The sequence below is a fragment of the Bos indicus x Bos taurus genome, chromosome 24 (genome assembly GCF_003369695.1).
Source record: "Bos indicus x Bos taurus breed Angus x Brahman F1 hybrid chromosome 24, Bos_hybrid_MaternalHap_v2.0, whole genome shotgun sequence".
NCBI classification, from domain to species: Eukaryota; Metazoa; Chordata; class Mammalia; order Artiodactyla; family Bovidae; genus Bos; species Bos indicus x Bos taurus.
The window spans coordinates 53,663,438-53,785,333 of NC_040099.1; the positions used below are offsets into that span (position 1 = coordinate 53,663,438).

The 121,896-nt window shown below is 43.1% G+C and overlaps 1 protein-coding gene across 2 annotated transcripts; it reads right to left on the reverse strand.

Moving 5' to 3' along the window:
* Window positions 1–53,355: 53,355 nt before the first annotated feature.
* MBD2 (methyl-CpG binding domain protein 2) lies at window positions 53,356–121,170 on the reverse strand. 2 transcript variants are annotated; one of them, XM_027526389.1, is made up of 7 exons: window positions 120,498–121,114; window positions 104,972–105,131; window positions 86,938–87,075; window positions 62,923–63,013; window positions 61,474–61,651; window positions 56,549–56,687; window positions 53,356–53,828 (listed from the first exon to the last, which is right to left on the reverse strand). In XM_027526389.1, exons 1-6 carry the CDS (start codon window positions 121,046–121,048, stop codon window positions 56,561–56,563), a joined length of 1,245 nt encoding a protein of 414 aa, XP_027382190.1. In that variant the 5' UTR covers window positions 121,049–121,114; the 3' UTR covers window positions 53,356–53,828; window positions 56,549–56,560. The 2 variants fall into 2 exon arrangements, with proteins under 2 accessions (XP_027382190.1, XP_027382191.1); XM_027526390.1 differs by lacking the exons at window positions 53,356–53,828; window positions 56,549–56,687; window positions 61,474–61,651; window positions 62,923–63,013; window positions 86,938–87,075 and adding an exon at window positions 102,728–103,006 and having other exon boundaries at window positions 120,498–121,170.
* Window positions 121,171–121,896: the final 726 nt, after the last annotated feature.

Below are 121,896 nucleotides of genomic sequence, written 5' to 3' on the forward strand. Positions count from 1 at the left end.
AGGGTAATCTCATAGACTGAACACAGTGTTAGTCACTCAGTCGTGTCCGACCCTGCGACCCGTGGACTGTAGCCCATCAGGCTCCTCTGCCCATGAGATTCTCTAGGCAAGAATACTGGTGGGAAAACCTTGGGATGCACACAGGGAGCAATGATGCTGGGGTGGGAACTAGGGACCCGTTGCCCATGAAGGGTCAGAGGTGCAAGATGAGACCTCTGAACCTGACTTTTTGGCCTTGGAGAAAACACTGCAGAATGTCAGCAGAGTGGGGCTGTACGATCAGAGTCATCTTTCAGGAAGATTACCCCAGGGATGGTATAGGGGGTTGTGTGGAGAGAGCAAGAACGCCAGCAGATGGCTTCCCTGGTGGCTCAGCAGTAAAGAACCACCCCCCCCCCCACCAGTGCAGGAGACATGGGTTCGATCCCTGGGTCAGGAAGATCCCACATGCCCAGGAGCAACTAAGCCCGGGCACCGCGAGTATTGAGCTGCGCTCTAGAGCCGGAGACTGCAACAGCTGAGCCACAACTCCTGAAGCCCGTGCTCTGAGAGCCTGTGCTAAGCAACAACAGAAGCCACCACAGCTAGAGAGTAGCCCCCACTCACCACAACCAGATAAAAAAGCCCGCACGGCAACAAAGACCCAGCAGAGCCAAAAATAAAGAAAGAAAAATAAAATTGCTTTATTTTAAAGTTTCCTCTCTTTAAAAAAAATGAGAATAGTTACAAGTTTTACCTTGTAAGGTTGTGAATACTAAATGCATGAAATGTTAAGAAACTGTGCAGCCTGTATTGTTACTGTTGTTTAGCTGCTAAGCCATGTCTGACTCTTTGCAGCCCCATGGACTGTAGCCCACCAGGCTCCCCTGTCCATGGGATTTCCCAGGCAAGAATACGGTCTTTACCACTGAGCCACCCGGGAAGTCCATGGTTGCAAAGAGCCGACTCACTGGAAAAGGCCCTGATGGGAAAAATTGAAGGCAGAAGGAGAGGGGACAACAGAGGATGAGATGGTTCGATGGAATCACTGGACATGAGTTTGAGCAAACTCCAGGAGATGGTGAAGGACAGGGAAGCCTGGAGTGATGCAGTCCATGGGATTGCAAAGAGTCGACACGACTGAGCGACTGAAAAATAACCGCAACATATACACACACACACACAATCACACTGTGTGTATGAGTCACAAGGCTTTTTGTGCACACGTGTGAGAAATGAGAGACAGGGAATAAGACCAGTGCCATTCTGTGCTCGCCTGGGCACTGGTGTTGACCCACCCTTCTCTGCCCAGCTGACGTCATGCAGGTCTGTCCTTAAACATGGCTTCCTCAGAAAGACCTCCAGCCTGCTCACATCCGGATGAATTTGTTTTCTTGTCACGGCACTGACTTGTCCAAACACTCCACAGGACTGAAAGCCCCAGGAGGCCAGGGAGCAAATCCAAGGTGTGCACACCACGTTCCCAGCACCTCACATAGCGCTGGCACTTAATATATTTATGAAGAGTATACGAGCGAGGCGTTGGTTAGTCCAGAAGAAGGGGAGAAGATGATGAAGTCGGGTTCAAGCATGTCCAGCTTGAGGTGGCCATAGGATATTCTACTAAAGTTACCTCATCAAAAGTGAAAGAGACACAGGTATACCTGTGGCGGATTCATTTCGATATTTGGCAAAACTAATACAATATTGTAAAGTTTAAAAATAAAATTAAAACAAACAAACAAACAAAAAAGTGAAAGAGAAAGTCGCTCAGTCGTGTCCGACTCTTCGCAACCCCATGGACTATATGGTCCACGGAATTCTCCAGGTCAGAATACTGGAGGGGGTAGCCTTTCCCTTCTCCAGGGGATCTTCCCAACCCAGGGATCGAACCCTTGTCTCCCGTACTGCAGGTGGATTCTTTACCAGCTGAGCCACCAGGGAAGCCCAAGTTACCTCAGAGACAGTTGGATATGGCTGGATGAGGCTCAAGGGCACGTGTCTAGACTGCAAAGAGACAGTCTCTACAAGGTAGGAAGACGGAGTCCACGTGTCAGAAGAGACTGAGTTGCAGTGGGTTGGTCTGACATCTTTGCCCTCCAAAGTGTTGCCCTGACATTTGACAAAACTGACAGTCAGTCGCTTAGGGATGATGGGGGTTGCCACTAATTCTTTTTGTAGGTGGAACTCTCTTGGTGCCACTCAAACGATGCCATGCGCACAGCCATGTATCTACATATACATCAGCTATCTCTACTCGCTAACACTGACTGAGTGCTGCCTGTGCATCGGGGACTAGTCCAAACCATGAACTAACTATCTCACTGAATCCTCACAACAAGGTCAGGAGGCGTGTCTAATCATCAGTCCCATTTAACAGATGTGGAAACTGAGGCACTGAGATCCAGTCTGTGTCTTCCTCTTAAATCATAGCAGTAACTCGCTAGATACATCAAAAAACCAATTTAGTTGCTAAAGCCAATTGTCCAGTGCATGAAGAGAATCTCCAAGTTGATGAAACCCAAATGGTTTGTATAAAAGGTCTGACGGTTTTATCTTATAAGAGCAAGACCGTATCCTCCCTTAATAGAAATGCCCCTTTCTGACTCTGTTCACCATCAATGCTTCTCTGGCAGTCTTTCCCGGCAGCTGATTGAACACATTAAATCAGCCTACAAGAGTAAGTCAAACTCGATTAGTCACTCTGTAAAAATGCTGTCTATTTATTTATTATGAGTTATTCATAAACATCAAGACTAGACTCTATAATTTAATACCACCTGCAATGATTCCTGAAAGTGGCAATATTTTACCACTACCATCTGATTAATTGACCTGTTCAAACAGAACTCCGAATCAGGAAAAACTTCCCTTTGACAGAAGTGTATTCATCTTCATCTAAAGGCAGACTTCTTGAATCATCAGAGGAGAACAAAACACCTCATAATATGGAACCAATTAACATCATCTGAGATAACACATATGTTCCTCTAAAGAAATATTTGTAAGCTCCTAATATTCCCTTAATATATGTTTGTGTATATATATACATATCTACCTATATATATGCACACATACACAAGGAAATACATACTTTATGATTTCAGCTACATAATGTCTGAAAACACACGCGTGTAAGTACATGATATCAAAGGACAGGACAGTGGCTTTTCTTGGTGGCCGAGGTAGGGAGGGTCCAGACCTGGGATGAGGAGTGAGGGCGTCCGCTGAGGGACTGGGTGGGTTCCGGTGCTGACTTCATGACTGTGGTCACTTTGTGAAAACTCTTTGTATCAACACTGTATTTATATATGTTATCCTCTGCTAAAATGTTTGCCAAAAATTAGGCGGACAAAAAAAAAGAAATTCATACTTAAGTAGCAACATCAAGCAGGCATTTAACTACAAATGACACTATCCCAACTCTTCCACATTTGAGATGCATTTGGATGGGCAAGTCATATTAAACGAGCCTTAACGTGAACGATCTAGAACCGGAAAAGAACCGCTGGCATTTCAGAGACTGAAGGGATATTTAATTCATAAAACAAAAAGAGGATTCCACAAACAAAGGAATATCAGGGGACATGAAAGAACATTCAGTAAACAAAATACGATCGTCAAACAAAAGGCAGGCTATACGCAGATGCATAGTTGAATCACTTGGCCGCACACCTGAAACTAACACAATTTTGTAAATCAGTTATAGTCCAAACAAAATTTTTAAAGAGCCTTGATTTACTTACTCACAAGAATAACATGTACATGTATATGATAGATGGGTTAAATATGGCTAAGTATATAAGCAATATATGTATATATATATTTACATATATAATCAATGTATACACACAGTCTGTCAATTTGTAACTTGCTACGCAAATTAAGCATTGTTACTACTATTATTCATTGGAAGGACTGATGCTGAAGCTCCAATACTTGGGCCACCTGCTGTGAAGAGCCAACTTGTTGGAAAAGACCCTGGTGCTGGGAAAGACTGCAGGCAAATGAGAAGTGGGTGGGAGGATCAGATGGTTAGATAGCAGCAGTGACATGAATTTGAGCAAACTCCAGGAGATGGTGAAGGACAGGGAAGCCTGGCATGCTGCGTTCCATGGGGTCGCAAAGAGTCGAGCGTGACTTAGCGACTGAAAAACAGCAACTAAACAACTTTTATTGTAATCACTGCACAATCCTCTCTGTCACTCTCCCTGACACAGTCTGAGCAGAGTACCCAATATGTTGATTTTTTAAGAATTTTGTATTTGGTTCATCCAAATAGTAGTAATAGCAAGAGGGTAAAGCTAATTAGTTACCGCAGTTCTGTTCCTGTCTATGAATCCCGAAATCCCATTGTCCGTGAAATTTCCAGGCAGGGCCAGCCTTTTTCCTGGATGACTTAGCAGCCTCTTATGCAAACTCTTCCAGATCTTTGTCTCAAGCCCAGAACTAAAATTCAAAATGAGTCATTTCCTTGATTGACAATAGGGAACAACACTACTTGCAAGGCAAATCTTTGGAAGAGAGAACTTAAGAGACCATTCTCAGTCATTAACACCCTAAAAGACCACCAGGAAACTAATCCCATCACCATAAAACCCGAGACTGCGAGCCACATGGCAGAGCAGCTTTCCCGGGTTCCCTTACCCTACTGCTCTCCACCCGGGTGCCCTTTCCCAATAAAATCTCTTGCTTTGTCAGCACATGTGTCTCCTCGGACAATTTATTTCCGAGTGTTAGACAAGAGCCCAGTTTCGGGCCCTGGAAGGGGTCTGCCTTCCTGCAACAAATGGCGACTCTGGTGGGATTCTTCTTCGCTGAGACTGACATCCTGACCACTCGGGGTACTCAGGGGCCAGCTTGCCTGCCAATGGACCAGACCCAGCGGCCTCAACTGGGACCCTCTTGTCCCTGGTCTCCACCTGACGCAGACAACTGGCCAGAGTGCCCCGACCGGTAAGGAACAAGAGACTTTATTGACCTCTCTCCCCTTCCCTCTCTCTTTCCTCTCCTTAACCCTTCCTATCCTTCGCCGTTTTTCTAGTCCCTCGGTCCTGGATGCAGGAATCTGGTCGAAGGGCCCTCACCCTGAGCTGAGGATTGGAGACTGATCACCTCCTCTTGGCAGAGAACTCGAATTCTGATTCTGGTCTGGTCTGATTTCTGGTAGGGCCGAGTTCCAGTCCTCCCTTCTCTAGAGGCCCGGGGAAAAGCCCCATAACGCCTGGGTATCTGTAGGTGGCAGGAGACGTCTGTAAGGCCACCCCTTTTGCCCCCCTCTCCCGCCTCCTCCCCCTTCTTCTTTCAACCTGGCTTCCTTTCCTCCCTTGAAATCTTTGATGTTAGTACTTGGATCTGAAGTTCTGTGTCTCTATAGGAGGTTTTGTGAGAGACTGTATTCTTGTATTTAAGGGCTTCCCTGGTGGTGCAGAGGTTAAAAGGTCTGCCTGCAATGTGGGAGACCTAGGTTCGATCCCTGGGTCAGGAAGATCCCCTGGAGAAGGAAATGGTAACCCACTCCAGTATTCTTGCCTGGAGAATCCCATGGACGGAGGAGCTTGGTGGGCCACAGTCCACGGGTCGCAAAGAGTCGGACACAACTGAACGACTTCACTTTCACTTTCACTTTACATTACCCACTTTTCCAGCCTCTCGCCAGGGGATCAGAGTCCTGGGGGAAAGAAAACAGGAAAAGAGGGTTTACAGCTTTAGAAGATCAGCCGTTCCATCTTCGTATACTGGATGCATAGGGACAAGGACCTTGTTCTTTTAGTTTCTAGGTCACCAGTATCTAGGGAGCCATAAACAGCTCTGAGGGTGAATATTATCAACTTCTAGGATATTTTCTCCCAGTAGGGAAAAAAAGTAACATTTTATGTGACTTCGTTTCCGAAGAATCTCCAAGAGTTCCCAGGTGACACTAATGCAAATAAATGCAAGGCCATTTGTGAAACACCTGCTTACTTTATTGTTGCTCAGTTGCTAAGTCACGTCCAACTCTTTGCAACCCCTATGGATCACAGCGTGCCAGGCTCCCCGGTCCTTTACTCTTCACATCAGGTGGCCAAAGTACTGGAGCTTCAGCTTCAGCATCCATTCTTCCAGGGAATATTCAGGGTTGATTTCCTGTAGGATGGACTGGTTTGATCTCCTCGAAGTCCAAGGAACTCTCAAATTCTTCCTCCAGCATCACAGTTCAAAGGCATCAGTTCTTCAGCGCTCAGCCTTTTTTATTGTCCAGCTCTCACATCCGTACGGAGAAGGCAATGACATCCCACTCCAGTACTCTTGCCTGGAGAGTCCCAGGGACGGGGGAGCCTGGTGGGCTGCCGTCTCTGGGGTTGCACAGAGTCGGACACGACTAAAGTGACTTAGCAGCACATCCGTACAAGACTACTGGAAAAACCACAGATTTGACTATACGGAAGTATAGTATAGTATCATATAGTATAGTAGGCAAAGTAATGTCTCTACTTTCTAATTACGCTGTCTAGGTTTGTCATTGCTTTTCTTCCAAGGAGGAGACTGTAAAAGGGTTTCATGATCAGGTAAGTATGGTAAATACTGCATCCAAGATCCCCTTATCAGAGATTCACAATGTTCCTTAGCAGTAAACAAACCTGTTCTCTCTTATCACTGTGGTTCAAACTCATGAGATATTTTTTTGCATGGCAGACACAAGAACTCTTCTGGAACCCTGAGAAACAGTGATGTGGATTAAAATAGCTCCAAGAATTATTAGCCAACAGTAAAGATGGTGACAGAAAGGCTTACACAGAGAAAATGAGACATGCCTAAGTAACTTGGTAAACTTCAGTCTGTGTTCTACCAAATCCTTTGATGTAAAAAAGATGGAACCTAATTGGCTTCCCAAGGACATGCTTGCCCCAAAGTGAAAGTGAAGTTGCTCAGTCATGTCTGACTCTTTCCAACTCCATGGACTGTAGCCTGGTAGGCTACTCCATCTATGGGATTCTCCAGGGAAGAATACTGGAATGAGTTGCCATTTCCTTCTCCAGGGGAATCTTCCCAACACAGGGATCGAACCCAGGTCTCCCACACTGAAGGCAGACTCTTCACCGCCTGAACCACCAGGGGCTCCAAGCTCCCCTGCAATATACAGGGACCATGTCTGTCTCTTGGACCTTCTAGAATGAAGCAGGAATCTGGAGGAGATTCTGAAGCAGGAATCTGGAGGTAGAGGAGAAGATTCTGCAAATGAATGTGTCCCATTTCAGGATTTCAACTAAAGCAGGCCTGGTGGCCAGTGAGCAGCCACTAACATCCAGGCTTCCAGGAGCTAACACACCTCCCATCAAAGAGAAGATGCAGAAATTCACGTTCTCATCTGGCAAAATCTAGTTGATGACTTCAAATGTGCTGCCAAGCCTCACAGAAGGAAAAGAGCTATTCATTCACTGCAAAGAGGTATTTTCTTACTTACGAGCAATTCCATGATCCCTCATTAGTCTACTTTGGTGTTTTTCTACCTAAAAATAGACCTTAATCACTCTCTCCAGCCCAGTGTTGAGGAAACTTGATTGCAGCCAACTATGAGTGAAATGAATTCAGTGAGTCTCAACCAGCATTTTGCTCTAAATGAGATAGAATGGAATGAAATGAATTAGATGATATCAGAGCATCAGACACAGCCAGAGTGATTATTATTTTTTCCACAAAATTTTAATTTACATTTGTACATCTATTCATATATATGTATATGCACATTGTGTTATAACATAAAATATATCTCTTACTTCAAGCTGTAACCAGAAACATCTACCAGTGATGCAACCTAATGCCCCCATTTTATGAGTATACTGAACCCCAGAGAAGTTTAGCAACTTGCCCAAATACACACAGCTAACATGAGCTATACTTAGAGTCTAGCAACTCTGACTCCTTGTTCAATGTTCTTGGCATTCTGCCCAATAATCCTGTTCAAAAACAAAAATTACACCTCCTTTCTGCCTTTTAAGATTCCTACCTATAAGGCTTGTTTGAAGAAATTTTTTCAATAACCCTCAGCTCATTGCCTTAAACAAAACTCTACATAAAATTCAGTAATATTGACCTCTGCTGAGATCTGTGCCAGAGAGACATGAAGCCTGAGGCTAAACCTAAAGGAGTTTAATGCTTGGCTTATAAACTTCCTGACTAAATATGACAGGAGAGAACACAGCCAGAAGTGCTGTAAAATTCCTATTAAATAATGTTTCTCCTAAGTAGGTACTGCTTACAAAATAAACCATACTGTCCCATTTTGTGCTTTATGATCTAATTCTCCTGTCAACAGAGCTAAGATATTTTTTCCCCCAAAGAAGGAGGAAAAGATGACTTCAGCAGCAGTAGGAAACTTATCCCCCAACTAATGAGAGCTTGTTATAAATAATAACAACAGGATCCTAAGGGTTTATAATAGCCTTGAAATTGCACAGAACCCTCTCAAGGGCAGGGCTTCCCAGGGAGTGCAGAGGAAAAGAATCCGCCTGCCAATGCAGGGGATGCAGGAGACCCAGGTTCAATCCCTGGGTCAGGAAGATCCCCTGGAGAAGGAAATGGCAACCCACTCCAGTGTTCTTCACTGGAAAATTCCATGGACAGAGGAGCCTGGTGGGCTACAGTCCATGGGGTCACAAAGCATCAGATGTGGCGGAGCACAGAACACATGACTCTCAAAGGCTTTGAGTCAGAAATGAAAATCTAAAAGCATAGCATTTTCAGTGAAGCTGCAGACTGGCAAATTTGGTGGAGAAGGGGAAGAAAGTGGATGAGGGGGTTGGTTTTATTCTTTTTTAAATAATTTTATTTTATAAAAATAAAGGACAGAAATGGCAGGGACCTAACAGAAGCAGAATAGATTAAGAGGTGGCAAGAATACGTAGAAGAACTGTACAAGAAAGGTCTTAATGACCCAGATAACCCTGATGGTATGGTCACTCACCTAGTGCCAGACATCCTGGAATGCAAAGTCAAGTGGGCCTTAGGAAGCTTTACTATGAACATAGTGGAGCTGATGGAATTCCAGCTGACCTAGTTCAAATCCAAAAAGTTGATGCTATGAAAATGCTGCACTCAATATGCCAGCAAATTGGAAAATTCAGCAGTGGCCACAGGACTGGAAAAAGCCAGTTTTCATTCCAATCCCAAAGAAGAGAAATGCCAAAAAATATTCAAACTAAAGCACAATTGCACTCATCTCACACGCTAGCAAAGTAGTGCTCAAAATCCTTCAAGCGAGGCTTCAACAGTACATGAAACAAGAAATTCCCGACACACAAGCTGGATTTAGAAAAGGCAGAGGAACCAAAGATCAAATTGCCAACATGCACTGGATCATAAAAAAGCAAGGGAATTCCAGGAAAACATCTACTTCTTCTTCATTGACTGTGTGTATCACAACAAACTGGAAAATTCTGAAGGAGATGGGAAGACCAGACCACCTGACTTGTCTCCTGAGAAATCTGTATGCAGGTCAAGAAGCAACAGTTAGAACTGGACATGGAACAACAGACTGGTTCCAAATAGGAAAAGGAGTACATCAAGGCTGTATATTGTCACCCTGCTTATTTAACTTATATGCAGAGTACATCATGAGAAATGCTGGGTTTTGGATGAATCACAAGGTAGAATCAAGATTGCCAGGAGAAATATCAACAACTTCAGATATGCAGATGATACTACTCTAAATGGCAGAAAGTGAAGAGGAACTAAAGAACCTCTTGATGAGGGTGAAAAAGGAGAGTGAAAAACCTGGCTTAAAACACAACATTCAAAAAACGAAGATCATGGCATCTGGTCCCATCACTTCATGGCAAATAGATGGGGAAACAATGGAAACAGTAACATACTTTATTTTCTTCGGCTTCAAAATCACTGTGGATGCTGATTGCAGCCACAAAATTAAAAGACAGTTGCTCCTTGGAAAGAAAGCTATGACAAACGTAGATAGCATATTAAAAACTAGAGCCATCACTTTGCCAGCAAAGGTCCATCTAGTCAAAGCTATGGCTTTTTTCAGTAGTCATGTACATATGTGAGAGTTGGACCATAAAGAAGACTGAGCACCAAAGAATTGATGCTTTCAAACTGTGGTGCTGGAGAAGACTCTTGAGAGTCCCTTGGACTGCAAGGTGATCAAACTAGTCAATTCTAAATGAAATCAACCTTGAATATTCAGTGGAAGGACTGATGCTAAAGCTGAAGCTCCAATACTTTGGCCACCTGATGCAAACAGCCAACTCATTGGAAAAGACCCTGATGCTGGGAAAGATTGAAGGCAGGAGAAGAGGACGACAGAGGATGAGATGGTTGGATGGTGTCACCAACTCAACAGACACAAGTCTGAGCAAATTCTGGGAGACAGTGAAGGACAGGCGAGCCTGGCTTGCTGCAGTCCACCAGGTCACAAAGAGTTGGACACGACTGAGCAACTGAACTACCATATTTTTATTTTATATTTTTCCCATGCAGCGTGTAGATCTTAGTTCCCCAACCAGGTATCAAACCCACACCCCTTGCTGTGGAAGCGCAGAGTCTTAATCAATGACCACCAGGGAAGTCCCTCATTTTCTTTTTTAAATCTTTTACAAACAATTATGCAAGGAACTTGGGGCTGCTAAAATGGAACTCTGAGATGGCAAAAAAGAAAAATTTTTTTTTCTCATGGTTTTGAAAACAATTCTCTAAAACAATAACTGGCACATAGGAAAATGCACGCTGACAGGCATTTGCAAAGACCACTTTTACTTTTTGTTTTGTTTTTTCCCCCAGGGCAACTTTGCCAGCCATCATTTTTCTTGAAAGATTTCTCTCCCCCTGAGGAGCTCCACATATATGCCGTAATAAGACAATGAAACAGATGCAATTCAAAATGTACGGAAGGGAGAATGTGGACAGCATAGATTGTGTAGTGTCCCTTGGTACTAACTTGAGTGATGGGAGACTTCCACTGAAATGCCCCAGTCCTCTGAGTTTATGTTATATTCAGACGAATAAGAAGCTCTCAAGATCCATCCTGTACCTCGTCTGTGGGCCCCCAGAGCAATCGGGTTAATCAGTATGACAGGACGATTTCATCTGAGTCACTCATTAGGCCCTGACACAGCTCCATCATATCAAGTCCTGGCTTCCCAACTTTCATCAACACGCCCCTTTCTTTTTTTAATTCAGCTATTTGCTCTAAAGCTCTCATTTTCCCATTACAAAACAGTGCAGTGCTCATAACAACAATTGTAGCTATAATATTTATTAAATGCTTTCTTGCGTCAGTTTTCAGTTTCAGTTCAGTCGCTCAGTCATGTCTGACTCTGCAACCCCATGGACTGCGGCACGCCAGGCCTCCCTGTCCATCACCAGCTCCCGGAGTTCACTCAAACTCATGTCCATTGAGTTGGTGATGCCATCCAACCATCTCATCCTCTATCGCCACTATCCTATTTGCTTTACATGTTTTAACTCAAATTTCACAAGTTGATAAAGTAGACAAGGGTAAGATCTAAGAAGTCTGTTTTGTTCACTGCTTTATCACTGTAGATGGTTTCTGGCATACAGTACGTGGTCAGTAAATGTCCCCACTATACAGTTCAGAAAAGTGAGGCATAGACAGTCTCTCGTCCAAGGTCAAAAAGGTATGAAGTAGCAAAGCCCAGATGTAAAATAAGTGTACCTAATGGCTCGTAGTGTTATTCATGGTGACTTCTATTTAGTTATTCTTTGCACGATGCTTTTCAAAACATCCATTTAATTAGGTTTTTCTAACTTAAAATTTCTTTTCATTGAAAAGTTTTAAGATTCTGAAGATATACACAGACAACAACAATAAAAAGATATCCCACTAACTCAATGCTAACCACTGTGAGTGTTTTGGAGGGTTTCAAAATCTCTGATAAATTTCTATGAATGTACTTACTGGATTAAAGGACATGGCCTCCAATGGGACTTCCCTGGTGGTCCAGTGGCTAAGAATCTGCCGTACAATGCAGGGGACGTGGGTTCCATCCCGGATCAGGGAACTAAGATCCCAAATATCTCAGAGCAGCTAAGTCCGAGAGCCACACTACTGAAGCCCATGCTCTGGAGCCTGCAAGTCCATGCACTACAATGAAAGATCCTGCAGGATGCAACAAAGATCTCGCATCTTGCAACTCAAACCTGACGCAAGGCAAATAAATAAATGAATACTTTAAAAAAAGAATATGATCTCCATAATACACATTCTGAGTTTGGAAATTACATGACTCACCAATTTTTATTCAAACATTAAAAAGCAGGGTTACTCTTACCCAGTGATGAAGGAAAAGGTGTGTAGTTGCCAATAATTTGCTAAAAGTGCATTATATAAAATGTTATAACAAGATATTACCATTATATAACAATATTACATTGGAGAAGGAAATGGCAACCCACTCCAGTGTTCATGCCTGGAGAATCCCAGGGACGGGGGAGCCTGGTGGGCTGCCGTCTATGGGGTCGCACAGAGTCTGACACGACTGAAGCGACTTAGCAGCAGTAGCAGCAGCAACAATATTACAACTTGTTCTGCCTCACACAAACAAAACTACCTTCCCCTATAGTCAGGACTCAGAGTCTCCCAACAACCATTCATTTATAGGAGCCAGAAAGTTCAGCTGTCAACAGTGACCCACGTAACGAAAAAGACGTGAACTTGGATGGCCAAGTAATTGGGTTCAAGTTACACGGAAATTAAATGGAGATGTGCCCCCAAATCAAGGAAATACATGAGAATGGCCAAATGAGATAGCCTAAAACAAAATCAGACCAGTGGCCTCCAATTTTTTTTATTTTCACCACAATCAAGAAAGTATTTTAGCATAAGCTTTTAACATAGGGATTTTTATTATAACATATATACATGTATCAATGCATTGACATATTCTAAACCATATGAAAAAATATTTTTAACCAGGTGAAATTAGTTTAAAAAATAAATGTCAATGTTATTTTTCCACACACCAATGGATCACTGCACATCCTGGAATACTTTCACTCTCTTATTTGAAAGCCACTCACGAGTTGACTGAGCAGCCTATGTTTTTAAGGATTGTGCCTGCTTCTTTTCAATTCAAGCCATATCTGTCTTATGATGGTTTTGCTCACCACAGTAAGTAAAGTCTAATCTTTTCTCTGTCCATAATTTTGCCTGACCTAGATCGTTCTTCACACAACAGTAAATAAAAGATGCATAATGCCCACAGTGCTATGCTGAGTCCCACACCACAAACTCATTTCATGTCTTTCTCCAAAATCAAGAGAGATTAAGAAATTTCTATTTTCAGATGAATGAGTAAAGAAGATGTGGTGTATGTGTACACTGCCCCCCCCCCACACACACACACAATGGAATGCTACTTGGCCATAAAAAAGAATGAAATAACGCCATTTGCAGCAACATACATGAATCTAGAGATTGTCATACTCAATGAAGTCAAAAAGAGAGAGACAAACACTGTATGATATCACTTATATGTGGAATCTAAAATATGACACAGACGAACTTATATACGAAACAGAAACAGGGTCACACAATCATCCTTTCAAAAAAACTGATAAGAATGCAAAGTTGTATATGTGAAGATGCCCATCTGAGCATTGTAAGGAAAAAGAAAATCAGAAGTAATGTAAATGTCCATCAGTTAGGGCATTGTTTTTGGTTAAAACATGTATCCAGAAGAATAATAAGCAGCCATTAAAATTGTTGATGAATACCTATATTTTATTGAAATGGAAAGATGGAGACAATTTATCATTAAGGTTTAAAATAAGGTAGGCATCGCCAGGCCAGATGGGGAACATAAAAAAGGGAAATAAACACCCCAGGAGACTACGCAAGGTGCTCAAGTTGATCTTTGTGCTCCTCTCTGCTTTTTTCATGAGTCAGACCTGGCTGTATACACCTTCCAATATGCTAAAGCTTGATTTTTCTTTTATCAATATTTCCAGGAAGTACATCATGTACTCCAAATAGCTTCCTAGCTGGAAACAATTTGAACATTGAGACCAACAATTATAGACAAATGTAATAATCCCAGATTGGCTGGCAGATTGCCGAAGAACTTGGATGCATGATCAGACAGCTCTTCCAATTATTCTAGCCAATGGCAAGAGGTTCTGTTGTTTGGATAATGGAGATTGATGACCCTAAATTACTGGATAATCCCAAAGATTCTAAATCTGTTTTAGCAAAGGAAATAGTAACAGCCAACATTCTCAACTAAGTGGTGGCAATCCTTTGTGGTATAAAACACAAAAGTCTGAGGAATATTTCCATGTTGGCTCTTAATTAGAACCCTCTAGAGAAAGGGCCTGTCAGATCCAAAGATGTGTTTATTCCTGCTGACAAGTTCCCATGGGAAAAGTATCTGTCAATACAAGTCCAGCCTCACCTCCCCCAGATGGTGCAAAAATCAATACCTCTGCTTCCTACCTCCTTCAAGAGAGTGCTGAGAGTATTCAAACAGCCCCTGAAAGATTAGAGATCAACTGTGTTATCGCCAGTCAGCTGCCTGAGCTACATTTCGTAACAATTTGGGTCATCCTCTGACAGCCACCAAAAAAGTTCCCTACAGGCACAAGCTTATTCTAAAGTCATGGAATCAAGCAGCTTGGAAGGACCAGAGTAAGAAGATGCTGAGGACCCAGCTGCCCATCTCAGACGCACCCCCTCCCTCCCAAGTCTTAGCCTAGAGCACATGGGCTCATCCTTTACCCACGCATCACCCAAGCAAAAAGGAGACTGACATTCAGGGAATCTATCAAATGTATGTTTAGTTTCACTTCTGAAATGCTCAGTTAAAGGTGGCTTAAAAGTTCTTAAAATCAAAAAAAGAAAAAAGAAACCCAGACCTGAGTAAGGTGAATATTCCCAGTGTCACGTCTTCAAGCGTCAGATTTCCCAAGGGGGAGGGAAAGGACTGCATGTCACATAATTCCAAGAATCACTAATGAAGAAGCCTTACCTTATTATTCTGCTTATTTATTTACTTCTATTATATTTTATCTTGTTCTGTATTCCGTCATTCCTAATTCTTCTTGCCACCAACTCCATTTCGAAACCCTATGGGATATTGCTTGTTTGCTTGCTCAGTCGCTCAGTTGTGTCCGACCTTTTGTGACCCCATGGACTGTAGACCACCAAGATCCTCAGTCCATAGTATAGAAGAGGCCCCAAAAACCCCAGGCAAGAGTACTGGAGTCGGTTGCCATTTCCCCTTCTAGGGGATCTTCCAGACCCAGGCATCAAATCCTGCGTCTCCTGCCCTGCAGGTGGATTCTTTACTGATTAGGTATGGTATTCACTACTTAGCTGCCACCTTGGGGAGAGGAAGGTATTCACGCTGCCTGGGAAGTACTTGGGGGCCCTATTTCTACCCAATAGGAGATTCACTTTCAGCTCTACTTATGATCAGAAAGCTAATTTTTCTATCAACAGTAATGAAATATTCTTCCTAGAGCTACAGTGAAGATCATAGAAAACACAAGAGCAAATGGCCAAAGCCTTGAGAACACCTGGAGTAGAGGATGAGAAAACTATAGGAACAGACAGCTATTATCTCATTCTTGGGATAATAATAATCAGTAACCAACAGTTTTCTGAAAGTAATATTCATTAGGAATATAGTAGATAAATACTGTAAGTAAAATAATTTGGGACCTCTTCTCAAAAACAGAAACAGTATTTTCTACCAGCAAGGGTCATGATAAAACAAAAGCTCTGGATATACCAATATGGAAAAAGTACAGTATAAAAAATACATTAGAGGATGACCACAGTTGATGTCATAGTGGGAGAGATGTCCAGATTAGACCAGAGCAGGGCCACTTCTCTTCACACTCACTCATCATTTCCTTTAGAGAAAGAATTAGACCACGGCCCTACTATATACATACAGGCTTCCCAAGTACCACTAGCAGTAAAGAACCTACCTGTCAATGCAGGAGATGCAAGAGACACGGGTTCAATCCCTGGGTCAGGAAGATACCCCGGAAGAGGGCATGCAACCCACTCCAGTATTCTTGCCTGGAGAATCCCCTGGAGAGAGGAGTCTGGAGGGCTACAGTCCGTAGCGTCATACAGAATCAGACAAAACTGAAGTGACTTAGCATGCCAGATACAACTATATGTATATATATACACTTTTGATTTGCTATATATATAATTGTTTTAAGTCTAGAAAACTTGCATAGCTTTCATCCAAAAGTATAAGTTCAGTAATTATTAATTAATATACCTTCACATATTTATGAATTAATACTACCTCCAGATGGCATGAACAGATATCTTGAATATGGTGGACCCAAATGACTACAGAAGTCAGGATTCTAGTACCTGGTGGGAAAGGTACCAACTACATAAAGAATAATGTTCTAGAATGTCAATGCTTTCTAAAATGTTACCTTGAAAGTGAAAGTGAGAGTCGCTCAGTTGTGTCTGACTCTTTGCGATCCCATGGACTGTAGCTCGCCAGGCTCTTCTGTCCATGGAATTCTTCGGGCCAGAATACTGGAATGGGTAGCAGTTCCCTTCTCTAAGGGATCTTCCCAACTCAGAAATCGAACCCAGGTCTCCCGTATTGCAGGAGGATTCTTTACTGCCTGAGCCACCAGGGTAGCCAAAAAACAGTGGAGTGGGTAGACTAGTCCTTCTCCAGGGGATCTTCCAGACCCAGGTATTGAACTGGGGTTTCCTGCATTGCAGGCAGATTCTTTACCAATTGAGTTATCAGGGAAGCCCATATGTTTCCTTAGCAGGAGTTTAATCCAAGAATCCTCTATACATTTAGTGAGTTTAATCTAAGAATCCTCTCTGCATTTAGTTTGGTACTTAGATGACAAAGATGAGGTTCTGATTCTTCTTTCTGAGCAAGGCCTAGAAAAAAAGAAGTCCTATATTTTAATACCTGATCTGCCTATATGAACAGGTTTTCAGCAAGTGAAGTTCTGTGTACTGGACTAAGAAGTGACTCAGTTCACAAAGGGGATCAGCCCCTGAGATAAACACAGTCTCCAAGAGTAACTGAACAGGCAAAGCTTTTCAATGAAAGAGCCAAAGTTTTCTTCTTCCTCTTCTTCCCCTTCCTCCTCCTCCTCCTTCTTGCCTTTAGTGTCTCCAGTGCTTCACAGTTAGTAATATTCAAATACAGTCACGATTTCTAAGCCAAATACTAATGTTTGTTATCTGATATTTTAGAGGAACCATGTTACTGCTGCCTGTCTGAAAAGAAAGAACCTATCATTGTTTCACTCCCTGGTGTAGAGGCTCTCTCAGATGTCGAATCCCAGCTCCTTTCTAAAGGTATCAATAACTGCAGTTGATTCCCAAATCCTTCATCCAACAAGCTTGTGCCAACTATTACCATGTGCTAGGCACTGGGTGCATAAAGATGAGAAAAATAAAGTTCCCATTGCTCAAAACTTTTAGGGAAAAGCATCAAAACCACAGAATGCACTAAAGAAGCGTAAGTACCATAATAGGGGTTTCCCTGGTGGTTCAGATAGTAAAGAATCTCCCTGCAGCCCAGGAGACCCAGGTTCAATTCCTGGGTCAGGAAGATCCCCTGGAGAAGGAAATGCAACCCACTCCAGTCTTCTTGCCTGGAAAATTCCATGGACAGAGGATCCTGGCAGGCTACAGTCCATGGGGTCACAAGGAGTCAGACATGACTGAGTGACTAACACCATAATAGAGATCTGAACAAAGACATGAGTACACGGAGAAGCTGGTGATCTGAGCAGCTATTCCAATGTGGTTTCCCAATTATAGATAACATTTTTGGGTCTGATAAACAGTTCTGGGCTGTTGCTCATTGTTTTGCAGGAACATATCCACTTTCCCTGTGCAGGATTTTACTACCAGAGAGGATTACAGGCTCAGACCAAGCATAACACCACTATTACTACTCATGGGTATAAAGGGTCATTTTTCTTGGAGTCATCTTTTAGGTGTCTTCTCTGCTAATTCAATCTCAGTGAAGTCTTTGACTTCATAGGGATGTGAAGTGATAGATTTATATGAGTTGGGAGATGAATAAAAAGAAGTCATTCCATACTGTAGACTTAGAGAAATTAAAATAAAATGGTGAAAAGAAATGAGAAGGGTGGTCAAGAGCTCTTTCAGAAATGTATTAATAAGATATCCCCAAACTACTATCTGTGCAATCATGCCTTAATTTATGTATTACATGCCATCTAAGAAATTGGACTGCGAATCAATGTTTGAGTCAAATTCTATTTCAGATGTACCCCCGGGCAATTTAAAGAAATAATTTAGTAAATCTCCTCCTAAAGCAGAGACTGTTTTACAGTGTGAATAATCACTTCCTCATTTTCTGTCTTGTAAGTTGGAGTTCTGTCAAGTCTACCTAATGCAAGGCAATCCACACCTTCTAGTTTATGAGAAAAAAATAATTACTATGAAGGAAATGGTAGCACACTGGCTGACTTTATCTCCAGATGCATTTTAGTCATTAAGTTGGTGAGATCAGCTGTTCTAGTTTTAAATAACTTGCACAAGGTAGACCAGTATTTCAGGACAGAGGCAGACAAGGAAGGGGAAAACTGGGATGCAGACAACCCTGGAAAGAGAGAGAGAGAAGGAAGGAAGAAGATGCAGACAACCCTAGAAAGAGAGAGAGAGAAGGAAGGAAGAAGAGAAGGAGAGAGGGAGGGAGAGAGGAAGGGAGGGAAGAAAGAAAGGCAGAGAAAGAGGAGCAGAGGAAGGAAAAGGGATGATCTAGCTCATCACTTAAAATGTAATGCATACATGAGTCACCTCACTTCACTTCAGTTCAGTCGCTTAGTCGTGTCCAACTCTTTGCAACCCCACAGACTGCAGCATGCCAGGTCTCCCTGTCCATCACCAACTCCCAGAGGTTCTCAAACTCATGTCCATTGAGTCGGTGATGCCATCCAACCATCTTATCCTCTGTTGTCCCCTTCTCCTCCCACCTTCAATCTTTCACAGCATCAGGGTCTTTTCCAATGAGTCAATTCTTCGCATGAGGTGGCTAAGGTATTGGAATTTCAGCTTCAGCATCAGTTCTACCAATGAATATTCAGAGCTGATTTCCTTTAGGATGGACTGGTTGGATCTCCTTAGAGTCCAAGGGACTCTCAAGAGTCTTCTCCAACACCACAGTTCAAAAGCATTCTTCAGCATTCAGCTTTCTTTTATAGTCCAACTCTCACATCCATACATGACTACTGGAAAAACCATAGCTTTGACTAGACAGACCTTTGTTGGCAAAGTAATTTCTCTGCTTTTTAATATGCTGTCTATGCTTTTAAATATGAGTTACCTGAATTTTGTTAAAACGTAGATTCTGATTTGGGGGCCTGGGGTGAGACCCAGAGGTTCTGCTTTCTAACAAGTTGCTGGTGATGCCAAGGCTGCTGCTGCCATGAACCACAAGTCAAGCAGCTAGGATGTAAGCGAAGTCTCTAAAATAGATGGTTAGAAGCATGCCTTGGAGAAGGCAATGTCACCCCACTCCAGTATTCTTGCCTGGAAAATCCCATGGGTGTAGGAGCCTGGTAGGCTGCAATCCATGGGGTCACTAAGAGTCAGACATGACTGAGAGACTTCACTTTCACTTTTCATTTTCTTGCACTGGAGAAGAAAATGGCAACCCACTCCAGTGTTCTTGCCTGGAGAATCCCAGGGACGGCGGAGCCTGGCGGGCTGCCGTCTCTGGAGTCACACAGAGTCGGAGACGACTGAAGCAACTTAGCAACAGCAGCAGCAGCATGCCTGATGCTATGCAGTTTATCAGAAACTTGAACCTCCAGGCAAAATGACTTTGAGGTCTTCAAACCATATTAGTGAAGGAAAAAGATCAAGAGAAGAAAGGAACTCACTGCGACAGTATTTCCTGTTCCTCAGGGTTTGTTTTTTCTCTACTGCACTCCCATCCCCACCCTCACTTTGGCTGGGGATGGCTTTATTTGGAGCAGGGAATCTGCTACCATCACATTCTTCTGCAGCATCTTCATGGCTTTTCATAGCAGCCACAAAAAGGCAGGGCACACTGGAGGTGGTCAAAGGTTTTAGCTTTGATCTCACACGATATCATTTCTCTAAGACATCCAATGCTCATCTTTTGAGCAAAATTAATGCAGTGTCTTTCACTCTGGCTCTCTCCCTCTCCTGAGATGTCTCTGGAACAGTAGTGCTGTACATGGAAAGTTTTTCCTTTGAACTAAGGCAAAGGGAGCACGTAAGCCCCAGAACACCTCTGGGCTCTAAGCACAGCATCAACTTTGAAAGGAACGATGAGACTAGAGCTCTATATTTTTTAGAAACACATATTTACTGAAAAAAATTGCAGGTATGCTACTGCACAAGTTTTTTAAAAGCCCGGGCCCAGAACTTCACTGATGGTGCAGTGGTAAGAATCCGTGTGCCAATGCAGGGGACATGGGTTCGATCCTTGGTTGGGGAAGATCCCACATGGGCCACAATTACTGAGCTCGCATGTCACAACTACTGAAGCCTCTGCACCTAGAGCCGGCACTCTGGAAAAAGAGAAGCCCGTGCACCGCAGTGAAGAGTAGCACCCGCTCACCAGGACTAGAGAAAACTGGAGCACAGCAAGGCAGATACCAGTGAGCCAACGAACAAACAAACAGAGCCCTGGCCCAAACAAAGGCTTAAAAAGACCCTCCCCTTTCTGGGCCTCAGGATAATTTCTACCCCTTGGTTTCCTCAACTGAGTAAGAGAATTAAACAATTAGATGTGCTTCACATTGCCATTGTAAGGTTTCCATGTGTGCATGGTTTAGAGAATTTCCTAAAGCCACAAAATCAGCCATAACGTTCACCAGGATTTAACGTCCCAGATGGTAGAAGTAAGTTAGCATAAAGGACACTCAAAATCAAAATACTCCCACGTAGAAATGGCACACAAAAATCTTGAGGCAGAAATAAATCAGTATATCAGAACTGTTGCCTCAAATATATATTAAGCAAAAGTATGGATAGGACAGTTGATATTCTTGCAAAATGGCATGCCATACCAGTTAGTTCTACATTCACATCTTAAAATCTCCTGTGGGATATATGTTCTATGCTTCAAAGGAAATCTGGGTAACGCAAATCATTATCTATTCCTAAATGCTATTTCCAGATCCATAAAGCCTCTATCAGTGAAAGTACAAGTAAAATCGCCATAAGACTACACACATTCGCTTAGGATAGATATCAGTTTTATATGTATTAATATGCCCTGTGCATGCATGTGCACTAAGCTGCTTCAGTCCTGTCTGACTCTTTCCAATCCTATGGACTATAGCCCGCCAGGCTCCTCTGTCCATGGGATTCTCCAGGCAAGAATATTGGAGTGGGTTGCCAAGCCCTTCTCCAGGGGATCTTCCCAACCCAGGGATTAAACCCGAGTCTCCTGCATTGCAAGAGGCTTCTTTACCGCTGAGCCTCCCGGGAAGCCCAAGAAAGACACAGGAACATAATTTTTATGGTACATTTTGTATTTACCTGGTCTTTCTTTATTGGAAAACATCACCTGAGAGTTTCAATAGCTATGACATACCTGCCATCTGGTGGAAAGGTGGGTTTAGCACGTCAGGCACCACTCTTCCAGATCCCGCCGCAGAAATCTGCCTGCAACAAGAGGGACATCTTTATGGAGCCAGTGGAAGAGTGTGATTCCATCCTGAGTTGATGTCAAAGACACAGCTGGGGATGTCTTTCAGAATAATCGAGTCAGCTCTGCGGAGACAGAGTTAAACAAGAAATGGAAAAATCCTGCATGAGAAACAGCAAATGCTGTGGGAAGCCCACAGGCCCTACACTTGGTCACATGGGGGTGTCCCAATCCGACAGGAGGAAGAACTTTGAGTTCAGCAGAGATCCTTCACTCAGATGGTCTTATGGACCAGGGAGCTCTGGGCTTAGAAAGCGACGTGTTGCTTACAAAAACTGAAGGATCTATTTTCCATATTGTGTGGTGCCGGGAGCTGGCATATTGCATATTGAGTGCATATTGCATATTGAGTGCAGCACTTTCCACAGCATCATCTTTCAGGATCTGGAATAGCTCACCTGGAATTCTATCACTGCTGGGAGCCAGCGTGAGGAACTCCGCCCATGACAAAGGCCATGAGGAAGGAGACTCAGCATACGCAAAGGCGGGATCAAGCCTCAGGAGTCCCCCTGGAAATTCTCAAGCATCTACCCCCAAAACCAGAGTCTGCCTACTTTCTGCTTTGTGCTTTCACCTACACCTCTGACTTTACGGGGGGCTGTCCCCCACTACCTCTCTCTGAAAAAAAGAGTTAGCTTACAGCTCCAGTTAATAATTCCTGGGTGTGACAGTGTTTCAACCTACAAACTCCTTTGGAAATCCTCTAGCCTGCCTGAATAGGTTTTTCTGGCCACATGTGATTGTTCAGAGCCTCCCAACTGTGAGAGGCAGGAGATGTTCTAAACTGTCTAAACACAGATTCCTTTGAGTAGTTAAAAGATTGATTAGAAATTGTATTGGTGAAGGGTTTTTTACTTATTGGGCCAATGTTTGCTGCTAAGTCTCCATACTCCTTACCTACTGTGTCCTTGGCAGTGTATTGATTGATATAATGGGTGTATAGAAATGTAAGTAGTAGCCTCAATGTTTGTAACCTTGGACCCTTGAGTTAATTCTTTTCTTGATTGAGCCCACCTCACCTTTGCCCTATAGGAATGCAACTCTATCCAATGCTTTTTGGAGGCTGGTGCCTGACTTTAGAATAATCGCCTGACTTTAGAATAATCACCTTTAGAGAAAAATAAGTTTCTTAAAATGTTAACAGGCCTCCGGGCCAGAAGATGATGTAAATCACCTGAACTTTTGCATATGATAAGTTTGAAAGCCTGGCTTCGATTAGGACCAGGAACTGCTGTCCTTGCATGACTCCACTCCTTCCCCCATTATCCTCTATGCACAACTTAAGGTATAAAAACTACTTTGGAAAATAAAGTGCGGGCCTTGTTCACTGAAACTTGATCTCCCCATGTCGCTCTCTCTCTCAAATTCTGGCTGAGTCTCCATCTGGAGCGCGAAACCCGCCATGCTTGCTAATTATGCCTGGGCTTCTAAGATCTGACCGGGGAGGCCTCAGTGTCTCCTCTCCTTCGGTAGAACGGAAGGACGCCTGCGGCCTACGTGAGTGGTGCAAGCTTCTTGTCTTGAAGTTTTATTGGTCTCCCGCGTAAACCAAGCAACTCAGCCTCTTTTCTCCACTGAATTTTCCTACTGAGCTATCCTCATCCTATTACTCTTTATATCTTTGATAAATATTTAAATAAATAGGTCGCCTATGCCGTCTCTCTTTCGAATACCCTGGATCAGCCAGGGCTGGACCCCGGCAGTGTGGGAAGCAGAAGGTAGCACTGCCTCGGAACCAAGAGGATGTGGCAGGGCGCTAGAGGAAGGTCCTCTCACTTCACCTGTCCAGGCAGCATGGCACTGTCATGTCGAGGGGGCTGGGCATCAAATGGCTTCAGTAGCGTCCGTGCTTTAGCAGAAGGCAACGCTGCAGGGCCCTTTGAAGCTGGCAGAGCACAACTCCAGTCATCAGCAGGTGTTGGTGCCCAGAGCAGCCCTGCCAGCAGCAACACTAGAAACTAGAGCAACACCCGAAGCCTGGGCAGAAAACGTCTGGGTGTGTGTTCAGAGAAGAGACGTGAGGGTGTCTGCAGGGGCTGAAAGGATTCTGCTGCTGTGCTGTGTTTAGCCGCTCTGTTGTGTCTGACTTTTTGCAACCCTCTGGACTATAGCCAGGCTCCTCTGTCCATGGAATTCTCTAGGCCAGAATACTACAGTGGGTTACCATGCCCTCCTCCAGGGGATCTTCCCAACCCAGGTCTCCCGCATTGCAGGCGGATTCTTTACATCTGAGCCACAAGGGAAGCCCAAGAATACTGGAGTGAGTAGACTATCCCTTCTCCAGGGGACTTTCCTGACCCAGGAATTGAACCAGGGTCTCCTGCATTGCAGGTGGATTCTTTACCAGCTGAGCCACCAGAAAAGCCCAAAAAGGATTCTACTCATGAGCAACATGAGAGTCTCAGAAGACCCCTTGGAATAACTGGCTGTGGGAGATTTTTAAATTGGAGGCTAGGAAAGAGCCAGACGAGTAGTATTTACTACTATCGTCGGCATCTGTTTAAGCTCCAACTGATGTTACATGATAAAGTGACACCAGTCGTGTGCACAGTTGAGAACCTTTAGATGATGTCATGGAATTCAGCCTTGTCACGACTCACTGGTGGCCAGCACAAATATTGTTGCTGATAAAACAGAAACAGTTTTGATGAGCGAACCTAGATCAAGAGTGAAGAAGACGGGGACTTCCCTGGTGGTCCAGCAGTTAAGAATTTGCCTGCCAATGCAGAGAAGTGAAGTGAAGTCACTCAGTAGTGTCCGACTCTTTGTGACCCCATGGACTGTAGCCTACCAGGCTCCTCTGTCCATGGAATTCTCCAGGCAAGAATACTGGAGTGGGTTGCCATGTCCTTCTCCAGGAGATCTTCCCGACCCAGGGATTGAACCCAGGTCTCCCGCATTGCAGGCAGACGCTTTACTGTCTGAGCCACCAGGGAAGTCTTAATGCAGAGAACATGAGTTCAAATCCCTGGTCTGGGAACCGATATTCCACACGCCTCAGGGCACCTGAGCCCATGTACCATGACTCCTGAAGCTGAACGCCCTAGAGCCCACGCTCTGCAACAAGAAAAGTCCCTGCAACTAGCAAAAGCCCATGAGCAGCAACAGAGAGCCCGTGCACTGCAACAGTGACCCAACACAGCCAAAAATAAATAAATAAGATAAATAAACATCTGCTTTAAAAAAATGAAGGAAACAGAGGCTGGAAGAAACAAGTTTGGTTAAGGATGGAACAACTCAGGCTTCACAGAGGCTAAACCCTAGAGAAACTCCTGTTGCCTAAATCTCAAATACACAAGCAGCCTGTCAGCATCTTCCTTGTATTTAATTGTTCCCACCCCTGGGATTCACGTCTGGTGAGCACATTTCAATAGGACTCTCGGCTCCGGTACCTGATTCTGTAAACTCGATCACCATTCCTGCCTTGCCGGCCCCCACGTTTCCACCTGTAAATCTTCCCATGCTACTTTTAAATGCTGTTTCCTCCGCAGTACCTGGTGCGGAGTCAGGGACCAATACATTTTAAAGAAGCCTATTTTTATGAGTGAAATATTTTTTAAGGCACAGAACGCAAACCATTTGAAAAACTCCCACAGAAATAGGCTTCACCTTCACCCCCACCTCCAGCTGTCCCATCTGTTTCTTTAGAATAAAGAGGCCATCAGGAATATTCCAGGAGTGGGAGCATCAGAATCTCAAAATGCTGACATTTGCCTCCATAACTCCTGCACTATCCAAGTTTTCAAAAGTAAGCATGCAGCTACTATGAACAATGAAAGCAAAAATATTCCAGTTCTCCCAGCTTAATTGTTTTCCCCCAAACCATTTCCATCTCCTTTTTTATTCTCTGTTAACTTGGTGCCACCACCCTCCCAGTCACTTACTGTGGAAACCTTGACTTTGGGTACCTAACGGTTCAGTGGCTAAGACTGCCTGCTCCCAGTGCAGGAGGCCCAGGTTCGATTCAGGGTTGGGGAACTAGATCCCACATGCAGCAGCTAAAGATCCCTCAGGCCACAGCAAACATCAAAAGGTCCAGCATGCCACAACTGAGACCCAGCGCCATCAAAAAACAACACGAAAAAACACTCCTTCCCAAACCTTGACCTTTCCTGGATTCTCCCCATTGCTTGCCTCCCCTATGCAGACAGTCTTCAGATTTCATCTTTTTTTCTCCTCACAAAGTCTGTTGCAAACATCTCTTTCCATTCCTCTGCCTTGTAACACCCTTATGACCTTAGTCTAGACAGTTGCAACTTTGTTTCACCTCTAGCTTAACCCTGCTATATCCTTAAAAAACCACAAAGTTAACCTTAATTTAAATATATACATTTGCTTTGAGCAAATCACTCCACTCAAAACTGTCACCACCTTGAGTAAGTAATCCAGATGTTCTAGTCTGATAGCCCAAGTCCTCCCTCCAACCCGGTTTTCACCTTCCCCTCTGGTTTCTCTGCAGCCCCACTCCACTCCATGCATCACCACCTCCTGGGGACCCTCTGATCCAGACAAATGCACATGCTCCTGGTTCTCTTACACAAACCCCTGGATATTGCACCATCATATTCACACTCACTCCCTCTTCCACACTTCAACATCGTCTCCCACTTCCTCTCCCCTCAGCAAAGCCTCCTCCTGCTTCAAGACCTAAACAAACGGACCCTTTCCAGAGAATCCAAGACCCCCAACCTCCTTATGATTACATCTTCCTCTGAAACTATGACATTTACAGGCCGCATTAAATATCTGACAGGCTTTCTGAGTGTGACCCGACGTGTGGGGGATGCTCGTGTTTTGCATCTATATTCCTGGTAAAATATTCAATATTTCACTTAATAGTTCTGCCCCCTTTCACGCTCAAAAAAAGTCTCCAACTAGATGATGAAATGTGATCATCCTACTTATCGAACCCACCTTCACAAGAATCTTGCCGAGCAGGACTGTCAGTGACTCAGAGATGAGAATTTTATCACATGCCTCTGAAGTTCAGATGGTAAAGTGTCTGTCTTGTAATGCAGGAGACCTGGGTTCAATCCCTGGGTCAAGAAGATCCCCCTGGAGAAGGAAATAGCAACCACTCCAGTATTCTTGCCTGGAGAATCCCATGGACAGAGGAGCCTGGTAGGCTACAGTCCGTGGGGTCGCAAAGAGTCAGACACGCCTGAGCGATTTCACTTTCACTTTCACCTGACCCCTCTGCAAGTAGGTGCTATCAGATCAGATCAGATCAGATCAGTCGCTCAGTCGTGTCCGACTCTTTGTGACCCCATGAATCTCAGCACGCCAGGCCTCCCTGTCCATCACCAACTCCCAGAGTTCACTCAGACTCACGTCCATCGAGTCAGTGATGCCATCCAGCCATCTCATCCTCTGTCGTCCCCTTCTCCTCCTGCCCTCAATCCCTTCCAGCATCAGAGTCTTTTCCAACGAGTCAACTCTTCTCATGAGGTGGCCAAAGTACTGGAGTTTCAGCTTTAGCATCATTCCTTCCAAAGAAATCCCAGGGCTGATCTCCTTCAGAATGGACTGGTTGGATCTCCTTGCAGTCCAAGGGACTCTCAAGAGTCTTCTCCAACACCACAGTTCAAAAGCATCAATTCTTCGGCGCTCAGCCTTCTTCACAGTCCAACTCTCACATCCATACATGACCACAGGAAAAACCATAGCCTTGACTAGACGAACCTTTGGTGGCAAAGTAATGTCTCTGCTTTTCAATATGCTATCTAGGTTGGTCATAACTTTTCTTCCAAGAAGTAAGCGTCTTTTAATTTCATGGCTGCAGTCACCATCTCTAGTGATTTTGGAGCCCAGAAAAATAAAGTCTGACACTGTTTCCACTGTTTCCCCATCTATTTCCCATGAAGAGGTGGGACTGGATGCCATGATCTTCGTTTTCTGAATGTTGAGCTTTAAGCCAACTTTTTCACTCTCCACTTTCACTTTCATCAAGAGGCTTTTGAGTTCCTCTTCACTTTCTGCCATAAGGGTGGTGTCATCTGCATATCTGAGGTTATTGATATTTCTCCTGGCAATCTTGATTCCAGCTTGTGTTTCTTCCAGTCCAGCGTTTGTCATAATGTACTCTGCATATAAGTTAAATAAACAGGGTGACAATATACAGCCTTGATGAACTCTTTTTCCTATTTGGAACCAGTCTGTTGTTCCATGTCCAGTTCTAACTGTTGCTTCCTGACCTGCATACAAATTTCTCAAGAGGCAGATCAGGTGGTCTGGTATTCCCATCTCTTGAAGAATGTTCCACAGTTTATTGTGATGCACACAGTCAAAGGCTTTGGCATAGTCAATAAAGCAGAAATAGATGTTTTTCTGGAACTCTCTTGCTTTTTCTATGATCCAGTGGATGTTGGCAATTTGATCTCTGATTCCTCTGCCTTTTCTAAAACCAGCTTGAACACCAGGAAGTTCACGGTTCACATATTGCTGAAGCCTGGCTTGGAGAATTTTGAGCATTACTTTACTAGTGTGTGAGATAAATGCAATTGTGCAGTAGTTTGAGCATTCTTTGGCATTGCCTTTCTTTGGGATTGGAATGAAAACTGACCTTTTCCAGTCCTGTGGCCACTGCTGAGTTTCCCCAATTTGCTGGCATATTGAGTGCAGCACTTTCTCAGCATCATCTTTCATTTGCCCCAAGTGGCAGCTCAAACAGCCCTTGAAAATCAGGGTCTAATTGGACAAAGGGCAAACCAGGAATGCCTATTTTGTCACAGACGGTCTGCCCAACAGATCACTCTGTGGGGAATTACCTACTCTACTCACTTCCATACACACACACTCACAGGGACACACACTCACGGTGCGGCCGGAGTACACGTTCCAGCTTCATCCGCAGACCCGTGTTAACGGCACGCCTCCATCCACGTGGGCGGGGCCAGGGGAGGGGCTCCTATGCGTCCAGGAAAACCTAGGTTTCGATTTTAAATGTCTGTACTAGGGATTGGTCTGAAACCAAATCCTAGCAGTTTGTCACTGATGACGTGTAGTTTCTCTTTTTTAGCACATCCACGGCCTCCTTTGGGCTTCTGTGGTGGCGCTAAGTGGTAAAGAACCCGCCTGACAGTGCATGAGACAAGAGATGCGGGTTCCATCCCTGGGTCGGGAAGATCCCCTGGAGGAGGGCATGGCAACCCACTCCAGTATTCTTGCCTGGAGAATCCCATGGACAGAGGAGCCTGAGTGGCTACGGTCCATAGGGTCACAAAAAGTCAGACAGGACTGAAGCGACTGAGCACACACTGCGTCCTTCATTCGCGAAACAATGGATGAGCATCAGCTCTGTGCAAGGTACCATGCAAGGTGCTATGGACTCAAGAAAAGAAGCAGACCTCCTTCCCTGTAGGAACTTAGAATTCTGGTGGCAGAAAAGACACCCACTCAGGATTCTGTGTGGCGTGTGCTATTGAGAAATGTATTGTGTGCTGGGGGACACAGAGCAGAGAATACCTAATTCTGATTTTGGTCTGCTGGGCTGAGTTGGAGAAGGTTTCACAGAAGTGACATTTGAGCTGAGTAACCAAACAGAGGATTAGGAAGAAAAGCTACACCAGCAGATACTGCAAGAACAATGTCCTGGAAACAGGAACTAACTGAGTGTATAATAAATACTCCAGGCATGAGGGCTGGATATGGAAAGGGGAAGGGCAGAAAACAGGGCTGAAAAAGTGGACTGGAGCCAGGAAAACATGTTCAGAATTTTGGGATTTATCTTATGGGCAAAGAGAAACCAGTAAAGGTTTATTAAGTTGGGGAAAGATGTGATTAGATTTAGGCTTTCCTGTAGAAAACTCAGAAATTCATATACAAGGGGGGCTAAGGGCTGCTTTCCTGTAAGGAGAGGTTGGATATTAAGTATACCAGTAAGTACACTTAGAGTGTATGTTACATGGGGATGGCAGGATGGGAGTGATGGTTTAAGGAGGACTGTGGAGAAGTTAAAGCCCTTCCCCACCACATAATTATCCATGAGGTAATTATCCACTTGATAATTACCCAAATACCCATTTGCTATTTATCACACATACAGTCTGTGTTACTGGGTGGATTTTGAGAGGACAGCAGTAGGGAACGGGGCAGAGGGCGGGGGGTGAGGATTGAAAAAAACAGAGAAGATTCCAGCTTGGGCTTCCAGGTGGATTATGCTGCTTTTAACAAAGCTGGAGAAGGTAGTAGGCCCAGGTTTGGGGAGGTGTGATGATGCGTTTGGCTTGGGACACGCTGGATGAGAAGTACTTGTAGCATTCCAGATGGGACTATTTAATAGGTTATAGAAATATCAGTGTTAGTGATGGGGGAAGATGTGTTCCAGAGATAGAGTCTGGGGTGTTTTCAGCATCGTGGGAACTGTGGGAAGAGACGGCGTCACCCAGGGAAAGGATGGCTATCAAAATGGAATCAAAGACTGTAGGAGAGGCAGGACTCAGGCAGGCTGGACGGGAGGTATCACTCATTCTGTCAACTTTGATCAACAGCTGTGGCAGCTGCGAGCCCCACGGGAGGGTGCCAGGACCACAGACAGGAGCTGGCGTGGATTCACGAGGCCACCATCCCAGGTTTAGGAGGCTGTGAGACACAGCGGTGCAGAAATCCAATGAGAAAGCCCTTCCGAAAGAAATGTTTGACAGAAGCAAGTCCCCCAGGGAGAGCTCATAGGATCAAGGGCTGAAAAGAGAGCACTAATAGAATCAAGGGCTGAAAAGGGGATGCTGGAGTTCGGACACCTGTGACTTGAGAGCTCTCGGTGATGCAGTGGAGGCAGAACTGAGGAAGGCTGAGGAGGAAATGGAAGGAGTCGTAACTATCTCAGTAAGCAGGGACCACGGCTCAAGATATTCCCAGAATCCTTTGCATGCTGCAGGTTTCCAGGGCTCTCAGCTATCCATCCCCACCTGCCATTCCAGGATGTCCTGTGCATTTCTACCATTCTCTCCCCCATATCCCACACTGCCCCCAGCAGGCCTGAAGACTGAAATATCCTTCAATAAAAAGACAAAAGAAATCAGGACTTTTCAACTTGGAAAGACAAGGGCCCAATTGACAAATGTATACAAAAGAACAGGGCTTCCCTGGTAGCTCAGCTGGTAAACAATCCTCCTGCAAAGCAGGAGACCCTGGTTCAATCCTTGGGTCAGGAAGATCACCTGGAGAAGGGATAGGCTACCCACTCCAGTATTCGTGGGCTTCCCTGGTAGCTCAGACGGTAAAGGGTTCACCTGCAGTGCGAGAGACATGGGTTCCATCCCTGGGTTGGGAAGATCCCCTGGAGGAGGGCATGGCAACCCACTCCAGTATTCTTGCCTGGGGAATCCATGGACAGAGGAGTCCATGGAGTAGCAAGGAGCTGGACACGACTGAGAGACTAAGCACAGCACAGGATACAAAAGGACAGGCTCGCATGCACACACGCACACACACAAGTTATTTTACTACAAGGTAAAAAGGGGAGTTAAAGTGAGGTGAGAGGACAGCAGGCTTCTGCCCATCCTGGGATGAGGCTTGGAAAGGACAGTGGGCGCAGAGAACCTTCCAGGTCCAAACGGAACAGCTGAAAAGCTACGACGTCTTTAAAAACAGCACAAATAGTCCTGAAATACAAATCAGAGCTGCTTTTGATTGCAGATGTTTAAAGTTACATTAAAGGAAAGTGGTCATCAGGAGGACTGTTCTGGAGCCAGGTTAGGCAGGAAGGAATAGGACTTCATTAGGATGGAATAGGGATAAAGCTGTGACTGAAACCTCCAGGTTCAGCTCAGTTGCCAGGCTTGGCCATTTTTTACGCTGCACTGACCCCTAGAGGTTCTTCATTTGCTTCAGAACGCGCTGGGCATTTGGCCCCAGGGGAAAGAAAGAAAGAAAATAAGAGGGAAAGGTTGCTTTACTTTCTTAAAATCAAAAAGGGAGGAGAGAGGAGCGGTAAAGCAGAGAGCCGAACCTCACTGCTAAGAGCCATCAATTCAAATCGCCTTAATAGGAGCAAACTTTGTCAGCGTATTTCTCCTGCCTGGAGCACCAGCAGTTCGGCTTGCTGCTGTATGTGTCAGACAGATTGGAAACCAGCGCTTGCATTTTAAAAGTGCATCCTTGATTTCCTGCCCCGAGTGGCAGCTGAGACCCCAGGCCGGCTGCTCACCGCGCCAGTCCCTCCCCGCCCAGGGAGGGCGGCGGGGAGCTGCGAACCCGGGAGGGGGCCCCGGGCGGGGTTGGGGGTGACGCAAGCTGCGGCATCGCCACGGGGTGGAGGGAGGCCTGGGGCGTGTCAGGGTCTCCTAAGAATCTTAATGACACACTCTGGCAACTGAAGTTTTAGAATTTTTATTAACACGCAAATCGGCTTCCCCGGTGGCTCAGCAGTGAAGAATATGCCTGCCCGATGCAGGAGACACAGGTTCGATCCCGGAGTCGGGAAGATCCCCTGGAGAAGGGAATGGCAACACACTCCAGTATTTTTGCCTGAGAAATCCTCTGGACAGAGGAGCCTGGTGGTCTACCGTCCATGAGGTCGTAAAGAGGTGGACGCGCTGAGCGACTAACACACGTATGGGGAGAAGGACGGAAAGTAAGCACATGGAATATCGAGGGAGCTGAGCCCCCAAGTCTGCAGCTCTGAGGGACAGGAGAGCTGGGGGTGGATTGGAAGGTCGCAGAAAGGAATGAACCCCTCTATGGGCAGACAGCCCACACCCATCTTTCCAGAAGGGGATGGGACCGTATGCTAACATTCAAATAATCCTCCGCCAGGGTCAGGACATTTACATAGCATCGCAAATAGGAGCAAAGGAAAAATATAAGGAAGTTTGGAAACAAACAGTTCTGAAACAGTAGTTCCATCACTCTCTAAACATCCTGTACAGCCTCTTAGTCCTTGAAGCAGCGCTGCTGCTGCTGCTGCTGCTACTAAGTCACTTCAGTCGTGTCTGACTCTGTGCGACCCCAGAGATGGCAGCCCACCAGTGTCCCCCGTCCCTGGGATTCTCCAGGCAAGAACACTGGAGTGGGTTGCCATTTCCTTCTCCAATGCATGAAAGTGAAAAGTGAAAGTGAAGTCGCTCAGTCGTGTCCAACTCTTAGCGACCCCATGGACTGCAGCCCACCAGGCTCCTCCGTCCATGGGATTTTCCAGGCAAGAGTACTGGGGTGGGTTGCCGTTGCCTCCTCCATGAAGCAGCGCAGACCCACCTAAAGGGGCCTTCCCCTTCCAGAACATCCGGGGTTTTTCAAGCAGCTTTGTTTGCACCTGGGCATACTTGGGGGTGCTCAGGGCCCCCTGATAGGAAGCGGAGGATGCTCCCCAAAGGGCTTGCCAACTAACCTGGATAGGTCATGGCGGTCAGTGAGAGACGCAGCATAGTGTCCACGCCTCGGTCCTCAATTGTCTGGGTCTGAGAAGGCAAGAGTTGGGATGAGGCTTCTAATCGATTTTCTGCTGGGCATAATAGCCTCATCTACAGTATCACTACCCTGAGACTCCTTTCCTCAGCGGTGGTAATCGTTAGCATCTCAAGGAAAGCCAGCCTCTCCAGAGCACACACCGGGGAAGAGGCTGAATTTATTGAAAAACGGTGGGCCTGAGAAATATAATCTCAGATAAATCTCTTTATCGCTATGAATTGTGGAAGAAGGAATTTTAAGCCTGCAAATTACCTGGGTGACTTTTTTCTCTCTTTGAAGAATGAAATACCTGTATAGTATAGCTGAATCACTTTACTGTACAGTAGAAACTAACACATCATCATAAAGCAACTATACTCCAATACATTTTTAAAATGAGTACCTATGAAGGGGAAGGGGTGACTTCTCTTCTAGACACTTGATTTGACACCAAAAATAGAAACATGGCATGTAATTAAACAATTCATGTTTTCTGGCTAAACCAACTGCCCGTTTCCTGAAAATGACAACTGTTAGAATCACTGTCCTTGACACTAGCCATTTGGAATTTCAGGCTTTACTACCAATAGTGTAGTAATTGACCAGGCAGTGATCTGATTTGATGGGTGACTAGCTGAAATAACTGGACTGACAGTTTCCACAGATGACACACCATCTTTTGCACACGAGGATCTCATGCATTTCCTTCAATAGAGTCATACAGCACCGTAATTATTCACAAAATCTTCCAGTGCCCCACCGCAGTTGTCACTCAGAAAGTTATGTCAAGAAGCCAAGCCAAAGAAATACGTAAGTATGTGAGCCTTTGTCAAATGTATCCACCTTCCTGCCAGTCTGAGTTTCTGCCAGTCCCATTTTCATTTACAAGGAGACCTGACACGGTCAGTCCTAAGGTTGATAGCACTAACTGTGCCTTCAGATACATCCCTTTTCCCCATGTGTATTTTGAGTTTTTAAAAAGCATCAGAGCAAGCACCTGCTACCAACTCGTAAGGCTTCATCGCTACATCTATAATTTCTTTAAAAAACTGGGAGAATACCAGTCTTCCCAAGTTATAAGAAGAGGTGATTTATACTTACTTTCCTTTTCCGTTCTTTTTTTTTTTTATTAGTTAAGCGCCTTTTGTCCAAGGGAATAAGGCATTTCTAGTTGTTCCCTGGGTTTGGAAGTTTGAGGAAAGTAGAAAATAAAGCTGCCAACAGCGAGGGAAAGCAAGTGTTGGCTGGCTAACTCCTATTCCCATCCCAGCCCAAGGATCCAATTGCTCCTTTAATTTCATCTTTCGCCTAGAAGTGATAGAATGTCATTTGTCTGCACCTCCTGGAGGTGCCCTGGTGAAATTCACAACCAGCCCCTGAATGCAGAGCACAAGGAGGGGCCACAGCCAGGTGACTCCGGATTGGTAGGTGGCAGGCGTAATAAGCAAGGAAATTTACCTACGAGGCTTATCTCGGCATTGCCCACCAGACTCTTAAAAGGTTTGATAGAGCCCTTAATGCAGTTCAGTCACATACAAACTCCAGGTGATCTCAACAAGACGTTATTCTCTCAAGACTTACTTTTTTTTTTTTTTTGCAATGGCTGTTAGTATGAGAACAGTGGGTGGAACATATACCTTCAAGGACAGGGGACAGATGAGGAGCCTCTGCTTATGTTGGTCAACTGGCCCTCACACCCTCTCTCTGACCTCCTCCAATTGTATTTAAAGAAGCCTAATGACAAAACTTGGAGAAGGCAATGGCACCCCACTCCAGTACTCTTGCCTGGAAAATCCCATGGGCGGAGGAGCCTGGTAGGCTGCAGTCCATGGGATTGCTAAGAGTTGGACACGACTGAGTGACTTCCATTTCACTTTTCACTTTCATGCATTGGAGAAGGAAATGGCAACCCACTCCAGTGTTCTTGCCTGGAGAATCCCAAGGACGGGGGAGCCTGGTGGGCTGCCGTCTATGGGGTCACACAGAGTCGGACATGCCTGGAGCGACTTAGCAGCAGCAGCAGCAGCAGCAGCAGCAGCAATAACAAAACTATTGTTCTTCCACAGCCTATGGGAAAGTAAGAATTCTATTGCAAATGTCTTTCTTTCCCTTCACAAAGTTGGGTGAATACCAAATGATTATGAAACAGTAAAAAGCCTGGTAGAGTTTTCAAGATTATTATTTGTATTATTAACACGATCGCTGACTATTGGTCCATTTAGAAGCAATTATCACTGTCTATACATCCTAGTCCAACCAAAGAGTTTAATTTAAAAGATACGAGAATTGCTTGAATACATAATTTCAAAACACACACAGAACTATTGACTAAATGGTATTAATGCTAAAGGTTGTCCAGAGTGACAGGCATACACTGCAACGCCTTTTATATCACATTCAATTTCCTTCCTACTGTATGTTCTGGGTAGAAATGTAAGTTACCCAGAGGATTGCGAAGATCTCTGGTTTTATGAGTGCAAATAACATGGCTTGGAACTCGCAATGCACAAATGAGACCGGAGGATCAGTGGAGTGTAGCAGTTAGTACTCTCAAACCAGATCACCTGGGTTTGAATCCTGGCCCTGCTGTTTGCTAGATTTATGACCCAAGTTACTTAACCTTTGTGTGCCTTGATTTCTTCATCTATAAATATTACCTTTCTCATAGAGTGCCTGTGAGGATTAACTGAGTTCATAGTGTAAAGTGTTTTATCATTATCAGGGCTGTACAATGTTCTCTGTCTGCATGTTGAATGTGGAGACAGAACATACCAAGCCTGTTACTTAAAGGAAAGGTATTCTGCTGGCAACATTATAGCAGCAAAAACAAACAGCCTTTGGCACATACCAGCCAAACAGGCTCCCAAGGATTATACAATCTTGGTTATTCTTTAGCTGTTACTACTAACAAACACTTGCAGCTGGACTTGTCCTTCACAAAGCCACTTACTCTCTGGCTCCATGTAGATTATACTTTGCAATCGGCATTCTCCACCTACACGCCCTGGTAGGATTCTGCATCTCAAAGCAAAGAAGTTCACAGCAAATAATTTCAGGGATACCAGACCGGGTTGCTGAGCCACATGATCCCAGCTTTTGGCTGTAAACTTGCAGAAAAAAAATATACAACACCTTCCTGAGGCTATATTAATAAACCTCTCCCTAGTCCCCAGGGGAGGGAGACAGTTCTAGCCTGCTGCATACTGCCCCTTGACAGGCAAAGATAAAGCCATTTTTCTATTTCCTCTAAGCTCTGTCTCTGTATTTTTTTTTAATTCAGCTTTGGGGGACAGGGGGTCAAGATTCTGGCAACAACACCCATATGTTAGCCATTAGATCGTAACATTTGTCACGCTACAAATGCGTTAAGAGTCTGATGGAAGTATGCTCATAATATAGGACACAAGTTCTGGCCTAAGATTTCAGCTTGTTTATGAGCCCCACGTAGTTCATGGACTCTAGATAAGAAGCCTTGCCTTAAACTTGAACCAGGTTTACAGTGAAAACATACTGGCACAGTGAACATTAACCTATTTTTTTTAATTTCAAAATCTAAGATGTGTTACTCTTGCCTGGAAAATCCCATGGATGGAGGAGCCTGGTGGGCTGCAGTCCATGGGGTTGCAAAGAGTCAGACATGACTGAGCGTCTTCACTTTCACTTTTCACTTTCATGCATTGGAGAAGGAAATGGCAACCCACTCCAGTGTTCTTGCCTGGAGAATCCCAGAGTCAGGGGAGCCTGGTGGGCTGCCGTCAGTGGGGTCGCACAGAGTTGGACACGACTGAAGCGACTTAGCAGCAGTAGCAGCAGCAAGATGTGTTACCAAGGATTTAGGAAGTCATGGACTCTGTCCCTTTCCCCTAAAATTCACCGGTCCGTATGTCTAGACGCAACCCCCTAGTAACCTCAGAATGAACTCATTTGGAGGTAGAGTTTTCAAGAAGTAAATTACTTAAAATGAGGTCATTTGAGCAGACCCTAATCTGATGTGAACTGGTGTCATTATAAGAAGAAATTGGAACTCAGCCATGTCGAGAGGGAAGATTATCGGAAGACACAGGGAGACAGTGGCCATGTGCAGTCAAGGAGGCGAGCCTGAGGAGAGATCAGACCTGCTGACGGCTTGATCTTGGATATCTAGCCTCCAGGACTGGGGGAAAAACAACATTCTGTTGCTTAACCACCCTCCCCACAACCTGTCTGGAGTGCAGCCCTGGCAAACTGACACATGGGGTAACAGGAACAGGGAGAGCACTGGGGCGTGCCAAACTGGCACACTCCAAAGCGTGCCAAACTGGCAAGCTGGAGGGGTTGCAAAGAAAGAGGAAGGATTCTTATTCTCCTACATTTTTTTCTAAAGATTTTGTTTTGATGTGGCTTCCCAGGTGGCGCAGAGTGGTAAAGAATCTGCCCACCAATGCAGAAGACGCAGGTTCAATCCCTGGATGGGGAAGACCCCCTGGAGAAGGACATGGCAACCCACTCCAGTGTTCTTGCCTGGGAAATCCCATGGATAGAGCAGCGTGTATCCATGTACTGGATAGACACAGTCCATAGGGTTGCAAAGAGTCAGACACGACTGAGCACACACACACAGAACTTTTTAAAGTCTTTCTTGTATTTGTTACAATATTGCTTCTGTTTTATGTTTGGGTTTTTTGGCCCCAAGGCACGTGGGGTCTTAGCTCCCTGACCAGGGATCCAACCTGTACACCCTGCGTTCTTAACCACTGGACCACCAGGGAAGTCCCCCCTCACATTTTGATGTGTGGATATTGAAAAAAGGTAAAGAAAAACAGTTGCTCTTATGAATTCTGCTGAGATCCTGTTTTGAAGCACATCCTTTGGAATTCCTAATCTATCATATCATGTGAGACCCTATGAGACCCTATGTCCAGATAAGCCAGCAGTTAAGTCAGAGCTTTCATATCCAGGTGAATTTAATTATGTAGTAAGAGGAAAATATTCCATAGGCAGGCAAGTGCATGTAAACATGAATGATGTAGAAATAGGTATTCCTGGTTGGGGGACACTGTAGCTGTCCTTTGTCAAAACACTCTTCTTCATGTTTGACCAGAGAGCAGAAATGGAGTCTCCCTGCAGGATAGTTGAACTCTGGCCACACATACTTGAGGGTCACGGGAGAGCTGCTCCCACAGGCAGACAGGACGTGAAGTCACCCCAGACGCTGCTTCTGAGAAAATAACAGCCCAATTCTGTGAGCCAACGCTGGCCATTTTTGTCTCTTTTAGCGCAGGCCCTGAAATGAAACTTTGCATGTTGTGGTGATGACTGATGAGAAGGAAGAGAAAGAGACAGAAAACAAGAGAAAAAGCAAAGAAGGATGAGCAGCCCCATCATGGAATTGCTTCCCTTCGATCCAGCCCGGGCAAGAATTGCTACCAGCTCCGGAGAGGACTCAGGACAAAATTCAGAAAGAATCTGGTCCATAGCACCTCAGAAGAGGTCTCTTGGAAATTCAGCACTTGTCAACACCTGCCTCTTGGACCACATTTGATTGTAAATGTTTTTTTTTAATTAATTTATTTATTATAATTGGAGACTACAATATCATGGTGGTTCTCGGATGTTGATACATACACAGGCAATGCTGCTCTTCAGTTTTCTTGAATAAAAACAATTCAGGACCTAGCTTGCATAGATTTTATATATCATTTTTAGGAAGAATGTAGCATTCAGGAAATGTTTTAAATTGAGGACTTATTGCCGAGAGTACAAAAAGCTTCCCATTTACCCTGCCTGGGTCATTACCTCGGCTTGGTCCAACTGAACCTGAGCTATCTCGACAGCCAGTAAAAAATGAAGGTAATGACGCTGCCTCTCCAACCAAAGGCTAGGAAAAGTGAAGCATTAAAGAAATAAAGCAGGCCATTTGAGCGAAGATGCAAAATGCTGAAGAAGCAACATTTTCTACATGGAAACTCTTCTTTCAACATGGAACTCTTCTATTTTTTTTCCAGATTTTGACACGGGCTTTTTTCTTTACAATTTTCTTTACCATTCCCTGTTTTAAAACATATACATAAAGTCAGACAGGGAAGGAGAAATATCATAAGACATCCCTTACGTGTGGAATCTAAAAAGAAATGCTACAAATGAACTTATTTATGAAACAGACTTACAGACTCAGAGAATGAACTTACAGTTGCTGGAGGGGAGATATGGGGGAGGAGATAGTTTGGGATGAACATGTCCACACTGCTGTATTTAAAATGGATAACCAACAAGGACCTACGGTATAGTGCCCGGAACGCTGCTCAGTGTTTTGTGGCAGCCTGGATGGGACGGGAGTTTGGGGGAGAAAGAATACTCGTATGTGTATGGTTGAGTCCCTCTGCTGTCCACCTGAGTCTATCACAACATCGCTAATCTGCTATACTCCCATTTAAAATTTAAAAATTTACAAAAAATTAACACAGAAAAAGATAAAGCAAAATATAAGCCTATTTTAATTTCAAGTCATATTTTCTCAACTTTCTCATTCTTTCTTTTCTCATTCCCAGGTCCGCTACTCCACCGAAATCTCCCTGCTTTCAATCGCGTGAGTTCACGCCATTGCTCTCGGTTCAGGGATTTTCACAGGAATGTTGCCGAAAAGAATGTCCTCCCACTTTAACATAATCCATCCCTCTCTAGTATAGGGGCGCTGCCTCATGCTTCTTTCTGTGAATAGGCTAACCAGACCCGCAGAGACAGAGTGGAGGGGTGAAGGTGGTGACCTCATGGACTCTGGCTCCAGGCTGCCCCCATCTGAGCTCTGGTTGGGATGCTCACCAGCTGGGTGACCTTCATGACTCCTCTAGGACTCCATTTCCCCGTCTGCAGAATGAGGACAGTATCGTCTCTCTCACAGTGGGTACTGTGAGTCTAAAATGAGTATATGAATAGTGACTGAAAGTTGCTCAGTCGTGTCCGACTCCCTGCGACCCCATAGACTATACAGTCCATGGAATTCTCCAGGCCAAAATACTGGAGTGGGAGACCTTTCCCTTCTCCGGGGGATCTTCCCAACCCAGGAATCGAACCCAGGTCTCCCACACTGCAGGCAGATTCTTTACGAGCTGAGCCACAAGGGAAGGCCGAATATATATATACATCTGTCGTAATGTTTTTGTTTTTATCTTTTGGCCGCCCCGTGGGGCATGCAGCTTACCAGTTCTCCCACCAGGGATGGAACCCTGGCATTGGCAGCGTGGCATCTTAACCACTGGACTGCCAGGGAGGTCCCTACATCTGTCATTATTGTGTGTTGTTTCATAAGCTGTTTTCTGAGAGTTCTCCAGCTCAGTAAGAACTGATAAGCCTTTTTCATGGAAATAAAAATGGATTGTAACATGAAAGAAAGTAATGCTTCTCCTGGAAGTGTTTGATCTGTTACTTCCCTCTGTGCCAGCGCAACCACATGGAAAAAGGTCCAGTCTCTGCAAAGCTCATCTCCCTGCTCTCTGCGGCCAGCGAAATTCCCACAGTACGTCGGGTTAGGCCAGAGAACAAAGGGGATATCTAACTCACGCGTTGCATTTGGAGAGTATTTCATATTTTCATTATTGTATCCAGCACAATCCTGAGCATACAAAGTGCAACTCTCTGAAACAAAACCCCAAATGATTAAAAACAAAGGAATTGTCTCCTGTTGTATTTGACTTACAATGAATTTGGAACCTCACTATATATGCAGAGTAGGAGGCTGCTCTCTTGTGGACTTGTCTCAACCATAAGATGTGTTAAGATGATCAAGTTTTGATACTAAAACATAGTATCAAAAGGAAAGTCCTTCAACAGATGAATGGATAACCAAGGATAAATAGGCATCCATAACAGTAAAAGAATGAACTTTCAATATTTATTCTCAAATGCATTATACTAGGTGGAGGGAGCCAGTCCCGTAAGCTTACGCACTGTATGATTCCATTCATGAGACGTTCTGGGAAAGGCAAAAGATTGTGGAGACGGGGAACAGATCAGCGGTTGACAGGTTTGGGGTAGGGACGTGGCTGAGATCAAAGGGACAGCACAAGGAATTCGGAAGGGTGAAGATGACAGCACGTTTCTGCGTCAGCTCTGGTGGTAGGCCTGGGACTTTAGTCCTTTGCCAATTCTTATAGGTCTGCACATCAAAAGGACTGAATATTGGTGTATATAATTTTTAACATAAATAATTTTTTTTAAAAGCAGTGATAATGTAATCTTCCAGGCAAGCAGGAGCACTTTAGAATTCTCTACACACCCACCCATCCACCCACCCCCTTTCACGTCTAGAGAGAGACATTTACCTGAAAGGCAAATTAAAATGCTCAGATATCTCCACATTCTGATGCTCTCTCTTTCCCTCCCTCCCGCTCACCTCGCCATCTCTCTCTTTCTCTCTATAAGGGGAAAACCAAAGACTCTGAGGGGTCTTTGATCTTTGTTACGTCGCGTAAGATCTTTCGTTGCAGCTTGTGTGATCATGTTCCCTGACCAGGGATGGAACCTGTGCCCCCTTCATTGGGAGCATGGAGTCTTAGCCACTGGCTCAGGGAAGTCCCTTGACACTTTATATTTTGGAACCTCAGGACCCCCCAGAGATCGTGACTCTACGGTAGAAATAATATGTGTCAACAGTTGTTCTCCTTTCCTGTACCCTCACTTATTTGGTTTATCTCTTTTACTAGATTTTTATGACCAGCATATAAGATTAGCATCAAGAAAGCACTAATGTGATATAGATAATAGGATAGATTTTGTAAAAGGTCTAAAAATATTAAGGTAGAGGCAGGAAATACCGATGACTTGGTAATTGCTCCAATAATTAAGCATTATTGTTAAAGTTTAATGGAGATTACTGCTTTTTCTTTCCAGGAGGTAAAGTGTTTGCAAGATTACTCAGTCTGTGGCCTTGTTGTTTATTCTTGTGCCATTTATTTGCTCCAGATTAAGAAAAAAGGAAGCAATTACGTCTTAATTACCTTATAACTTGTGAAGAAAAACAACAGAGATACTCCTGCTTATTTTGCATTTGGAGTTCAAGGAAGTATTCCTGTGTCATAAAAGTGGGTGGTGCAGTGGTAAGGAATCCGCCTGCCAATGCAGGAGACTTGGGTCCAATCCCTGGATCAGACAGATTCCCTGGAGGAGGAAATGGCAACCCACTCCAGTATTCTTGCCAGGGAAATCCCATGGATAGAGGAGCCTGGTAGGCGATGGTCCATAGGATAGCAAAGAGTCAGACACGACTGAAGTGACTTAGCACGTGGATCCTTGTATCAAATTATCAAAACTGAGCATGGTTTCAGGAGCCCCTGAACTTGCAGTTGGTATCAGAAGTGCAGGTGGACTTATGTGGACTGCACCCTCAAACTTTGTAATTAATGCCAGGTACGAAATTGACGAAAGTGAAAGTGAAGTCACTCAGTTGTGTCCGACTCTTTGAGACCCCATGGACTGCAGCCTACCAGGCTCCTCCCTCCATGGGATTCTCCAGGCAAGAGTACTGGAGTGGGTTGCCATTTCCTTCTCCAGGGGATCTTCCTGGATTGAATCTTCCTGGATTGAATCCATGTCTCCCACATTCCAGGCAGACGCTTTAACCTCTGAGCCACCAGGGAAGCCCCAGATTGATGAAACTGACGAACTCACCCCCAAATTCAGTTTGTGAAACTCACTGGTTACATCCAGGAGAAACATCACTTAGTTAAGATGAGAAACACTGGAGGAACACGCCATATGGAGTCACCTACAATGTGTCAGACAGAGTCATGCTACCCAGAAGGGATACATTGGAGCGAGGGAAGTGTTTGGCAAGCATTCTGAAAAGAAATGTGATGTTCTTGGGCTAAAGGAAATACAGGACTTGGACTGACTGTGAAAAAGACAAGCTAGTTTTTACAAAAAAAAAAAAAAAAAAGTAAAAATGAAAGCATAAAAGTGGGGAAAGCATGACACAGAAGAATAGCGAGCCATTTGAAGCAGATATTGTGGTTGACCCCTAAGAGCCACATTAGTCCCATATGATTAATCTAAGCCATTTGGGGTAATTCCAACCCCTTTTCTCAGTGACTGGGCTTCCCTTGTGGCTCAGCTAGTAAAGAATCCGCCTGCAATGTGGGAGACCTGAGTTTGATCCCTGGGTTGAGAAGATCCCTGGAGAAGGCAAAGGCTACCCACTCCAGTATTCTGGTCTGGAGAATTCCAGGGACTGTATCATCCATGGGGTCGCAAAAAGTCGGACATGACTGAGCAACTTTCACTTTCTCAGTGACTGGTCTAGAAAAGGGCATATACCCAAATCTAGCCAATGAGGCGTGGAGAAAAGTGTTTGGGGGGCTTTTAAAGTGTAGACATATGGGACTTCCCTGGTGGTCCAGCGGCTGAGACTCCATGCTCTCAGTGCAGGAGGCCGGAGTTCAATCCCTGGTCAGGGGACTGGATTCCACATGCTGCAACCAAGAACCTGCACGCCACAGCAAAGACCTGGTGTAGTCAAATAAATAAATAAACATTAAAGAAAAAGAACACACACATAGGAAGCAATAATCTACCTCCTTCCTCTGCCCAGTGTCACATCCAAACAGGTCATCTGGAACAATCCTGCTGCTGAGGGTGAAGATGAAGATGAGGATGAAGCTGACATGTGGACAGGAGACCTGAGTGAGAAGACTACACAGAAGCAGAGCTGGAGCCCTGACGGTCTGCCCTGGGTATCTGTCCTCCACGAGGATTGTCTTTTAGATACCTTTAATGTAATATTTTGTTATTCAAACCACTTAAGACTGACTTTTCTGTTCCTTGCAGCTAACAGTGTGTGACAGACAGAATGACCCCTCCAAAATGTCCATGCTGTCATTGTTAGTAACACCAGTAGATTAGGTTCCATGGTGAATGGGACTTAGCAGATGCAATTAAAGTCGCAGACCTTAAAACAGAAAAAAATTCATCCTCGATTATCTGGGTGGACTCACTCGAATCAAATCATGAAAGCAGAGAACTTTCTCTGGCTGGAGTTGGAGACATGGGGTAAAAAGGGAAATGAGAGAGATCACAGCATAGAATGAATCTGACCTGCTTTTGTTGGCTTTTAAAGAATAGTTATTCATAAACTTTTGGCTGCGCTGGGTCTTCATTGCTGCGCACAGGCTTTCTCCGGTTGCCGCAAGCAGGGGCTCCTCTCTATGCGGTGCCTGGCTGCTCACTGCGGCAGTGTCTCTGGATGTGGAGCCCGGCCTGTACGGCTTACAGGCTCGGTAGTTGTGGGTTTATTTGTCCCACGGCATGTGGAATCTTCCTGGACCAGGGATCAAACCCACGTCCCCTGCGTTGGCAGGTGGATTATTAGCCACTGTACCACCAGGGAAGTCCCTTTTGCTAGCTTTAAAGATGAAGGGAGCCATGAGCCAGGGAATGTGGACAGCCTCTGGAAGTTGAAGATAATCCCTGGCTAACAGTCATCAAGGAAAGAGGGACCTCAAGTCCTGTACTCCATGTACCTGAATTCTGTTGACAACCCAAGGGCACCTAGGAGCAAGTCTCTCCTAGAGCTTCCAGACAAAATCCCAGACCAGCCAGCACCTCCATTTCAACCGGTAAGACTCTGAGCAAAGAACCAGCTTGTCACACTGTCCCAGGATTCCTGACCCACAGAACCATGATGTCTGAGCTCATGAAGGGTTTTAGTTGGGAGTATCCTCAGGTAGGGTGTGTAGACTGAGGGCCAGAGGTCATCTGAGGAGTCAGACCTGGTCCAAAAGAATAGAAGCCCACTGTAAACGTGACCAAGAACATCAGATCATCTAAGAGGGACAACCAGTCCATCCTAAAGGAGATCAGTCCTGGGTGTTCATGGGAAGGACTGATGCTGAACCTGAAACTCCAATACTTTGGCCACCTGATGCGAAGAGCTGACTCACTGGAAAAGCCCCCATGCTGGGAAAGGTTGAAGGTGGGAGGAGAAGGGGACGGCAGAGGATGAGATGGTTGGATGGCATCACTGACTCGCTGGGCATGAGTTTGAGTAAACTCCGGGAGTTGCTGATGGACAGGGAGGCCTGGCATGCTGCAGTCCATGAGGTCACAAAGAGTCGGACATGACTGAGCGACTGAACTGAACTGAACTGAAGAGGTATATAAGATCTGGCAGCAACAGCAAAATGGAACAGAACTAGAAAGACAAGAGGCCTACAGAGCAGATAGATGTCACTGTAGGAAACCAGACAGGGCTTCACAAAAGCCTACATATGATTGGCAGCATATGAAACCACGAGAATGAGAAAGAAAACTGGCTGGGGCTTCCAGCGATTAGCTGAATATTAGTGCTCAAAGCTGAGTCTAAAGTCTGGGTGTGCCATGGCTGATTCATGTGCATGTATGGCAAAACCACCACAATACTGAAGCACAAAGGTGGTACCAATACATCTGTTAATGGCCACTGGATTAGCCGAACTTCTCTGTCTGCCCTACAGCACATGTTTAAATAAACAAAAGAGGTTTTCCCTTTTCATTTGAGGATATGAGCCAAGACTGCTATAGACATTTGAATTAATAAACGAGTACTAAGTGGACGTGTTTGTGAGAGGGTACATTTCTTTGTTGTCACATTTATTTCTTCCCCAAATGTCCTCTGAGATATCTCTGTGCCAGGCAGGAATCTCCTCAAGTGTTTCCAGTTATTCTCCATTGTTTAACCCTCACTCATATTTCCTCTTTTCTCTCTATTGGTCTTTCAGGATATGGTGAGGGAGCCTACCAGACCTCACTTTTTAAAATTAATCTTTATTGGAGTACAATTGCTTTACAACGTTGTGTTAGTTTCTACCGTACAGCAAAGTGAAGATATACGTACACATATTTCCCCTCCTTTCTGAATTTCCTTCCCATTTAGGTCACCACGGAGCACTGAATCGAGTTCCCTGTGCTGCACAGCAGATTCTCATTCATTGCCTACTTTATACACAGTATCAGTAATGTAAATATGCCAATCCCTATCTTTCATCCCACCCCTCCTGTCCCCGCTTATTAATAGTCCATATGTTTGTTCTCTACATCTGTGGGATTTCATTAAAAGAAAAAAAAATTAGAAGAACAAAGATAGTGACTATTCCCTGAATGAATTTAAAGTTCCAGGAAAGTTGAGTATGTTTTTGACTCTCTGAGTAATACTGCACTTCCCCTCTGCAGTGTCAAGTATTTTTAGGGTTAGGTGACTAATCCATCCTACAGCAGCTTCTGATAAACTAAAATCTGGCCTGTTCCAAAGAGTCACAGTGTTATTTTTTAAAAATAACAGTCATAGCTGTAAGCTTGTGGTTTTCTCATTTACAGCATTTTATCAAGTGACTCTACATTTTGCCAGGAGACAGAGGAAAGAAAGGCTTTAAAATAAGGCATTCAGTCTCATCATAAATAGAATTTCTACCAAGTTGCTATTCATATCTTTAAGTTTCCAAATGTTTCTATTTTCACACAACTGGCTATTGTTGAGTCCAAGGCCCTTGAGTATAAGTCATGCTGTGAGCAACAAGGCACTGACGGCTGGCCCCCAACCTCCCCCGCTCACACACACAAGTCCTCACCTTGGTTCTCTCTAGGTTCAAGAGGTATCTGGTCACCAAAATTCAAGATAACTACCCCCCAGAGCAGATTCCAATCTCAAAAAAAATCCCCAGGGTGTGTTTAGAGGAAAGGGATTGTTACCATCTATGAAATACAGGCCACATACCAGGCATGTGAAATGTATTTCCCTACTGAGAACTGTTTTACAGAAGCTGTGGATACTAACCCAGGAGAAGAGTACATTGTCACAAAGCTTTGTATTTGATGGCAAGAGATTCCCAGGCTCCTCAACTCCAGGGTACGTGAACCCCAGATGAGGAGTCCTGAACTGGAGTACTGGTCTCAAACCTCTTTTAATAAGAAGAATTTAATAATAAACCCTTTTAATAAGCCTGAAATAGTGCAACTCGGACTGGGACTTGAACTCATGGGCTGGGACTCGAACCCATGGGCCGGGACTCGAACCCACGGGCCGGGACTCGAACCCACGGGCCAGGACTCGAACCCAGCCAAAATCCAGACTGGGATTTGAAGCCACTGTCTTCTGAATGAGATCACACCCCTGATCTCAGGACTTAAGTTCAGGTTCGTTAAGTCTCCTGGCAGAAAGAATTCAGTGTGAGACAAAGTGTAAGAAGTGTAATTTGTAGAGAGATCCACATTCCATAGACAGTGCGGTTTGTCTCAACAGGTGAGAATGGCCTTGGGAGAAACACACTCCATCCACAGACAGAGTGCAGGCCATCTCAGAAGGCAAGAGTTCCAGAACATGGGCTGGTTAGTTTTTCTGAGCTGGGTAACTTCACAGGCTAATGAGCAGGAGGACTGTTCCAACTATTCCGGGGGACGGGCAGGGATTTTTAGGAATTGGGCCACGGTCCACTTTTTGGCCTTTTATGATCAGCCTCAGAATGGTCAAGGCGCAGGTGGGTGTGTCATTTAGACACTGACGTATTACAATAAGCGTATAATGAGGTTCAAGGTCCTCTGGAAGTCACATCTTCTGTCATCTTGGACCTAGTTGGTTCTAACCAGTTTATGTGGTATCCTCAAGGGCTATATGTCATTCTTTCAGAGGTTGTGGCCTGCCCCCTTCCCTCCTGTTTCAAGCCCTTTAAAAAGCATAAGCTCTCAATTTATAGATGTTTACTCACAAATTATATACATGTACTACTCTGATAATATTCAGTTCTTCACTCAGTCGTGTCCGACTCTGCGACCACATGAACTGCTGCACGCCAGGCTTCCCTGTCCATCACCAACTCGTGGAGCTTGCTCAAACTCATGTCTATACTCTGATAATATGTCTTTAATTACTCAAAAATTAAAATCTCAAAAAGATCAGATGGAAACAGCCATGCGGGACCCTATGGAGCCTTCCTGGAAGAGACCCCTCCCCCGTATCCCCTGCTGCAGCTCCTCTCTGAAGGATCTAGATAATAGTATCTGATGCATATTTCCTGAGTTTTTCAGATGCTAAAGCCACCACCCAGTGGAAGAAATTAACTACTTAATGATCATGAGCACATAGAGCCCAGATCTACCGGAGCCTAAGGACTGATAACGCTAACCCCTGTGACACAGTCCTGTTAGCTCTGCCAACCAGTCAGAGAACTGTGCACAAGCTGATCACGCGCCCTGGGACATTGCCTTTGAAAATGCTTTGCTGAAACCCACGAGGCATTTGGGTGTTCTGAACACCAGCTCTTCTGGACGACTTGCTTGGCGCCTGCAATAAACGCTGCACTTTGCTTCACCACAACCCAATGTCAACAGATTGGCTTTACTGCCCATGGGTGTGAACGTTGGTTCGGTAACATGCCCACCCCCAGTGAACGCTTATACACAAGCCCTAGAGGCGAGCGCCCCACTTTGCAGCCCCTTCCCCGGGCCCTGCAGTCCAGCTGCATCTCGACGCTGGACTTTTCACAGCAGCAAGCTCAGGAAGCAAAACACTGAAAGTGCTACAGCAGAAGGGAAATGCTAATCCCCTCAGATAAAAATAACTCCCAACATTGTGAGACCGAGAAGCTGCACCCTTTCCACCTCTTATAGAAGATAAATAATAAGTCAAGATTTCTCAGCCGAAGAATTCAATGGAAAAGCTTTGACTGTTCGTGTGAAAAGAACCAAGCTTCCCCTGAAGAGCCACTCTGCCCTGTTTAAGTTTTCAGGCCACAGTCGTGCTGTACTTGATAAACCAGGCTGTTCTGTTCTCTGTCAGAGAGAGAAAGGCACCTTCAGATGTGAGTGGGGAAGAGTGTTGAAAGGCTGCGTAGCGTTCTAAAAGCAGATCTCTTTCTTCATCTGCTCCCTCTCTGCACCTCACCGGCTTGCGTAAGTCGTTTAACCAGTCTGCTTCTTAAGACTGCTTGACTCTTAAACTGGGGATAGTAGCATGTGTATATGACGTGGTTTATTTGTGCTTTGCAATTCAAACGTGACATTAATGGAGGTAAACCTGTTCCGAACATCATAAATACTGCTCTATAAATGAAAGGAAACAAAAACTTGTGTCCTCCTGCCATAAAAACCAAAGCCAAGTAATTAAGAGAGTCACTTATATGGACTCTTCTGGAATGGCTCAGCTGGGAAAGAATCTGCCTGCAATGTAGGAGACCTGGGTTCAGTCTCCGGGTCGGGAAGATCCCCTGGAGAAGGAAATGACTACCCACTCCAGTATTCTTGCCTGGAGAATTCCATGGACAGCGGAGCCTGGCGGGCTACAGTCCATGGGATTTGCAGAGTCAGACACAGAGCAACTAACACTTTCACTTTTATGGGCCCTTCTGGAAAAATCAGTATGCAACTTGAAATTTTCAAGTCCACCCCAGGGACTTCCCTGGTGGGTCCGGTGGTGGACAGTCTGCCTACCAATGCAGGGGACACGGGTTCGATCCCTGGCCCTGGAGGATTCCACTGCCTCAGGCAGCTGAGCCCACGTGCCACAACTCCTGAAGGGAAGGCCAGGCTCCGGAACGAGGGGAGTCACTGCAGCGAGAAGGCTGAGCACCGCAACACAGAGTAGCCCCTACTCACCACAGTTAAGAGAAAGCCCACACACAGCAGTGAAGACCCAGGACAGCCAAATAAAAAAATAAATAGAAAAACAAACAAAAAAACACCTCCTTAAAAAAAATAAAGTCCACCCCAGACCTTTCAGATAGGCAGGTTTGATAAGTCATTGCTGCAATTCGCAATCCCGTAGCTAATCCCGTTCTGACGGATGTGACGGCTCCACCTGTGTAGCCACTGAGGCAGATTTCACACTGGGGTCATATATGCAACCCAGCCGTGAAGGCGGGCAGGACAAGGGAGTTGTGACAGTCCCAGTGGAGGACCAGAGGCTATGGCCTCACAAGGTCCAGCGTGGCCACCACCTGATTCTGAGAACCCTTCCAGCTCTTTCTGCTCGCTAGACACGCCGGCCGAATGCTGAGCCAGCGTCTCAGTAACGACGGCAAGCAGGGTCACTGGATAAGCTTGAAAGCTTTGGGACCCTAACCCCAGTCCGCCGGCCCGCCCCGTGTCCGTGAAACACAGGTCCGAGATTCCTCCATAGATTAAGTCACTGAAGATGACTTACACAAACATTTTTAAAGCTTCGAAATTTATTGCTGTACATTTTCGCATAGCATTGACTATGGAAATACTAATAGTGCAAATATTTATTTTGGACTTTGTAGCATTTGAGGGATCATAAAGCTTTTTGACATCTTTCGCAATCATTAACAAAGATCTACATAGTTCAACTTCAGAAATTCAAACAAGTCATCTTATATTCAAAGAGATTACATAATGCTTTCTTGATCTCCTCTCTAGGACAAAAAAAAAAAAACTACCCCGGAAGCCAGCAGGGGCATTCCTTTCCATGGTAACACAGACGTCTTGCAGGACTTTTCCAACTGCAAGACTCAGTGTTCACAGATTCATTCAACAAGTATTTACTGACACACTGTTCTGTGCCAGGCACTGACCTGGGCTCTGGGGACACAAACATGGAAAGATGCAGTCTCTGCTTCACGGTGCTTACAGTCTTAAAGTAGAAACAGACATGCAAACAAATTTACAATAAAGTGCTTCCGTGGAGGTATTTACAAAGTGCAGTAGGAGTCTGGAAGAGAGGAAAAGCACATCTGCCTGGAGGGGATGAAGGACAGCTTCACAGAGGAGGTAGACACTGAGCTGCGACGGGACCAGTGCTCGAGAACCGGCCGTGCAGGCAGGTAGGCAGAGGGGACGACAGGGACAAAGACACAGGGGCCCAAGCGGCACTTCGAAGGAGCAGGTGGTGCGGTTTTCCTTGAGCTGAAGGTGCAGCGGGGACAGTGGCAGGATGAGCTAGACAAGCAGGCGGCTATCAGATCCTGAAGAGCCTTTTGATCATTCGTCCGTCTACTCAATGCACCCATACGGGGTGCTTACTGTGTGCCAGGCACTAGGCTAAGCGCTGGGATTATAACAGGGAACAAGGCAGACACATCCTGGCTCTCAAAGAGCTTACATTCTAAGATAGACAGACCAAACAAAAGTCAACAAATAAATAAAATACAGACTTAGAAGATTTCTACAAAGGAAATGAACAGAGTGCCAAGGTGGAAAATAGAGTATTGGGGGTATTTATAAAGTGGAGGGTAGTTAGGGTTATCAGCAAATGACTCTGGGAAGCTGACACCTGCAGAGCCCGCCACGACACACCAGGTACTGTGCTAACACGTGACAAACAGCATCTCATTTAGTCCTCACGACGACTCTATGAGGTAGGTATTATTACTATTTCACTGAGGAGGAACAGGCTCAAAGACACTGGGGAAACCTGCCAAGTCACACAAATGGCAAAAGGAGGGTTCAAACACAGGTGCTCTCCATCTCCAAGTGCTCACTAGGTGGGATTCCAAACCGCGTACACAAGACAAGGGGGGATTCTGAGCAGGGACACGGTGAGATCACAGATGCTTCCAGGACCATTACTGATGCCTCCATGGAGGAGGAAAAGGCCGGATGGAGGGAAAGGGGACAGGTGGAAAGCAGAAGGTGCCGAGTGCAGAGGAGAGGAGGGGGGCTGCATGAAGGCGGTGGTTGTGGGAATGGGGAAGACACGCACGGTGACATGTTTGTTTATTGATAAATAGATACGAGAAAGGCGGTTAGTAATGCTAACAGGACTGACGGGTGTTGGCAGCAAGGACAAGAGGGGCCTCTGGGATCACTCCTGGGTGTCTGCCTCGGCGGCGGGATCAGATGATCTGCTATCCCCTGAGTTAAGGGATGCAAGCTGTGGAAGGCTGGGGAAATAAGATGATGAATGTACTTTTGGACATGTCCTGTGGGCGCACTGCGAACACATGGGCTTATGGTTCTCAGCTGGACACCATGGAATGGCTTTCGAACCTTGTTCTCTACCTGAGCAACGCACAGAATAACAAAAATCAACATTTTGTATGTGGGTACATTGTGGTTTTCCTTTGAATACAAAAGTTGCTTATAAAAGCATGTATGTCTTGGTTGGGCTGCTTTGTGAAATGAACCCATGATGGCCAAGGTGAAGTTACCCCAAGCTTAATGACAAATGAAGACTCATGGACTTAGAGGAGTCTAAGAAAAGCCTTCGGGCATTCAGTCTAACTAGTCGTGATAGCTTTTAAAAAGAATCAATACTAGCTTCCCACTGTCACCCCAACTGAGGACAGTCAGAAGGGCCTAGGGCAGGGAGCCTCTGCCACCTGTCTTCCCAGAGTCTACAAGTACCTTTACTTATTTGCCAGCAGAAGTACTCTGAGGAAATTGGTGGCCTCAGGCCCAAAGATCAAAGTTGAATGTGAATCAGGAATTCCAAGAAGGTATCATCTATGCAGTCTGGCGTAAGGTCCCGAGAAACAGCAGCTCAAACCTAGCCAGTCACACTGCTTTCACCATTTCCTTTTCTTTCCTCAAGAACTGGAAGGGTGCTGAGGATACTAATTTAAAAACACACACACACACACAGGTGACATTTATAGGCAACTGGTCACATCCTTGATCACATCATTCTGCATCTAATTTTAAAAGAACTCAGAGTTAAGAAGTGCATAAGCCCTTCCTATAGAAAGATATTATTTTTGCTCTTTTTTTCTCAAAATGTACTTAAATTTGCTTAGTTCCATTTCTTGGCATCAGATTACCTTTTTTGTTTTTTAAAACTCATTTCTTAATGCTGTGCCAGTTTGAGCAATTAGATATCAAGGAATTCAAGAAGTAATGAAGTTAATGCTTATGAGTTTCAACAGGAAAAAAAAAAATGTTAAGACTTTGGAGGCTGGGTCGTAATTAGAAAGCGTTACAATCTGGTTCATTTAGCAAGTCTGCCCAGAATGTTGCCTCTCTCTGTGACAAAGGGTCTCACCTGCACCTGTTAACTCTGTAAGCCAGTAGACATTGGAAAATACAAAATGTTCTCAAAAAACAGTCACAGACTTCCAGCAACATCTGAAGGGCACGTGTGTACCTAACTCACACCAGAGGGAAGAAAATGCCTTATTTTTATAGAGGTAACAAAAGTACTCGTTACAGGCAAGGGAAAATAAAAATTACCCACACTACATGACAACTTAGAATTCTGAGCACAATTCTCATGATATTCAGAGGCATATTGCAAACGTATGAACTATTTCCCACCACCTTCATTTCAAACTTAAGGCCCAGGGAAGACAGCTGAATGTCAATCAGAAATCCTAAGAAGGGACTATGCATGGTGTGTGCTCCTTAACAGAAAGAATTCCAATCAGTCTGTGAATATAATCATTTATTTGTCTTTACAGTGATGATGGAAGAATGTACAGGTGTCCTCTTTCAATAAAGTATAAAAATCTGTTTATATACAGTGAAGTCACAATAAGCGCTCATTGGGAAATTTATTTGGTACTCCTGATCTGTTCATATTAAAATTGGGGGGAGAACAAGTATTTCATGGAAGTGCTACATTTCCAGTAGATTGCACCTGGCATCAAAAGCTCAGCTTCATTTTAAGGGTCCTGCTCGATATTACAAAAAGACTAATTTTAAGTCCTGGGACTCAAAATAAACATCATTTTTGAATAATAGATATATACATCAAAAATACATCTAAAAAGGCATTGGTTAGTGCTATTAAAAAGCTCTATGTGCTCAGGTACATTTTTTTCTTACACGCAAAACCCAGTGGAAACGTTTTTGCTCAATTCTAGGAGTTTGCTCTCGGGGAAAGTCGGTCAAAGTTACCTGCAAGAAAAAAAACAAACAGACTTAAGTAATTCAATGATTTCTCAGGTGAGGTCAGCAAAACTTGGGAAAGCAGTGAGAGATCAAATTTCAGGTAGAATAGGATTTTTAAAGCCTTGATAGTATTTAGTTACAGCACTTTGTACATAAAAAGGACTCAACAGCTCCCCTCATTGTTTCAACTTTTTTAATTCTGAAAGAATCTTCACTTCATTTTCAAAGAAATCTTATGGACCCTTTTGTATACTTATGAAAATATTTCTATCATTAAGTAAATCAGCATAAAATGGGAAATCACAGAGCATACAAATGAAAAAAAAATCATAAGATATAGCCAAATCCAAACATATTGAGAAAATTTAGGAAGATTTCTACTAACAATGATTTATTTTATTTCACCATAATTTATTTTACTTCAGAGAATTTATAGATAGAAACACAGTGAAGTCTTATTACTACTTAACTTGGATGAAATTATATTGTACAACTGCCAATTCAATTATTTATGTATTTGATACTCATCTCAATTATAGCTTTAAATCTTAACACTTTTTGTTTTTATAATTATCTTCTTGCAATCACTCCTAAAATGTTCAGCAACCTGGGCCCTCTTCTTGAGTGTAAAATCTTAAGCAACACAGCAAACCTCAACCTGTTACTGACGGGCTGCTTGTGTGTGCGCGCGCATGTGTGTGCACATGCATATGTGTGCATGCATGTCTGTGGTGTGTACATGTGTGTGCATGTGTGTGTGCGTGTGTACATGTGTGTGCATGTGCATGGGTGTGCGTGTGTACGTGTGTACATGTGTGTACACGTGTGTGCATGTGCATGGGTGTGCGTGTGCTTGTGTGTGTGTGCAGTCACAAGCTGTGTCCAACTCTTGCGACCCATGGACTTTGTGTGTGAGTATAAAACATCCTGCTAAGAAGGACCATTAGAAAGACCAGCCCTGTCATAATGCAATGAACATACCTAAACAGAACTGCGTGGTACAGAGTGCTGCATGTTACCAGGCATTTGAACATGGCCATGCCCCACCTTTAGTCAAGCTAAGTCCTACCTATTCCACAGTTAATTATGAACCCCTAATTAAGTCATGTGGCCGTGCTCTGGTTTATTAAACACTCTAGGTGTACGTGGAGCTAAATTAATGATTTAGGTAAATTTAGTTTTGATAATTAAGATGTACTTCTAAATCTTCTATAACCCAAAAGTCTAATGGCCTGGTCTAATGCCATTCTCCAGTTTAGAATATGATATATATAATACCAATTTCTCCCTACCCAACATGCTGACGTGTTGGCTATTTTTTAAATGTATATTAACACTTTGATCACTCAGCATTAATTAGTTTGTTTTCCACGTTAACCACCTTTGTGCCAGGCAATGAGCGATGCGCCCTTTATCTGAGCCAAGTACCTAGTCCCTACAACACAAGGTCGCTTACATGAACCAGGGGGCTGCCTTGACAGGGGGTTGACTTTGTCAACCTGCAAAGTAATCTGCAACGTAGGCAAAGGTCTAGTAAAACCTCAACGACAGTACCCTTGATTTTTCCTACATTGTTTTCAGGGGAAAAGTCTGGAAAACAATTAAAAGCTCTGAAGAAGAGGGCTTTCTTGGAATCAGTTCTCAGATTTCCACACTGCGCTGAAGTCTTTGGATAAAAAAAAAATACACTTTCAGACTTCCCCCTGAGAGACTTTACACATACAAAGTGTGCTCATCACAGTCCAGAAAACACACCCCTATTGGAACGGCAGACAAGATTCAGCGTCAACACAGCATCATCCTGTCCTCGATACGGAAACCAAAAGCAAATTACTTAAAATAGCACCAAACTGGATTTAAATGGTGCTGCACGGTCAGGAGACTGTGTGGCCAGAGGTCACTGCTGCCGCTGACCAGGTTAATGTAAAAGTTGTCATTATTACCTGATTTCTGTGCCACTGTGGCCTAAGCCACTCTGAATTAAGACAAAAGCACTGAATGGAAGGAAAGACTGAGTGAACAGTGAACTCCTCCCGGCGTGCGACACCTCCAGTCTACCCCTGTCCCAAACAGGACCCTCCCCACCACCCAGCGGGCTCCCGTAAAAACCCTGGGCTTGGTCATCCGTCCCACTCTCCCACCCTCCTATCAGTCAGTCACCTGGTCAAGTCGATTCTACCTCCAAATACATCTCAGATTGGCTTTTCCATTTCTCTCTGCATCCCCGACACCAAGACCCTCATGAAGCCACCGTCACCTCTTGCTAAGCTACAAGCTCCTAACTTGGTCTCCCTGCATCAAGTCTGTGCTACAGAGATCAGAGAAGGAGGGGAAAGGGAGGGGTTTTTGCCTACTCTGTGACCATACTTTTACGTAGGGGACAAGAGACCCCTTCACCCCAGAAAGCGACCGTGGCGGAGGCGACGGCTGCTTCACCTCCTGCAGCACCTCTCTCCCTGGCAGAGTCCTTTCCTTCCTCCTCTGCTTTGCTCCAGTGACAAAGAGCCCAGGACCCTCTCAAGCAGCCGCAGGGGGGTGAACATTTTCACATCATGAGAAGAAAAGGATGCACTCTGCTATGGTCCTTAAATACAAAGGGGGCCCGACAACAGCAGTGCACAGGATGCACAGTGGAGCAGGCTCTGCAGGCGCCGCTGAAGCTGGCCGCAAGGGCAGGAGCAAGGAAGCAGAAGCCCGGAGCGCCCCGCGTCCCGGCGTCGCCGTACCTGATGCCAGTCTCAGGCGTCCTCTCCACTGTCCACTTCAAGGTCCACGGCCTCCGCGTCAGCAGCTCGTGACAAGATGTCTGCCATCAGCGCCTCTTCCAATTTCTTACGTACTTGCTGTACTCGCTCTTCCTGTTTCCTTTGTAAAAACAAGAGTAAAAAGACACTAACAGTTTGGCCAGTGTTGGAACAATGATGCTGCCGACGACGTGGTTTATCTTTACTCCAAAGTCAGGAAAATTCCTCAGAAACACACACTTCCTTCTCCTTAGACTTTGCACAAGCGGCCTCTAACCCTCACAAAAACCAGGTCTCGTGGGAGATGAGCTTTGCCCAAAAAGGGGGACATTCGGACAGGAAGGGAAACCCTCATCTCACAGAGAATTCTGGCAGGAGGAGGTTTCTTTCAGGGACCTTTTCTTCAACTTCAAAAACTTCAAATATGTGAAGGTTCAGGGTTATTCCTATAAGGGATAATGTGAAATAAAAGTGGGAAATGATATCGGAAAATAGGAAGGAAAAGAGATGTGCTGGGTGAAGCACTGAGAAGGGCGGAGGAGGTGGAGGCGAGATGGGCCAGTTCAGCCGCTGCCTCTGGTGGCATCGGGGAGGGTAGTCGGAGCTCTCCCCTGGGTCCGCAGCCTGCTGACCACAGGCCGTCACAGAGGAGCCAAGAGCACACGACCCTGTGCACCAAGGGCGGAGGAGGAGCGGACCCTTGAGCTGAGCCGAGTAAGTGAAGAACACGCAAGGTCCTCTGGGTCCTGGGGACTCTCAGGGAACCTCCAAAGTGAGAGTTAAAAACACCACATCACACAGAAGAGGCAGAACCATGACATGAAGAACGGAGCGCACCAATGGTATCACATTTCATCCTTAAAAAGCAGGAAAAAAAATGGAGAACAGCTACCTGACAGGGCAAGGAGAGATTCCTAAAACAGTTCCAGCAAACCAAGATGGCAAACAGAAACTCACCTCCAGAACCCAGTGGGGAGGCAATGGTTGAAGAAACAGGAGAGAAGGGACAAGTGTGGAAGTCAAAGGCTTGGAAAAGAAGCAAGAAAGGAACAGAGGCAAAGGCCCAGGTGGGAGGGCGAGCCTTGACTAGAAACAGGACGAGTCGCCTCCAGAGGCCGCAGGAAAGGTTGGGGGATGGATACAGACTGGAGGGGGAGCAGCCCCGGGATGAGGAAGAGACACAGCAAGGGATCTCGAGGGCTCTGCTGAAGGAAGAAGTGCCAGTTTCTCCATCCATCGTTGAGGAAGACAAATCATGGCACTGCCCCACACCGGGGCAAGCAGAAGGGTAGAGGGGTGATGTTCCAGAAGACTCCACTAAGATGCCCTGGGCATTTGCCCCTTGGGTCCTCAACCAGCTGTGAAGTCACGTTTGCTACAGTCTCATCCCCACGTCTCTTTATCTCAGTAGTCTATGTCCAAGGTAAGCGAAATTAACATGTTGTGTAACCACAAAAACTTTAGATATCATCTTTACCAAACTCTAAAAACAGCACTAAGAGATAAAAGGTTTAGACTTCCACCTTTTAAATGAATTTTTGAAAAGAGGGAAGCAACCACTGAGTCAAGCTCTGTAGCCTCGATCATATTCACAGAAACTAGAGTTGAGATTTTTTTTAAGAGATGTTTTGATCCCTGGTAGCTCAGATGGTAAAGAATCTGCTTGCAATGCAAGAGACTCATACTCGATCCCTGGGTTGGGAAGATGCCCTGGAGAAGAGAATAGGTACCCACTCCAGGATTCTTACCTGGAAAATTACATGGACAGAGGAGCCTGACCGGCTACAGTCCATGGGGTCGCAAAGAGTTGGACACAATTGAGCATCTACCACTTCCGTTTTTACAGTCTTTATTGCAAGTGTTACAATACTGTTTCTGTCTTGTGTTTTGGCCCTGAGGCACGTGGGATCTTAGCTCTTGGACTAGGGATCAAACCCGCACTCCTTGCGTTGGAAGGTGAAGACATAACCACTGCACCGCCAGGGAAGTCCCTGGAGTTCAACAGATTTTCACACAGTGGAGCAGAGTCATGAAAAACAGGATGTTTATTTCTTACAGTCAGTCTTAACATCTGGCTCAGTAACTCCAGGCTTATGATAAATGGCGTTATCGGTCATGGGCAATCTCTCATGCCTCATACCAGAGTGTCTGCACAGCCCCCCTAGCATCACCCCATCGGGAAGATGAAGGAAATGGGAAGAAGAGCGCTTCTGGCTGGAGAAGTGATCTGAAAATCTGACACTGGCCACCGCTGCTCTGCTGTCTTGAGCGCTGCTTCCCCCATTTATGAAAACTGAAAGTAAAGCCTCTGCCGGATGTGGCGAGCAGGACTCTAACACAGCCCCAGGATGTCCCCACGGGCCCCTGGTCACATCCCAGGCAGAATTCTCTCCCCTTAAGGGCAGGAAGGACTTAGGAACACGTGATGGGATGTCATTCTATGATCAGGTTACTAATAGCTGACCCTGAGTTAATCGAAAGAGATTATCGTAGAGGGCCTGACCTAATAAGAAAGAAGAGGCTTTCAAAGGGGCTGGGCTCTTCTAGAAAGCAGCAGGAGAGGGAATGTGAAGGGAGCCACGGGGCAAGGAGCTGCTGGCAGCTTCAAGCTGCCACTGAGAACAGCCAACAAGAAAAGAGGGGCTTCATCCCTACTAGAAAGACACGAACTCTGCAACAAGCTTAGGAGGAGCCCAGGCTCCAGAAGGCCACGCAGTTCTGCAGACACTCAGATTTCAACTGTGTAAGACCCGGGGCAGGGAATCCAGTCATGCCCACCCGGACTTCCGACCTACAGAACTTAGAGCTACGAACAGCTATTGCTTTAAACGGCGAGGTTTGTGAGAACTTATCACTGGGTATCAGAAAACAAATACGCCTATGAATGAAAATAGTTATCAAGCTGGCTGAAAAAAAACATGTGCTCAATGTTGAGATCCTTAGTTGAAGGTTTAACACAAACACATTATTGGTGACACAACTGGAGAAAAGTGATAATTCCACTTGCAGTCGTTTATTTTGAATATGTACTAATTGGAGAAGAAATGTTTGGCTTGATGATTTGTTATGACAATGCAATCAAATGGACAATCGGTCAGACGAGTTTACCCTAAAAGAAAAGCATCCAAATCCGGCTTGGCTGGAGAAGTATACCTGAAAATCTGACACTGGCCACCACGTCTCTTCTGTCTTGAGTGAGGCTTCCCACATTTATGAAAACCGAGTAAAGCCTCCGCCAGATGTGTTAAGCAGGATTCTAACACAGCCCCAAGATGTCCCCATGGGGCCCTGTCATCAGAAGACCTCAGTCAACACCCTCAGGGACCTAGCAGGACCCGGGCTGATGAACTGGGCACTCATTCCAGGACAGAGGGGGGCTAGCCTCCTGAGTAATTTCCTTCCTCAAGGGTAGGAACAGTCCAAAGAGCAAGCTGATTCCTTTCCTTGATTTCACACTTTTTTTAAAAAAAAAAAGAAGAATAACACTGATCATAAATTCCACATCATCAAGGCATCCGAATGCAACTGTGAACTGCTCTACATCTTTGCAAAAAGAACTACTTTAAAATCCAGGGAAGGCCTTCCAATTATAAACCTGGCTAGACACAGGCATTTAACAACAGTTTCATACCAACTTTCACGGAATTAGGAAAAAAACAAAAAAACAAATGTAATACGTATTTTTTGAAATTCAGAAGTGTCATCTGCTGGCTTGGTCTAGGAACAGTAAAGCTTTCGGGTTTACATTCAGAGGACAGAAATAATGAAGTACACATCCTGTCCTGTTCTTAAAGGAAATACAGCATAGTACACAATCATTCTGGGCTTCCCTGGTGGCTCCGTGGTAAAGATCCACTTGCAGTGCAGGAGACAGCCCGCAATGTAGGGGACACGGGTTTGATCCCGGGGTTGGGAAGATCCCCTGGAGGAGGACATGGTAACCCACTCCAGTGTTCTTGCCTGGAGAATCCCATGGACAGAGGAGCCTGGCCAGCTACAGTCCATGGGGTCACAAGAGCTGGACACGACTTAGCGACTAAACCACCACCAAACTACAATCATTCTAAAGAATAATACTGAAATCCATAAATCCCATGTAAGAATTTCTTTGTGGTTTTAGTATCTGGAATAGTTCTGTTTCTCCTGGGCAATGGCTTGCTTATACTCCTTGGGCATTATCTATCTGAGAGATACGGTTCCCCTTCATAATCTGCTGCTATAAACCTAATTCGCGGCCCAGCCGTAGAAAGAGTAAAAGATGTTAATGGATGCAGCTTGTGTCTGCTTCTCATTCTTGGCTGTTTTACATAATAGCTTTACCTTTTGCTTTGTCTTTCTTCTCATTTGCTTCTCATCTGGCTTCACTTGATGTATGTACATATGTGTCTCACTGTGTGTGTGTGTGTGTGTGTGTGTGTGTGTGTGTCTCTTCAGAGCCACCTTAAACCTTTACTTGAAACAAAGTGAAGTAGAGATAAATAAATCTCTAAATTGAGTTTATGTGAGATCAATAAAATCAAGATAAGTAAACTGAACTTTGAAAACACAACTGAACTCAAAGCAGCACAGCAATGATCTGCTACTGCAGACAGCAATCAGAACAGGCATAAGTGAATGCACGGACTCTTCAGAGCAGAAAGGCAGAACCCAGATTGCATAAGATACTGCAAAAATCATGTGGAGAGAGTACGACTGCTCTGTCCTTCGGGGATAATCAGGATGATACACCTTATACAATGCTACCTTTTCCAGCATGCATTTGTTTTAAAACATCCTGTATCATCTGTTTTACGCCAGCTTTGCCAAGAAGGGTCATCACTTACTAGGACTGGCACTGAACCTAACAAGCAATAAAAAACGTATCAAGTGTAGGAGACAAGTTTTTTGAAGTCACGTTCTGCTCTCACCTAATGTCTTCATCTGTGACAATGAAAGCCTTGCAGAGGGGTTGAGATGTGTTCAGCCAGACAGCGGGGTTCTTTTCCACAGCAGCAGAGACTTGCCCTGTGATGGGTGCAGAGCTTGTGTGCAAAGCACTGGCGACAGCAGATAAAAGGGTCTCATCGTTACTACCCGGACCAACTCCTGCAATCAGAAACATGCATCAGTTCCAGGACGTTTCTAGCTGTGCTGAGCAAACCTTGTGGAGCCTAAAACAACTGATTATCTTTATATTCATCTGAGATCAGCTATTTAAAACTGACAAGCCAAAGCAGCAAAAGATAACAGCACATTTACTTAGTTATCAAGAACAAAGAATTAACATTAAGGAAATAGTAACCAAATACTTGAGTATTTTAATAAAACTTAAACAGAATTTAAAAATACATTTCCAGGGTATTAAACGTCTTAAAAAGTTGGCTACATTTCCTCATGCAAGGTCAATTATTCTTAATGATCTAAGTCCCTTCTAAAGTCATCTTACATTCAAATATCCCTATTAATGTGTCCCTAGGGTCCTGGAACGTTTTCCCTGTAGCTTGCCATGTCTCAACATTTCTTTCTTGTGCAGGGATTTCAAAGGAAAAGCCAATGCAAGTAGGCTGTACCTACACCTTTAACAGCTTTTTCAACTAACAAAATACCCACATGAATAGGATTAGTAACTGTACCCCTGACTGCACGTTAGGAGGCTGGAACCACAGCTACGTGTAAGTTCACTGCTTCTCATCTGAAACTTGTTAGACCAGCTAAAGCAATCATTTCCAAGGGCACAGAGCGATAAGACACTACTCTAACCAGGAATTAGGAGGGTTTGCAACGTATCAAGATTTGGAAGCCAAAGTTGTAACACTCAAAAACTAATGCTTCTCTAGAACTTGGAGTGAACGTGTGACACCACGAGGCATGCCAGCAGCTGAGTTCTCCACCCCGGATCCCGCTCACTCCTGTTACTGGACCCATGGGCATCTGAGGCTTGCAGCAGCAGGTCACGGAGGGAGAGACAGGATTAGAGATGCTGGCTGTTCTTTTGATAAGAGGAAGGGAGAAAAAAGCAAGTGCTGGGGCCTGATGTGGCTTCGAGCAGGAAGCTGGGGATGGTCTGCCACTTAGGCTGCATTTGGGTCTAAACACGTAACATGGATTAATTTACATGACGAGCCTAATTAACCTCAAGCCAAAAGGTACACACAGAAAAAAAAGTTAGGTAAGACACCGCCCGGAAGCGTTCTGCAACCTACAAAGTGTTTCAGGCACACTGCCTCTGGGTTTACTAAAACCCAAGGGGAGCATCACCCAGCGAGGCAAACAGTCCCCACAGCAAAGACCTGTCACCCTCATCACGTCTGCCTCCACTGCCTCCGACACAGAGCCTGGCACGCAGCAGGGACTGCTCAACTGAACTCGGAGAATACCTTGAAGACCTTTAGGGAGTTCCATGGTTTTTATAATTTGTTCTGTTACATCTGATGCACTAAGTCCTTGTAGCCTCTTCTCCCAGAAAAGCTGTAAGGCAAAACATCACTGTTAATAGATACATTCTCGGGACAAGAAAGCAGTGCATCGATGCTGCTGGATAATGAAATTGAAATCGTATCAGTAGTTCCCTAATGTCCCCATTTTTTTTTTTTTTTCCTTACAAAGAGCTAAATGATACTTCAAACATGACTTCAACACATCATAATTCTTTCAAGTTATATGACTCAAAAAACTTTGCTTTGTCATTCTAGGCAGCCTATTCACTTGTTACATCTGATAGATTGTTATGTGCTATGCATGAGATACAGTCCTAAATAGATAACAGTCCTTTGGAAGACATAAGGTATCTTCCAAAGAGTATTAACTTGAGTTCTTCAAAGTTTCATTTGGCATGAAAATTTAATGTTACAATTTATCAGGAAAAGGAAAAACTGTATTATGTAATACCTCTTTATCCAAAAGCGTTAGGGAAACAATTTCTCCACCTATGTGATTTTTCTAAGACACAGAAGTTTAGCCCTTTGGCCTACTTTAAGGGGAACAAACGCCATTTTTTATGGAAACTTTTCTAAAATGTTTTGCATACTTCCCTGCTTTTTAAACAGGATGCCACATTCATGAGTGCCTCTCCTTCCATGGTACAGAGCCTGGGTCTCCTCAGTCACTAGGTGCCCCAGGGCATCATTCTGGCATCAGTGAACACGCTGAAGACTCTTCCTACCCCATGGGTCTAGCGAGATATGCAACTGCTTGTTCATACACTGAGCAGACCAGGACAGTTCTACTGCTTGATGTTAAATCCCTTCTACACTTAATTCTCTCTCCTAGTCGGCTACTGTGTGCGTGCTTGCTCTATCACTTCAGTTGTGTCCTTCGCTTTGCAACCCTATGGACTGTAGCCCGCCAGGCTCCTCTGTCCATGGTTCTCTCTAGGCAAGAATACTGGAGAGGGTTGCCATGCCCTTCTCCAGGGAATCTTCCCAACCCAGGGATAGAACTTGTGTCTTTTATGTCTCCTGAAGTGGCAGAACTCTTTACTGGGGAAGCCCAGTTGGGTATTACTCGTCATTAATGTCATTCATCCATATGAATGTATTTACTGAGCTCCTACTATGTGCTCTACTTGGCCTGTGAATGCAACAGTGGATAAGATAGAGAGTGTCTTTGTCCTCAAGCCTCATCTCTTTTCTACTCTGTTTCATATTTACTGCAGTCCAAAAAGCAGATAAAGGAATTCCTTAGGAATTTGATAAATCTGTCTTTAATCCTGGATACCCAGGGGCCTGTCATATAGTAAATATTGAAAAAATATTTGTGTGAATGACTGATGTGGGAATAAACGGGCTCAGAGTCAGGATCCTGAGGGACACATGCACCCAAGTTGAAACCCCAGCTATAGACATATGACCTTGGACCAGTTCTGTAACCTCAGATGTTCAATGTCCTCTGTGGAAGAGGCAAGAATGACTGTTACATACAATGATTGTGGAGGTTAAATAAAGCAAAATATACAAACACCTATCACACAGTAGGCATAAGGTTTATTAGGTTTACTTTTAACAGATTTTTGAGCACTCTGAGGGCTTCCAAGCTTATGTTCTAACTTCTGGATACATGAAAAGCGTCAAATAGCAACTTTCCGGACAAATGAGAAGATACAGTAAAATAATTCTATTTATGGCAGAACAGTAATAGCTTAGATTATATAATAACCACAGTGCTAGCACCAAGAGTAACTTCTTTACTGTCCTTTTAAGACCTTTAGTATATGCTAACATCTCCATATACCTCCATATAAATTATATCAGCAGCAGAATATGTGGGCAAGGACATGAATACATTAACCATTAACCATCATGAGGGAGAAGTAGTTAGTTCTTCTAAGTAATAGTTAATGAATGTGATAAATGTCCTGAGAAAGTCTGCCTGCTCTTCTGGGGAAATAAGAATCATCTATGCTTTGAATATCACAACTATAGGGGAGAAAAACCCAACAAAAATTAAAATGCAGTTAATTCCTAATGAAAAAGTGAAGAAGAGAGTCAGTGAGTATGAGATTAGTAAGTGTTTTATATTATATAATTTTATAATTATATAAATTATAATTTTTAAATTATATATATAACTTAGTTTGTAAAATAAATCAACACTACCAAAAACATTATGAAAACTACATACAGAGATGATTAGTAATAAACTATATCTAAAAATCCCAATTCTAGATATCAAAAGTTAAATTTTTTACCTTCTATAATTTTTAATGTTTAAATTTCCATTATTTTGAAGGAAAACACAAATTTGGAATGAAATATTTTGCAAAATAAATCTTGGCTTGAGAAACAAGTATACAGCTCTAGATTGCAAGTCCTGGTATCATCACACATCATCAGACAGCCCTCAACAAAATCTGAAGTTGAGCCTGACAGGTTGATGACCTCTCCGTAAATGAAGCGCTTACACTGTGAAAACGGAGGCACACGTATTTCTGAACGTGTAAGTGTATATACGTGTGTGTGTCTTTCTTCCACCCCCTACTCCCTGGGAAGTGGGAAAGGTCAGAGCAGGAATCCAGGCTGGTTTGAGAAAAGAAGACATTTAACCGGCCAAGGTCGCCACTGCCCTCCCCGCCTCCTCCCCGCCTGGCATTCAGCCCTAACACGCTCAGCCAGGGGAGCTGCTCAGCTGCTCGTCTGACGTTTCAGTGTGTCCCTAACCCACCTTCTCACGTCCATCTTCTCAGGTCCCTATTTGCTCTGTTCTGGAAAGAAGGGGTTCTTCGCACTTTAAAATATGTGTAAAACTTGTATCAAGCAGGCATTAGGCCAAGGGAAGGAAGCCAGTCTTTTACATACCGTATGAATGAATGTGTATGAAAAAGAAGAAAACTGTAAGGGTGGTTGCCAGGAGTCAGGGCTGGGGGGAAGATCCCACTGCAAGGGGTCAGCACAAGGGGATTCCTTGGGGGTGCTGGAACTGTACTTTGGTTTTTTTTTCCATAAATACAAACTTTATCCAGCTGATATAATTACCATTTTTTTTGTTTTTCCAAGCAAATTGCTCAAAGAACGATCAATTTGCACTATCTCCTTTCTCCCAGGCCCATTTCAACTTTATTATCCTACCCCCTATTCCATGAATTTCCACTACATTTACTCTAAAGGTTAATCAGCCCCTCTCACCAAATGCAGTGACCTTTCCTGATTGTTTCTGGTCACTTTAGAGCTCTGAATGTACTGGAGGGGTTCAGGGAAAGAGAGGGGTGTTCCTCTGCCTGACATTAGAGTCTCAGATCTCCTTGTTTATGTATTACTAGGTAACTGACTGTGGTCATCTGAAGTTCTTCCTATTGCATTAACATTAGAAATTGAGACAGAAATATGGAAAGGACGAGGCTCCCTACATTTGAAAGGAGTCCTCTGTCCAGGACAGTTGTCTTGTCCACCATACTTTCATAAATCCTAACCGAGCCAATGAAAATCTGATTTCACCAGCCACATCCCATGATTTTCTCAGCTTCAGCTTGCTGCCTGGTGTGAGGTCAAATAATCAACGTAATTTAGGGACCAGTGATCTAATATTTGGAGAAACTCTTTAATGTGCTCTCACTCTAAGTGAGTACATCCCTCCCTAAGCCCCACTGATCAGGCCCTCCTCTGATATCACCCTGCAGTAGAGAAGAGAACTGGAGAGCTCCCATATGTACTTTCTAGGGCCAATGGTCTGGGCAACACCCTAACCGGCCAACAAGCTGATGGAGAAGCATAGGATAGGATTAACAATCACACAAAACCAAAAAAGTATCTAAAATGTCACTGACAGGGAAAGTGCAGCTTTGAGGAAACCATCTTAATAGAAAGTGGAGCTCATCTCCACACCTTTGCTCCTCATGACTGTAGGAAGTACCTCTATGACATCGCTGGAAACAACCGCTCTACGTACTTTATCTAAGGGCCCCAGAGGACAAGCGTGACGGTGGACGGTGAAAGCTGCTACTTTGGTGAATGATCAAATCTGCTTCCTGAAAGGACAACCAACCCAGAATACAACTACACCATTTTCTTTTCTTAATGGCTGCATGTTGGACAAATACCTTACAAGTGATATCCAAGATGAAAATGAGGACACAGGGATCTCAAACAACTCATCACAACACACACACACACACACACACACACACACACACACACACACACACACACACACACACACACACACACACACGCCCCTGTCTAGGCTGATCGTGTTTATTCAGACCATCTTCCACCACCCTGAGCTTAATAATACATACTCTGAAGGAACCTGTGCTCTTGGGAGGATGTCAGAACAGAATGGTTTACCGGGAAAAAGTAAGTAGAGAATCGATCCAAATTCAGCAGATGCTCTTTTAGTGCCCATTAGATACAAAGCATTTTGCTGGGGATGGTTATTAGGATAGCCGGCAATCACTGTCCACTAGCTGCTTACTGTTTGGTGAAACTGTTTTCTAGAAAAACTCTAGAAGGGAGACGTGTTAACCGCAATAATGAAGATACAATATTAACTTCAATTTGGGAGAATCTGGAAAGGCTTTTAGGAAGAGGCAACTCTGAAAAAATGTGTTAAGAATTCTATAGAAGAGGAAAGACTTCTCCAAGCCAAGGAAACAGCTTAAGCAAAGGCAAGGAGGTGAGACAGAGAGTGTGGGTCAGTCTTTCTAGATGATTTTTACAGATAAGAATAACCAGGGTGGCTTATTGTACAGGCATGTTCTGAGACCTCAGCCCTAAAGATTCTGTTCAGTAGGTCTTGGGTTAGAGAGCTGGTTTTATGTTATTCTACAAGTGTCTTAGGTAACTCTGAGGGACACGGGGGATCTTGGTCTGAGAAAGGCTGGTCTGGTCTGTGCTGAGAGCATGGCAGTGCACACACGAGGCTGTGTACCCCATCACCGAGATCTCCGAGTTATTCCCGATTCTGCTAGATGGAGAAGGCAATAGCAACCCACTCCAGTATTCTTGCCTAGAGAATCCCTTGGACAGAGGAGCCTGGTGGGCTGCTGTCCATGGGGTCTCACAGAGTCGGACACGACTGAAGCGACTCAGCATGCAGCATGCTAGACGATTAAAAAATGTATCACACTATCCTCTTCTAGCAGAGAACTGGAGGAAGATACTTGCTTTTCTGTTTTTCGTTGCAGGAGGATATGTCAAAGCATATTTAAGAGTATACCGAACTGTTCAGGGGTGAGCAGAGACAGGGCTCGCCCGAAGATCTGTTTGTGCCCAGGCGCGTTCCCCTGGCGGAATAAGAGGAGGAGGACGACAACTCCTGCTTACCCATCGAGCCCTTCCCTCCAGCCTGGCACTGTGCTCAGGGCTTCACATACAGAATTCGGTTAGTCTTTCCTACAGTGTTTTGAAGAAGACATTATCAGCACCGACTCGCAGTAACTCATCAAAGGTGCATGACCAGGGGTGCAGCTGGAATTAAAACCCAAGTCAGTGATTAGACAGTCCTCATCTCAATAAATGAAAGCTCTAGAAGAGTATTTACATGCATGGCTCTGTGTTTAACAAGCCCGAGACCCTTCTAGTCATGAAATCAAAGGCAGACGAAAGACCAGTAATTGCTGAGAAAATTATCAGGCTGCTTTTAATCCATTTACCTACGAAGTGATGCTGTGTTAACTGTGCACTGTAGGCGATCCGTGCCGAGGCCACGCTCCTCCTCAAGCAGAATTAAGAAGCCATCTGTGTGATGTTATTTAGGCTAAAGCTGGCATAGACTTTTACAACAATCTCAAAAGAGACGTAGGAGAAGCTCACATGATGAAAACTGAAGAACTGGTATAAAACACATCTTCTACAAATTAGCTTTCTCGGAATTAATTGCGAATATCAATGACATTTGAACACCCCGTTTTGTTTATTTGGTGGATAGAAATTAAAGAGCGAGATTTCTACTCCAAGAAAGCACTTTCTGAGAAGTCACACTAACAATGGAGTGTCAGCAGATGTTTCAAGAAACAGTAGAGATGGAGTGCTTTATGAAGCATATAGAATGGAAGGCTTGAGTTTTTTCTATAATACTGTATAAGGTTACTTTTATGCAAATATTGATTTCTCATAAACACATGGAAAAGCATCTAGATCAAACATACATTTTCATCCACCATTAGATTTCATTTGAAAAGTACTGTGTAGTGTTTTTTAAAAAAAAATCACCAATGAAAAGAAACTGACTTGCCACGTATGCTCACGACCTCAAGTTCAGAGCCAGCCTGGAGGGCAGAAGACTGAACTTCTGAGAAGCTGAGTGAACTGGGACTGGCCTTCAGAGTCAGACTGACCCTGATTCAAATCCATGCTATGTCACTCACTAGCTTTATAAACTCAGACAACTATCACAATATGCTCTGGCTTCCTGCCCTAGGGAATGGGAGGATAAAAGCAATCTCAATGGTTATGGACAGGAGGAGGTTTTATCAATACTTGAAGATAACCATTAGACAGCAAACAGCAGTTTACTACTTGGTTTTTGCCCATGGCATCTAGTACACCGCTGATCACGTCATAGCACCTACTATGCATTAAAATTAATACATATAAACAGAGCAAAGAGAGTTGGCTCTGAAAGGCACGTATCCACAAATGAAGACTGAGGCATGGCCTTTGTTCCGATCTGCTCCTCTGGCCGAGTTTCAGTGGGGGTGCTTTCTTGATACTCTAAGTATCTTAAAACCCTTCCCTTTCCTTTTCTCATGCAAGCCCCTCTGCCTCCCTCTCAGCGTAAGGCTAGCTAGGAGAACGCTATTAAGTAGGAGCAGCTACACAGGTTGCAGGGCTCTGTACAAAATGGAATCAGAAGGTTCTTGTTCAGAAACCCTGATGATCGTTTCACGATGACAGCAGAGCCCCTGAGCAGGCACGGAGCCCTAGGAAGTGAGTGCTTGGGCCACGAGTCCGTGAAGCCAGAAGAGGTGGTAGTACTGAGCAGGCTGGGAAGGAGGCAAGACCAGCAGAGACTGGAGACCCCTGTGCTGCGGAGGGTACCTAGGGAAATGTCGGGGTGTAATCTCATTCTGTGACTTCCTTAAAAGAAGCAGGACAACAGAAAGTCGCTCTGGCCAGATCTACGCAATAACAAATGAACCTTTCCCTCCCTTCTCGTCAAAGCAGCCCAAGGATTTCTCCTCCCCACTGTGGCTCCTCATCTGGACAGCGGAGAGGCCGCCTGCCAGTGACTCAGCAGTTCAGCTGTACGGCAGGAAGAGGGGAAACCCGACGAATGACGAGAATGACGAGACCACAATGGGGAAGGACGGAATCTAAAGACGGATGGGAAGTTTGTTCTATTTAAAGGCCAGTGGATAACATGGAAGCTTTTCCTGAAACTGTAATTTCCTTGTTATTTTTACCCCGTCTACTTCCATGTTGTGATGAGAGCAGAGCCCTTAGAAAAACAGAAAAACTTCAAAAGGGCTCTGAGCTTGTTTCAAGAACAGAAGGTCAGAGGAAACCTGGAAACAAACTACATTTCTGTTCTGCAGTGAAGCAAAAAGGGGGAAAACAAAACCTCAAGCCAGCGGCAGTGGCCTAGAGCGGAGTTTCTCAATCTTGGCATTACTGACATAGGGTTGGGTAATTCTGGGTTCTCGATGTTTAGCGACATCTGGGGTCTATGCCCACCAGATACCAGTAGCACTGTCCCAGTTGTGACAATAAAAAGTGTCTCTGGATGCTGCCAAATTTCCCCAGGGTATTTGTGGTTGGGACAGGGAGGATAAAATCAGGTTTGGCTGAGAACCAGGGGTCCAGAGAAAGAGAAAGGGAACGGGAGAACAGAAGGTCTGCAGTGGCAGGGGCCCAGATCTCACAGCTCAAACAGAAAGGAGACGCCGCCCTTGGTACACAAATCACCCCGGCCAGCTCCTGCCTCCACTTCCGGAGTCTCTGCCCCAGCTCTTGACTCCTGGGCCTTATCACAACCGAACTAAGTGGCCTGGGGCTGAGAGCCCCTTTTGTCACTGCCAGACAGCCAGGGGGTAAGCAAGATAAAGCAGAAGTGGGAGAAACACTTCTTACCGAAAGAGCTGAAATTGAACACGCTTCCTGATAAAAAGATGGCTATAAGCAGTAGTTATTTTTTGCAATAATTCAGACACACTCAGGAAATGCAGGTTCGATCCCTGGATCATCAGGGATGATCCCCTGGAGAGGGGAGTGGCTATCCACTCCACTATTCTTGCATGGAAAATCCCACAGGCAGAGGAGCCTGGGGTCGCAAAGAGTCGGACCTGGCTGAGAGACTAACGCTTTCACTTTCACTTTAGACTTAACGGTCTTTTATGGGCTGGTCTGGGACCCTAGAACCACTTATAACGATCATTTCTACTGGAAGATGTGGAGTTCCAAACGACCGAAACATGATATTTTATATCTCAACCTGTAAGGTGAAAAGCATCTGTGTGTACAGATTTTAGAGGCAGTTCCCTGTTATAACCACAGGATCGGAGAATACACGTGTGTGCAAAGACATCACTGATGACTAAGAACAACACAGCTCCATTCGGAATGACTTCAGATGCTCAAGTATAGGTACAACAAGAGAACAGAGCCATGAGCTGATTTTTACCATTTTAACTTTCGTAAACTCTTAGTATGTAGCTATCCATAGGGCCCAGACAATTCCAAATTAAAAGTCCAGGGAAACAGCATCCTGCCAAACTGAGCCAGATGAAAACTTAAAACTCAGATCTTCATATACGTTTCATATCTTGTCTTAAAACATGACTGTTACCTTTTGAAAGAAACACACCGAGATTTCAATAATGAAACTAAATTCATCTAAAATTGCTAACGAGTCAAACCGCTCTGCCCTGGAGACCACCCCTGGACCACTTCCCCCTTCCGTCACTTCCCTCCTGTCTCCTGGATCCTGCTCTTTCTGAGGCCTTCTCTACACCTGACGCCTCCTTCTGATCCTGCCCATAGATATGCCCAAATCCTTCTCTCACACGTCCCAGTTTACTCCTTCCTCTCCTCGGGCTTCTTCCCCTGATGGGGCAGATACACTGGAACACGGCTAACAGAGAAAGTGTCCTTATTTAACTTATTGTTTTTGCTTGGTCACTAAGTCATGTTCAACTCTTTTTGCAACCCCATGGACTGCAGCCCGCCAGGCTTCTCTCTCCAAGGGATTTTCCAGGCAAGAATACTGGAGTGGGTTGCCATGTCCTTCTCCAGGGGATCTTCCTGACCCAGGGAGAGAACCCATGTCTCTTACATTGGTAGGTGGATTCTTTACCATGGAGTCACCTGGGAAGCCCTTATTTTATTACATCTCCTTCAAACCACCTGTCTTCTTCCTTCCACTAAGGGAGAAACTTTCTTATTTCCTCATCTTCCATTCCTTCCTTCTAACCTGGATTCTACTCCTAATATTATGTTAACTGACCTGCCCAAGGTCACAGTAACCTTCTAATTAACAAACCCAATTCCTGATTCAACCCTCTTCTGCCTTACTTCCCTGCTGCCATCGCCTGCTGTCAGAAAACTTATGGAAGTTTGCCTTTTATGATGGTTTTCTGTATGTTTCTATATTTTCTATCACTGTTAAGCAACAAATTAATACTCCTGATAGTAACTGTCAAAGAAATGGGACTGTAGGCATTTTTTTCTATTGAAAGAAGATACTTAAAATGTGTAAGATGTAATAAACCTTTTAAAGTACTTGAAGACAGAAGTGTTAATACTTTGTAAAGAGGAAACAAAAGTTACCTTTAGAATCTAATCATTACATGAATTTTAACTTGCACAGTCTTCATCTTTGTCAAGAGCATGATGTGAGAACACTCAAATTTTGGGGGATGAATTTATGGCTAAGTATGGGCCTGGGAAGAGCTACCCCACGCTCGAGGTCAGGGGCGGCGGCTGAGAGGAGCGACCCCACGTCCAAGGAGCGGTGGCTGTGCGGGCACAGGAGGGCTGAGGAGCTACTCCATGATCAAGGTCAGGAGGGGCAGTGGTGAGGAGATACCCTTTGTCCAAGGTAAGGACCAGCAGCTGCGCTTTGCTGGAGAAGCCCTGAAGAGATACCCCATGTCCAAGGTAAGAGAAACCCAAGTAAGACAGTAGGTGTTGCGAGAGGGCATCAGAGGGCTGCTGCTGCTGCTAAGTCGCTTCAGTCATGTCCAACTCTGTGTGACCCCATCGACGGCAGCCCACCAGGCTTCCCCGTCCCTGGGATTCTCCAGGCAAGAACACTGGAGTGGGTTGCCATTTCCTTCTCCAATGCATGAAAGTGAAAAGTGAAGTCACTCAGTCGTGTCCAACTCTAGCGACCCCATGGACTGCAGCCTACCAGGGTCCTCCGTCCATGGGAGACACACTGAAACCATACTCACAGAAAACTAGTCAATCTAATTGCACGGACCACATCCTTGTCTAACTCAATGAAACTAAGCCATGCCCGTGGGGCCACCCAAGACGGGCGGGTCATGGTGGAGAGTTCTGACAGAATGTGGTCCACTGGAGAAGGGAATGGCAAACCACTTCAGTATTCTTGCCTTGAGAACCCCATGAACAGTATGAAAAGGCAAAATGATAGGATACTGAAAGAGGAACTCCCCAGGTCAGTAGATGCCCAATATGCTACTGGAGATCAGTGGAGAAATAACTCCAGAAAGAATGAAGGGATGGAGCCAAAGCAAAAACAATACCCAGCTGTGGATGTGACTGGTGATAGAAGCAAGGTCTGATGCTGTAAAGAGCAATATTACATAGGAACCTGGAATGTCAGGTCCATGAATCAAGGCAAATTGGAAGTGGTCAAACAAGAGATGGCAAGAGTGAACGTCGGCATTCTAGGAATCAGTGAACTGAAATGGACTGGAATGGGTGAATTTAACTCAGATGACCATTATATCTACTACTGGAGGCAGGAATCCCTTAGAAGAAATGGAGTAGCCATGATGGTCAACAAAAGAGTCCAAAATGCAGTACTTGGATGCAATCTCAAAAACGACAGAATGATCTCTGTTCGTTTCCAAGGCAAACCATTCAATATTACAGAAATCCAAGTCTATGCCCCAACCAGTAACGCTGAAGAAGCTGAAGTTGAACGGTTCTATGAAGACCTACAAGACCTTTTAGAACTAACACCCAAAAAAGATGTCCTTTTCATTATAGGGGACTGGAATGCAAAAGTAGGAAGTCAAGAAACACCTGGAGTAACAGGCAAATTTGGCCTTGGAATACAGTATGAAGCAGGGCAAAGGCTAATAGAGTTTTGCCAAGAGAACGCACTGGTCATAGCAAACACCCTCTTCCAACAACACAAGAGAAAACTCTACACATGGACATCACCAGATGGTCAACACTGAAACCAGATTGATTGTATTCTTTGCAGCCAAAGATGGAGAAGCTCTATACAGTCAGCAAAAACAAGACCAGGAGCTGACCATGGCTCAGATCATGAACTTCTTATTGTCAAATTCAGACATAAATTGAAGAAAGTGGGGAAAACCACTAGATTATTCCAGTATGACCTAAATCAAATCCCTTATGATTATACAGTGGAAGTGAGAAATAGATTTAAGGGACTAGATCTGATAGAGTGCCTGATGAACTATGGATGGAGGTTCGTGACACCGTACAGGAGACAGGGATCAAGACCATACCCATGGAAAAGAAATGCAAAAAAGCAAAATGGCTGTCTGCAGAGCACTTACAAATAGCTGTGAAAAGAAGAGAAGCGAAAAGCAAAGGAGAAAAGGAAAGATATAAGCATCTGAATGCAGAGTTCCAAAGAATTGCAAGAAGAGATAAGAAAGCCTTCCTCAGCGATCAGTGCAAAGAAATAGAGGAAAACAACAGAATGGGAAAGACTAGAGATCTCTTCAAGAAAATTAGAGATACCAAGGGAACACTTCATGCAAAGATGGGCTCGATAAAGGACAGAAATGGTATGGACCTAACAGAAGCAGAAGATATTAAAAAGAGGTGGCAAGAATACACAGAAGAACTGTACAAAAAAGATCTTCACGACCCAGATAATCACGATGGTGTGATCACTGACCTAGAGCCAGATATTCTGGAATGTGAAGTCAAGTGGGCCTTAGAAACCATCACTATGAACAAAGCTAGTGGAGGTGATGGAATTCCAGTTGAGCTATTTCAAATCCTAAAAGATGATGCTGTGAAAGTGCTGCACTCAATATGCCAGCAAATTTGGAAAACTCAGCAGTGGCCACAGGACTGGAAAAGGTCAGTTTTCATTCCAATCCCAAAGAAAGGCAATGCCAAAGAATGCTCAAACTATCGCACAATTGCACTCATCTCACATGCTAGTAAAGTAATGCTCAAAATTCTCCAAGCCAGGCTTCAGCAATACGTGAACCGTGAACTTCCAGATGTTCAAGCTGGTTTTAGAAAAGGCAGAGAAACCAGAGATCAAATTGCCAACATCTGCTGGATCATGGAAAAAGCAAGAGAGTTCCAGAAAAACATCTATTTCTGCTTTATTGACTATGCCAAAGCCTTTGACTGTGTGGATCACAATAAACTGTGGAAAATTCTGAAAGAGATGGGAATACCAGACCACCTGATCTGCCTCTTGAGAAACCTGTATGCAGGTCAGGAAGCAACAGTTAGAACTGGACATGGAACAACAGACTGGTTCCAAATAGGAAAAGGAGTATGTCCAGGCTATATATTGTCACCCTGCTTATTTAACTTATACTCAGAGTACATCATGAGAAACAATGGGCTGGAAGAAGCACAAGCTGGAATCAAGATCCAGGAGAAATATCAATAACCTCAGATATGCAGATGACACCACCCTTATGGCAGAAAGTGAAGAGGAACTCAAAAGCCTCTTGGTGAAGGTGAAAAAGGAGAGTGAAAAAGTTGGCTTAAAGCTCAACATTCAGAAAACGAAGATCATGGCATCTGGTCCCATCACTTCATGGGAAATAGATGGGGAAACAGTGGAAACAGTGTCAGACTTTATTTTTGGTGGCTCCAAAATCACTGCAGATGGTGACTGCGGCCATGAAATTAAAAGACGCTTACTCCTTGGAAGGAAAAGTTATGACCAACCCAGATAGCATATTCAAAAGCAGAGACATTATTTTGCCAACAAAGGTCCGTCTAGTCAAGGCTATGGTTTTTCCTGTGGTCATGTATGGATGTGAGAGTTGGACTGTGAAGAAAGCTCAGTGCCGAAGAATTGATGCTTTTGAACTGTGGTGTTGGAGAAGACTCTTGAGAGTCCCTTGGACTGCAAGGAGATCCAACCAGTCCATTCTAAAGGAGACCAGTCCTGGGTGTTCTTTGGAAGGACTGATGCTAAAGCTGAAACTCCAGTACTTTGGCCACCTGATGTGAAGAATCAACTCATTGGAAAAGACTCTGATGCTGGAAGGGATTGGGGGCAGGAGGAGAAGGGGACGACAGAGGATGAGATGGCTGGATGGCATCACTGACTCGATGGACTGAGTCTGAGTGAACTCCGGAAGGCCTGGTGTGCTGCGATTCATGAGGTCGCAGAGTCGGACACAACTGAGCGACTGAACTGATACCTCAGAAAATAAACACTGATAAAAAGGGAGGAAGTTCTTTGAAAACATATGCATTTTATTGAATTGCCCGGAGTATTTTCTCATGTTAGGATTTCATAATTTCAATGAATATCTTATTCACTTTTCTAAGGCTCTTGCTAAATCTGATCAAAGAACAAAGGATCTTGTCATGTATTTGCGGACTAAAGCAAAACCCCAAAAATGTTCACTTTATATTCAGTGACTCATGAGAAGCTAAAAATGCAAGACACGGGGTTAGAGCTGCACAGAAGAATGATGCTTCCTGCCCAGAAGGAATTTGCTGTCCAGTTTATAAACCGCTGTATTTCAAACCAACCCTGTATGATATCCAAGTCATCTAGTTTGGGTCAGCAAAAACAGCTTAACTTAAATACCATGGCTTGCAAACATCAAAAGGCAAACATGAGCTACCCTCTTATTTTAGGGGAGTAACCTAGGAAGAAAAGGCCAGATAATGACAAGAAAATTATTACGTAAATCAAGGAAAAGCTTGATTCACGTGGCTGTACAAACTATAGTGAGATCTCTTGCTAAGGCAAACGATAACAATTTGGGCTAAGAGAAGATGGAAGGAGGAAGCAAAAGGCAAAAACGAGGTGAAGAGGATGGAGGTGCAGTAGCTGTCTGCTGCAGCTGCTCATCTCAACTTTGTCATGAACACAACTTACACAAAGTGGGCAGGTAATATACCCGAAAGGGGACTACTGTGCTAAGATGACCATGGAACCAGAATACTCGTTCATAAGCCCCTAAGCTCTTCATGTGCCACTCCCACAGGAAAAGTTGTAACAATAATCTTATTAATACACAAGAGTTCATATGAGGACACAGGTATGCTCCTTTATTTCTTCTGTGTCACATTTCCACACAGCTCAGATTATCTGCTCAGTGTTTGTCTTCCTTCTTAGATTAGAAGTTTTATAAGGATAGGATACATGACTGAATTACATGTTTGTATCTGCCTGCCAGTGCTGGAGATGCAAGAGACACAGGTTTGATCCCTATCCCCTGGAGGAGGAAATGGTAATCCGCTCCAGTATTCTTGCCTGGAAAAGTCTATGGACAGAGGAGCCTGGTGGACTACAGTCCATGGGGCTGCAAAGAGTCGGACACGACTGCACGACTGAGCACTCACACGCACAGCATCGTAAGAGAAGCAACAATATATGCTGTTGAATAAATGAATTAATGATTTCAAAACCCCATTCAACAACAAGAACTTTGGTCCCTGATAGATAAGGAGCTATCATCAGCTGTTTATCGGAAAAGATGCCCTTCAGAAGAGCTTTCCTGAAACTAATTTCAATAGTACAAATTAATTCCTCATTTTATAGTGGGGCATTAATAGATTCTATTTCCTTTTAAATATCAATAAATCAAGAAATAAAAGTATATACATATTATTTAAAGCATGACATTGAACAACCACTAGAACTAAAATCAGGTTACCAATCCTCAAAATTATCAGAAGAATTTAAATGGAAAGCTCAGACCTGAAAACAAAAATATTGATACCAGAAAATGACAATAAAATACAAAAAACAGTATATAAACATAACGATAGAATCAAGACCAAACATATCTATAAAATAAATAAATGTAATGATCAACTCGGCTATAAAAAAGAAAAAACCATTGGATCAGATAGAAAAAAAATCAACTGCATGTTTTATGCAAAAAAAAAATCTCTAAAGATAAAGGGACTCAAAAAACTGACAATGACAATGAAGAATGAAGAAATAGCAAGCAAATATAGAATGAGAAAACAGAAGTCTCAATATTACTAGAAAATTACTTTAAGGCAATAAGTGGGAAATAAGACAAAGCTTAACCTATTGTGTAACTAGCTTCTATAAAATAAATAGTATCTTAATAAGTTAATTTGGCTTGCTATGGGGAAATAGGCATGTATAGACTGAGTTCAAAACTTGCTAAGAAAGCTCCCCCCAATACTTCATTCCACCTTTCATCTAGATACTACCAACATCAGAGAAAAGATGATACAACAGATACTACAAAACTGAAAAACATTACTAGAAAATATAACACCATTTGAATACTTTGAATAATGGTGAACAACGTATACCATTAATTTGAAAATTATGGAATGCACAAGTTCCTAGAAAAACACATTCTCAAAATCGTTATAAGAAATAGAAACAATGACTATTCACCCATGTACTGATTAAATATATTGAATCTGCAATTTCAAGCCTCCCCATTTAAAAACAACAAGAAATTAGGCTGAGATGACTTCACAATTAAGTCTTCCAAACATTTAAAGAAAAGTAGCAACCTTACACAAACTCTTCCAGAGAATACTGAGAGAGGTCACCTCCCAGCTTATTCTACAAGGCCAATAAAACCTTGATACTAAAGCTTGAGAAGAAAATTGTGAGAAAGGAAAAATGCAAGTCAATCTTGTGACTGTAAATGCAAAAAATCCTAAACAAAATAACAGTAAATCTAAACAGTGATAACACATCATGACTACACTGAGCTTATTAATCCAGCAATTCAAGGTATGTTCTCCAATCAAAAAATCAAGCACTGCAATTTCTCACATCAAGCAATCACTATAATTCACTATGTTAACAGAATAAAGGACATTTTATCATTTAGCTAGGTAGAGAAAATAATTTGATAAAATTCAATATACATTCATGAAAAACATTCTTAGTAAACTAAAGTGAATTTGCTTAATTTGAGGATATTTACCAAAAAAAAAAAAAAGCTATAACAAGCATATGTAATGGAGAATCATTCAAAATATTCCGATATTACAATAACCAATGAAGATATCTGCTATCACTTTTATCAAGATTATACTGCCATTTCAAGCCAGTGAAAAGAGACAAGGAAAAAAAAAATCATATGTTTAAGGATTGGCAAGGAAGAAATAAAACTCTTGTGTGTAGATGATATGTTTGCTTGTTCATGAATAAGGCTGGAGAGACTCACTGATTATTTAATAAGTTAATTTAGGAAGATAACTGAACACACATTATATAAAATTTAGCTTATTTCCACATATTAACAACAAACTAGAAAAAATTTTAATGTAATCAGAATAGCATCAAAAAACAACAAATATCAACAAATAAAAGATGTAACAGATCTCTAGACTGAAAACTATAAAATGTTAATCCATATGAGGTTAGTTAATTATAAGACTTAATATTGCAAAAATGCTAATTCACCCCCAAATTGGTCTATAGCTTTAAATCCTGGCAGGTTTTAAAGAAGACTACACAAGCTGACGGAGAAGGCAATGGCAACCCATGCCAGTACTCTTGCCTGGGAAATCCCATGGATGGAGGAGCCTGGTGGGCTGCCATCTATGGGGTCTCAAAGAGTCGGACACGACTGAGCAGCTTCACTTTCACTTTTCACTTTCATGCATTGGAGAAGGAAATGGCAACCCACTCCAGTGTTCTTGCCTGGAGAATCCCAGGGATGGGGGAGCCTGGTGGGCTGCCATCTATGGGGTCGGCACAGAGTCGGCCACGACTGAAGTGACTTAGGAGCAGCAGTAGATGAGCTGAGTTTAAAATGTACGTGGAAATGACAATAGCCAAGACTAACCAAGATAATCTCAAATGAAGAATAACAAAGCTAGAAAACTTAGACTATTAGATATCAAGTTCAACAAAACAAACAGACCAATGAAACAGAACAGAGTGTAGAAACAAATTCACATCTACAAACAGACCAAAGGAACAGCATGGACCATAAACAGACTTTCACTTACACGCTTCATACATCACAGAGGTGACAACACAACGCAATGGGAAAAGAATGGTCTTTCAGTAAATGTCAACTGGATATCCATTCAGGAGAAAAGTCAGTCCACCTCGCATCATATACAAAAGTCAATTCCAGATGGATTAAAGACCCAAATGGAAAAGTAAAACAAAGCTTTCAGAAGATGGTATGAGGGATATGTTGCTAACCTTAAGTAGGCAAAAATTTCTTAAACATGTCACAGAAATAAAAGGAACAGACTGATGAAGTATATTCTTTACTTCTTATAACTTGAAGTATTACATATAGAAAAATGTAAAAAAAAAAAAAAAGTTTACAGTTCACTGAAGTTTCACAAAGTAAACACACTCATGTAATGACCACACAGATCAAGAAACAACATCACCAGCAACTTAGAAGCCCCCACTGCCACACTCACCCAGTCTCTAGCCCACCTCCCAAGTCTCTTAAAATCATGAACTTATACTTACTGAAAAAACACTATAAGGGAAGTGGAAAAGGTTAAGCCAAAAACTGGAAGAAGATACGTGTGACAGATCTGAGAAAGTACTGATACTCAGAATATGCAAAGAACTCCCACAAGTCAATGAAGAAAAGAAAAACACCATTAACACAACAATGTGTAAAAGACTTGAGTAGACGCTTCAAAAGAAAGGATACCTATACAGCCAACAGACATACAGAGTGCACAATATCATTAATATCAAGGAAATGCAAGTTAAAACTGAAAGTATCCCTGAACACAAATCAGAATGTTCAAAATTTAAAGACTGATCATATCAAGCGCTAACAAGAACTGGAAGCAAGTGCCACTGCGGGCAGAAGGTGGGAACTCTGTATAACCACTCTGGAAAACCAGACGGTAGCATTTAATAAAGCTGAGCGTACGCATACGCTTATGACCCGAAACCTCTACTCTGGTATAAACCCCAAATCAAAAACACGTACTAGAATATTCACGGAAGCAACATCCATAACAGTCAACAAGACAGACAGAAACTGAAATTAACAACAATAAGAGAATAGTCAATGCAGGGAACAGAGGACAACCAAACACCAAACAAAAAACATCTTTATAATTAATGGATTCAGAGAGGTAAGAGTAGAGGTTGTAGCTATAAAATAAGAATAGCAAAACTTTATGTACAAACCTGCTGCTGGAAATTAAAAATAACATCACCAAAATTAAAAAAAAAATGATAAAAAGTTAAAATCAAGAAACATTCTGGAAAGTAAAACAACAATCATAATAAGAGAGAAAATACAAAAGTAGAAGTATGAAAATTCTAAGATGGCTAATACACAACTTATACAAAGAGAGAATGAAAAGATAAGGGATTCAGCAGAAGAGAGGAAAAAATGACAAGAACATTTTCTATGCAAAGGGTAAACATTTCCCTCTATCGCCTACTAACTGCTCAGTGAATTAAAAAAGGCCTACAAACACATGTCAGTGAATTTTTTTAAAATCATACACATACTAAACATTTTCAGAGAGGAAAAAAAAAAAAGACCATGAAGGAGGAGCAGACATTCTGCAGAGCACTGAACTTCTCTTTGGCAAGACTGAAGACATTCTCAGGGTCAAAATAAATGAATACTAAAGTATCTTACGAATTTTCACATAGAATGTCTTTAAAAATCCATGGCTTTAAAATTTATCTTTCATCTAGAAAGTTTCTTCTAACAATTAAAAACAGTCCCTTTTGATTATTATCAGAAAGATGAGCTCTAAGCACTGACAAGGATGAAGAGAAAAGGGAACCCTCAGGCACTGCTGGTAAGAAGGTAAACTGGTGTAGCCATGATGGAAAACATCATGAAGATTCCTCAAGAAATCAAAAACTGAACCACCACACAATCCAGCAATCCCACCCCAGGTATGTATCCAAAGGAAATGAAATCAGTATCTCAGAGACCTACTGCACCCCCCATATCCACTGCAACTTTATTCACAGTAACCAAGACACGGAAACAAACTAAATGTCCATCAATGGACAAATGAATGATGTATATATAGACACACACTGAAACACTATCATCCTTAAAAGAAGGAAATCTTGCCATTTGTGATAATGTACACAAACCTTGAGATCGAATGCTAAATGAAATAAGGCAAAAGGAGAAAGCACAAACTGCATAATCTCATTTATATGTGGAATCTCAAAAACTCAAACTCATAGAAATACAGAGCAGAATGGTGGGTTGCCAGGGGCTGAAGAAGGGTAGCGAATGGCGAGATGCTGGTCAGAGGGTACAAACTTCCAGTTAGAAGACGAATAAATCTGGGGGATCTAAAGTACGTCTGGTGACTACAGCTATCAACACTGTACTCTATACCTGGAAGTTGCTAAGAGAGATCTTAAATGTTCTCACTATCACGACCACAACAAAAAAATGTTAATTATATCAGGAGATAGATGTATTAACTAACTTTTTTTGTGGTTATCACTTTGCAAAGTATGCTGCTGCTGCTGCTGCTGCTAAGTCGCTCCAGTCGTGTCTGACTCTGTGTAACCCCACAGACGGTAGCGCACAAGGCTCCCCCGTCCCTGGGATTCTCCAGGCAAGAACACTGGAGTGGGTTGCCATTGCCTTCTCCAATGCAGGAAAGTGAAAAGTGAAAGTGAAGTCGCTGAGTCTTGTCCGACTCTTAGTGACCCCATGGACTGCGGCCCACCAGGCTCCTCCATCCATGGGATTTTCCAGGCAAGAGTACTGGAGTGGGGTGCCATTGCCTTCTCCGTATTACACCTTAAACTTATATGATGTTACATATCAACTATACCTCAATAAAGCTGGGGGAAAAAAACATTAAAAAAAAAAAAGACATTTCTGGAAGGGAGGAAAGGAAAGTTTCATATCCTTTGAACAAAGAATTAGTTAACAAAATAAAAAGAAAAAAATCTAGGATCAGATGGGAGATTTAAGCCCACTTCTTCAGTGATTTAAATATTTACTTTTGGGTAAAAAAAAAAATTAATATTCTGTAAGAAATGTAATTTATATTCAAAGACTATCAGAAACACCTAAAGCCCAGCAAGTTTAATTAAAAGGAAGAAGTAAAAGATGAAGCTCAAAGACGAAATTTCTTTGATTGGTGGGTTAAAAAAGAGAAAAAGCAAGAGACCAGAAAGTGTCAAAGATGACAGCATTAAAGAAATAAGAAACAGACATATGAGATCTTCATATACTGAAAGAAGGATGCTAGGAAAGACACCCTTAACAACAAAATCACAATTCAATTGGATTAAAAAGAATTTAGGATGAGATTTACATATCTGGCCAGACAAGGATAGTTCACTGATCTTACTGTTTGGAATAACAGTCTTACAGTTGGTAGAGTTCCCTCCATCCCCACCCCAGGTTTCTTTTTAATCTAATAAAAAGACAAGCATGTGCTAGATATGTTTATAGTGTATATAAAACTGGCTAGCTACTTACACTATCATGACCAGGTTTTACGAAAGTTATTTTTACTTTATAATTAATCACAGGCAGAAATCACTGCCGAGTTCTGTTTAATGCACTTTTGTTGTGCCCTAATTTGCGCTTTTAAAATTAAGGCATTTTCAAGGAGTTAATATATTAGAAATCCACAATTCACATATTTTAAAGAATTCAAAATAGACTGCCATATAGATAGACTCAGGCATAGGAGTTTTGTTACAAAAAACAGGAATTATTAATTTCTATGATTGCTTCACATGTAGACTAAACATTTTAAACTGATTCAGGGTAAAAGATCCAAAAATCAAATCCTAATTCTAGGTCTCAAAATTCAAGACTCCAAAAGGAATTACAAGACCACTAGCTTAAATATCCTAAAAGAATGTGGTACAGTTAAGGTAGAGACTCCCCAGGCGGTCCAGTGGCTAACTCTGTGCTCCCAAAGCAACGGGCCCAGGTGTGATCCCTGATCAGGGAACACATCCCTCATGCCACAGCTAAGACCTGGCACAGCCAAATAAATATTTACAGCTAAGATAAAAAACACTTATATCTACAGGAACCTCAAAAAACAGACACCTCACTGGCTAATTTATTTACTCTACAATCAGAATAACTCCTCCAAATGAAATATCTGGCAATTCATATTACTAATCTAGTTCGATGAAGCTATGCAAAAGGTAGCAAAACTGGAAGAATTTTTGCCCATGTATTTTTTTGCCTATCTCCTCAACAATAATAGCTCATTAGCAGTCTTTTGCCATATTAATGTCAAAATATAATTAAAATCAGCATCTTCCTTTACCAAAAGACCCACATCTAAACTGGAACAGTCAGGATGACAAGATCACGATTTCGAAAACACCAAAGCTGCCTCTTTACCATTTCCCTACTTTTACTCAAGGCACAGTCTGATATTTTGAAATCCTACGAGGGGGACAGCAGTCAAATATGACCTCAGTGCTTATGTTCAAGATGAAGGGGGAGAGACAACTAGTGTCTCAGTATAATCAAAAACATCCAGCAGAAACTGTCAAATGACGAGAGGACAATGTGAACAACAGTCCAAGCATCTGAAGAAGTAACCTCCCAAATAATTTTTAACACTTTCTATGAAAGCGCTAAAGTGAAGATAAAACCCTCCAAAAATCTGGGTTAAAAATGACATGTGTTTTTGTATGGGGGCTGGGGGTGGGGATTTGATTTTTTGACAGATCTTTTCACTTGAGCATAATCTCATAAACCTTAATTAAAGAAGGAAAACTTAAAAACTCCTCAATGTACCAAAGAGTAAGGAGCAACTAATCTGGTTACTTCAGCTGTAAACATCTAGGTTGCCAATACCTCTATAACCAGATAAACACCCAGTGAATCTAATAAGTACAGTTTTTAAAATCTGTGACTGAACTTAGGTGCAGAAAACAAACTCCTGTTAAAATGACCATAATGTGCTATTTGGTTTGTCCTTAACGAAAATATTTGTTCAGAGACTACTGAGAATGATTTGACAAGGGCAAAGGGGGTTAGAATTTACTAAATGCTATCTGTTCTCAATGAGACAACTCAAGTTTTCGATATGGAACTAACATTACGCATTATTCCACTTTCTTTATCTTTGTGGCTTTTTGAAGCAAACTGTCTTACCCAATTACATACTCGTGGAGTTTTCAATTAACAAAAAAATCTTTACAAAGAAACAATTTTAAAATCACCAAAAAGCCAAAGGACGAGATGTTCAAGACTTTAGACAGTACCTAAGAAAGAACACAATCAGGGAATGGCTCTGTCAAGGTGGGCCAAGTTCGGAATGGCCGCGTTCCTTCCCTGTTGGAATGAATACACTCAACTGCCCGTGGCTGGTGACTAACAGTGGGTGCAGGAGTAAAACAGAAGGGAAAGCCTGGCACAGGAAGCTGAATGGCCCACAGGAAACCTGAGTGGTGACAAGAACCTAAAGGCACATGCAGGTATGCATCTTTTATATTGGATGTGATACACTTACATGGCCCCTGTTGAATCTCTTGGGGACCAACAGTAAAGCAAGTCTAGAACTTCAAATCTTGAGACATCTATAGCAAGATGCTGATCCAATGTGGCTCCAAATATCTTCTGTTTTCCTGGCTCACCTGAAGAGGAAAAAACACTACAGAGGATGTGGGAACTGCATTTCTTTAGGTAGCTTCTTCTAGACCAACTGTCTGAAAGTTTTGGCCCAGTCCTTTATGAAGTCTGCGGATGAGACACTCGAGGGACTAGTGAAAAACAAAATTCAAATGAAAAGGTGGAGTGAGACATCCAAAAGGGGAATACGAGAGGCAAAGATAATGGTCGTAGGTAAATCAGCGTTTCTAATCCGTAAGTGGGAGGAGGAAGAGAAAGGAGAGGAAAAAAATGCACCGAGGTTTCTCCCTCCACTCCCTCACCCCAGTTGCTACTAAAATTTCACCAAGCACCTGAACTTTTTTTACCACAATTAGGGAGTGAGTGCGCAAGATTACTTGGAGAGTTTAAGTGTTTTGCCAAGTCTCCCTCCCCGGGCTGTGCGGCATTATTAAGCGGCAGGGAGGCCTTTCAGTAATACTTATTTTCTGAGAAAAGATTCTGGTGGAATACAGCTTGAAGCAATAAAGAAAGAGAAAAATAAATGCCATTTATACAAAAATGGAAGTCACAGGACAATATACCCTATTGACAAAGTTTATTTACTTCTGTTTTTCCAAAGGGGAGGGACTGCTTTCATGTAATAAGAAATCAGAACAAAAAGTCGTTTTCAAATAATAGAAAATATTTTTAAACTTAGCAACACAAACTGCATGCTTCTTCCCCTTCGGAAATATTCTCCCTGGAAAGATAATCTTTAAAAAAATAGCTAAGATGAGCAGAACCAAGTCTGAGGTACGTTCACACAAAAGCATAAAAAGGTAGTCCATGAAATTAATTTTTTATTTTTTTTAATTAACTTAATTTTTTCTTAAAACATTTTATCTAAATATTGTCTTAGAGCTATTCTCCAGCATTCATGTAATAGCCTAGGATATAAAACAATTTTCTTTCCAAATATATTCCATTTTAGCCAGAGTTAAGTTGAACTATGACTGGTAAAGATACCAGAATTTTCTGAAAAATAAAACTGGAGAACCAACTAGATCCTTACCTGACGTGGCTGTTCATTCATTCGCTGTGGATCGGATTTCACTTTATTACTAGGATGATTTGTGACTTTGGTTACTGGTTGCTTGAAAATAGATGCTGTTTGTCTAATTGGCAATGTTGTATTCAAGTCTGGTTTACCCTGTGGATATAAGTGTTTTAATTAATAAATACTATATATAAATATCATTAATTACTTATTAATTCAGTATCTATTACTTTAACTTGGATTATTACCAACTTCCCAATCTCAGCATTTTAAATACTCTGAAGTATATTTTAAACACTTTATTATGTAAGACTTATGTGAAGTTTCATAATAAAAAGTGTCATGTTCTTTAAAATGTCAAAAAATTCTCTATATAAAATTCATAATTGATTTGATTAACAAGATACTAGCAACTTTTAAGCAAACAAATATATATTTATGGTTGGGTTATACAAGAGGAAGGAGGGCTTTCAGGTCAATAACCAGGAAAGCAATCATTTCTACATTCTGAGAATGGAGGAAGATAATGGCGTTCTTGGCTATTAAAATATAAATTACCTCCTCAACTGTTAGGGGTCCAGGCTTACATAAAACCACAAAGGTTAACCTTCCCTTTTTTATATATATTTTAAAAAAAGGTAATTAGAAAGCTCTAATTCCCACAAACAAAGCTCAATTGAGGAAAATGTAATAAAATATTCTTTATCTTTAATTTTATAACACATTTACTTTTTAAAAAGAAACTTTAAATTGAAGTTTCAGAAAAGCAAGCAACATACTTACGGACTTTTAATCAACCAGTAAAAAAAAAAAAGTAGGATGTAAGATTTTTATTTCTTAATGAAATGAAAATGTGGCACAGAATTTCTATTAAATTCACAGGAAGTACTGTAACATAAGGTGTTGGGGGTGGGGGTGAAGAAAAAGAACAAAATGTGATTTGACTCATTCGGGCTTCCCTGGTGGCCCAGCGGTAAAGAACACGCCTGCAATGCAGGGGACATGAGTCCAAGCCCTGGGTCAGCAAGATTACCTGGAGAAGGAAATAGCAACCGACTCCAGTATTCTTGCCTGGGAAATCCCACGGACAGAGGAATCTGGTGGCCTATAATCCATACGGTCGCAAAGAGTTGGACATGACTTAATGACTAAACAACATCATTCTGATTTGGGCAAAAAAACAGAAAGGGTCAAATATATCCAAAAGCAATATATATTACATTAGGTATTTTTACTATAGAAGTGTACTTGATAAATCATCTACAGGATGTCAATGAACTTTAACTATCTCCAAATAAAAACTTTATCAACTTCCAGACTCCAAAATAGTGTTTCTCAAACTTGAGCATGCATCAGAGTTACCCAGGGGGCTTATGAAAACACAGACTACCCGGTCTCCCTCCTAGAAATGATGATTCAGGAGGCCTGAGGTCGGGCCTGGGAATTTGCATTCCAATTAGGATCCAGGTGATGCCGATGCTGGCCCAGGGACCACACCAGGGCACCACTGCTCTAAAACAAAGGCTGCAAGCCGGAGGCAGGGAGACCAGGTCTAACCCACAGAGGTGTTCTGCTCCAGTTTTTAGTCTCTTGAGTCAATGAAGCTAAGAGCCACAAATAAAATTCACATAAAATCGAGAATTCTAGCTTCTCTTAAAAACTCAAAGATCTAGAAATGGACTGATGTGGCCAAAACAGGCGATGACTGATTAGCAATGGCGGCCACTAGAGGTGTCCAGGGCTGTCGTTTTGCAAAAGGCCTCAGCTCACATGTGTGATACCTGTCTGAGCCCTACAGGTATTGAGTTTGTGACCTCTGCTTAAAGAATATCAGAAATTAATCTGATCATTATTACAGTTATGTTATTTGGGTGCCCTATTCAATGAGTCTGCACTCGCCCCCCCAATCCCACCCCACGCACACTGCTCTTCTGTACATGCTGGGCATGCTGGTCATTCCTTTCTCTCATTCACTTTTCTTCCAACATATGTGCTTACCTTTAAGAGGCACATTCATCTTAAAAAACTCTAACAATACCACTTCCCAGGCATTTCATTTTCTTATCTTTATGTTTTGTTTTTTTTTTTTTAAACTTGATTTACAGGTGTGGAAACTTGGCCAACAGGCTGCAAAATAACTACTTAGGATTCCATCTCTAAAGAGTGTGAGGCCCAGGAATGTGTAGTTTTAAAACTCTCTTGGTAATTCTGTGATGTGCAGAAGGTTTGGATCCCTCTGATTTATGACATCAAGAGCATTGTAAGACCCTAAGTGAAGCCAACCAACTTGTATCAGTCAGTATTCAGTCCAAAAGACGCTTAACACATAATGGCTTACAAAGAACTCTTCCTGCCACTAATTTGTTATAGGCAGTATCTACCACAAAACAATACCTTGCTTGGTTTTAACGTTTCTGTACTTAAATAAAGAATAATATACTCTGCTGGTATTAGAACAAAGATGGGATCAGTAGACAAAGAAACACAGAGCAACTATTTATATGAACAAACACAGTCGAGCCTGTAAGGTTCTGTTACAAAGAATGACTGGAGGAAGCAGAGACTAGCTTAAACTATTCAAAACTATAAGAGGGAAAAAACTATAAAATCCTGAATCCACACAGACTAGAAGGAAGCCTGAAACATGTAAAACTACTGGTGCTACAATGCTAAGACTAATTTTTTTTTCATTATGTTTGTGATACAATAAAAAATTAATCTATTGGTTAAAAAATGTCACTGTCTGACAATGACAGCTTACTGCCCAGGGGAGCGGAACGAGATTTTTCAAGAGTATGCAGCATTGCTCTTCTGTTGAGCTTATTTATATTTTATTATTTTTTCTCTTTTAAACTGGCCTGAAAGCCCTGAAGAAAGAATTTTTCACTAATTAATTCTTTATTCTACAATAGTAAAGTAGTCGCTCAGTCATGTCCGACTCTTTGCAACCCCATGGACTGTAGGCTACCAGGCTCCTCTGTCCATGGGATTTCCCAGGCAAGAGTACTGGAGTGGGTTGCCATTTCCTTCTCCAGGGGCTCTTCCTGACCCAGATATTCTACAATAGTATCATGTAAAATAACCTGAGAAGCTGGACTAACTGGTTTACCCAGAAACTGTCACAAAAAAAGTAAATTTTATTACCATTCTCTCCTGAGGACTGTCAAAAGAGTCACTGTTAATTCACACCCAGTTGTCTGAGTTTTCCTAAATAACTACCAATCTGCCATGAACCTAGGAGTTATAAAGCAAACATTTTTTTAAACACATGATTATATTTTAATATAAATACAAAACACATTACAAAACATTATAATAGACTGATGGCAATAAAATATGGTATTTCATTTGTACTGCATGACATCCTCAGTCATAAATAAGTTCTTAGAAACCAGTAACACTGGTACACCAAGGGAAATGAAAAAGAAGAACAAAATGAAATAACGCAAGTAACTAGTAAGGATTAAGCATATATGAAGATGACCAAACTGAACAATAACAGAAGCAGAGCGATTTCTTTGTAACACCATATTGCCAAAGATTAAAATCTAACATTTGTAGTTTTAGGAAATATACCCACATAAACACTGGTGGATACAATAATGGTCATTATAGTGGTGGTTATTTTAGCATTCTTTTTGAGACTCTTGCACATGTGTGAGTTCAATACTAAAACATGGTTAATATATCTGTGTATTGCTACATAACAATCTAAAAACGCAAATGTGAATTACTGAATAGAAAGTTGTCTGGAAAATCACAGCAAAATTTTAACCTTACTGTATAAACAGATCAGAAAAGGGACTGCTACTATTTTTTGCCTTTAAAGTACTTTTTTTCAAATCGGACAAGATTAAAGCTATTCGTGTATTTGAAATATTCCCTTTCGATAAAGGAATAAGTGAAACAAAGTTCCTTATATTATAAAACTAAACTGACAGAAACACATATTCTAACAGTTTCTGATCTTTGATATATCTTCTCAGTACACAGGCTAGCACACAAATAAAAGTTCACTGTATTTTATAATAATGTGTATATTAAGTTGTGAAGTTTTCAAATAACTCAAATAATTGTTGACAGTTTATTCTCTCCCCCCTGGGATGAATACAAAAATAAAACTTCCTAAAAATTTTTTAAACTTTTATATCTTTCTAATAAATATCTGAGATGGCTCTTAAAACTTCAAAAAACAAATATACAATAAAAATTAATTTTAATCAAGGACAAGGAGAAACAAATTTCCTTTTGAAATGGTTAACAGTGACTGATTCTAGCCTTAACCATCTGATGTGGATCTGAACTTTCTAGGGGTGTGGGCAAAAAAAGAAACATTCAATGACGTAGATTTCATACTCAGAAAGGAGGAAGCATACCAATTAAAGAGGAAAACAAAAGCTGGTGTTAAATCTAGAAAAAAAAATAGACATTTAACATCACAACAGATATTAAACAGATTTCAAATGCTTTTTCTTTTTCCAGTGACCTTCCATAAAAGCCAAGAACATATTTAAAGGACAACTCACTGAAGATGACTCTGAAAAGGACTAAAGTAGCGTGGCCTGACTACTGTGTAACCTTTCAATGATTTAATGTGGTTAATCCTAGAAAGGGTTTCTGTGGTAGCTCAGCTGGTAAAGAATCTGCAGGCAATGTGGAGACATGGGTTCAGTCCCTGGGTTGGGAAGATCCCCTGGAGAAGGGAACGGACACCCACTCCAGTATTCTTGCCTGGAGAATCCCCGTGGACAGAGGAGCCTGGCGGGCTACAGTCCATGGGGTTGCAGAGTCGGACACGACTGAGCGACTAAGCACACAATGCTAGAGAAGAGGAAAACTAAAGCGGTGATGCAGATCACGTGTCTTTAACCTGTACCGTTCAAATACTGTTTCATTGCTACCCTCTAAATTTTTTTGAAAATAGATAAACCCCCACCTACTTCAATTTTTAAAATGGAGAAAAGAAAGAAAACAGGACACTTCCACGTATCATCTTAATTCTGTGGTTTTGCATACCCCAAGAGATATTCATGTCCCAATTTGAGAAGCAAAGACTTTCTTTTTCTAAAGTCGCTTTCCTCATCTGTAAACGAGGTAAATACAGTAACTGCTCTTAAGATTCTTACAAAAATCAAACAAGATACTGCATGTGCGATGCTGCTGCTCAAGCAGCTTTCACTAAGTCAGTTATTGAACAAATACTGAATGCCTACTATCTGCCAGGTACAGACCGTGTGCTGTGTATAGTCATTCACAAATACCAAAATCCTTCAGAGCTTACACTCACAGGGCAGCGAGGAGACAAAACAGTGGTATAGCTTATAGTCATGTTGGCACATAAACTCTGAATAAATAGTAGCTCTCTCTATTATCTGGAGAAGGCAATGGCAACCCACTCCAGTACTCTTGCCTGGAACATCCCATGGACGGAGGAGCCTGGTAGGCTGCAGTCCATGGGGTTGCTAAGAGTTGGACACGACTGAGCGACTTCACTTTCACTTTTCACTTTCATGTATTGGAGAAGGAAATGGCAACCCACTCCAGTGTTCTTGCCTGGAGAATCCCAGGGACGAGGGAGCGTGGTGGGCTGCCATCTATGGGGTCACACAGAGTTGGACACGACTGAAACGACTTAGCAGCAGCAGCAGCAGCATCTTATTGAACATGCTATTGAAATTTAAAACCTTAACCTATTAAGCTTCCCCATAAGGAAAGTCACTTCCTGGTTAATGCAAAGAGGAGCCTGAGCTTTAGGGGGAACCAAGATTATCTTCAAAACCTAATTTTGGATTTGCTCCCGGATATACATGGTAGCCAATGCGTTTCCACAAAAGTCAAAAGCCAACAGAATAAAGTGCTTTACAGTCCTTCAGTTTTTTTATATGATTCACTCAACATAAAATCCACCATTTTATACAATTCAGTGGGTTTTAGTATATTGACATTCAGTGGTTTTTAGTATATTGACAAAGTCGTGCAACTTTGCAAAAAGGTTTTTGCAAAAAGTAAAGAAAATATGTATCTGAGATTTATGATTTTGTAAGGAAAATCCACTTCATGTAATATTGTAAATAAGAGAATACCTTTTTAAGGAGATCAATGGAATATTGAATATGTAGAAGATAATAAAATGGGTGGACTCTACTTTGAGTTCATTAAAAAAGGATGTAGTTAATTGAAGCGGTTTGAAATTCATCACTGAAATCAAGTTTTGAAGAATTTTGTTTGAAAAGTAACTTGGAACTTTAGAAAAGGACTGATGGCTAAAGGCTAATGAGTTTCAAACAGAGCAGCTCTGCTCAAACTAAGGCTTCCACTGCATGGAATTCATCATCTCCTTTACATCTGGGCTGGCCCAAGCTGAGTACACAACCTTAGAATTGTAAAAACAGTCACACAAATCATTTTCTGCAGGGCTTCATTCTCTCATTGACCTAGAGTCTAAAAGTCAGGTAACTCTGCAGGACCTATAAAACTTAAGTGACACTGACAACCACAGACAGAAACTCCAACATCCAAAATAAACGTTGACAAGACCATACCACGGGCAACTATGTCTCTACATCTACTCTCATCATTAGCATAAAGGTCAAGCCCAGAAGCTCTCGGAAGGTCCCGTGCACTCTGATATCTTTGAGGAACTAACTTTTAACAAGCTAAACCTACTCATACTGAACAGACTACTCTCATCAACAAGTCTGTCTGCTAACGTGGCTAAAGTTCTGTTCTCTGTTTGCTTCCTAGAAATCTTTATCCCTCCCATATCTAAACACCTAGCTCAAATTAGCCAAAAAATGGAACAGTGCTGTTAGTTATAATAACTTCTTAGTTATCTTCATTTTTCAGCTGAAGATTTCTGCATATGAGAAAATTAGAAGTTCTCTGGAATGGCCCTTGAACAACGTGGGACTTTGGAGTGTCAACCCTTCACACAAAGAAAGCTTTGATCTGTGGTTTTGCAGCCATGGATTCAACCAACTGCTGACCGCTAGTACTGCAGTTATTTACTATAAAAAAAAAAAAATTTGCATATATGTGGATGCGTACAGTTCAAACGTGTTGTTCAAAGGTCAACTTTAGTTACAATGTCTCTTGCTACATCCTACTCCTTCTTTAATTATTCATTAAATGAGCACTGTCCAAGCCACCATCATTCCAGCTTGGGTAAATAGCCTCCTGTTATACCTGGCCCCTGACTTCCACTCCTGCACCTCTATAGTACATTCTCCACACAGCAGCAAAAAAAAAAAAAATCATATTGCTCCCTACATGAAGTCCACAAGAGCATCCTATACCCTTCCTCATCCTGGTGGGCCAGGTCCAGCGACTAGGTCTGTCTGCTTCCTTGCTCTCACCTAGTACCTCTCTCCCACGCACTGACCTCCAGGCTCCTACCACCTGTCCTCACGTGCTAACCGTATCCTGCCCTAAGGGTTCTGCACTGGCTATTCCCTCTGCTTAGAACACTTTACCCTCTGGTTTTTGTAGAGCTGAATCTTCTCGTTCAGTTCTTGGCCAAAAATCATTCCCTTCTGATCATTTGGCCTAACACAGCCACCAAGTCAGTCTCAACCACTCTTAATTAACTGTGTAGTATTTAATATTTAAATTGTGTTAGTCATCACACTAGAATAATAAGTTCCACAAACACAGAATCTTCCTCTATATTATTTCTAGAATCTGAAATAATGTCTGTGCACACAGAATGTGCTAAAAAAAAATGTTATGGAGTAAATGATGCATAAAAGGTCTGTTACACGTAAGATCTTAAGTTATGCAGCCCTTATTCCTCAATAGTCTCACTGTCAGTCTTAAACGTATGCATGCTATGTTACGTGGAAGCTACTAAGTCAATGCGGTCTACAACATCCATGTCAAAATTACCAGACAGAATCATCTGTACTATATACCTCAAGATTACTAATGTAAAATAACCCCCAGACTTGTTCCATTAATTACTATATAACATGAAGTTATGCTTACAGATACATAGCCAGCCCTACAAAAGTATCCCATGGGCAAATAATCCTCAGATGGTGTTTTTGGCAAAGTCAATTAGAGTGATGTTGTATCATGAAATAATGGGAAATAAAGAGTACAAATAATGTATAACCCAGTAGATGCCAAGATGAGATTAAGACATCAAAACAATCTATGTATGTTGGCAAGAAGCATGCCATACTGCTCTTAGACAGCCATGGTGCAGGAAAAATGTTCATTATGGATCTGAAAACTTGATCATCTCAGTATAACTTGCTATAACAACTTCTCATCTGTATATTAAAATAACCTAAAATTTAGCAGTGGTTCTAGACAGAGGAGACTGGTATGGAAATTAAAACCTTGGGACAAAATATAAGGTCAATTAATAAGATGTCAACAGATTAAGTAACAGAGATGAGACAGGTAATCACTTGATTGAGTTACACAATTTAACCTGTAAGAATAATATTAACTAGGTGATAAACCAGGTAATATTAACTAGGGGCTTCCATAGGCTCAGTGATAAAAGAATCTGCCTGCCAAGCAGGAGATATGGGTTCGATCCCTGGGTCAGGAAGATCCCCTAGAGAAGGAAATGGCCACCCACTCCAGTATTCTTGCCTGGGAAATCACATGGACAGAGGAGCCTGGTGGGCTATAGTTCATGGGGTCGCAAAGAGTCAGACACGACTGAGCGACTAAATGACAACAAGGAGATAAACGGAGCTAATCAACTTTGGATTCCAAAAACTTTACTGAGAATTCAGCCTGCCCCAAATGGTAAAACTGTTCTCTCAGGAAGCTGAGCAAAGGTGCTTGTTTAAGGAGCCCATACTCCGCTGAGTAGTCCTGTAACACATCAGGCGTGTAGGGGGGCTGAGAACTAAGGCAGGAATAAAGTCAGTTCTTTGGGGGCTCAGAGATCCAAACAAGTCCTACTTGCCTAAGAAAGTGCTTCTAAGTTCATTCATAATACTTATCTGGCAGAGGTACACACACCTCCTTTCTAAAAAATCAGGACAATCATATTCCAAATGTTTGCATACTCTGCTCTAGCAATTATCAAAATGAATCCCATCACACCCCACATCCTATCTTCATAATAACCGAACAGCCAGGCCCCCCAGATCATGCATCATCACGCAGTACTCATCTCTATAATATTCTGTACGTCCACCCTGTAGTTCAGTGGCCCTCAAACCTTTTTGACTTCAACTAAGAGTAGAAATATATACTTTAAATCATGACTCAGTACACACAAGGGTGTATAGATCACAAAAATCACCTAAAATACTTAGCCTTACTAAATGGGATGTGCACTGTTTTCTATCCCATTGTCTCGTATCTTAAAAATGCTAGTCATGGACAAGCGAAACCAAGTGAAAGTCGCTCAGCCGTGTCCGACGCTTTGCCACCCCATGGACTATACAGTCCCTGGAATTCTCCAGGCCAGAATACTGGAGTGGGTAGCCATTCCCTTCTCCAGGGCACCTTCCCCACCCAGGGATCGAACCCAGGTCTCCCACATTGCAGGAGGATTCTTTACCAGCTGAGTTTGAAAACCAACCCCTAACCTTACCCATCACTCCCCCTGCCAGTCCTTGCCCTGTACACTCTTGGGAAGTTGGTCAGCAGAGCGGCTCTCCTATATCCTCAATATTTTCTTTGAACATTCTCTCCAGTTCCTAGACTTCCTTAAACTTGCCATCCCTCAAAGATCCTATGCCCCTAAAGTTCTTCCAGATAGAGGCTTTTCCCCTCTTCCTCTCTGACAACTACACTTCTAAGGCCCAGTAAGTGGTTCTGCTTTCCTCCTTTCTCCCCATTACTTTCTCACATCATTTCTCTATTTTTCCTCCTTCAAAAAGCAGAGCTTCCCTGAAGCTCATAGGGTCTGACTGTATGACTTTCTACCCTCCTCCCTGATTTCTCCTTTACTCACTGAAGACTTTAGTTTCTGTTTCATGTTTTCTTCCCCAACCCAGCTCTTAGTCCTCCTTCTTAGAGGCCTCAATACCCACATGGATAATCCACCCAACATCCTGAGTCCTCTGACCTGTTCTACCCAGCCTCACCCACCTAACATTACAGGCACAAGCTTGTCTACTCTGGTAACTATACAGTGTCCAATATCTCAGGCAAGCATCCAACCTTCCAATTTCTACTTCCTGCCCTTATAACTCACTGAGGACTGCCCTCCAGGTTCTTTGAACCCATCAATGTTCCCTGCCCATTGGCTGACTGTTTTCTTACTCTTTAAAACCTCTTCCACGTCCCTCCCCACCTAGTACAGACTCCATGGTCCATCCCTACACTGTCAACGCTCTTAAACTTCTGTGGTTTTCCACTGGTGCAACAGGCCCCATTCTTACCTTTCCACAGTATTTAAAATGGGAAATTCACCAAATCAGCATCCCTTTCATTTACCATCTAGTGATTCTCCTTCCTAGTCAAGAAAATTTACTGAAAGAATTGTCCACCATGAACAATTTTAACTCTCATTCCCTTTCAACCCAATCCAACCTGGCTTCTCTTTCCCCCCAAACCACTGGTATCAAGGTTATTAATGACCTTCCTGCTGCCAAACTCAATGGAAATTTCTGTCTTCCTCCATTCAACGTTTCAGTGGCAATCAATATACCTGACCATTCTCCTTTTTGAAACATTCTCCTCTCCCGTGTCTCTCCTACCTTTCACAATCCACTTTGCTGATTCCTTCTACTCTATTTCAATTTTAATCACTGGATTTTCTCAGAGCTTCATTCTGGATCCTTCTGTCTATAAGCTCCAGGCCCATTACTTGAAAAACTACCTACGTAACTTTCTACCTAATGACTTTCCAGCTCAGACCTCTCAATCAGTATATACATGACATGACAAATCCATTTGGATGTTTAATAAGCATCTCAAACTCTGGCCACTCAAAGTTGAATTCATTGTATTCACCCATATAAATTCTTTCCTAAGGCGATCTCAGTAGATGGCAACCCCATTCACCTAGTCACTCAATCTACCTAAAATCTAAGGGCTCACACTTGAGTACTCTCTTTCACACCCAGTTCATTAGTGAATTCTGTCAATCCCATATTTAGAACAAGACCAGGATCCCTTCACCTCTATTACCACGTATGTCTGCTGCTGCTGCTAAGTCGCTTCAGTCGTGTCCAACTCTGTGCAGCCCCAGAGACGGCAGCCCACCAGGCACCCCCATCCCTGGGATTCTCCAGGAAAGAACACTGGAGTGGGTTGCCATTTCCTTCTCCAATGCATGAAAGTGAAAAGTGAAAGTGAAGTCGCTCAGTCATGTGTGACTCTTAGCGACCCCATGGACTGCAGCCTACCAGGGTCCTCGGTCCCTGGGATTTTCCAGGCAAGAGTGCTGGAGTGGGGTGCCATCGCCTTCTCCAGCATGTATGTCTAGACCATCATTATTCCTCACTGTACCATTGTAACAGCTACTCGCTCCTCACTTCTGCTTTTGTCCGTTTCTTTCAACTGAAAAAACCTGTACTTAAGGGCGCCCCACACTTAAGTGAGGTGATCCCCTGTAAGGACGTCAAGGCCTAGAAATGCTGGATTCGTCATCTGTGATCTACTCTCTCCCCTTTCCACCCCCAACGTGTCCAACAGAGAGACCAGAAGCCACTCTGTTCCACAAGGCTTAATAAATGATGAAAACAGCACCAGCATCTTTGGAAAAGATTTCAGCTACCTTTCTATCAGCCAGGAATATTTTACGGAAGGAATGGGATCTCTGTCTTCAGTTTAGATGGAAAGATACTAGGAAGGTGGAAGCCAACTTGTAGATGTTACCACAATACCAGGAGCTGGTAATCAGACTGATCCTATCACAGGGCCCTTTAGTTGACAACGGGGTCCCTAGTTCTGAAATAAATCACCCCACTAAGGTGCTACTTCAATAACTGAAAAAATTCCTCATCAGTTAAACAAAGGTCTAATGTGAGCTACAGCAAGTGAGCTGATCCTTAACATTTTTTGCCAAAGCCTTGCTCCCTCTCCTGTTGTAAAACAGTAGTTAACTTTTTCAATTACATTCTCCTTTGAGAAACTGGTAAAGATTCCTTTCTCCTTAGGAAAAAACAATTATACACATTATATTATACACATTTCAAAGGTTCCTGGAGAGCATCCTGAAATGTGGACTCTCAGGTTAGACATCTTCCTGACTCTACTAGTTCCAAGCTGGCCTCTTTCATCTTTTAAAGGAAAAACAACAACAATGATAATGTTCCAGGATCGTGCCTTCTTTTCCAAACGCTGTCCTCTTTGCTCCGTCTCTCATTCAAACTTCGCGAGAGCAGTCTAACCATTTTATGAGGACGGAGGCAGAAATGCACGTATGTATACACGCTCTGGAAGTCCACAGAAGCTCTGAAAGGGTGCACAAACAAACTGGCTGACGGTAATTGCTCTAGGGAAGAGGCTGAGCCTGAGAGACTCGGAGAGGAGGGAGTTGCGTCTCACAGAATATCCTTTCCACCATGTGTGCAGGTCGTAATCAAGTAAGATTAAGTGAAAAAATTTACAACTTTTACAATGGCAGGCTACATCTTTGCTCATAATTTCTGGTTTCCCAGGAAGTTTCTGGCATTCTAAATATGACTCCTGGTCCTTCTACCCCTCTGATGCTGGTTATATCTAAGTCATCAGGTAACTTATTTGAAAATCCAGTGAACACTACAAAGTATACTTCTCTATCTGCCCCTACACTGGGCAATGTCAATGTTTCGCAAACCACTATGACAGGAGTTCTCATAGCGTGACCCGGGAATCCCTGGAAGTCTACGAGGTCTTTCAGAGTCCACGAAATAAGAGTATTTTGACTCAGTCTTCCTTACCTACCCTCTCCCCAAACTTGTTCTTCCTGCCCTATTCCCCCCTGACCACTGTCCCAAGGGACTCACCCCAGAACTGGAGTAGGCATCAGCAGTTCCCATGCTCTACAATCATCAGGGACTCATCTACTAACTTGTCTTGATTGAGTCTCACCTCTTTATACCTCCAGGCTACAGTGTTAGTCCAGGCCCTCATTGCTTCTCTAGACTAAACTGCTCTAACTGCTCTTCCTGCTTCCAGACCCCACTTTTCCCAAATGGTACCCATTCTACATCCGACACCCAATCTGATTCCCACCACTACCACCAACTCACTGAAGTTTTCAATGTGCAACGCTACTGCCCCCAAGAAATATTAGCTCTCTTCAAGAATTTGCTATTATTATTTTGCTGAAGATAATTAGAGCAAATCACCTGCTGGATGATTTGATTGAGCACTTGGGACGGGGCCACACAGAATCCAAACTGTGGTCACAGCCACAGGAGTAGACTACACGCACGCTCAGTCGCTCAGTCGTGCCTGACTCTGCAACCCCACGGGCTGTAGCCTGCCAGGATCCTCTGTCTGTGGGACTTCCTAGGCAAGAATACTGGAGTGGGTTGTCATTTCCTTCTCCTGGGGATATTCCTGACCCAGGGATTGAACCTGTGTCTCCTCCTTGGCAGGCAAATTCTTTACCCACTGAACGATCAGGGAAGCCCAGTATACTACCATAAACCAAGGTAATTCATGAGAAGAAATAATGGCAGACTTATACAATTAATTCCTTCAAGGGACCATAATGCTCTTTATTACCAAATACATCCAATTTGTGTGACTAGAGAAATATGATGAAAGAACTGAGTCTTTCCAAGGTATTAGCAGCATTGACAAGTCAGGCTGAAATATAATTTGTTCTATACCAGATCCATATTGTTGAGTGAGCCAGCTGTAAAATATATGTCACATTAACGTTAGGGAAGTTGAATTTTACTAGTTTTGTAGATTTAACTCATAAATGTTTCAGAATTCAGTTTAATATTTACACATCTGAAACATTAAAATAAATTTCTAGCAGGAAAACTAAGCTACTGAAGTTCTTTAAATATATCACGCACTGAGGATCACCATACTCTTCTCTATCCAATCTTAAGACTGTTCTCTAAGTATCTTAAGAAATTAACTTCCTTCTTAAAAGGTTAAGGATCGTTATCTCTTAAAACCTTGAAACATCTCTTTGGAAAAACAAAGCCTGCATAAACACCTAAACAGTATTTAGATTTTAAAGCAAAAATCATTTTTAAGAGGCACACTCCAGAACCATGCAGTCCAATATGGTAACCACTAGGCACATGTGGCTATTTAAACTTAATTAAATAAAACTACAAGTTCAGTTAGTCAACCACACTAGGCACCTTTCAAGCACTCAGCAGCCACGTGTGGCTGGTGGCCGAAACAGCTCCATCGTCACAGAAACCGCCACCGACAGTGCCGCCTCCTCGACCCCACCCTTGAGTGAGCTCCGAGGAAGCCACTCAGGACTTCAAAACACCAGCTCGAGGCTGATGACTTCCAAATCACTCTCTAGTCTTCTTCCATTAGCCAAAGGGACTATGTTCAGTAACAAACTGGTTATTTTAATTTGACTTTATCAACTAAAGAGATGGAAGCAGGGGCTAGAAATAATTATGAGAGTGGCAAGAAAATCAATAAGGTACAATGTAATCTAGAATGGAACAGATTTCCAGAGTGAGTCTGAGACTGAGTTTGAGACAAACAGGAAGAGGTACTACAAAAGCCTTAGTAAATACCAACTGAAAGACAATCTCCACTCTACTGTACCCACCAATCCTAGAAGAATTAAAAAGCATTTTTAAAGTTCTTCAAAAGGTATCTTTCCAGACATACTTGAAGATATTCACTCAGTAAATTCCCCTCTGATACAAAAGATATACTAAAATCAATATATCAGTCAATATAAACTATAATTTATACTGTTTATAATTGTATTGCTTATAATTCAAAGTTTATATTGTTCTTTACATTTCTCATTTTTTCAATATAGAGTCTTTAAAAAATATCCCATTCCGGAGTATGTAGCTGAAGAAAATAAAAGCACTAATTTGAAAAGATACATGCACCTCAATGGTCACAGCAGCATTATTTACAGTAAGCAAGACACGGGAGCAACCTAAGTGTCTATCAACAGATAAATGGAGAAAGAAGATCTGATATATAAATGTACACATAGACAGACACACACACCATACACACCACACACCCTCCAGAATACTACGCAGCCACAAAAAAAAAAAAATTAAAAAAAAAAGAATGAAATTTTGGCACTGCAACAATATAGATGTATCTGGAGGGCATTATGCTAAGTTAAAGAAGTGAGACAAACAAAAACTGTTCCACATATCATTTATATGTGGAATCTAAAAAATAAAACTAGTGAATATTAAAAAATATTAATGTAATTAATGAACTTCAGCCAGTTTCACAATCTGACTTCAAAGCCAAACTCTACCTCAGATTCCTGTTTAAATCTCTTTTAATCTCTGTATCTCTCAACTTTCTCTATACTGCATTATTACTTTAGAAAGACCTGGTATAGTTACTATTAATTACCCACAAATATGTTTTCTGCTTTATAGAGATATTTAATGTTGGTGTTACTCCAAAAGGGAACTTACTTAGAAAAAAAGGAAAAACTCCATTTTCTGTCTTAATTAAAATAAAATCAGATGCAAAAATAAGATCAGGGCCCCAAAATTCAGACAGAGCACTTTCCGAAAACGATAACAAAAGGCATTTCCAAAATCCGTATGGTGTATTAATTGATTCAATCAACATTTATGGCCACTATAAACTTCTGGAATGATGTGAAAAATAAACATTCAGCAAACATTCATTAAGTACCTACCGTGTGCCAGGCTTTGGATTATGTATATACACCAAAACAAAGCAACACGAGACACGGGCCTCGCCCTCGCGGAGCTCACAGTCTAGCTGCCGCAGACCGACAGCCAAGGCCTCGTGGCCAAGCACCAGGAGGCCTACGGGAGGAGGGCCTGGCTCCGGGCGAGGGTGCAGGGCAGGCTTCACAGAGACGGAGACAATGGAGCTGGGCCTTGGATGAGGAGCAGGTCACCAGATGGAGGGGAAGGGGGGAAGCACATTCCAAGCAGAGGAAACAGCACATGAGCAAGCAGAGTCTTGAAAGCACATGCCACGGTGCAGGATGACGAGCAGTCCAGCGCAGCTAGAGCGGAAAGGTGCACACAAACTAGAGATGAATTAGTTTTAGGTTTGTAGTGAACCATACCTAGCAGGAGGTGTATCTTCATATTACACTGAGCGTAGCTCAACTGTGATTCTGCTAACAACGGGGTGCTTTGGAAGCATTCCGTTCATTTCATAAATATTTTAGCCCCTTCAAAAGATGTCCAGGACTGTTTAGAGCTTTAAAGGGGCAGTTTCAGAAAAATATATCTTAATTTTCCTCTTATATTTAAAAAGCAAAATAAACCCAGAATCAAGGTTTTCTTAAGCTGAAATCACACAGCTTCACCCCTAGTTACACTAGTGACCTAGTTACTAATGACCCTAGTTGCACTCAAGGTCCTAACTTGAGCACCCTCTACTCCTACCACTACCCTGAACACCTTCAGAACCATCAACACCATAGTTAGGTGGGCAACTCGGAGGCAATTCAAAGCATCCCTTTCCAGCTCTGCCTCTCTAAACGAGGGACCTGCCAACACCACTTTGGAAACCGGGCCAGGTAACTAACACAGTACGTGAGGACAAGTGCATTCTCACCTCCACACGATGCTCTTGGAAATCAAGCTGTTGTTTAAAAAAACAAAAAACTATTAAGCTAAATTCTGAAAAAAAGAGGGATATAAAGCAGAGACCCCATATTCTCCAGAAAAAGTAAAAGGCGAGGAGGGAGGCTGGGTCAGAAAGTTTCCCATCCGGGCCACCAGGCGACACTGTTCACTGAGGCAGCTTGGTGCTTAGGAAGCTATAACGGGAAAAGGAAAAGAACACGCTAGGTGACTTCACGGAAACTCCTGTTTACTGCTCACATCAACGCTAAGGGAAAGCTTTTATGATCCTAAGTTTACAGATGAGAAACCTGAGGCCATCAGAGGTTAATCAAGGTGCCAGTGACTGTGAGCGAGGAAGAGGCAGAGCCAGAGCATGAGCGCATGACTGCCTGGACCCACGGCCCGCCCTGCGACACTTGGGCTCCAGGTCCTCAAGCGAACACAGCGCTCCCAGGGGGCACGCACGCCCACACCAGTCACATCCTAGAAAGAAAGTCCTTCCTTTTCCCTCCACCGCTTTCACGGCCAGTGTGAGACAATCGTGTGGTAACACACGTAACACGTGTTTCTCTGAAATTTAGAGGAAAAAAAACTGGGTGGGGGGAGGGTATAAGATTAGTTCTTTGGGGAACAGGGGGAGGTGGGCACTTTCTTTGTAAAGATATTGGGGGCTTTAATAAAAACTGGGTGGGGGGAGGTTATAAGATTAGTTCTTTGGGGAACAGGGGGAGGTGGGCACTTTCTTTGTAAAGATATTGGGGGCTTTAATACAATTAAATTAGCATAATTCAAATGCTACTCATGTAAATTCTTATATATCATCAACTAAGCAACTCACTAAGGGTAAAAGCTAATGGAAAAATCTCCAATCACAGTATTAGAATGTGAATATTACTCCTAAAGGAATATTATTCTTCAATACCATCGAAAAGTCAAAATAAAAACTGTTCTTTCTCAAATCCTAATCCTGAAAATTAACAGGGACATATAAATAAACTATGTGGTAAGGGTACTTGCACCACAATAAAATTTTGCCTCTTTATGGGCAACACGAACTATTTTAACAGGGGGCAAAAAGGAGACAATATCAACAGAGAATTTTTTGTCAACAGTCCCAAAGGGCCCAGAGTATGATATACATTGGCCTAGGGAGATACTGAAATGTTGTTTTCAACATCATTACTTAGGCTCTCTCTCTTTGTAAGCCAACTACCAGAAAATTAATCAGATTTATTAAGTTAAATTGTTTTGCAGGGGGGAGAAGGAAGGGGAAAAAAAAAAAAAAAAGCAAAAAACAAAACTGGGGCATTCAGACAACCAAAACTCCAGTGCACAGAACAACGCAAGAGACTCTGGGGAGAGCTTCTGAAACAGCACCCATGTGATTAACCCACCTTATTCTGATTGAGAGGATCATTCCGCAGTCTCTGTTTGTTCTTCTGTAATTTACTAGGCATCATCTTTCCAGTTCTGAAGTCAAAACTGCTGAGGTCAACAGTATTTCCCAGATACCTTGCCAACTGAGGTTTGCTTCTGAACTTCTTACCACTCGGACTAGAAGAAAGATAACATTAATTGTACAAAAGGCAACAATATATACCCCAGATCACTACCTAAACCTTTTCTTCATGCCTGCCTTTCTGCTCCCAATTAGTATCACATCATGGCTTTACAATGTTTATTTTTTTCCAAAGAAATATTAAAAGTTTTAAAGGAACATCTTAACTTCCTAAAGAAAGAGACAGTGAGTCTGCCACCTACCATCCCACCCCTAGACATACTGCTGGAACACACAGCAGATGTGAATACTGGTTATCCTGCTGGCCACTCACCCAGCAGCCATTGACAGAACGCCAACCCAAAGAGCATGCAGAGCACACACTGCAAATGGCTCCTATTTTACCCATTTTCCAGACTGATTTTTGAAATGCTTTTTTTCCTGTATTACATGTACACAATGCCAAGAGTAACTAGAAAGAACTTCAAAACAAATTGTTCTGATGTCAACAATTCCTATTAAAAGCACACTTAGGGACTTCCCTGGTGGTCCAGCGGTTAAAACTCCATGCTTCCACCGCACGGGAAGGTTCCATCCCTGGTAGAGGACCCAAGATCCCACAAGCCATGGAGCACAGCCAAACACACACACACCACACACACACCACACACACACACATACCACCTGTAATCCATATAACCTTTGGGCTACCGATTTGAACTCAAAGCACAACAGGAAAAAAAAAAACTGAATTCTGACAATAATAAATGCTCCCTAATGTTACTAAAAGGAGAAAAACTAAGGTAAATATTTGCTAATGTGTTTGTATGATGCTGACATGACTTTTGTTAGCCTAACTCCTATCTGAGAGAAGTGTATCAAGAATAACTTACTTTTTGTAAGAAAAACTGTCAAAGCTGGAATATTACAAAAGTGCCAGAATTATACAGAGGCTTGAACTAGACGAATCTTTCCTAAAACAAAAACAAAAAAATTTCCCATGTGGCACTGAACTGTAAGAAAAAATTCAGAGGAAGAACGCCCCAAAGTCTTATCTAATAAACTGTCTGAACCAAAATGTGCTAGAATAAACTTCAGTGAGCTATGGCACCAGAAGAGAATTGTGAGAATTCTAGAAAACCTTTCAAAAAAGCCAACATGTCATATTGAGAACTTAACCTTGCTCCAACTGACCACAATAAAAGAAAAATAATTCAATCCAGAGACAAAAGAGAAAAGGCTGGAAAACCAAGCAATTTACATTTCCCTGGAATAGCAAAAACTTCTCTCGGGGTCACGTCGGAAGCAACACACCCCAGTCTGCCACACACTCCACCAGCCACCACAGACCTCAAGACAGCTGAAGATCGTATCAACGTTCTTTTTCCACAATCACATGACGTGGCTATTCCTGAAACACAATTCAAGGTATAGAATTCAGCCCACAGATGAAGATAACAACCAGTTAAGACCAGTACGTAACAGAATAGAAGGAAGCAAGGAGCAACCAGAACACAGCAGAGGAGAGAATACACAGTTATGTGTAAATGAACTTCAACTCCCATTCTGGGCCAGATCTCCAGACATGGTCAGGATCACGGAATAAAAGAGCACACAACCCTCAATACTGTCTAAATATGAATCACCTCTGGCCACTGCAAACTTCACCCCCAAACCTGATCCTCTGGAGCATTATCTGTCGCAGCATCACTGTCTACCCAGCAATTCATCTTTCGGCTATAAGACCACAAACAGTGTTCAGGGCGCCATCCCTCAGCCCACATGGCCAGTACCAAGTTCTAAATATTCAGAGACTCTTCAATGCTGGCACAACAGATTGGCCTTCTTGGTAAAACATCAAAAGCCTTCCAACTGATCAAGTACTTTTTCCTGACTTTTTCCTACCAGACGTCAAGACACCCACATTCTAAACTCAACAACACCAAAAATATGCCATGTACCTTTGACTTCCAGCTATGTCTTTCCAGGAGGAAGGGTGAACATAAGCAATATTCTGCCTATCATAAAACTATTAAATCCTCCAGGCCCAGGTAGAATGTCACTGCAACTGTGAAGTTATCTGTGATTCTGCAAGCCCAGTTAGAAATAATTCTACTATCCCTCAATTCTACTTTATTACAATTTACACATTTCCTTGATTAGTCAAACAACCCAAAATTACTATGTCCCTTATTAAAACTCTCAAACAAAACTTATATAGGCTAGTATTAAAGTAACTTCTGAGAGCAAAAATGGTGAAACAGGAGAGTGAAAAAGCTGGCTTGAAACACAATGTTCAAAACACTAAAACACTAAGATAGATGGTATCAGTCCCATCACTTCATAGCAAACAGAAGGAGAAAGAGTAGAAGCAGAGACATTTTATTCCCTTGGGCTAAAAAAAAAAAAAAAAATCAATGCATACAATGACTGCAGCCATGAAATTAAAAGATGCGTGCTCCTTGGAAGGAAAGCTATGACCAACCTAGACAGCATATTAAAAAGCAGAGACATCACTTTGCCAACAAAGGTCCATGTGGTCAAAGCTATGATTTTTCCAGTAGTCATGTACAGATGTGAGAGTTGGACCATAAAGAAGGCTGAGTGCCAAAGAACTCAAGCTTTCAAACTGTAGTGCTAGAGAAGACTCTGGAGAGTCTCTTTGGACAGGAAGGAGATCAAACCAGTCAATCCTAAAGGAAATCAACCCCGAATAGTCACTGGAAGAACTGATGCTGAAGCTGAAGCTCCAAAGGGCCACCTGATGTGAAAAACAGACTCACTGGAAAAGACCCTGCTGCTGGGAAAGACTGAATGCAAAAGAAGAGGGAGGCAGAGGATGACATAGTTAGATAGCATCACCGACTCCATGGATATGACTTTGAGCAAACTCAGGGGAAGAGCGGAGGACACCGCCTGGCATGCGGCAGTCCATGAGGTTGCGAAGAGTTGGACACGACTCAGTGACTGAACAATATCAGATGAATAGTTAAGAACATGGTTTTGTTTCGCAGACACAATGGGAACAGAAAAGTCTATGCTTATTTAAAACATTAATATATTGCCTGGAATTTAAAATACTGAACTGGAAAATTTTCTCATGGTTAATTTGACACTACGTAACAAAGGAAATACTACTAAAAAAAAAACTTCCAAGTTAAGTGAAAAACTGGTAAAGAGCACCCTGTTAATATGTCACTTTAATATAATTACAATTAATTTTAATTAAGCTGTAACAGCCACACAGTCGTATAACCAGATACTCCAGCTACTGGTAAACAAGATTCTGCTAAACAACTTGACGTACACAGAGGCATGTGTTCTGCACGGCTGTAAGCACTGGCCTCACACACTGCTGCCTTCAGAACACGGTACAGGCTGTTTTCCTGCCTGTAACTACCAGAGCTTGTGCTCGAGGCTTTAAGGAGAGTCAACCTGGCTGCCCCAGCGGATTTCAAGACCAGGGACCTTCCTCTGCAGGAGACGAAGGCAAGCCTAGTAGAAAGGCAAGGCCCATGGGAGCTTAAGGTGAAGCAGAAATTCTGTCCGTCAGGTAGGGGCCGTCTTCACAGCAGCAAAACGACTCTGGAAGTGGCCGAGGAAGTCAGGGCTAGATAAACAAAATGACTGTGGGTCGCTGGAGTGACTAAGTCATCATCTGCCTGCTCTCCAAGATGGCTGCTGTCAGCTAACAGTCAGACACCCCACGACTTAACGTGACTAAGCTTTTATTCTAAAAGCATCAAACTGCAACTCAGGGAAATTACTTTTTTTTTAACTCTAGTAGACTAGTGAAGGATATTAGTCATTTTCAGTTTTCTCTGCCCAAAGCGATTACTTCTAGTCCCAGTAATGAAATACTAGTATTTCACTTTCAACCACAAAAAAATTCCCTACCAACTGCCCCCTTGATCTGCCTATCCTGAACCGACCTGTGATCTCACCTTTACTTGTCCTCCCCACTAAATACCCTGAAGAAAAGTAATTATTAATGAAAATTGAAAGCATGAGTTACATTTTTCCAGTTCATATAAGAACATTCCATCACTAGAATTATGTCTTTGCTTGTTTTCATTTTGATTAAGCTGTTTAAAGCAAGTTTTTTTTTTAACTTTTTCTGTTTTTTACTGAAGTACAGTTGATTTAAAGCACTTCTTAAACCTAATTCTACCTGAGACGTTTCCAACTATAGATTATCAAAAAAAAGAAATTTTATTTGGCATCTGACTTTCAAATCTAAAAAAACTTTACTGGGATCTCAGAAAGACTTAAATAACAGCCACCTTAACTAAACAGTATTCCCAGACTTCCCCGGTGGCGCGGCGGGTAAGAATCCGCCTGCCAATGCAGGGGACACAGGTTTGATCCTGGTTCGGGAGGATTCCACACGCGGTGGACTAATCCTGTGCACCTGAACTTCTGAGCCTGTGCTCCTGGGCCTGGGGGCTGCGATTAGGGCCCATGCACCTCAAGCCTACCCTCTGCAACGGAGCAGCTGCCAATGCTGCAAGCAGGGAAAGCCTGTAGGCAACCATGAAGACCCAGCACAACCAAACTTAATTTTTTTTTTAAAGAATACATTAAAAAAAAAAAAAGCTCAGTAGTACTCCCATGATGTCAGTCTACCAACTCATCCACATCACCTTAGACGACTGCCGGTCTATGATTTGAGAATTAACTCTTCTGAAGACCCACTTCGGGCACGTGAAACTGCGCTCTGAAAATGAGTGGCAGAGCAGAACACGTGTTTTCATGTTACTCTGGAACACGGATAATCATGATGCTTCAGTGAAACCATTGTGAGGAGCCCAGAGGTCTGAGCAAACACAGTATCTCTTCAAACCAGTCCGCACCAGGATGACCTGTGGGGACGGCGGCAACCAGAGCCGAGGAAGACGGACTGGCCTGAGACAGCAAAGGACGCTGTGGATGGTCACGCAGTTAGGTCGGGGCTCAAGACCAAGATCCAAGGCTCGCCACTCTCCAGTAACTTCAGGAAGGGCTTTTCGGAGGATAAGAAGAATCCTATAAGCCACAGCAATGGAAAAGGCTGAGAATAAAGAAATAATCAACTTTCTATGTTTTTTAATCCCTTTAAGTATTCAAGTTTACGTGTTACTTACAAAAGTGTAAGTATTGAAAGAAAGATTTCTCTAACTTGAAACAACAATCGTCTCCAGAAGTCAAATTTTAGCTAATACTAAAACTCTGAAATTAAAATGATCTTTTTGTACCTCGGCACAATCAGAAAACTGCCAAACCAATTAATTTGAAAATATATATACCATTTTTCCCCCAAAAACCACATGACACACACACAGGAAAATCTATCTAAAGTCAGCCCCCAGCCCCGCCTCGACTCCTTTCCTCCCAAACTTTAGGGGTAGGTCTTTCCTAAAATCAACCGTCCTCAGCCCGACTCTACAGTCTGCCCCAGGCAGAAGTTACCTACTTAGTATCCTACTTATCATCTCCTATCTCTGATCAATTACAAAATCCAATTCCTTCGTAATCACCTTTGAATCCATCCTTCCTCTTCCATTTCCACTGCCGCTGCTGCTGCTGCTGCTGCTAAGGCACTTCAGTCGTGTCCGACCCCACAGATGGCAGCCCACCAGGCTCCCCCATCCCTGGGATTCTCCAGGCAAGAACATTGGAGTGGCTTGCCATTTCCTTCTCCATTTCCACTGCCACTGCCTAAATCAAGTCTTCCTCACCTCAAATCTCAACCACTACAATAGGCTGATTTTCTACTCACTGGTCTCTTTGCCTCCTAAACCTTCCAGATTGCTCTTCCTCAAATACCACCATCACCCCAGGTCCAGTTTAAAAGCCTTCAACGGACTTCAACCCAATAGCAAAAGGGAGCCAAACATCTCAGCCCTGCATCTGAGATTCTTTTTCATTTAATCTTCTCCTAACCTTTCAACCCTACTCTGCACTTCTCTTACCCAGTGACTTTTGCCCCTGCCACACTGGTTTATTCAAGTCTGTGCTGAACCAACAGGCTGAATGATCTCGCTCTTCAGCCCTATACAAACCACGTCTTTCGCCTGGTCCAGCATTCACGTCGCCACCCCGAATTCCCAAGAGTCCAGAAACACTAATCCACCTCACTGTTGTTTAGTGGCTGAGTGGTGTCAGACTCTTTTGCAACCCCATGGACTGCAGTCCACCAGGCTCCTCTGCCAATGGGCCTAGGCAAGAATACCAGAGGGGGTTGCCATGTCCTTCTCCAGGGGATCTTCCTGACCCTGGGACTGAACTCTGTCTCATGCACTGGCAAGCGGATTCTTTACCACTGAGCCACCAGGGAAGCCCAGTCCATCCTATGCCTCCTCCATAACACCTTAATAGAACAAAGTATGAACAACAGCAATTACGTAAATAATCATGAATTGCCTGCTGGCATCTCTTGTATTCTAGTTTGAAATACTGAGCTCTGTATAGCTGTAAAACTTCTACAAGTTAAAATTCTATCTTCACAAATAGCATATTGCTGCTGCTGCTAAGTCGCTTCAGTCGTGTCTCACTCTGTGCGACCCCATAGACAGCAGCCCACCAGGCTCCCCCGTCCCTGGGATTCTCCAGGCAAGAACACTGGAGCGGGTTGCCATTTCCTCCTCTGATACATGAAAATGAAAAGTGAAAGTGAAGTCGCTCAGTCGTGTCTGACTCTTCGAGACCCCATGGACTGCACCCTACCAGGCTCCTCTGTCCATGGGATTTTCCAGGCAAGAGTACTGGAGTGGGGTGCCACTGCCTTCTCTAAATAGCATATTGAAGTGTAGTTATTTAACAAATGAAATGACAGAATGTCAAATGTGCTTCAAAACAATGAAGGCTGAGTCAGGGGTAGTAGATTTGAGTATGGATGAAACAAGGGTGACAACTGTTAACTGGATACTTGGTAGTTTTTTATTTAATTCTATTTCTATGTATGTTTGAAATGTTCTATAATAACAATTTTAAAATATAAACATTGAAGAATACAGGCTGAGTAATTCCCCCTAAAAATCAAAAAGCAGTTTTTTAAAAATATGAAAAGCCTAGGCAAGTAAATTTAAGCATGAAATAATTTCCCTAACTGTTGGGGTGGGGTTTTGGGTGGAGAATTAAAGTATCAGTAAGGAAAAAATTTATTATATTAACAATCTGGCTACTCTTAAGATGTGACAACATTCCATGTTTTCCTTCAACTTAAGTAATTAAGGAATAACCACACAATTTTAAATGGTACGAAAGATCTTCAGTAGAATTTGAATTCTGTACCAATCATTCCATAAACTAGTATTTATTTAATAAGAATTATATGCAAAGAGTATATGACTGGTAGCAAATTCTATTATCTCTGTATCATGGTTAAGAAAACAGTTAAAAAGTCAGGGTGGGCCACTAAAAAATTTAAAAAATGAATGAATGGATGTAGAATTCTCCCAAAATCTCATCCCACTGCCATAAGCACTCGCTTTCTGAAAAAGGAAAAACACTGGTTACTTTCTTTAAACTCGGAGAAGGCAATGGCACCCCACTCCAGTACTCTTGCCTGGAAAATCCCATGGATGGAGGAGCCTGGTAGGCTGCAGTCCATGGGGTCACGAAGAGTCGGACACAACTGAGCGACTTGACTTTCACTTTTCACTTTCATGCATTGGAGAAGGAAATGGCAACCCACTCCAATGTTCTTGCCTGGAGAATCCCAGGGATGGGGGAGCCTGGCGAGCTGCCGTCTATGGAGTTGCACAGAGTCAGACACGACTGACGTGACTTAGCAGATAAGAACACCCAAAAAACAAACTATTCTTTTAAAAAGAGGGTAAGGGTCCCTGGGAAAGGCTGTTTAAAAGAAATGCACATACCAGTGTATACGTGTTAAAAAGAATTTTAAGTTCATTTATTCCCTGGTGGCTCGGATGGTAAAGAATCAGCATGCAAAGTGGGAAACCTGGATTTGATCCCTGGGTTGAGAAGATCCCCTGGAGGAGGGCATGACAACCCACCCCAGTATTCCTGCCTGGAGAATTCCGAAGACAGAGAAGCCTGGCAGGCTATACAGTCCACGGGCTCAAAAGAGTCGGAAACAACTAAGCGACTAACACTAACTATCCTTGCTTTAATCTATGGATTCCTCCAAAATGAAAGGAACTATAAAAGAACATAAATACGTGTGTGGGGGTGTGTGTGTGTCTATGTGTGTGCACAGGCAAACATAACCAGGAAGCAGGATGAAAGTCAAAATATTATATCAAAATACTAACAGTGATTCTCTTTAGAACTATATAAAGAGAGTCATTTCTCTTTATATACTCTTCAATATCTTCCCAATTTTCCACACTGAACATGGGTTATTTTTATAATCAGGGGGAACTATGGAATATTTTTTAAAAACTCTTATGAACATGTATAACCTAAGCTCTACCCTGACATTTCAAAATACAATAAAATATTGGGAATCTTCACGTCATCAACAAGCACATACTTCTATTTATGTTGGGTAATTAAGCGAAGAGAAAGGAACTAATATTTTACTGATCTGACCACCTACTATATATGCTGGATGCCTTACACGTATTTTTATTTAATCTCAAAAAATTCCATGAAGCAGAATTCTTATCCCTAATTTATAGATGACGAATTGGAAGCTTACAGAAGTTTAAAAATCTGTCCATGTGAAAACAGTAAAGCAAGACTCAAGTCCCAGTCTTCTGATTCAGAGTCCCTACTTTTCTATTAAGCCAGGCCTATGCAAGTGAGTTTATGGACAGACCTACTTCAAACACAGTATTTAAGTAAGGACGGAAGTGAAAAGAAAGCATTTAGAAACTGCTATGGTAATCTGACATAGTAAATTTACAGTCTGTAGTATCTAAGAGTAAAAAGTTGCAACATGTATTTCATATGTCCACTTTTGTATTATATTGCCCATTTCTGCTAGGGGCCTCCAAAAAAGATCTTTCTTTTTTTTTAAGAGATACATACATCACTGCATACATGTTAAAAATAATTCTAAGGACATTCATCTTTGTTTTAATCTATGGATCCTTCCAGTATAAAAAGAAAACAATTCCAAGATACATTATTCAAAAATCAAAGAGGATGATGCTTTTCTTTCTAACATTTGTAAATCACTAATAATTGTTCCTGACAAATGATAAGTACTCGATTTTAGGATCTAATTTTAAATTACATTTACTATCATTTGCATTTACTTAAACTGCTTATATATAGTTCAGTTTCCAAACAAATAAGTTTGAATTTATAGTAAGATAAGGCAAAATCAAAAGATACACATATATTATTCAAATTTTACCCTATTTCATAGTTCTATTCTCCTTCCTTGAGAAGTGTTAGTTTTTAGGAAGTAAATTAAGTTAAAATTCATTTTCAATTTCTAGTTATTCCTTAGTGGCAATGGCAAACACCAACAAAAGACCAAGAGACAAGAGCTGCAAGGGGAATTTCTATCAAGTCAAACAGTAAGTGCATGAAAAAAGAGCTGATGATTTATTTCTAATTCATCCTGCAGGTCTGAGAAACCTCAAACACAAGCTAAAGTTTATGAATCTTTATTAGTCCCACTATAAAGTGTAAAACAAAAACAAAACAGTCACCATCAACTTTGCAAATCGCCTGCTTGTTTCACCAATTAAATTATGAAAAAAATCGTGACTAAATCTCCCAAGTGAAATTTTAAAACCAATCTGAAAAAAGATCATATATCAATTTCTGTTAGAGATTTATTTTTAGAATGTATGTGTATCAGTTCCTTTTCAGCTAAGTATTTCCTTCATTACAGGTATTATGAGCCTCCTGGCAGGTGAGACTTTGCATGTCAGACTCTAAAAATCAGATGCAGGACAGATGGTAAGGCTGCAACCTAACAAAAATCCCTCTAGCGCATCACAAAAAGATGTGATGGTACAGCTAAGAAGTATCCGAGCACAATTTCCACCATACTTAGGCTCTATATTTCTACGTTATTTCTGGATCCAGGCTTCAATCAGAAAAAGCTAACATTAGTTTGATAAGAAGCATTATCAAGAAACTAAAAGCAAGGCAAACTTTCAATTATGCAATAAGCATTTAATAAATATTGCATATTGTTTCTTTCTCCAGCTAAAGGATTTTTTTTTTTTAATCTGTAGTACATTTCAACTGGGTCTCAATTCTGAAAGAAACTAACAAAGCTTTTTGCAGGAACTATATAAAACTACCTCATAAACCACACTGAGCCTGCAAGTTACAATGTGATTTCTTCCAATTTAAGTGAAAGCTTTTAAAAGGCTCCTTAGGTAATGTGTTGCCTATCGGAATATCTGATAACTAAGAGGGGCAATCCTAGGGTGAACAAGAAAAAGAGAAAGAAATATTTCTTAACAAAATGGTCACTTCTATTACCCAAGAAAAAAATGCTTTTTAAAAAAATTGGTCTGTAGTTTATTTCAACTGTGTCTCAACTCTGAAAGAAACAAAGCTTTTTGCTTAATTTATCACAATTTTCCCACTTTTTTCCCCTTCGATATTACATAGAACTTGGAAGATTCTTTTGGTTCAATGGCTTCACTACAAAATAGGATTTAAAATGTACCCCTTGTCAACTTCAGGATGCAGGCATAACAGTAAATAAATACGTTAGTTTAGTGTACACCAAGCTTAACAAAGTAGATTAAGCATGAGATGTTGCAATACTTGAAAGTGAAAGTGTTAGTTGCTCAGTCCAGTCGGACTCTTTGTGACCCCACGAACTGTAGCCCACTAGACTCCTACCTATGGAATTCTCCATAGAATTCTCCAAGAATACTGGAGTAGGTTGCCATTCCCTTCTCCAGGGGATCTTCCCAACCCAGGGATCGAACTCACATCTCCCTGCATTTCGGGCAGATTCTTTACAGGCTGAGCCACCAGGGAAGCCCAAGTCGCAATGCTTGAGCATACAGCTCGGGATCTCTCGAGGCAGCAGCAGTGCAGGGTGGTTTAGAGTTGTAGGGGGTTGAAGCACCCAGGTCAGGATTCTAACCCTGCACCTTCTAGCAGACCTCAAGCAGCACTTAGCTTCCCTGGCCTAACTCCCCACCTGTAAAATGTAGATAACCGTACAGCATAGTAACAAAGCAAAGGCAAGAAGTCCTTTAAGCCTTGTTTCACAAAGTTTTAAGTGTCACGTCAATGGGTAAACACTTATTTGGCATCTGTGTGTTTAGCACTATGTCTGGGGAGTGGGGAGGAAGACACGTTCTAGGCAAATGAACAAGACAGTAATACAGGAGACGCCACATTTAACTCCATGGTGATGACCAGAAAGAAAACATTACAAATGACAGTGCACTGAACACCAACGAGACTTCAATTAACAACTGTGACCCGTGGTCCACTGAGCTAGTTTTTTCCAAGACTCTTCTACAAAGACTGTGTAGAAGAGTCTATATTTTTAAGACAAAAAAAAAAAAAAAAAAGACAGACAGGCCCTATTTGAACTTTGACATCCTCAATGATTCAGAATTCATGGCTTCAAAGAGCATACCAGCCTTTCACAACAAATGAGATATGCCAACTTTTTAAAACCTATTTATATGTTCAGTCCATACAACTTGAGTTAATGAACTTGAGTTAATGAGTTAATTTTCCTCTAACTAGTCCTTAAATGTTTGCAAAGTTTTAAGAGAGCTATAAATTGACTGCTCTAGAATTGAGCCCACTATTGAGGCACAGGTACAATCACACTATCCACGTCATAAACGGAGAAACCACAGCCCTGGGAAATAAGTGACATGCTCAAGGCTGCGTCGGTAACTGCAGAGGTGGGTACCAACTCCAGACCTCTCCACCCCGGGCCCTGCTGCCTTCCCTAGAGACTCCTACCTTCAATATCTCACTCATGACTTAAAGCTCTCAATTATATTGCCTCTGAGTCCTCTTCTTTCCAGATCAAGGTGAAATCTCTTTAGTCTTTCATCACGCACCTACTCCCTGGTGATTATTTCAAATGTCCTCTGGTTCTATTTTATCTTTTCAGAGAAGTGATCAGGTGTAAATGCATCATAATTTGATACAAGAGTCAAAAACGGTTACTATTTTGTTTCCAATACCCAACTAGATCATACTTTATGGCAGCAGCTGTAGCTGTTTACCCTGACTCTCAGGCCTTTAACCTACTTATAACCAGTAGTCTAGAACCCAACAAGATATTGATACAGAGCTCACAGAAAGACAACTGATTTTCAAAAAGGCATAAGGCAGCTACTAAAAGGTTCCTTTGCCCAGGAAAACGGTATTTCAAAAAATACAAATCTGCAAGTGCACAGAACCAAAAGCTAGAAATGACAGGAATCAAGTGGACCAGTAAGAAAAGTATCATTGAAATAATCGGCTCATATGATGGCAATGAACTTTTTCAGAAACTCTACCAATAGATCCAACACTTGATCAAGCCACACCCTTTTAGAAAACAAACTTTGGATGATAATACACAAACTGCCCCAGCACTACCAGTAATCCTGACAGAAGACATAACTATACTGCTTAACTGGCAACCAGAGGCACACCTTCCTATTAGAACCTGGCAATCTCAGGAAAGAGGAAAAAAAAGAAAAATTCTATCAAAATTTGAGGCTTTCTCAAATGAGCTTAATTTAAGTCCGATTAATAAGTGTAAGACACACCCTCGGTTAACAGGCACAGATTTGTTTAATCTCCCCAGGGGCAAGCTAAATCAGGAGTTAGCATTATTAGAATCTGTGCGAACAACTGTGTGCAGGTGTTCATAGTCACCAACGGGAAGAGTTAACGCAACCTGCATATTAACAGACAATGGCCAGAACTGGGCGAGCTGTTGGCTTTTTAATGAGTGGCGTGTATACAGGGATGCTAATATACAAAGCCCTGACACTGTGGATTGAAAAATAGTGTGTCCGCTGTTTTTTTTATTTGCCACGCCACGCAGCATGTAGGATCTGAGCTCCCCGACCGGGGATGGAAGGCAGGCCACCTGCAGTGGAAGGGCAGTGTCTTAACCACTGGACCGGCAAGGAAGCCCTACGTGTTCACCTTTAACATGAGTAGGTAACTTCCGTCATCCACCATTGAAAGCAGAAGTCAAAGTCAGAGGAAGCACTGTATCACAGGCGTCACATCACACCGTCTGGGTCCTCCTGCCTTGTAACCTCTCAGAAGGAAATCCTATAGTGTAACTGGGCTTTGTAGGCAGACAACCGACGACAGACAACACTCCCTCCAGCCCTGAACTAAGTGCATGGGGCACAAATCTGTCCGATGTGTGTTTTCATTTGGCACAGACAAAAAATAGCACATCATTCTGCACTGTCTCATAAAGAGACTTTCAAATTGATTGTATCAGTTTTTCTATCATAAAATAATCTATTAATATTAAAAACTTAACATCAAAAATTGACGACACACCCATACACAAAGGTGAGCGCTACGGCAATCTGCCTTTTTGAAATAACTTTTCCAGCTGCTGCAAGAACTGCAACAAAAAAAGCTCTACAAGAACCAAGTTAGTTTGAATACATCATCCCAAAACCAAACAAAGCATATCCCAGGAAAAAGTCAAAAGGGGTGAAATTCAAAGCTGAAGATGCTCTACTGAGAACAGACTAGTCACCCATTCCTCAAGGAGGTCAATCCCAGACACGGAATATTCTTGTCAAACATCGCTGGCTACAAGACGTCAAAACAGACTTCCCTGAAGAAGTGTAGGCAAGCTACTCGATCAGAAAGAAAACAAAAGGCACTGTTAACGGAAGACTCTGCAAAGATGAACAATCGTGAAAAGCACGACAGGAGACAAGTGAGCCTGAGACGAGTAGCAATTTGCTCCAAAGTAACAGTATTACCCAAGTATAATTTAATATGTACTGATGGGGAAATACAAACACGATTAGCGCCTTTGTATGTTTAAAATAAGCTTTCTAAGCATCATTTAAGATTTCAAGATGAGTGGTCTCAGATTAAACGTCAAAACAAACTAATAACACCACTTTCATTTTTTTACTTCAATAGGTGAAATAATTCTACTAAAATTCTTCATCCATATATTTGAGCAATCATCAGGAATGTGTTTGTATTTACATTTTATGCCAGTAGTGATACTTGGATGTATGTATACAAGTACACGTATGCACATATACATGTACTGATTTTTTAACCTCTTAAATCTATTTAAGAGTATTCTCAATTCATAAACATGGTATTTTGTGTGTGCATGTGTGTGTGTGTGTATTATAATACACACACACACACACTTTTCCCCAAGGGTAATGAATCAAACCTACTTGATGTCAGAAAACAGGAAATCCTTCCTAACACACTCTGATGGTTAAATGGCAGATGACAACTACTCCAACACCTCTGTATAGTCCCTGAAAATGACTCAATGAACCCACAAACGCTGCTCTCCAAGCCACTGAGTATAACATGTTCATGTTCTCTTCTAGAAATGGGACAGTTTATAAGAAAAGTTAGCAAATTTGTTAAGAAAATTCCACTGGTATCAAGAGCCACAGACCCTGTCCTGAGCTTACTGGGTCATCAAACTACCGACACGGACAGCATGACCACAGGATCAAGCTGAAAACCTTTCATCGTTCGGACCAAGATTTCTCAATCCCGCACTTGTGACATTTTGGGCCGGTTAATTCTTTGCAGTGAAGGCTGCCCTGTGTATTACAGAATGTTTAGCAGCATCCCTGGTCTCTACCCATTACATGTCAGCAGCAACCCCCTTCCATGGTGTGACAACCAAAAACGTCCCCAGACAGTGCCAAATGTCCCCTGGGGGGACACACTCTGGTCCAGGAGCCTGAAAACTGACCACAGTTTTCTGCTTCCAAAGGAGAGTCAATTCTGCAACAACAAGGGCGGTTCTAAGAAAACTACCGGCATCCCCAATGGTGACTTTGTATGACACTGCCCCGGGGATCCCAACACAGTAACTAAAACCTGGTTTACTGTCATAGATGGCTCCTTTCTTCCACGTGTGCGTGATTAAACACTCTGTGATGATGAATCTGGGACGGGCTTGGGACGGCAGCCAACAGTGGCTGGTTTTATAGTTTCGATGAATTGCACCTTCTTTTAACCCTTCGGTGGACCAGTCATCCCTGGCAGTATAACCCTGTTTTCCTCCCCCCTCAAACCATCACTCCCCGGGACCCTACCCCATGAAGACGCCCTCCAAGGGGCTCGTATCATTCGGACGCTGTGACTGTCACTGCACTGGGGGGTTGGGGTGGGAGGTCACCTCTCAGCCAAGGGCCCGGGCCCCTCCGATCACCGGGCGGGCCCGCCCGATCACCGGGCGGGCCCGCCCCGGGCCCATCCGCTGTCCTGCTGACACCCCCCTACCCAGGTCAGAGCTCGACTCCCCGACCCCGGGCTGACCCCGCCGCCCCCCAAGGCGGTACCTGAAGTAGTAGACATCGCTCTTGCCGGCGCTGAGCCCAGATTTTCGGATCACTTCCTCCTTCTTCCATCCGGGGGGGAGGGCCGGGCAGTCCATCCTCTTCCCGCTCTCCGCGGCCCGGGGTCCCCGGGGCCCTGGCCCCGCGCTCCCCGACGGGAAAGGGACCGGCTCCCGCCGGGGGGCGCCGCCGCCGCCTCCTCCGCCGCCTCCGCCGCCGCCGCCGTCGCCGCCAAGGCCGCCGCCGCCGCTCGGGGGACGGCCGCGGCCCCGGCCCCGGCCCCGGCCCCGTCCCCGGCCACGGCCCCGGCCCCGGCCACGGCCACAGACGCCGCCGCCGCCGCCGCCCCGGCCCGCCGGCTTCCACCGCCCCCGGCCACGGCCGCCGCCCCGCGCGCCCTCCCTGCGCGCGCCGCTCACCGGGGACGGGGCGAGCGCGCAGCCCGGGCCCCCCTGCTCGATGGCGGAGCCGCCGCCAGCGCCGCTGCCGCCCGCCGCGCTCTCCCCCTCCTCCTGCTCCGGGCAGCAGCGGCCTCCCCCCGGGTGCGCGCGCATCCAGCCCCCTCCCCAGCCGGCGCTGCGCTTCTTCCGTAACCGAGCCCTTGGAATCCCGGAGACCCGCCCCGCCCGCGGCGCGGCGCGCGGGGGACGCGCGCAAGCATCATAGAGCGGGCGCGCACAGAGCGGCCCTCCCGCCGGGGGGCGGGGCCTCCGCCACCGCCTCTCAGGTCCTCCGAGCGGCCCGGGCGGCCATCTTGTCCCCTCCTCCTCGAGGACACGCCCCCTCCAGCGGCTCCGCCCACCGCGCCTCCGGCCGCGCCCTTCCGGCCCCCCGCCCCCACGGGGCGCGTGGTCGGGGCCCGGGGCTGCAGCCGGAGAGACGTCAGGGGGCCTGCGGTTCCTTTGTTTCCAGTGGGTTACCCTCGCTCACGGTGCAAACTCACCTACGTCTGCTTCCCAGTTAATGAGCAACAAAGTGTATCTCTTATTTTATATTTACCACCTCGACTGTTCATTTAATGAACAGGAGATACCTTTTCCTGCCTCGACGTCATAGCTTGCCGGGGAGCTCAGGTTGATGGAGTGAGTTGAGGTGTCCTCATAGCAGAGTATCACTAGCCTCCAGAGTCCGGCTTTCAGAACTTTAGAATTCTGGATTGATTATCATCCCAGAACTTTGTAAGGCCATAGGAAGGGAAATGACAGCCCGGAAAGTTCCCTCCAGTTCCTACAGGATTTACCTCTAATGTCCCCATAAAATGACCAGAATTCCTGAATCCACCTAGAATTGACCAAACTTCTTAGGATCTTTTCTTCAACTTAAACTTCGTTTTCTAATAACCTTTGACAAATATCCATGGCCTTTGGCTTCGTTAATGCACCCTGATGCTAAAAGACCCATT

Excerpts from the sequence above, each read along its gene's own strand:
- MBD2 (XM_027526389.1), bottom strand. The coding sequence starts at position 121,048 with ATGCGCGCGCACCCGGGGGGAGGCCGCTGCTGCCCGGAGCAGGAGGAG. Across the intron at positions 63,014-86,937 it reads TGAATGAACAGCCACGTCAG|CTTTTCTGGGAGAAGAGGCT; the intron begins GTAAGGATCTAG and ends TTTGCCTTACAG. Across the intron at positions 56,688-61,473 it reads GTCACAGATGAAGACATTAG|GAAACAGGAAGAGCGAGTAC; the intron begins GTGAGAGCAGAA and ends GTTTTTACAAAG.